General features: G+C 41.7%; 4 protein-coding genes and 2 long non-coding RNA genes across 20 annotated transcripts in view; 3 read left to right on the top strand and 3 right to left on the bottom strand.

Moving 5' to 3' along the window:
* Positions 1-36534, bottom strand: part of BICRAL (BRD4 interacting chromatin remodeling complex associated protein like) — a 39643-nt gene extending 3109 nt beyond the window's left edge. The window contains exons 1-12 of one of the 10 annotated variants that reach the window (XM_030498837.1): positions 36386-36534; positions 21004-21052; positions 17965-18013; positions 17803-17871; positions 10591-12291; positions 8824-8923; positions 7289-7386; positions 5500-5561; positions 5225-5370; positions 4979-5073; positions 3419-3521; positions 2157-2614 (exon numbers count right to left, since the gene is read on the bottom strand). In XM_030498837.1, coding sequence (XP_030354697.1) covers positions 2157-2614; positions 3419-3521; positions 4979-5073; positions 5225-5370; positions 5500-5561; positions 7289-7386; positions 8824-8923; positions 10591-12291; positions 17803-17871; positions 17965-18013; positions 21004-21047 — 2925 coding nt within the window. In that variant the 5' untranslated portion in view covers positions 21048-21052; positions 36386-36534. Of the gene's footprint in view, positions 2615-3418; positions 3522-4978; positions 5074-5224; positions 5371-5499; positions 5562-7288; positions 7387-8823; positions 8924-10590; positions 12292-17802; positions 17872-17964; positions 18014-19909; positions 20195-21003; positions 21053-24687; positions 24700-25124; positions 25350-26053; positions 26076-35155; positions 36337-36385 lie in introns of those variants that run through there. The other 9 variants (XM_030498831.1, XM_030498836.1, XM_030498832.1 and 6 more) reach the window with 9 other exon arrangements.
* On the bottom strand, positions 9968-10584 carry LOC115613448. The gene is made up of 2 exons (XR_003993390.1): positions 10172-10584; positions 9968-10032 (listed from the first exon to the last, which is right to left on the bottom strand). It is a non-coding gene; the product is annotated as an uncharacterized LOC115613448 (long non-coding RNA).
* A 19-nt stretch (positions 36535-36553) lies between the features above and the next one.
* On the top strand, positions 36554-41246 carry LOC115613447. Its single transcript, XR_003993389.1, has 2 exons — positions 36554-36725; positions 37068-41246. It is a non-coding gene; the product is annotated as an uncharacterized LOC115613447 (long non-coding RNA).
* A 5538-nt stretch (positions 41247-46784) lies between these two features.
* TBCC (tubulin folding cofactor C) lies at positions 46785-49756 on the top strand. The gene is made up of 2 exons (XM_030498841.1): positions 46785-48564; positions 48609-49756. The coding sequence occupies exon 1, from the start codon at positions 47037-47039 to the stop codon at positions 48054-48056; it is 1020 nt and encodes a 339-aa protein (XP_030354701.1). The 5' UTR covers positions 46785-47036; the 3' UTR covers positions 48057-48564; positions 48609-49756.
* Positions 49757-57569: 7813 nt separating this feature from the next.
* PRPH2 (peripherin 2) lies at positions 57570-68117 on the top strand. The gene is made up of 3 exons (XM_030500018.1): positions 57570-58878; positions 61646-61892; positions 67610-68117. The coding sequence occupies exons 1-3, from the start codon at positions 58298-58300 to the stop codon at positions 67844-67846; spliced, it is 1065 nt and encodes a 354-aa protein (XP_030355878.1). The 5' UTR covers positions 57570-58297; the 3' UTR covers positions 67847-68117.
* Positions 68118-77650: 9533 nt separating this feature from the next.
* Positions 77651-139279, bottom strand: UBR2 (ubiquitin protein ligase E3 component n-recognin 2). 6 transcript variants are annotated; one of them, XR_003993408.1, is made up of 48 exons: positions 139144-139278; positions 133265-133524; positions 129136-129214; positions 127509-127622; positions 124500-124627; positions 123379-123517; positions 121790-121852; positions 120482-120602; positions 117138-117245; positions 115119-115207; positions 114178-114276; positions 111360-111523; positions 111163-111262; positions 109969-110097; positions 109016-109199; positions 107969-108030; positions 107084-107194; positions 105204-105269; positions 104569-104691; positions 104161-104224; positions 103781-103905; positions 102633-102685; positions 102269-102371; positions 101651-101699; positions 100926-101080; positions 98942-99044; positions 98083-98192; positions 97784-97864; positions 96721-96902; positions 95831-96030; positions 94345-94438; positions 92727-92888; positions 92278-92375; positions 91982-92054; positions 91124-91272; positions 90973-91028; positions 90458-90554; positions 88446-88513; positions 87799-87934; positions 87117-87207; positions 86461-86591; positions 84659-84767; positions 84350-84406; positions 82659-82736; positions 82183-82353; positions 81413-81514; positions 79905-80656; positions 77651-79082 (listed from the first exon to the last, which is right to left on the bottom strand). XR_003993408.1 is itself a non-coding variant. In XM_030499015.1 (48 exons), the coding sequence occupies exons 1-47, from the start codon at positions 139219-139221 to the stop codon at positions 80515-80517; spliced, it is 5256 nt and encodes a 1751-aa protein (XP_030354875.1). In that variant the 5' UTR covers positions 139222-139278; the 3' UTR covers positions 77651-79083; position 80514. The 6 variants fall into 6 exon arrangements, 4 of the variants coding, with proteins under 4 accessions (XP_030354875.1, XP_030354876.1, XP_030354874.1 ...); XM_030499015.1 differs by having other exon boundaries at positions 77651-79083; positions 80514-80656; XM_030499016.1 differs by lacking the exon at positions 114178-114276 and adding an exon at positions 114351-114449 and having other exon boundaries at positions 78123-80656.
* Positions 139280-144179: the final 4900 nt, after the last annotated feature.

The raw sequence follows: 144179 nt of genomic DNA, 5'->3' as shown, positions 1-144179 counted from the left end.
TACTTATTATTACCGTGAATATTTTATACAACACTTGGGAATGTTGGGGTTTACAAACAGCTACTTCAAAATTGGCACATTTCTTTTTTAAATGGCAATTAGTAACACATAAACCCAGTATTTCCATTCACGTTGAAGGGCAAATGAATTTAAGGAAGTTCATCTTTCTCACGTTGCTTTCTAGATTTGGTTTCCTTTAGTGGTCCGACAGTGGACTGCAGCTCAATGCTGAGTCGCACTGTAATCTTCTCCTGTCACAAGGATCTAATCCCGCTTCCTTCTGCGCTATTCAGCTGGACTGAACCACACAACAGCAAAACCTTTTGTTTTCTTTCCTGGCAATCTGACTGACAACCACGGCTTGTCACAATGAGCCTCTCTAACATGAAAGTTGTAATCAGCAAGTCTGGAAAATGGCTGGTAATTCTTCTAAGAAATAGTGGAGAAAGTCTGGGGGCAGAACGTGAGCATACCTTAGAAACCACAAAAGCTAGATCCTCCTGAGCAGACATATGTATTACACGCACGTGACAAGTGTCAGTGCACAAAAGCACTCGTGACCAAAGTAAACGAGGAAAAAGCAGCATGGGCAGCAAAAAGTCATAGATTAAAATAAATAAATAAAATAGTAAGATTCTATCTTAAAAACATGACAGCAAGCCAAATCCAAACCATGCAATGGTCTCCCTTGGCTCTACAAAGCTGAGTGAATCATTACACACTCGGCGATATGTTTCAACACTGGGATTGCTGATGGACTTTGGTCTGTACAGCTCTTGATCATGATGACTGCTATGGTGGATGGTTTAACATTCTCTGACAGCAAAAAGCAGAAAAATAAAACACTGGCCTCCAAATTGAATCAGAGTAAGGCTAATGTCCTCTTCAAACAGAAGCTACAAATATCAGAACAGTTCTCAAATAAAAGTGCTTTTGACACTTGGTCTAAAATAAAAAAACAAACAACATAAAAAAGAACAGTTATACCACTTCAGAAAGACTCGAGGCTGACTACATCCAATTATAAAATGCAAAATCTTTTCCTCAAGAGTTAACATATATATGTATTATATATATAAATTCATGGCTCTAGCATGGCCTCATCCTGTACACTTTGCCATTTCCTGGCTTCCATTCTACCTTCCTTAGTCAAGCATTTATTACTTCATATCATGCCACTGTGACTAAGATCATATAATACCATCCCACAGACTAAAGTTACCTACTACAAATATATCAAGTACTAGTTTCTGCTCAGAAAGCAATAGAAAAGCACTTTAACTTATGAAGCCTTGTAAACACACTGATGATACCCTTCCAACTGAAGAATCCCAGAACACAGATTCACCAACAAAGCAAATCTTCTGAATAGAGGTACAGTGGGTTTCCCAGAATAACTAAAAACTGGATGACATGTGGAAGAGAAGGGTAGGGGAGAATTGTTGCTTCCATCACTTTTTAAAAACACTTTCTTAATAAATATATCCTTTCAAATGACTGTGATTGTCAGTATACTACCGTGTTACATAGGGCCGAACGACCTGCAACCTTCTGATGTTGCAGTACTGCACAATTATCAAAAGCACTAGCATAATAATACTTGAAATAGTAAGGCCCTAACAGACTGCATTCTACCAAGGATTAACTTTACTTGGATCTCTCACTGTAACCACAATGAGTATTGCTCTCAAACACCAAACAGAATCTAGTTTAGAAAGGTTAACCTTAAATGCATGTCAGGCTGTACTTGTGGTGTCATTCACATTTGCTTCTGCCAAGAGAAACATCACTTGTCCATGGTACTGGAACTATTAACACTCTAAGATACTATTTACAGCGGCTTCTAAAATAGAGTCAGTTTCTACAACACCTTCACTGTGGTCTGGAATAAATTTTTCCAGGCAGTTTTCCTGTGAAGCAATAGGTGAAAAATTAGGGAATTCTAATTCAACCGAGCCACTACTTGTCGCCTCATTCTGTGGCTGTCTCCCACCTCTTTTAAGTTCCAAGATGTTTTTAAATGTAGTTTCTAAACTCTTACTGAGCAGTAAGTCTTGCTGGGGTTCACCAGAGCCTTTCCTATTATCAGGATGTAAAACCTCATTCTTTGGAGAGCTCCTCAGAGTTTTGTCTTGGAGGGAATTATTACACGTTACCTTTGAGAAAGACTGAACTGTGTTCCTTGTTACTTTGTTGTGTGTTCCAGGACCGGCTCGTGACACGGTTTTTGACAAGTCTTCAGAACTCAAAGAATTCTCTGTGGACTTGGCAAGATCTTTCCCAGCCATCTTCTCTTCAGAGAGGGCCACGTACTGGCTCTCAGAAGAACAGTTAGCTTTCTCAAACTTTAAAGCTTTAGTGAGGCTCTCCGACTTTTTAGTAGAAGCTATTCCTTCTTGTGGTGTCACAACGTTGTTAGGCACTAGAGGAAGTTTACTGTGATTTGTGGACTCTGCTGAGCTGGATTTTGGTCGGTCTCTGGCTTGGGTTTTGGTAGTCTGACTTCGGGAAGATAATGTTTTGTTAGGCTGATGGTCGCTTTTGCTGGACTGTGCTTCTTCAACTGCTTTATCAAATTGTTTGGCAGAACAACAAAAATCAGCCTGGTAACCATCTGAAAAGTAAGCAGCAACATTAAATTACCTATACATCAAAATAACAGGCACTCCAACGTAGCTTTTGAGTATTAAATTTGGATAACACCCAGGACTTACAGATTCATGCCTTTAAGAGATGTACACATGCTTAAGTGTTCTGCTGCATCCAGTGGAGATTATAACCAAATTAATCAGCACACTATGCACATATGTGCACTGTAAAACCAGAGTAAGGGCACTTCCCCGCATTCTAAACATGCAAATATGGCATCTGGAAGACTAATACTTTCTTCAATCCATCCTCTGAATAGCTTTTAAAATATGCAGAATATGCAGAACATTTAAGTAATTGTTATCTTACACACACAATGTGTTTCTAATTGCTATGTTCAACAACAGTCTGGTTAAAAATGCTGCCACTTAAGTGGCCATGCCATTCCAAAAGCAACACTGTGTTAAGAGGAGCAAGAGTATTCAATGCTTCAGACAGGGGTGTTCTTTCTGCCTGCCAGCAAACTCACAGCTTCTCCCTTACTAGAACTGAGCCCATGCAGGAGGCATGACCATTGACAAAAGAAACTCAGGAATATTTCTCTGCTGAACAGGCCAAATATATTCTCTCCCCAAATAATTTTCTTCACCCTTACAGTGTCTCTAAACTGTTGAATTTGGGAGTTGTTAAAATTTCACTTGCAATTTCTTATGCAGGATTTCAGCTACTGGAATCCCAAGCAATCAATGCCTCACTGTGGCCACAACTATTTGTAAGCACTCCATACCCAGGCTGCTTTTGTACGGTTCACATGTGAACTATTACTTACCAGGATCCACAAGTGCAAGACGCTTATCCCGGGTCAGAGATGCCCTTTCTTCTTGATTAAACATCCTGTCAATCATAACCATTTCTGCAGAGGGATTTATCCGCTGCAGAGAAGGGGATAACTCTGTAGTCACTCATGTCCATACCAAATCAAAACATTTATAGCTAGCTTACTTCTTCAGAGAAAAAGAAATGTTCTTTCATTAAAGAGATGAGGAGAATGTTCACAATTTCATAGCATCCTCAACAACCCTGTGACCCCAACCACCACTGAAACTCAACTGTAAATTACTATTCCCATTTCATGGTACACTGTATTTGCTGAAAGACTGTAAAACAGGGAATTTTTATTCCAATTGTAAGAATTGTACCTTTTCAGGACCAAGTATGTTCACCACTGTACACCACAGTTTCTTACACCATACAGTAACTTTCTCTTTTAGAGAGAAAACCAGCAAAAGTCTTGCAAAGGGACCATCCTATCATCTTGTTTCCTCTCTGCACTTTTTCTTCCACTCTTTTAACTAGCTGGTACTGAGCTGCACTGCCTTCAAATCAGGTGAATCCATCCATCACAGAGGAAAGTTCACTAGACATGAACTCAGGCAACTAGATCCAAACCTGAACACTTTGTGAAATAACCTCTTCAAAATGACTGAATGGGATTTACCATACAAGATACCAGATGCTAAAACAACAGATTTTAACCTCCATCCCTGCTTTAAACCTGCAACTACTTGCAAGTATTTAATGGTTAGTATCTTTTAATGGCACTGCTAGATTCCAAAACTATATTAATTCTAACACTTGTATTACATATTCCTGTCTCTAAAGCAGAGTGATATAAGTGTCTATTATACTCTAATTCAAAAATTTTCCAGGCTTGAAAACTAACATGTCTAAAGCCACAATGATATTTCCCGATACTTGAAAATATATTCTTAAAGTAACTTTAGTCTGTTTTGGTTTTACCTCATGCCTGGGATTGTGAAAGCCCTTAAACCAGATGCATTCCTTACGAAAAATGTAGGCTCCACCTAGCTTCTAAGGAGAAGTAAAGACTGCCTAAATCGTAATATGATTTAGCTCCAATTAGAATATGGCTGGAGGCATCTGAATGGAGATTTTCAACATTCTTTCAGGCTCTGTCACCTACAGAAATATAGAGAAATCACGTGCCTGACTACCACAAGCTATTAAGTGCAACAGGAAAGGGTAAGCAGCCAAGAAGTTTATGTGACTTCAACATCTATGGAACTTATATATAACAGCACCCTTCCTAGGGCAGCATGCGAAATACAAACTCAACACATTTCACTGATTTTAAGATGTGTTCACACACTTAAAAATGCAGCTTGGCCACTGAGATTCCTGGTGCAATAACAAGTACACTGGCTATATATATATCTCTAAAACCTTTCTGTATATTCACCACCTTCCTAAGGTGATAAATAGTATCAATAACATGAATTGTAATGCTAGCTCTCACCTTCCTTTAGACATGCTCTTTTTAACAATCACAGCCTATAAACATAAAATGTACCTGGGTTATACCCCTTACCATTGCATCTTCTATAAGCAAACATCTGTATTTGTTCAGCATAGCCTGTGTCCTCTTCAGAAGCTGTGTAGCTACAGTTTCAAATTCACTGTCCACTAGAAAGACAAGAGTATACTTTCAAACACTGCTCTTCAGTAGCCTGCACACATTTGAACATGTGCCCTTTCTCATTCCTTCAATTTACACAAATAATTCTCTCCACAGACCAATTACGAACTTAGCACCTATTTTTAGAGAAAAAATTACCTTTTCTCAAGTCTTCCTCTGTTGGCAGCGATCCCTGGCACACATGGTATGAAAGGAGTCTCTGAACTGCATCATTTAATGATCTGAACTGGCTTTTATCTGGTGTCACAGCATGCATCTGATCCTTCTGTAACTGTTGGAGAATACTAGAAGGAAAATTAATGACACATAATTAACACATACTGTAACAGAAGTCTATAGATCGACAAAAACTAACAAGAAAAGAAGGTTAGAGGAAACATCTGCAATAAAATTACTAAAGAAGGATGACTTACAAAGCTCCTTTAGTTAACTGTTTAGCAGCAGGCCTTTTCTGTCCAACTAAATGACCGTCCACCTGAATTCAAAATAAAAGACAAATTACAATATATCCCCTCCTTTTCAAAGCCTCAGTTTCAGCACTGATTTCTGCTGATGATCACCAGTACCAACTGTAACCACCATAGAAGTATAAACACTTTCAACTCTCTCCTATTTTGCTAGGGCACTGTATCAATGAAATAGGGAAGTCACTTCCACAAACCAAAAGTCTGTAATATTGTTTGTAGGCAAATTCCACAGCAGTGCATGTACATGCTTCACTAGGAAAGAGGCTGGTTATCAAATTTAGCAGATGAAAAGGTACAACTAGAACTTCTCCAAAGAAATCTGCTCTCAAGGACTGTCTCTGCATTTCTCAGCTGATTTCTGTTGCCTGGTTTTGATGGATTAGAGTATCTGTCAGGAAAGCAGGCTAAGGTTGTGGATGTGAATTCTCACAAGCCATGGTGGCTGGGTAGAGGCTGAAAGCGGTTCTAGGAATTGTGTTTCAGTGTCAATGCTATAGATATACCCATCGGGTAGATCTATAGCATCTTCTCCTTCCCTTAGACATTTACGAAGCCAAGGTTTTTCAAAGGAACATTGTCCTAAGAGGTGAGGCTCTCTAACATGGTGAAGGCTCATGTTCCTACTGTAGGAGAGGCATTACTGCTATCCAAGTATTCTCCCAAAGTTGCCATTCTGGAGCAAAGAGTCTTTGGTTAATACAAAGTTGTTGGGGGTTTTTTAGTCAAAACTAGTCTTATCAATGAACTTGGTCACAGAGCACAAGTTACTTAGGATTTAAAAGACGACTGCATGAAAGGTCTTTTGAACATGGTTAGAAGCAACAAAAAAGCATCGTGGTACAGAGCATCCTTCTTAGCAAAGCAGGATAGCATGAAGCAGACACACTGTAATGGCACTTGCTGGCCCAAAAGCCTCTAGCTCTAGGTTCATTCACCACCACAGGAGAATGAACATCTAACCAACAATTACAAACCAGGCTGAACTCATAACTGCGTACTATTGTATCTTCTGCCCTACTTGTTCATTAGGAAGCAAGGGAAAACATTCACGTCGAACTACGCTGACCAAGGTATTTACAGCAAGGAACAAAAATTCTAAATCAGATCCTCATTTTCTTCCACGATTTTTTAGTTCCAGCCACCACAAAAGCCCACATTGTCAAGCCTACACCAAACCCTACTCAGTCCATGAATGTAACAACTCTCTTCCCTCCCTAAGTTCCTGTATTCTCTCTCTAAAAGAGCTGCCCCCCCTTTCACCCCCAAACCCTGGCTGGAGTGTTTCATTTTTGTACAGAAGTGCCACCCACAGGAGAACCTGTGGTGGTAAAAGAGACAACAATGCAGCAGAAAGTAAAACAAAGACCAGATGGAATTTTTCTGCTACTTCCCATAACCTGCCCCTTCCCAACAGCTAGAGAACAACCGTGTTGCAAGAAGTGGTAAGAGCAGGTCTAACTTCTGTCCAACTTAATGAAGAATTACTACAGCATACAAACTTATCTTCAGGAAGCAGTGCAGTCAGACTCCACTGACTGAATTACATCTCAAAGCAGCATGCAGAGTATCAATCTACGCAATACTCAATGTTCATGAGATCAAGGGAGAGTTTGACAAGCTTGAGTGACTTCATATACTCTAAACAACTGCAAGGACTCCTAGATGGACTTAAAACATCCCTAACAGCACTAGAGTTTTAAGGGAAAGAAAGCATATAAATAAAAGTATTCTCTACCTGTATGCTCTGTTGAACTGATGATGATCCTATTACTTTTTCTTGTGGCTGTGCTGATCCTAGAGACTGCTGCACGATTTTTCCTCCAGAGTCCTGTCCTATAAAAGATATGTTAAAAAGACTCTGTCATCCTAAGCAAGAACACAGTAGTTTCATGTACCTACCCTGATCATCTTACTTGAATTTTAGGAGAAAGAGACATGTCTCATTCTTAAAAGCATTAGTGTAACTACCCTGTAGAGAAACTGGCTCATAAAAATGAAACAGGACTGGTATTTTCTGCTGCAAACTACAAAAATCCTCACATATAAATCATCTCCTACCATAGTACTGCAATGTAGGAAACAATTCAAGTACCATAAGTAGAGCAACCCAATGATTTACTGAAAATCATACAGTGCATTTTATCAAGCCTTTCAATACTAGCCCTCCCTCGAGCACATAAACCCAGATTTTCTAGAGCTCTTTTTTGGGGGGCTTGGTTTTTCTCCCCGTCTAGCTTTTCCAGATGGCCAGACTTCCTCCAGTTGCCTTGCTCTGGAATTCGAACAGCATCTTATCAGCCATGCCATGTCACAACCAACACAAGCATTTCTTTCCCCCAAAACCCCATACTGTGCTGATCGTAGAGAACTGCCTCAACAGCTTGCACAAACAGTACAGAATGAAAGAAATGATTATGGGACCTTACTGAAAAGGGTTACTTATGTACAAAGAGAACACGAAGGTTACTGCATTCTTCTGCTTACTTTTAACATATGGGTTTTGTTTAGGTGAGATATAAGGAAGAAGTCCCTGGAACAAGTTGCCCAGAGAAGCTGTGGCTGCCCCATCCCTGGCAGTGTTCAAGGCCAGGTTGGACACAGGGGCTTGGAGCAACCTGCTCTAGTGGAAGGTGTCCCTGCCCGTGGCAGGGGGTTGGAACTGGAGGAGCTTTAAGGTCCCTTCGAACCCAAACCATTCTATAATTCTATGATTCTGTGTTCTTTTAGCAGCATGGTGCTGCTTGAAAAGCCCAGTATTTTGCCATGAACGAAGCATCAACTAGCCTAACTGAATGCGACACAGTCAGTAACAAATCAAGTGATGACAAGCCTGCACAGAACCTTGTAATCCTGCTTTTCTTTCCTCTGTATCTGAAGCAGCCATCACAAGACAAGGTCTAGGAGTTTCATAGAATTTTTAGCAGATGTTCAGATTTTGAGAACTAATTATTTCTATTTTCCTGAGCCGAAAAAAGTAAGAAAAATGAAAGAAGGTATGATTTGGGATTTGATAGAAGGGAGAATGATTGCTTATGGAAATTCAACCTTTCACTCCACAAAATGAAGGGCCCTGGTTGGGAAAAAGAAAAGCACACGTTCAATACTGAAAAACGTAGTTTAGAAAGAAAATGTAGTCTAAAAAGAAAGTTGTGATAACCTCTAGGACCCTGCCAGCATGAGCCATCCATGCAGTCTGACACACTGAAGAACCACCACTTTCTGCTGCTGGAGAAGATTTAAGAAAATTATTTTAAAAAGACCTTAGTTGACCTGATAGTGTGTTGCTCAGGAGACTCGTTAGCTGAGGCTGTCTCAAATTATCCTGTGTCTTCGATGCAGAAATTGGTGATGTCTGGTTCAGAGATTTCTTCTGTGCCACATACATGAGGGGAAAAAAAGAAGTCAAATATTTACTGAAAGCTTTAACAAACAGAGGAAAAGGCAAAAAAGGCAACAAAAATTCAGCTCTACACATGCTTTTGCAACCCAAACTCCTAAGTGGTGAAATTTCAGGCATCCCACTTCCTTTTAAGTTCAAGAATTTTATGAAGTAAATCAGAGAGGAACATAAATGCAACTATAAAAGTACAAATCTACGGCAGTACTATTCCAGAAGACCCACGAATTACCACTATAAGTTGGTAAAAGCTCAGCTTTTGAGAGTCTCAGAACTGCAAGATGACTAAATAAGCTGTCTCAAAACAAAAAATACACAGTGGCACAAGCTATCCAGTGTTTAGGGCCTAAATGATACATGGCTTATGTACAATACAGTATGACATTTAAAATGCAACTACAAACAGACTCAAATGATTCTGGTAAACAGTAGAAATTGTTCTCTCTGGTTCCCATTTTCAGCTCATCTTTTACAGCAGTAAGAAACAGTATGCTTTTGTAACTGCTGGAACTCACTGACCCAGCACGTATCCTACAGATAGGAAGATGGGTCTGAAATTACTCATGCAAAGAAAACATTACAACCTGCACTAGCAGTTTGGGCCAAGAGTAAAAATGTGGTTCTGCAACATGTTCTAAATACACTTTATTTTCTAAGACGCATTATTTCATTGCCCATTTTGGTCTGGTTAAAAAAAATCCATTAGACCTTTGGGAAAACAGAAAGACCTAAGATAATCAGTGCAAATGCATTCTGAGACAGTTCTTATCAGTATTTTATAATGACACAGAGGGAAAAAAAAGGCAAAAAAAGGACAGAAATGGAGTAACTGTGTGATAAGTCACTGAGTTAAACACTGGCAGAGTTTGGAAGTTCACTTCTGAAAGCAGACAAACCTGAGCTGAACATACAGCTGCATGCACTGCTGAAAACCAGCCCAGTTCTCACCTTCAGAGTAAATTCAGAAAGCTTTGTCCATTATTACTAAGTAAACCTCTTCTCAGCAGAAGTATTTTGTAACTGTTATGCTTTTACAAACTGCTTTACAAGGTATTTCCTTTTAGGGATTCTAGGGAACACCTCTTGCCTTGTCTTTGCTTCAAATCTGAAAGCTTCTAACTGCTCCAGACACACAGAACTACAGAGGGCAAAATGCCGGTATGGGAAATAACAAAGAGAAACCCAAGAATCCTCTTCATCTCTAATCTGAATAGGCCAAACCTTAAAAACAGAGTTTTTAATGAGGCCAAAAGACTTCTAAGTGCTAAGAATGTACTCAAGCCTTTACATCTAGCTCTCCAGTTTTCACGGGAGCTCACAGTGTAACGTCAGAGCATCCATTCCTTTAAATGGAAGCAGAAATAGATCAGTGCTATACACTTCTGGAAATATGACTACAAATCACCAGCAAAATCTTCTGCACTAATGGAAGTGACAGACTCATTCACTCAGTGACTTTAGGAAAGACTCACTGAAATGATGTCTCTGGCTTACAGTAATGTTCAGCAGTTCCACAGTAACACCACAAACTAGCAAAATTCGCGTTCTCTGTATTAACACCAACTTGAATCCTTTGTTAACCAGGTTTTAGCACAGCTTAGAAGCATTTCTTTGGCTACATTCTCAAGCAGCTTTCATACCTGACCAAAAGCAAACTGCTGTTGTGTTACTCCCACTGACGTGTGACTGAAGGTGCTGACAGATTTGGAAGAGGATGCTGGAAGACGATGCGATGCGCTGATGGGAACTTGAGTTCTGTTCTGTGTGTGCTGATCTCCAGTGAAGTTTCCTCCTGATGCAACAGACTGAACGGATGGTCCCAAGCTAGGATGTACTGACCCAGAAGAACTTGCAACAGCAAATCGGTTCGAAGCCGACATGTTGGAGACTGCAGACTGCCCGGGGGACATCGTGGTAAAACTCGATCTACCTTGAGAAACATTAGCTTGACTGGGTGACAAATGCAACACGGTTGGTGACGCCTGCTGCAGGGGTACCTGTCCACCCACAATCTGTGAGGTTCCATGATTGACTATGACTTGGTTTCCAGGAGCTGTGAATGTCTGGCCAGAAACAAGCTGAACAGCTGTGTTTTGATTATTCAGTATCTGCCCTGAATACGACTGGTTGGCTCTTAGCATGTTTGTAGAGTTCCTGTTGAGCATTACATGCTCAGCAGACACTTGGCTAGGAACCAGCTGGGAAGGCTGAGTCTGAAGAAGTTGTCCATTTATGGCCTGGACGTGATGAACTGAATTAGAATTAACAGACAAACTTGTAGGTATGAGAAACTGGTTCTGAGGTGCATGAGGCTGTCCCATAGGAGAATGGATAACAATACTACCTCCAGCATTGCTGACTGTCTGAGGTGTAACTGATTTTCTCGTGTTCTGTTGATTAACAATATTAACGGACATATGAGGACCAACTACTGAACTCTGAGGTGAGTTTGCAGAAGCAAACGGAATCCCTTGCTGTACGTGATGCTGCTGTAATCCCAAGTTATTCACATTGTAAGCAGTCTGCTGACCCATCTGGACAGGCTTTGGTTGGATATTAACAGGTACTTTGTTAGAGTTTGGTGCCAAACCCCTTTGAATGATGATATTATGGACAGGCAATGATGTCTGAAAATTTGTGCTGTTAAACGGAACAGTTACAGGTTGTGCTACTGGACTTGAATTTGAGTTACCAAACAGCGAGTTACCATTTGGGGTTTGTCTATGAACCAAGAGGCCACTACTCATGTTTGCAGGTGTTTGCTGACCATTGCCTTTCAGTATGATCTGAGATCCATCAAGGTTATTAATGGTCATCATGGAAGGTTGATTACTGAATGAACCAATTAGCTGGATCTGCCCAGAACCACTGATCTGGCTGCTATTAGACAAATGCTGGCTGGGAACACTAATTCCGACATGTTGCATAAAGCCATGTTGCACACCAACTGTATTGCTTGCAAAAGATGCTCCAACAGGTTGCTGTACCACTTGAGTAACTCCTATAGGTTGCAACGTCTGACCTGAGTAATTAGAAACATTAGAAGCCTGAGTAAAGGATGCTGATGAAGAAGGATGAAGCTGAGCTTGTGCAAACTGTTGGCTAGAACCTACACTGGCATCCAAATATGCCTCTTCTGCCAAAGTCTGTTCAGTAATATTGGCCTCCTGCAAGGACTTCTGAAGAATATCAAAAGGCTGATCCTCAGTAAGATCAGGTAAAGGAGAAGATACAAGTTCATCTTCAAGAAACTGAAGGCTACTGGACAGCTGCAGTCCATCACTAGGCCCCTCTCCAAGCTGACTGCTTACACCTTTCACAGACGACTTAGGATCAGTGTTCTGAAATGCAAAACAAGAAACATATCATTGCAGAAATCCCAAGCTCTCCCTTGTTTCCTCATTAAGTTTTTTTTCATGCAAACAAACTTTTTTCTTTGCATAGTATGTACCCAAGATGACATTCATCCCATACACTGGGCCAGCATAACCATGTGTGCCACATCCCACCCGTGTCCTCATACCAGACTGCTGGAGACACTACACTCTTTACACTTTCCCCATCTTCCAACTCCACAGCACTCAGCTCTGCAGCTGCACCGTTTCAAAAGGGTATGATATGCTCTTTAAGTGCCATTTACCCTTCCTCAAGCTCAGCACTGTATGGACAAAATGGTAAAAGAAAGGAGGAATGAGAAGACCTCCACTGTAACTCAATTTGGGGCAAGGTTTCAGTAGTAGCAGGGAAAAGGCATGAAAAAGCTGCTCTTTCACTCTCTTTCCCCGTCAAATGAGATCCATCTCCTAAATGCTACCAATATTTGGGGCAATCCCAGGCACAGCTACAGGTTGGGTGGAAAAGTGATTCAGAGCAGCCCTGCCGAAGACTTGGGGGTGCTGATCAATGAGAAGCCAAACATGAGCCGCTTCAGTGTGCGCTTGAGCCCAAAATCACCCGTGTGCTGGGCTGCATCAAAAGCAGCGTGAGCAGCAGGTCAAGGGAGGTGATCCTGCCCCTCTGCTCTGCTCTCGTGAGACCCCACTTGCAGCACTGTGTGCAGTGCTGGTGTCCTCAGCATTAAGAAGGACATGGAGCTGTTGGAGCAAGTCCAGAGGAGGCCACGAGGATGATCAGGGGCTGGAGCACCTCCCCTATGGAGACAGGCTGAGAACATTGGGGCTGTTCAGCCTGGAGAAGAGAAGCTGCGTGGAGACCTCAGAGCAGCTTCCAGTGTCTGAAGGGGGCTACAAGGATGCTGGAGAGGGACTCTGCATCAGGGACTGGAGCGATAGGACAAGGGGTGATGGGTTCAAACTGAAACAGGGGAAGTTCAGGTTAGCTCTAAGGCAGAAGCTCTTCCCTGTGAGGGTGCTGAGGCGCTGGCACAGGGTGCCCAGAGAAGCTGTGGCTGCCCCATCCCTGGCAGTGTTCAAGGCCAGGTTGGACACAGGGGCTTGGAGCAACCTGCTCTAGTGGAAGGTGTCCCTGCCCGTGGCAGGGGGTTGGCACTGGATGATCTTAAGGTTCTTTCCAACCTAAACCATTCTATGATTCTATGATTTCTAGTCACACAGTGCAAACTAGTCATCTTTTCATAAAGTTAAGGAATTACGCTAATTCTTTGTTTAGTAAAATTTTAGAAACAAAGCAGTGAGAAAAACAATGCTACAGGCTTTGCAGTTTACTCCAGTAAAAATGTGAAGACAACTATAAACACTGAAACTACAGCAAATACTGTAGTGGCACCAGATAGTGTGATAAGGAAAATCAGAACTAGGCCACTTTACTCTGGCCTATTTTCAGTAAGATCTTCCTAAAAATCTATGTCGAGAAACTCTAGACAAGTATTAGGTTTCTACAGGTGAAATCATGAATTTAAATGCATAATACTAGTGGCAATAGTTTTAAGTTAGACTAAGAACATCTTTCTAAATTGCAAAATCATGCAGCAATTAGTCAAAACATCCAGTTTCTTTTTAGGTCAGGATAAATGCAAAATGGGGGTGTGAAATTACTAGTCACATTCGTACTCCAACCCTTCACTCCTTGAAGGCTGTGGATGTTTGTTTTATAGAATCCCAGACTGGTTTGGGTTGGAAAGGACCTTAAGATCATCCAGTTCCAACCCCCTGCCACGAGCAGGGACACCTCACACTAGAGCAGGTTGCTCCAAGCCCCTGTGTCCAACCTGGCCTTGAACACTGCCAGGGATGGGGCAGCCACAGCTTCTCTGGGCACCCTGTGCCAGCGCCTCAGCACCCTCACAGGGAAGAGCTTCTGCCTCAGAGCTCATGTGTATCCACCCTCTGTCAGTTTAAAACCATTACCTTTTTCACCTCATACAAACAGCGTGAATATGCTGCAAGCTGTAATGATCATGTGCAATAACATCACTTCAGTTTTCCAAGCATATTTATTCAGTATTTTACCCCAATCTGTTTTGGAATCAGGCTATTTCTAAATGAAACTTCGCTGATGTTTGAAAATATTAAGATGCACTTCTTAAGTATTTTCAAAATATAATTAAAAATGACAATAAAACTTTTTACATTTATGTTAACAGAAGGAATGAAAACTGGAACTTAAATGTCTCAATGTCTGCACATGACCATCCAAAATTACAGATCAGGTTCTCAACTGTCCCTACCTACCATCAGGCAGAGAAAAAAGGAATCACTCACTAGGGCTCTATTAGGACTCACAACTGCCAGGTTCCTGTGGAGAATTCCCTATTGCATCTGTAACTTGTCTCCAGTGACAATGACCAATCTGGAATCTTTCACAACTGTGTAATTTAGTGGGTTCCATTTAATGCTATTCCAGTTAGTACCAGCAACACAACTATTACTACTAATAGGAATTGTAATAATAAATAGGATTACATGCAATCAAGATTAACAGTTTGAAACTCTCCCACTGGAATAAAGAATCCCATGTTTCACTCCCTGTTCCCAGGACTGGTTCCAGAAACAATTTTATGTGCATCAACTGGAAGCAGGGACCTTCCAAGTTTACATCTGGATCACTGCTGCTCAGATTCACAACAGCCACCCACACCACCAGACTAGTTTCAACAAGAAATGAGTGCCTCCACAACTTCATGTAGCTGCTTACCAAGAGTCTTATTTGTGCTGACTCCACGAATATTCTGCTCTCTTAATCTGTATTACTAAAACAGGAAGGTGGAAACAGCCACTAAGTACAGCTGGGTAACAGGGCAATGGCTATGGAACCCTCTCATGAGATTTATAACAGAGACTGATGACTGCCCAAGGAAACAACCCTGGAATCAGCAGAGGAGGTAAGCAATCATTCAGTTTGGGGGGGTTGGGATCTGGGCAAGGGAGGCAGAGTGGACACTGCTTTCTTGTCCTTCAGTCAGCAGGAACTTCACCTTGTTTGTGCTAGGCGTTGGCTGAGCATGCTAACCAGCTGAGGCACTGAACCCTTCATACTCCATTTGTAAACTCTGCCACTGAAAGGCAGGAGATGGGCATCAAGACAGTCAATGGTCTACATGGCACAATTCTGAATACATAAAGACAGAACTTTCAGTATCCTCACAAACTTTAATGACAAAAACTCAGAAGACTTTAGCTTTTTGGGTATCTTACATTATAACCAGGGACTGTGAAGCTATCTATTTATATTCATATTTTAGATATCCCTTGTTCCTTCACTATGCACTGTAAGAATCTATCAATCAAGTGTTAGGTCACTTAGGTCAGTACAGGGCGGGAGGGAGGGACGATGGCACTGGTATTCCTTATGAATCCCAGAACCATTCGTGTTGGAAGGGCCCTCTGGAGCTCATCCAGTCCAACCCCTGCCAAGGCAGGGCCACCCAGAGCAGGTCACACCGGAAGATACAAAAGGATAAGGAACAAGTGCTGGCAAATGATAATACAGTAAGCCATCCCAGGAATATCCTAGGAACACACACATCAGAAATCCCCACTGCTTCCAGAATCTTTTAGAAGATCATTTTGTACAATTATTTTGCCCCACACCTCTCACCACCTGCCTTCTAGACTACCTACCCCCCAATCTCATACACCAGAAAGCTCTTTTGGCTTTCACCAAATGTTTTTTCTTCTTCCAACTCCTACTCCCTATGCAACAATCCCGCCTTCCCCAGGAGCTCCCATTCCCACTCAAAATTTCTCTAAAAACTCACTTTTGGAAAACATACCAGAAACACACCCCTGACTCCTGCCCACTTACTCCTGAGTATCAGAATAATGTCTACAAGGAACAACCAGGAAGTCCGGGCTATGACAAATATATGTCATAAAAAGGATGCCGGAGACGGACTCTTCATCAGGGACTGAAGCGACAGGACAAGGGGTGATGGGTTCAAACTGAAACAGGGGAAGTTCAGGTTAGCTCTAAGGCAGAAGCTCTTCCCTGTGAGGGTGCTGAGGCGCTGGCACAGGGTGCACAGAGAAGCTGTGGCTGCCCCATCCCTGGCAGTGTTCAAGGCCAGGTTGGACACAGGGGCTTGGAGCAACCTGCTCTAGTGTGAGACGTCCCTGCCAGTGACAGGAACTGGATGATCTTAAGGTCCTTTCCAACCCAAACCAGTCTGGGATTCTATGTCATGTCATCTATTTTCCCCCATAACCTCATTTTTCTTAGGATGAGTCCTCGAAACCATGTTGCATAAAGGAAGCTGCTACCTGGAATCAAACTGAAACCACTGCTCCTGAGTAGTTGAAAACTGGGCACACTCTGTTACTGCTGGTACCCAACTCCCCCCACCATTACCTCAATCAGCTTGTCTGAAGGATGACCTGTCACTCCACATATGTTCTTTCTACAGTACTTAATAATGATACTGGAAGAGGAAGGACAGGGCAAACACTTCATATCACATCACTGTGGCTACAGAAAAGTCACTAATTCTCTATGCACAGATAACCAATTTGCAGGATTTATTCATGTCAATTTTTTAAGGTTCCTACACACCTACAAGCATATCCACGTATATGTTAGGAACATGGGACAAACAGACAGAGGCAAGGTAACAGTACAATGGAATGAGGGATAAGCAAGGAAATCCTACTCTATGTATTCAAATAACTGAATTGTGGGATGAGGAATTCAGGGTTTTTTAAAACACCAACAAAATCAAAGAAATGGGGGTCAGAAAGGATCTGTAGAAGTCATCTAGTCCAACCTTCTACTCAAAGCAGGACTATTGCCAGTACTAGAGCAGATCAGCCTTGCCTTTATCTCCAAGGATGGGGGTTCCACAACCCCACTGGGTAAAACTTGGTCCAGGGCTGCAATACACTCCTGGCAAAAAAAGAACACTGAAGACTACTTGCAACATCTAATGAATTTCAAGTGACTTCTCCACCACTGGAGGAACAGGAAGGAAACATCCCAAGCTAGCGATTCCATCTAAAGAACAACAAAACCCACATTCATTTCACAAAATTACTAGCTCAGATTCTACTTAGAAATAAAACCATCCTAACACACAGGAGATGTATGAATTACTAACTTCTAACGTCTACATTTGAGCACTACTCCATCTACAGTGACTAAAATTACAAGTCCAGTTTACCGCAGAGAGTTACACCTGAGAGTATTTTCACTGCTGAGCAAGCTGCTTTACAGATTTACACAGCCCAACAGTGCAGCATCTTTGAATTCATTCCCCACTGAAAACCCAATAAAATACTTTAATATCAACAGCATGAGACAGTTCTATGCTAGAATTCAGAATTTACGATGAAAAAGGTCAAAATCCACATCTAATTCATCCGGTTTTCTAAAAGCCAAGTAAAGCCATAACAGAAACCTGCAATCTCAATACAAGTATCATTTATGTCCTGAGCACTTACACTAGAGTTGGCGAAAATGGAATTTGAGTTGGCTACAGAATATTCTGCATTAGTCAAGTCTTCATTGCTCTGGTGAAAAACAGAAGAAAGACAAAAGTCATGGTTAAAAATCATACACTCACTGAAGCTTATGTATGTCTAACACACAGGAACGCTACTTACAGATTTACTGCTAGGTCCATGGAGGAAGTAATTCAGCGCCTGTGGGTCCCTTAAGGGGAGAAAAAACCAAAAAGTAGAAGTTACCACTTTTAGGAAGCTCTTTCTAGAAGTGAGGCTAATGTAACTAAGATACTGTATTCAGATACATCAGGTTTACTGTAAAAACACCTTGCACTCAGTGCAACACAAAGCTGAGTGTTTCTATCATGTAAAGATCTGTGTTTCTGGATCAGCGCAGTTTTCAGATGCTGATCTGATTTGTATTTCAAGCAATAAACTATGTCCATCACAAAATTTTAGTTGCATTCTACTTTACTTCCCTCTATGAGGGTACTACTCCTATTCTCTTCAAACACACAGTGTGACTGCAAAGACCACAAAACCTAAGGAAAATACTACCACCAAATAATATGAGAACTAAACCAGGTACCTTTCTCTTCTAGAGAGATGAACCATAATGCCTTTTTAGCTAGTGTCTAAGTCAATAGGGTACTTACAGACCTGACTCTTTAACATGTTTTCTGCCACCCTCGACATAAGTTAACAAGTTTAGATCAACCATAAAAATAACTGATTAAATATTAACAAATACAATTGCAGGGTATTTCATTAACTTAGTGCTATTATTGAACAAAACTCAGCTTTAGGATGTGGTCTGACAGAACAAGTCTTGGAAATTCAAAACAAAAAGACATTAATGTAACTGCACATATAAACCAAACAAAGAAAACCAAACATTTAAAGGTTGTATTACATGGGATCATTTTAATACAACAGTAACACAGCGTTTCCCAATGTGTCCATTAGCATGAAGAGTAAAATCACATGGATTTTTTTATTTTAAAACATCTTTATTGATTAACAAGTAATACTAAAACATGTTTGAGAAGCAGGAGATACTCATCATCTTGCAACAGGACGAGGGGTGATGGTTATAAACTAAAAGAGGGAGATTCAGGCTGGGTGTGAGGAAGAAATTCTTTACAATGAGGGTGGTGAAACACTGGCACAGGCTGCCCAGAGAGGTGGTGGATGCCTCATCCCTGGAGACATTCAAGGCCAGGCAGGATGTGGTTCTGGGCAACGTGATCTAGGTGAGGATGTCCCTGTTCATTGCAGGGGGTTGGAACTAGATGGGCCTTGAAGGTCCTTTCAAACCCAAACCATTCTCTGATTCTATGATTCTAATGTAAATAAAGTATGAATTCAAATCATTCTCTCCTCTCTTGATCATCCTAGAAAATAAAGAGGGAACAAGTTAAAGATATTTCAGGTTTACAACCAGTCTTCTGAAAGCACAAATACACCTATATTCCTCTTTTATTCATTTAATAAACAAGCTGCATTCATGTGTTTACAAAAGATGTGTTAGACAGTACTTGGCAGGGACTTTATGGTACAATTACGCTTACAACATAGAAGTGGTTACATATATTTTCAAATGAAAATGTCATTTTTATTGTAGATTACGCTGAACTTCAAGAATAAAGGAGACTAGAAACTGATCTCATATAGGGTCTATCGTGCTTATGCTTCATGGGTTTAAACTTAATCAGGAGAGATTCATGTTAGATAAAAGGCAGAAGTTCTTCCCTGTGAGGGTGCTGAGGCGCTGGCACAGGGTGCCCAGAGAAGCTGTGGCTGCCCCATCCCTGGCAGTGTTCAAGGCCAGGTTGGACACAGGGGCTTGGAGCAACCTGCTCTAGTGGAAGGTGTCCCTGCCCGTGGCAGGGGTTGGAACTGGATGAGCTTTAAGGTCCCTTCCAACTCAAACCAGTCTGGGATTCTATCATTCTATGCTTACAAGCTTTATCAATAAAATAACCAGGCTGTTGGAATATTAATTACGCTCACTGGCTTTAAATAATGAAAACTGCAATTAAAACTGAAGAACACTTCTTCACCTTAAATATTTAGTAAGGAAGGAATTTTAGAAGGCACTTACCAAAATCAAAGATCAAGTGAATAAAAATGCTGGTTTCCATTCTTCTATATCCTTAAGACAGTAACTGCTGCCAGCAGCAGGAAGAACACTGTAACTTCTCACACAAACACTCATCTGTATAGAGAGCACTTCATTTTCTGGACCACCTGTGAACTTGTACCAGGATCCTCATGATTCATGCTCGTGACAGAGCACTTCATTGTCCCATGCAGTCAACTATCACCTTTATGTTCCAAGCAGGATGTGTTTTCACATGGCTACAATGAGTGATCTTGCACAGTACACCTCAGAGAACAGAACTGTGAGCCATGACTGGTGAGGCTCTGCTACAGCATCCACTGAGTAACCCCCACATTACAGCAGCCACTGCTGTGATACTTGGGTTTGAAGTGAAAGCTCTCACTGGTTTCGCTGGAAGCTTTGAGGGCATGAGGGACGTAAAGGCCTATTTATTTACTACATTTAAGACTGTAAAAAATGCTTGTATGAAACCAAGATGATCTTTTAGTAGCTGCTCCAAGACTGATGTCAAACTCATTTCCGGCAGAGCTTGAATAAAGTATCATATATGAAGCGTTCAATTTTCTTATGTTTTTAATGCATTATAGCATATTATCTGTTCTTGGATATTGACACCAATGTTAGCCAAAGGAAAGGAACTTGATAATTCACAAATACTTTGCTCATGTTTCAGCTATCCTCATCATTTTTGAGGTTCCCATATGGAATTACAAACCTCCAAATACATCTGTTCTGGAAATAATGAAACAACAAACACACACACCCCCCCAACAAGCCAGCACCATTTAAAATCCCTAACTTTATTAAACTCAAGTCTCTTTGAGAAAACTGCTTATAAATCCAACCTCCATGCTCATTCCCTAGCCTCTCCTGAGGAGAACGCCTGCAAGTGGACTGTCAGCTAGTTAATACAGACTGGGATTGAAGGCTATGCAATACACGCATCTCCACATGGAGACAAAGCATAGCTGCTCATTTCATTTGCAAGACACCCACTCCTGAGGTAACACTGAGACCGAATCACCTTCTATTTTTCCCAACTTTTTTGAAAGAATTGCTTAGGGAAAACTTACCCAATAAGATCAAGGAGACAGGATTCATCATCGTCATCATCCATGACAACTAGAACAAGAAGGGAGAGGAGGGATATTTGATACATATCAGACAAAAGATCGCCTTCAGCAACAAAACCAATTCAGACCGAGTATTTATTAAACCATTTCTGAAGTTGACAGATGTCTACTACTGGCAAAGTTCTTAAACCTTCTGCAGAGGTCCACTGATTATTCATGGAATGACACACAAAATCCCATACAATGTTTTACCATTGAGGGGTATTTTTAGATTTTAAACTGGAGAAAGACAAATGCTTAAACCATACTGGTTAAACAGAGCTGCTGTGACTTAAAGAAAGTAGTAAAAAAATCGACACTGAATGTCATCTCAAGACTCCAATCAAAACACTCCTATAGGAAGGTACTCCCAGCTAATCCCCGTGAAGGAATAATCAAACATGACAGAACCTACAAAGACTGTTGCAAATGAATGGCTACACTACTGACCAGCCAAAAAGGTGAACAAATTTAGGTCGGTGTCATGACCTAAATGGTATAGACTAGAACCACAACTACAGTCAAGTCATTACAAAGCATTCAAATAAGCACTTTTCGTAGCAGACCTTTCCTAGCTATTGCTAGCGACAACGTGGCCACAAGGAACAAGTGACAGGACAAGAGGAAACTACCTCAAGCTGCGCCAAGAGAAGTTTAGACTGGAGATGAGGAACAATTCCTTCCCCAGAGGGTGCTCAGGCATTGGAACAGGCTGCCCAGGGCAGTGCTGGAGTCACCGTCCCTGCAAGTGTTCACACACCGTGTAGCTGAGACATGGGTTAGAGGTGGCCTTGGCAGTGCTGGGGCACGGATGGACTTGATGATCTTTGCCAAGGTCTTTTCCAACCTCACGATCCTATGAAGTTTCTTCTCAACGAGACTCAGAAGTGAACTTGTGATTAATAGAACAGGGTTTTGAATCCTTTTACCAAGGGTGGACTTCATTAGCATTAACCAAACTGAACGTAAGCAGCCATTCACTGGGTGCAGACCATTTTCAGCCTCGCAGTATCATGAAAACCAACATTTTTACACACTGCCTACTCCATCAGGTGCTGCCTGTACAAACACATTCCACCACTGTGCCTTCAAAGCTTCTGTTTGCATATCCTGGTTATCCCATTCACTTTAACTCTCGCAATGTCATCTGAGACTCTACCTTCTCCCTTTTCTCTGTCAATAACTCTCAGGACCACTTTATCCTCTCTTATTCTCACTGTAAAGATCCCATCTAACCCACCAGTTCAATTATCAACTGCTGCTAGCATTTCCGAAACCTCTTGGTACCCTGGCTTCTATTTAGTTATCCAATTTCATCTTCAGAGTATATTCTAATCATATCAAATTGGTCACTGTGCATTCCATGCTTGGGTTTTTTCTCAACTTCCCTCTAACAGTCTGCTATCATATTTATCCCTCAAATTTATTAATACAGTTTGAGCTTTAATTCATTCTGTACCCTCTCTTAACTTCTCGCTAAACAGAAACTTACTCTCCCTGACCAGACCTACAATAGTCATTGTTCAGGTTCTCCGTCATACAGATCTCCAGAATGATTAAGACAATAAAAGGTCTGGAGCATCGGTTATACGAGAGGCTGAGAGCATCAGGACTGTTCTGCCTGGGGAACAGGAGGCTATGGGGGAATCTTCTCTGTGTGTATAAATACCTGGTGGGAGGGTACAAAGAAGATTGAGCCAAACTCTTCTCAATGGTATCCAGTGAACGAACAAGCGGCAAAAATCAAAACAACAACAACAAAATATATATTTAAATGTAAAAAAAAAATTTGTTTGTGGTTTTGTTTTGTTTTTTTCTTAACTCTGAGGGCAGTCAAATACTGGTGCAGGTATTCCACCAAGGTTATGGAGTCTCCTTCCCTGTTGATACCCAGAACCCAGGTGGACCATAGCCCTGAGCAGTGGCTCTGGCTGAGCCTGCTGGGGGCAGGATGCTGTATGAGGTGATCAGCAGACCTCCCTTCCCACCTCGGCTGCCCTGTGATTCTGTAACCTCTTTCCTGACGCTTTTCTATACTCCACTGATTTTGAAACTAGTTTATACTTCAGCCTAACAGAGGGTACCCTGTCCTCCACACTGCACAGCCTCATTCAGCTTTTTGCCTTCCGTCTCCTGTGCTCTGGTTTACAGCAAGGGTGTAGCAGAACAGGAGCACACATCACTGTAAGGATCCCTCAGTATGACCCCTCTGGGAGAACAGGAACATAAAACACAAGTACAGAGAACTACCTCAGATCGCAACAAAATCAGCATTCAGGAGGTGATCACACATCTTAAGAACATTATTCTCCCATGAGTCAGTATTACATCTGCTCACTGTTGGATACAGCCACCAGCATGAGCACTGATCTTAAAACCTTATGCTAAGCAAGTAACAGCATCCTATGTCACAAAATCTAAATGTGAATGTGCACCAGTAAGAACAAACGAGTAAGCGCTTAGCATTAAGCGATGAGCGCTCTGCTTTAACTGCACTGTTAGCACAGAAAGCTGTGATCTCCTCTAACAGCTAAGCAGCACACCGACCTCCAGAGCAAGGTTACAGACTCCAAGCTAACCAAAAGTAAAAATCAGCTCTATAGAAAGTGAACATGATCTTTGTTCTCATGCTGCAAGCCTACTGTTGAAAATCCCATCCCACTGTCTATGGCAATACTGACATTATTATTTAACTTAAATAACACATCTTTGCTTTACCAAACCAAATAGTCGCTGTGAATATACCACAGTAAGGGTTCAACATTACCCAAAGTGACCACACAGGATTTTGTTCAATCAGTACTCATGTGGGTATTAGAACTACCAACTCAAAGTAGACACATTTGGTACATTCACTAAATTCTTTAAAACCTGCATATAACAGAAAATAAATTGCATGAAAACACCACAAAGAGAGAGCCTTGATGGTAACACATAACCTTCACTCTTCAGCCCTTTAGCGGAACGTGCAATTGGCTTTATTAGAAGAAAAATCATTTGTTGAGTCTTAGCATTTCACAAACATGATACAAGACAAATCTACTCAGAACATTGCAAGTGCCTACCAGATTACAACAGACAATAAAACCCAGAGAAAACAAACACCAAGAATCACAGCCAGTCCCCTCCAGAAGTGCATCTTCCCACAGCTTTAACAACATTCTTGCCATTGCTAGGAGGATTCTAAACACACAGGAAAAAGCAATTATGCCAGCTTTTGTCTTTAATGCTGGTTTACCAAAGAGCTCATCTGTACAAAACCATCACCAAGTTCTCCTACAGCTGAGCTATCACAGAGGCACAAACAGAAGAAGGTGTAGCAGCCTACATGCTTCTGCACCTTGAAAACTGCAAGTAAAGCACAGACATATCACTGCCACATCAATATCCCCACACATGATGGTTAGAAAACACTACACTAAGGTGATGCTGCATGGCAGTGCTGCTGTGAAACACACAATCTAAACAGCATGCACAGGCAAATGTGGTCTGTGAAAGAGCACTCAAGACCGCAGCCAAGCCACCAACCTACCTATTTAAATTCTGTTACAATTTTGCCACACATACCGAAGATGTACGTAACATTAATGACCACAAAGTGAAACAGAGCAAGTGACACCTCAACATGAGGAAGAAGTTCTTCACGTGAGGGTGGCAGAGCACTGGTACAGGCTGCCCAGGGGAGTTGTGGAGTCTCCCTCTCTGCAAACATCCCAAACCCGCCTGGGCACGTTCCTGTGTGACCTGCTCTGGGTGGCCCTGCCTTGGCAGGGGTTGGACTGGGTGATCTCCAGAGGGCCCTTCCAACACTAACCATTCTGTGACAACCACACAACTGCATGTTGGTTCAATCCAGCCAGCAGCTAAACACCACAGAGCCTTTCACTCACTTCCCCCACCCTCAGTGGGATGGGGAGAGACTAAGAAATAAAGGTGGGTTTAATACACTAAATATAAATAAAGTAAGAAATAAAACTTGTGGGTTGAGATAAAGACACTTTAAGACGACAGAAAAGGAGGGGAAAACAGTAATAATCGTGAAAGACTATATAAAACAAGTGATGCACAACGCCATTGCTCACCACTCTCTGAAATGCCCAGCCAGTCTCCAAACAGCAGGCCATCCCCCGGGCAACTGCCCCAGCTTCACTGCTCAGCATGACATCACATGGCATGGAACACTCCTGGCATCCCCTATTCCAGCTGTGCCCCCTCCCGGCTTCCAGTGCACCCCCAGCCTCCACGCTGCTGGGGTGGGCTGAGAGATGGGTTGTCCTTGACGCTGTACAAGTTCTGCTCCACAGCAACTGAAACATCGGTGTGTTATGAGCATTATCCGCAGACTAAAGCCAAAACACAGCACTGCACCAGATAATCTTAAGCAAAATTAACTGTGTCCCACCCGAAACCAGGACAATCTTTTTAGCTGATCCCAATTTTCAGTTCCTGTCAACTTCGGAACAGCAGAGGTGCACAATCAGACAGAGTCCATGCACACCCAAAAGCAACAACTCCTTCAGTCTGTTTAGAAAACAAAATCCAGCAACACAAGACGTTGACAGAGATGATCCCTAACACTTTTTCTAGAGCACAACTGCCAGAGGAGTTTGCTGCTTTTCTTGCTGACTCTCTCTTCAGGTTTTCTATACCTGAGTTACACAAATTCTGTCCCCCTCACTGTTAACAGAGTTGGCTAAATCAATGATTGATGTATAAAACACAGATACAAACAGTACTACACCCAAGACAGTTTGAAAATAGAACTCAAAACAGTGAGTGGAATTAAAGGATTAGAGTTACACAGCCTAAGACCAGTGGTCTCCAAAGTGTGCAAGACAATCCGATACCGGAGTGAGGGAAGAAAATACCAGAACTTCAGTAGTACATCCATGTAATTGGGAAATAAATACACATATATTGGGGGTGCACACCCAAAAAACTTTTAGTACTAGGGACATGCAATCAAAACCATTTGGAGACCACTGGCCCAGACTCTTGAAGGCTGACTCACTTCTGCATGTAGATCAGCTAACGGGGGCTTCAGCCCATGGGAAGGGGTGTGGGTGAGGCCTGCCCCAGCCCTCAGGACCCATTCCTTCAGCCAGGGGCCTGCCAAGAGCCCATGCTAGAGACAGCTGAGGGAAAGCAAGTATCTAGTTACCATCAATACTGTCCTACAGTGTAACCATGTTCTCGTAACTAGGCCACACTCAGCCCTTTGGTGCATCCCACTACTTTACAAAAGGCAATCCTTACTCATTAGTCACAGCCCAGCACAGATACTCCCTGTTACTTGTTATCAGTAAAGCCTCTACTCTTTTATTTCATACCCCTGCTAGTACACTGGTGAAGCCAGGATAAACTTCAGCTTAGAGCACACGTATGTGTGGAAGCAGCACTGCCTGTCCTTTCTGGCAAACACCAGAGTGCCCTTTATCACATGCTCCCAAACAGAATATAAGAAAAGGTGAAAGTAACCAAGGTGACAAGGAAATCCCAGCTATGCAGGCCAATCCTGTGGGGGACTGTTATTACCTGGCCCTAAAGCCTCTGCCTCCCTTACAACACTCTCAACCACTATACAGTGAAGACCAACAAAAGAAGAGAGCAGTGCTGTGCCCCCCTCATCCATGATCCCTGAGTCAGCCCACAGCTTTGAACAGTCACCTGGCACAGAAAACTGATCTGACAAAATACATTCATCTGTTTCAACTTGCATTAGCTTCCTCATGTGGTTCTGGCTTGCCAGGAGGCTACAAGAGTGCTGCTAGTACCAGCACAATAGAGAAAGTAGGAATGAGAGCTGGGTGGTTAAGTACAGGGGAAGCAGCAGTGCTTCAGGCAGCTTAAAGCAACTGTCAGACTACAGCTGCCCGTGTACAGCTCACGTTAGCTGCTGTGCAGGCAGCAGGTCGATAGCAGCGATTACTCCCCTGTACTCAGCACTTATGAGCTCCCATCTGAAATACTGTGTCTGGTTTTGCCACACACAAACACACCCTTAAAAGAAATACAGAAAAACTTGAGAGTCCAGCAGGGTGCCAATAAAATTCTGCAGGAAGACGACACTGAGATCTTGAAGTCTGAGGGAACCACATTTCTTCAGGCTGGACAAAAAGCAGCTAACCCAGGTACTACATGCAGTCTGCCACTAGCTAAAACAGGTACTGAGATGAGCAGAGCCTCTTCCCATCAATGCACAGCAAGACACAAGGCAACAGCCAGAACATGCAGCCCAGAAAATCCCAACTGCACAGAAGGAAAACAGAAGTTCACACAGGAGAATGCTTAAGCAAGAGGATGGAGTCACCAAATGGTGTCAGCATCAAATGGTGGTGACAGACCTGTCCTAACTTCAAAGCTAGTTTTACTTAGAGCAGGGCCAGATAACCTCCAGCAATCCTTACCAACCTATGTTTTTAATCACCATGCTACACAATCCACAATATCATGCAAGACATGCAGGGACACTTGCCCAGTCATTACAACTGGATTTGTCCAGACACAGTCCAGCTATTCATACACTGAACGTGATTTTTATAAGTATTCAAAACCACTGTAAATCCTGGATTTTAAATTCAAATTATATCCAAGCTTGTCACAAAAGAATTACTTTCCTTCCTCATTTGTAATTTCATACAACCTTAATATATAACTTCAGATACAATGCAGTAAAATGTCATTTCCACCTTTCATAAAAAGCCTAAGAAAGAAGCTAGTTTAGAAAAGCAACATTTAGAGCCATAATTCCCAGAAGTGTGATATGATCAACATGAAAGCTTGGGAAGCCACAAGTAAATAAATTTATCTGCAAAACTGTTGGAAAAATCTACAGACTTGTAACTTCCATGGGATCAACTACATGGGATCAATCCCTGAGCGGCAGCATGACTTCAGAGAGTGAACACTGACCTTTGGAAATCAATGCCCTAAAGGCAGGAAATGACTGCTGTAGTTACAGCTTTACAGTGGGAGACAATCAAACCTGCACACAGTAACATACACAGCACCTGAAGCAACTACTGTTTATGAGTGAAGAGATGCCCACTAACCCTCATGAGCTCAGTGAGACACTGTACACATCCAGTCAGCAGGAACTCTTTGTAATGGATCTGAGCCATCACATCTTCTGTACCTCTGCTGCTCTACACCATCCTCCAGAATTTTCACCTACAATCCCAACATTAATAGGAACCTCACTATGGAATATCTGAAGAAATACTGTACCAATTATCATCAGAACAACAAAAATGGAAGAAAGTTACTGTGAGAGCCACTGTAGAGAATGGAACTGTAGTGAACAGAATGCTACACCAAACTGATGCCATTTTTATCCCTCATATGCTTTTTCAATACAGATGTAAGAGAACTCTATTAACACAAGCATCCATCCCTTGTTCAATTACACCAAAGGAAGACAGCAATGTCAAGTGATTCCACACTGATTGCAGAGGCACAACACCCACTGAAGTCCTTCCCTCACACGCATTGCCACAACTCCCATTCATTTTGGCAGTGCTAGTATTTTGTTCAGTGTGCTTATGAACTAAGGGAAGAAAAAAAGATGACGCTATTTTTTTACCACGTATTAGGTAACACATGTAATTTAAGCAGTACACACTTCCAGTCGCTAAGGTGCTATTACCTACTGCTTTACTTACACTGGCAGTTATGTCTCCAGTTCCTAACAAAGAGGCAGCCTTGGATTCATTGAAGGAACCTTACTTACACAGGAACAACTAGACGCCATTTGCATTCTCTGCAACACAGGAGCATAAGAAAGGAGTACAAACTCAGACCCTTAATACCATATATTGTGTTCTTACATTTCAAGTCCACATTACTTTTGAACAACCCAGTACCTTGCGAAGCGGCCAATTTCAGATTCTTGTAACTAACCAAGCATGTGTTTTATGATCAACTTTAGAGATGCTCATCCCATCAAGCCCTTTATCTCCAAAAACCTGATTTTTACACAGACGGAACACAAAAACCTGATATGAAAAGGTATTTCCACTTCCTCCCATCATTACTGTAAGAAAAATTATGTGCTGTGGAATAATGACACGGTATTCAATGGAAGAGAGGTAAGTACTGAAACACTTGACTGCAAGTTAAAATCTCATTCTCCATTTTACTCAGGCAAAAATACCAAAGGCATAATTATCAAAGAGTTGTCATTTCAGGGCAACAGGGGTAAAGAAGCAAAATCCATTTTAAAAACGTACTTTGTGAAACGTAAGGATTTAACTACTTTTAAACCATGTTGTGCTCACAATCTACAATATATGATTATTCCATACAAGTATTTTCTCTTCCAGACTAATCCACAAAAAGCAACTACTATACTGTTGCAAAAACTAGCAGGAATTGCGCTCTAAAAAGGAGCTAACCAAGTAAGAAATTTGGGATTCCAACCTAGTAACACATAGCACAGTGCAATATGCAAGTGTGAGCTTTCTGGATGTATGAAAATGTGTTTTCATCCCAAGATTCTACATATGAGTAGTACTTTGAAGATGAATTTACAATGTCTGAAATTGCCCGTGGAACTGAATTTAATCATCAGTACTTCAAAGACATCTGTATGCAACAGAGTAAGAAAAGAAATTTCAAATACTCAGAGGAGTGAGGCAAACCTTTCTAAGAAAAACTACTCCAAAAAAATGGCAACTACTGAGGAGCCAAATAGCAGCAAGAAAAGAAACACCAAAGTGCTACCTTTCATGAACTGCTAGGTGCAGCATTACACATCTTCATGGTTTCCAAGATCTGGCAGGAGATGAACACCAAAAAGGACCAGCTCCACATACAAAAGGGCGAATAAAAACCACACACTAAAGCACAGACAACCTTCAACAGGCTGTTCATCAAACTCTTAGTATACCATTTAAAAAAAAAAAAGAAACATTCTTTGAGTTTGGAGAATGTGGAAACTTAGCAAAAACTTCAATAACTTCCAAAAAGTACACTGAGATTTTAATATATTAAGAAAACAGGAATGTGCAGTTGAATTGTTGACAGTATATACAATAGGAAAGGTTAATCCAGCTACAGTCAAGCACAGCAAGTGCATGTGTGGACCCCCAGTGCAGGTGTCTGAAGTTTCCCTTAGACACATATGTTCAGCATCAGATTTCTATGCTATTTAATACATTTTTTTTCCTACTGCATCCAGAGCTGCTCTTGGCAACACCTGTATCTTGACCAGACTTGCACCTGGGAACAGAATTCTTTAAAGCATACAATGAAACTGGCAGCCAGGAGGTCGGGACGCTTACCTACCACATGGGATTCACTCGGCTTGGCCCATTTTCCCAGCAGGGACTATCCTCATCACCATGCTTACAGCCTATTTTTGGTTCCATCTGCTAAGCTGCTCCACTGCATACACCAAAATTCTTCAGGAATCTCAGTATTCATAAACCAAGTCCTGGTTTCATCCCAAAAGAGGAAAAGAAGGAGGCATAATCTCAACAGTTCCTTAGGAAAGAAATGTTTGCCTGCCCAAAGGAAGTTAGATGACATATTTCTAGTAACTACTGTATGCAGTAACACAGGGTGTTTAGCAGACGCTATTTGTCTAACACAATCTTCAACAAATGTTGAGTCACTTCAAGAAATGTTGAGTCATCTGAGTTCTTCAGATGTTCCTACTGGAGAGTACCTGTGTACCATGCTTCTCATTCTGCACAGATCAGTTCCAGAGATCCCAAAAACTCACTTACATAGTCCCAGAACATAACTTCCTTATGAAGTTATAATCATTTCTCAATTAATTTAAGAACCAATGCCCAATTAATACCTTTTCATTGCCACCCCTATCCCTACTAGTTTAAATTAAAAATAAGATAGTAATAAAAAAGGTTACCTTGCCTCAGTTATGGTTCCCACAAGCTAGTATCAGCTAACAACTGCCAGTAAGTGAAGCTGAACAGAGATTTATACTCATTTTGGTTACTATGTTTGGGAAATCAACTGGAATTTGAATAAAACAAATTGACACACGTGTAACTAATTCAGCAGTGCAGTCCAGACCAACGACCCCCAAACCAGGCTGAAAATCCTCCCCACTGCCAATCTCGTCCTTGTTGAAGCCAAAGGAGATTTTGCCACCTACTTCACTGGGGGCCAAGATATTTTCTGTAGCTGACACCTTCAACACCCAACCTTGAAAATCCACACTTGGATTAAGTTCACAGCAAAACTACTGCAAGTTCCACCCGAGACAAGATCAGCCCTTGCAAGAATTACTGTCTATTGCGATGAAGTAAAAACTTTCTCCCTGGACGCCCCTCTCTTCACCACCCTTTCTTAATACCTTTGATGAAGGAAAGGCTGTTCTATTGACAGTGATTTGCTCACTTACTTACTTGCTCTTCCTTTTGCTAAGCATTCCCTTAGTCAAAGTAACATCAGAAGTAGCTCTAGAATATTTTAATAGTAATGCAAGAAAAATAAAGCAATAAAAATCCCTTATCTGTTAATCATGTTAGATTTTATTTTGTGTAAAACCTCAGTGATTCTCAAAATAAAGCAAAAATAACACAGACCCAGTAATTTTTTTTCCAATAATGAAAGCAGGGGCAAGTGAACATTTTAAAGCATCACTTATCTACATGATGATGTTGAAAAAAACATCGGTTGAGGCTGGTGTTTATGCATTTATGTTGGTGCAACAAGGGCTTCACCAATATTGCCTATTCCAACTTTCAAACTACAACAGCTGCAGGTCACAACCAATGTTAGAACAGTTGATGATCTTGCTGCTTTTCCTCTGTTGGAAGAAAGCAAAACACACTTGGTTTTGTAGACAATTCCCATGTCTATGCTGGACCAGGAACATCACCATAAAAAACAAAACCTTTCAAGCACAGATGCAGCTTATTCCAGCAGAACTACTGGAAGAAATGATGCCGGCTTTCTGAGCAGCATGAACTACATTATCAGAGGCTCTCATGCCCGGACTGCATGCGTTACTTAGGCTTGAGACACTTTCACACTCTCGCCGCTTTTATGTATCTAAAAAGCACCAGCCACTAGACTTATCACAAGCCTAATGCAGCATGAAAAGGCACAATCGTTGACCATTACAGACACATATGGAGATGAACTTTGCTGGGAACCCTGAAAATACACCTAGAGTACAATGAATGCCCAAGTAGCATATCAACACATTCATGCCTGCGAAGCTCTTCAACTCTAGACTATAGACTTAAACCTCTGTCGCCAAACTTTATGCATACAGAAAGTCCTTGGAGGAAACTGGAAGAGCAGCCTGTCCTAACAGGACTTTCATTTTTCTCTCTCAGTACAATTGAAGTCAATATGTAAGTATAAGCCCTACTGGAAAAAGGACACATGGGGTGACATAAATATTTAGCTACACCAGAACCAGCTTTGTCAAAGGCACAACCAGGTAGCACTGACCTCATCTGAGGCCACACTTATACTGAGAGTGTTATCAACTCAATAATACAGGTATAATACACAATGCAAGTGTTCAGAGTATTAACAAAATAAGACGACACTTAAAACTACATGAGTGTCATACTAGTGAATAAGACAAGATGCACCAATGCAAGTACAACTGGGCTAGTGTATCAACACCTTGAGCTTCTGCACTCCTCCAACACCACAAACCAGCTATGTGAAATACAAAGAACTACCTGCAACAACAGAAACCTTTAAGCTCAGACAATGGCCAAAGAAAGAAGTCCAAAAAGAACACATCTAGTGTATTTAAATACTATCCATCAAATACCTCAACACAAGAGGAGAACACGTTTTGCTTTAATGCAAGCAGGTCAGAGAGGATACACAATCATTTGGCAAGTATTAAGCCCCGGGAGAACATAAACTGGTCCATTTTATCCCATTTTTGTCATTTCTTTATTATTGTCATGAATTAATGAAAAAAAAATCCACGCTCTGCCAGACATTAGTGCATAACAGAATAATTTTACTGTATAAAAATACGGTACCACTAAAAAAAACCACTACCTTGATCCCAAGACTACTGTTAACAAAAATGCGAAATCATCACTTTAAGAAGGAGCAAATGTCTTTTAATAAGATTTCTGAACTGTGTGAACAAATAACGTGCTCACACTCAATGAATTTTTAACAACTGAAGCTTTAGCAGGTGTATTGTTTAAAAGCCTAAAACGTTAACAAGGTTGTCCCCATTAGTGTCTTTTGAAAAGACAGTCTGCATCCAGACAAGCAATAAAAATGTATATTTCACAAGAAGTCATTTAAAACCCTTCAGCACCAACACGCAAAGAATTTAAACGGTCTTAAAATTAATCCCAAATTTGAGAAAGCCTCCCGCTTCCTTCAGGAACGAGCAAGAGGCATGGGGAAGCCCGGCTCTCAGCTGTCACACAGAATGAGGAACCGCACAAGCATCCCACACTCCTCAGTGGGCGCAGTGTGAGTTGGTCTGGCAGCATACTCGCTGTTCCTGAATACAGATGTTGGAATGAAACTCAGGCCTCGTGAGCGTTGATCAGATTACACAGAAATGTGTACAGGGGCAGTTTTGATCTGAAAATAGGAGACCGTTTTCAACACTCTCCCTATAAAACAGCATCAAAACAATGCTTAAAAAGCACATCAGTGGAGCTGCCAAACTTGAATTATTTGGAAAAAGCACTGCTTCCTGTGAGACATAAAGGAGTGAGAAAAACTTGAAATGATGAGAGAGTAACGGCAACAAAATCAGCTATTTACCCACCCACCAAAAAGTTTCTTATGCCTTTATTTCTGCAAGCTCTTCTCAGGGTATCAGAAGCTCTGAAATGACGATTCCTCTGCCCTATCTGCTCCATTAGAGCATTTTTTAAAGAGCATTTTTTCCTTCTTTAATGACGCTGTGTTTTTCGCTGAACAGCAGAGGATGTTCTTTCAAGTCCTTTTTCTCCCTACACTCCGAACGCATCTCATGTCCAGAAACACATATGAAATACGTGACAGGAAAAGAAACAAGCTCTGAGGTGACGTTTCCACGGTTTAAGCCGGGACCACAGGCCTCTCTGAGCCAAGCCAGTTGAACACTTCACAGGACCAAGACCCAGACCACTGAGGAGATGGGGGAACCATGAGAAGGCAGCGATTCGAGGTGACGAGCCCCTTCCCCAACAGACCCATCCCAAAACAACCCACAGCCAAGAACCCTTCGTCTCTCCCCCCAGCGCACACACACAGGAAACCCCTCACAGCAAACAGAGACGTGAGGCGGGCGTGAGGGGAAGCGAGTTATTTCGGGGAGAGGCTTTCAAGGCCCGAGAGAGAAAACGCTTCCGAAACACACAAACGGCCCGAACGGGGCGCGACGGCAACGCCCCGCGCGGCGCGGCGACAGCTGAAAGGACCCTAAAATGGCGCCCGTGGGGGAGGAGAGTCGGAGCGAAACTGCGCAACAAACGCTGGCGGGGAGCCAGGCAGCGCCATCTTCCCCGCGCTCCCCGCTCGCAGCCAGCGGCCGCCGAGCCCGGCACGGCCGGGTCACCGCCGGAGCACGGCTCCTCTCCTCCTAACCCGGGTTGTGCCGAGCCCCGGGGAGCGGAGCAGCGCGGAAAAACAAAGGCCTCCGTGTCTCTTTCCTTCTCCCAGGAATTAGTAACAAGTTCTAAGTAAACACAAACGTGCCCCCTCTCCAAGTCGTTTAATTCTGCCCAGTTTTTAACGTTACTACATCCGCTTTCTGCCATGAATTTTGCAATTAATAGCAAAAAATTACAACTTAAAACACTGAAGCCCCACCATAACCCAATAAACACGAGCTGTGAGGAATTCGAAAAAATCCCATTCACAACCATCTCCTGGTTTAAACCACAAATAAAAAACTTATTTATAAAGCATTGTTTCTTTCACGGAAAATCATCCCAGCAGCACAAAGGATTCACATCCACTCCACGGCAAAGCCAAGCGGGTTACTCCAGAAAGAGACGGTTTATTGTTATGTTTTAAAAAGGCGTTACAGTGAAAATGTATCTCCAAAAGAAAAAAGAAAAAAAAACGTAAAAAGGAAGAAAAAATAAAAAGACGGCGGAAAACTTGTTCCCGAAAAGGAGGAAAAAAAAAAAAGGCGCATTAGCCCCAAACCTACCGCGCACCCACAAAAAGCAGCACCGCTTCCATTGCTCGGTTAGAAGCGGGAGGCACGGAGCGATCCCGAGGAAATGGCAAATAAAGAATCAAACGAATAGAATCAAAATCTAGTGGCGGCACCGAAAACGAGGAAACGAGCGAAAAATAGATCCCCAGAAGGCACAAATGTGAGAGACGAGCTCATAGAAATGACAAGGTGAGGGTGGTGGCGAGCGGACGGGGGAAAGGGGAAAAATCAAGCCGGGAGTGAAAAAGGGAAAAAAGGCAAGAAAAATCCTTCCCAGCTGCACGGCCGGGAGAGAGACGGAGTGTCTCCATCTTCCCGACGAGGAGGATGAAAGAGTGTTTCACAGACCACAGAGCTTTAGAGGAAAAGCAAAGAAACGAGGGGGGAAAAAAAAGAGGGAGGAGATTTGAAAAGATTATTTTTCTTTCTCCCTCACACACTCTCTCTATCCCCCTCTCTCACTCTCTCTCTCACACTCACACATAGACACACACACACTCCCTCCTCTCCTCTTTCCATCCCTCTCTTGATGGCCGTCAAGGGGGCGGAAAATAAAGAGGGGAAAAAAAAAAAAAAAAGACAACAACAACAACTAATTTTAAACCGGCTCAATCAATGAGTCATTAAAAGAGATTTTTCTTCCCTCCTCTCCTGAATTTGCATGGCATCAGCAAGAAGGGAAAAAAAAACACACAACCCACCCCAAACCTCTCCCCTCTCTGCAGCTATCAGCCTGGACCTGAAACCTTATCTCTCCTTTCTACACACCCCCCCCTCCGCCTTTATTTTAAGAAGCAACTTTTTTTTTTTTAAGTGCCCTCAGCAGCCACCACCACCAGCCTCGCGGAAGAATAAATATATATATATATAGTTCATTTCCATGTGAAGCCACATCTGCCCAAACAACAGCCACCCACAAAATATCCCTCTTCTTCCTCCTCGTCTCCCCTCTCGCTCGCTCTCTCTCTAGATATATATTTATATACATAGCCCCAGAGCCAATAGCTCTCTGGGCTGAAACCTAATATCCTGGTTTTGGCAACTCCTGGTTGTTAATTTGCTCCTCTTTCTTTTCTGTCTGTCTGGAGATAGATTTTCCTCTCCCCCCCACCCCCCCTTCTCTTTTCCCTCCCCGAAGGAAGGGAGGAAGGAGGTTGTGTGGGTTTTTTTTTCCTTGAAATTTTTATCACAAAATTATAATACACTCAAAGGGAAACTCACCGTCATGAAAAAGCAGTGCCTTGTCAACGGGGTTTCTTCGCCATCACATCAGGGGCTGGCAGTGTAAGAGAGAGAGAGGGAGAGCGGGAGAGCGAGGGAGGGAGGGGGGAAGAGAAAGAGAGCGGGAGGAGAGCGCGGCGCGGCACCACAGCGCGGCACGGCGCGGCACCACAGCACGGCACGGCACCACAGCACGGCACGGCGCGGCACCGCTCCGCTCCGCACCGCTCCGCACCGGCGGGACACACTGCCGCCGCAGCCCGCCGCCCGGGCACACGCACCGCCGCCCTGGCACGATGAGCCCCGGCTCCAGCGCGATCCTCGCCTCGCGGTTGTCACAGTCAGTCCCTTTAACAAAGTTTAGCTCCTTTTTTGTCTTTTCTCCCTTTCCCCCCCCCGCCTTGAGACAGCCGTACAGCTGGCAATGTAGACATGCCCGAGCGGTTTACTTTCGGTTAAAAGTTGGGGGGTGTTTTGGGTTACAGAAAGGTAAAAAAAATAATCAGCTTTTTCTTTTCCCCACTAAAAAGACCATTTTAACAAGCCGGCTGGTCTCCTTCGTATTAAAGTTCTAAACCACGACACACTTGGAGAAGGGGGGACAGAAAAATGCAAGGTCACCTTGAAAAAAAAAGTCAGATTTGACCCTTTTACAAGTTGCCATATTTTGGATGTTTTTTAGATACATTCTTATCAGTGCGTGGAAACAAGATGACACGAATTTCAGCTGCTTAAAAAAAACGGGGGGTAACCTGAAATGCTCCTTTGCAAAATGAGCATTTTAGGTTGAAATGCTCATTTGCAGCAAAGCTTACAGCACTGAGAGCTTATTAATAAAATTCTACAGTTTATTGCACCTGAAAGCATTGATACAGTAATTTTGTTCAAAGGTTTTGGGTTCTACAAAACTTACTCAAAATACTTTATTGGTTAAAAATATAACTAAAACATTCTTCATTCAGCTGATTCAGAGAAGCCTACTTTCTTAAACAACATTTTGATTGACAAGAGAGATTCTTAGCATGTAGAGATAAGTATGTAGTAATGCTTTTAAAACAAATCTTTTCGAGACTCTTTTTCTGCTAGTAATAGTAATTCCCAAGGACTTGTGCACAGCAACCTTCTCTGGTTTTTGCAAAGAAAAAGTAACTTAAAAAACTCCCTAGAGACCAGGATTTGAAGCCTCTATGTAGTAGCGCATGCTTCATTAGCTTTACAGCTCAAAAAGCACTTGAGGTTTTTAGTTTTTAAAAGACAACAAAACAGTTGCAGGCAGTGTACTAAGTGGACCTTCCTGAAGAAGTGGACCAGATTTTTTACGTTTATAACAAGTCTGCACCTCAGCACTGTTTTCAATTAGAATCCAGTTATAATATTGAAGTAATCAACCAACTCACATTATTACATGGGAAACAAAGGTTACAAGCCTGATTCCAAACCTTTGCCAAAGGCAAGACCTGCAATTGTTGTTTACATGTATTCCCACAGTGGAAAATTCAGATAAGGTTTCAAATCACTCCCTAACTGGGAAGGTTGGGCTTTAGCATGAGCACAACAGATCCTTCCTGCAGCCCAGACACAGCAAACACAAGCATGGTGCTGCCTACCCCATCAGCTGAAATATTAACTTCTCATAAATACAGTATGAACCTGACTAGCCAACAACATGGACAGAAACACAACATGTCAAAGAGCTCCACATCCTAATTGCTCTTACAGCCCGTAATACTCCCGACACTAGCATTAGAAAATGGAAAAGGCCACACTTGAAGGTCCCTAACTTCAGAAAATGCTTCAAGGGACCAAACGCTGCCCTGAATTAAAGCTTACTCGGCATCACTGGCTTTAGAGAACATTGCTAAAGTAGGAACTTGTGAGCTGCTGGGCCGCCACAAGCATTCTTCTGACTAACAGGAAGGAACTTTGTTTCAGAGTTATGAGGCAGAACATCTGATCGGTGTAGTATTATTATTAGTCTCCCAGTCCTACAGAAACCACAATGGGAAGCAAGCAAGACCAAGAAGGAATAGAAGGAAGGAGGACAAGTGATTTTCAGTAGCTTCCCTTCCTATAAGTAACAGGAGGAAGCCTACCCAAATTGTCCATGACTGTACCATAATTTACACTTACTTTCCCTGAAGGATGTTTCAAAGCAGCATTGGCAATAACCTTGCTAAGCAAGGACGGTACAAAAAGGGAAGAAGAGCTAACATCTGATACAGTGAAGTGCCCTGACACCACTAGATTTCTCCAGATCTACACAAAAGGGTGAGTTTAAGAATGAAAACTCTTTACATTGCCACTGAGTGAACAAAGCCATGCCAGAACACACTGTACTCTCTGCAGAAGTAAATATGCATTTATTTCTATCTTTGCTGTATTGGTTCAGAAACAAAACTGGCTCAGGTAGAAATGGGTGGATGTGACTATAGGTCAGACTGAAGCACGCACTTAACGTTACCTTCAATACTAAAAAAAAGTAGATGCAGTCTTCAGTGGTAGTGTTACCCCTTTCTGGTGGACTACAGAATTTTCTAGACCACATTTGTAAAGAAATACTGCTTTTTGCTATGAGGTTCTCATGCCTTTTTTTTTTTTTTCAAAGAGGATCACATGGTGTTTCTGAACTGAGTGTCACAGCCCCAGGAGGTTGCCCCTCTTCTCACTGCCTAACAGCATTAACACAAAAACCATAATCCATCAAAATTCTTCCACCCCCAGGTCACCTGCCCAGGGCTGTTAGCCAAAGTCCAGTTCTCTGAATTGCGTACAATGCACATTCAGTTCCTGCCTTTGGCTTCCTCAATCACATTAATTCGTTTTCTCATTCATTTTCCTGTAGCTGCTTCAGAAGGAGTAAGGGGAAATAAGCATGAGCAGAAAGGCACGACCAGTGTCAAAAAGGAATAGGAGAAATCTTTAGAAGACAGACGTTGGCATAATAATTCTCAAGTACAGCTACAGGCAACATCATGTGCATCCAGCACACAATACACCACTTTGCTGTATTTTGACATCAGCTGTCAAACTGTGACCATGCTGTTTAGCAACCACCACTCTTTTAGGTGTGCAAAGACACTAAGCGACATTTGGAGCAAGCTGAGATACATGGCCCTGAAATGACAGATTGTGCAGAAGTAAAAACTAGGCTTAGATACTGAGAGGGAGAAAATAAGGGGGTACTAAACACCCTCTTCCTTCATTCTGTCTCCAGGTTTCTCCCAGATCAAGTGACTTTATTATTACTCAGCCCATTTCTCCAGGTTTGTATCACAAGCATTCCAATCCTTGTGCAATCATAAATTAGTACTCCAAAAGATCAAGGACAGCAGATTCATAAAAAAGAATTTAAGGACTAAGCTATTTGCATTAAAGGAATGAATTCCATAGTCATCCCAAGATTCTGCTTGGATACTTGCTTTGTAACCTCAACTCACTGCATCCTCTCTGAGGTGTATCGGATGGAAAAGAAAGCCATTTACTGCTGCCTTGCTGCCTCAGACTGAGCGCACTGTGAATGGCACTTCGTTATCTCTCCATTACTTAACCTGTTTCTTGTGTCAGCTCATCACCAGACACATTATTTATCCAACTACGTACTGCTTTATTAATTACTAATTTAGATAAGAATAAATAACTCTAAGCTTGAAGGCACAAATACGTCATCAATGAAAGGCAGCAGCAATAAAAAGAAAGGAGTCACAACACTTAAAAGGTAGAGCACTGAAATACAGTGGCATGAAGGGAGACAAGGACTTTAATTTAGACTATAAATGCAACATACCACATGAAAAATTCAGTTTGATATCTGTATCAATATCAATACAGATATCAATATCAGGACCCTCTCAGTAAAAATTTCTTGAACATGACAAATTTCAGCTTGCACAAAACAGTATTTAGAAAACCAGGCTCATAATTGCATGATGTAACTTCCAAAACTGTATGACTCCAGTATCAGTCATCATACCAAACACAGGACTACCTAACCAATACGTATCTTAAGGGATGGGTGGTTAGGACAGAGGTAGTAAGAAGAGGTAACAAAGAGTGAACCTCAGAACAAGAGATTTACACCAGTACCAGGAGACAGACAGGTTTGTATGACTGGAGGTTGTGTGAATGCCAGCAGGGCTGTTCTGTGATGAGTCTGAAGAACAGATTTTGGAGAACTGTGCTTCTCTGAGGTGTGGATCTGATGTATGGAAGACAAGTAAAACCAGAGAAAATGTGGTGACTGGGCCTCACATTGATATAAATGACAATGCAAAATTATTACTGAAACAGATCAGAAATAACTCTTTCATGCTCTAGGTTATTTAAATAGAGTCATATTCTTAGAGTACATTAAAAAGGAAAATTAAGTTTGAAAGATTAATAGCACTCACTTCCAATTTAGAATAGTCTTAAGATAGTAAGCCACTAAAATGTATTGGGGAAAAACCACCTCTGCAGATAGAACGTCACTACGGTGTCTGGAGAAATAATCTTCAACAACTTACACCACCAAGATTTATACAAGAAATTAAAACTAAAAATGATGGCAGAAATTGGGAGAAGGCTCTGTAATATTCATAGATGAATGGGGAAAAAAGAACAGGTAAGTAAGGATACAGAAATACATCAGTATGTAATGAGTAGATGGACACAAGGGTTTGCTGGGTTTGTTCTTTAAAGTAGTAGTAATTCAAACCAGCAGGCGGGCAATGAAGCTAACAAAAGGACCATTCCTAATACAACCGAGGTGCTGCGGATAATTTAAAAAACAATACATATAAATAGAAGGAACTTAAACAAAAAATGGAGGCCTAAAACATGAAACAAGGCATTAAAGGGGAAGCAGAAACAGTGGAATAGTAAGTTATACTAAAAACATTCATAACACAAACATGCTAAGCTATAGTTGTAGAAGGACAAGACAAAATGAACATTATGAATGAAGCACTATCTAAGTCCCAACTTTTGAGAAAGAATGGTTTTACTTGGGTATTTCTAGGACCCTACTAAAAACCAGCTAGATAAGACTTGGATATGAATAAAGATTGCTGAAAGATAATATTATCACTAGAAAGTGTATTGACATGAATGGAATTTATTCTCAGACTGAGACTGAAGAATAAATGCTAATAACAGGAGGAGGCAGTCCTCCTTCACAATGATAGCTGACAGATTTTGTTCATGAGATGAATAAAAGGCAGAAAGAGTACAAGTCTTTCTTAGTATTCTTAGCTTGGTTAACTAATGCATATACTACAGGAGAGCTAACAGAAAATCAGTAAACTCGGATATAATGACTTCAAGTTAATTCTATATAAATTATTCAGAAAAAAAAATGGAATATGTTTGCAATTAAGATTCACAATTCCAAAATGGAAAACTCTCTTAGGAACTCCAGAACTAATAGAATTATTACCTCAAAGGGAAGGTAAGACAGCATCTGTAGCTTACGCACTTGGTCTTCACAATTTAATTAATGTCAATTAGCAAGTTTAGGATTCTAAACACCCATTAGCAGCAAGGCCTGGGCCAAACCTAAGTGCTCGTCTGCTCTTGAGCTTTTGTACTTTGTGTATTTGTGTCTCGAACTGTTCATCTTGAAGTGCCCCTTGTCATAAAAGGTTACGCTTTGAAGTCTGTCCCTGCTTTTGGAGGGTAGCTCATTTTCCTAGAAACTAATTTATTTCTCCACCTTTGGCATTGGGAATACCAAGTTCTCGGAAGGGACCAGCTCAGACTCGTTTCCCAACAAGTGCACCTTGCCTGGTTGGAATATAATTAGTATCTTAAGCATTCCCAAGGATTACATTTCGAAGCTTTTGCATTACTCACAGCAATTAAGATGCACCAAGTAAGTTTTACAGTTGTAGCTCTGACTCTCTAATTAGTGATTTAAAACACACACATTTTACATTGTCTTGCCTTTCCATATGGCCAAATACATAAAGCACAACATTTTAGTCCAAACAAAAGCTTTTTAAAAAACAACCAGTATGCCAAACGTAATGGTAAAAGAATTTATCTTTTTTTCCAGGAGGAGAACAGCAATACAGTGACTTGACAGTCGCTTTTACTGCAGCCCCATTCCACCATGAAAAATGTAGTGTACAGTATCTTAAATGAATCATAATACAGCTTACATCTTTAATGCCTGATCATGGCGCCAGAGGAGTTCAAAGAGCCCTTGCTAAAACCAGCAGTAGAATCGATGACGGTTATACAAACCACTGAAGTACCTACTTTGTAGCCAGAAGTAATTATGTTCATGTGCTAATCTCTTCTGGAGAAGCTCGGTCTAACAGCAGAGATCCCATCTATCAGATAAGAAAGAGCTCCATGCAAGACACAGGGCTGCTACTTTTCTCGAAAACACAGCTAAAAGACAAAACAACATTTTGTGTGTGACGGTGCAAGGTACATGCATTCCACCCTTTGGAATTAAAAACGTCAGTGCTGGGAACACAGACTGATGATAAGGAATAACTGCATTTACTTCCTTCCTTTGCTTGAGAGAGCACAAATCTGCATCTCAAGATAGTGCCACAACTATGATGTTCTTGACTTTGCAAGCTCAGGAACCTCAGGTTTAAGAATCCACTGCTATGAGGCCAGACAGCCAGTTGCCTCTGTGGATCTCGCTGTTACTCCCCACTCTTCTTAAAATAATGATGGAACGAGACAGAATCTTGAACCTTCACCTGAACTACGTAATATATCTCACTTCCAAAGGTTATGAGTTAATGCTGCTGAGCCAGTTTAAGTCAGTACAAAATACTTCAGGTAGAGAGCATTCAAGAGCTATCACTGTGGGATACAGATTTCAGCATGGAAACACATGTAACAGAGCTTATGCTTTGAAGTTTCACAGCACTAGCTCCAAGTTAGCAAGTGCAGCCTGCAGCTTCTGGAAAACAAATGACCCTGTACAGTCCAAGCAACGGCAGAAGGTTTTAGTAAAATGACTACTATCTACCTTCAAACCAGAGAGGAGCTAAAGTAGGGAGTGAGGGGGGAGAGGGAGAGGCAGGAAAAAATTGTAACCTTACTTTTATCTAATAGCCTCAAATAGCTAAACTGCTTGTTGCAGCATACCCACATGAGTCCAGACCTGAGCTAGAACGCTTGCATTTTATTGAGGTGGTTACTGTTCGGGAAGTTGTAAATCCTCTGTTCTCTATGGCTTATAACAAAGCACACTAAACAGCCTCAAGTGTTGCTGCCAGCAAAGACAGAAAGAATATTGTCAGTATTTGTATTACCACAAAAAGATATATATACATCAGTATCAATCATACCAAAACCTCAAACTGTAAGTGTGGAACGTAATTTTGGAACATCAAGATGAGATAGTTGGCAGAATTTTACTGCTCCCTTTTTAATTTTTCAGTACACTTCACCATCTTGTATCTGGGGTTATTTGTGCACATTAGCAAGGTGAAAAGATTCCGGTCTCTCCCAAAAGCTCCTATTCACAAGTGTGTTTGGGCCTCATTAATTTACAAATCCAATCACTTCTAGGAAAAAAAAACCAATCATAGAATCATAGAATCGTAAGGGTTGGAAAGGACCTTAAGATCATCTAGTTCCAACCCCCCTGCCATGGGCAGGGACACCTTGCCCTAAACCATGTGGCTCAAGGCTCTGTCCAACCTGGCCTTGAACACCTCCAGGGATGGAGCATCCACAACCTCCCTGGGCAACCCATTCCAGTGCTTCACCACCCTCACTGTAAAGAACTTGCTCCTTATATCTAGTCTAAACTTCGCCTGTTTAAGTTTGAACCCATTACCCCTTGTCCTACCACTACAGTCCCTAAGGAAGAGTCCCTCCCCAGCATCCTTGTAGACCCCCTTCAGATACTGGAAGGCTGCTATGAGGTCTCCACGCAGCCTTCTCTTCTCCAGGCTGAACAGCCCCAACTCTCTCAGCCTGTCTTCATACGGGAGGTGCTCCAGCCCTCTTATCATCCTCGTGGCCCTCCTCTGGACTCGCTCCAACAGCTCCATGTCCTTTTTATGTTGAGGACACCAGAACTGTACACAGTACTCCAAGTGGGGTCTCACGAGAGCAGAGTAGAGGGGCAGGATCACCTTGTTTGACCTGCTGGTCACACTGCTTTTGATGCAGCCCAGGATACGGTTGGCTTTCTGGGCTGCAAGCACACACTGAAGCAGGCTCATGTTAAGCTTCTCGTCAACCAACACCTCCAAGTCCTTCTCTGCAGGGCTGCTCTGAATCTCTTCCCCGCCCAACCTGTAGCAGTGCCTGGGATTGCCCCGACCCAGGTGTAGGACCTTACACTTGGCTTGGTTAAACTTCATAAGGTTAGCATCGGCCCACCTCACAAGCATGTCAAGGTCCCTCTGGATGGCATCCCTTCCCTCCAGCATATCAACCGAACCACACAACTTGGTGTCGTCGGCAAACTTGCTGAGGGTACAAAATACTTTCTAAAGCTTTCTAAGTGCCCAAATGTAATAAAAAGTTATCATTGTACTGCAGCATAAAATACTTAACATTTATTTTAGGCTGTGCGCATTAGTGTTTTACTGTAATCTTTTCATACATAAAGTTGTTTTACCCACTGCAGTTCATCTATGAGGCCGCATTTGTGTAACAACACCAAAGCCAGTAATATTTGTGCATACTGAAAAACAGCAAAAGCCTTTTTCTGTCCATATTCTTGTGTATGGGATAAACACATATTACCTACACTGGTGGGAGCATAAGGCAAAAAAAGCCTGCTACGTAAAACAAACATATTTCTTAGGAAACAATATGGAAGTAGTGATTTTTTTTTCTTACAGTGAATTAATAGCACCATATTCTTACATGATGTAACATTACTGCAATTGCTGCAGAAGTGGATTTAATTATTTATTAGCAAAAATGCCTAAGACATACTAGATGCATGATTTAAACACATTGGTAGGAAGAAAAACCACCTAAGCGTGAATATTTCAATATATCCTTCCTTGTTCACGATTGAGCATTCTCCCTTTCTACAGGGTAAGAGGTTTTGATTTTTAAGACTCAGAAATCTATTTTTTCAGAAACAAAGTTCTGGCCATATGAACCTTGCAGCGTTGTAACAGTTCAGAGCCATAATGCATTAACCAGGACATTACCCATCCTGCTGCCCCCCCAATCCAACCTGCTCCAAAGCACTGCTCTTACACAACAACCCCTTGAAAACCCCCTGATTTCCTACTATAAGCATTACAAGGAAGGAATATTCTCTATTTTAGTGCAAGTACTTTGTGCATTATGAGGATTTAAGGCATTTCACTGTCCTCCTTTCATCATCCTAACTGGGCTGACATTATTACATAGGAGATTCAGGTACTCCCTACTAACTCTAACAATGTTATGTCTAATACAGAAATTAAACCGTATTTCTCAGGAAACAGAAAACAATTGCTACTTTCAAGCTAAGGCCACTTTCGAATGCTAACGTTAAGTAGCATAATAATCGGTATTTTCCAATAGGAAAATTAGGCCAAAAAAGATCATACTATTATTAAATTAGAAGACAGTAAATTTGGAGTATCTGGTTTGGATTTACCACCTTTTCTCTTCCACTGATAGGTTTAGGTCCCATGTTAATTTATCACAGGATACTTTGAAACGCAAAGGGATGGGAGATGATATTTGTAGAACTGGATGGGAATTATTTATGTAGGTTTCTTAAAAGAGTGCTTTGCGTTAACTTTCTTTGCAAGAATTAACATTCTGTGACATAGAAGAGCAGTTCTCAAAATACACCAGAACGACGGTCACTTTTCTACTTTGTACTTAAAACACATTTCCTAATTATGAGAATTAACCACGTAAGGAGAGCCTTCCTCACCATGACTCCACGTACGCGTCTCTGGGTCTCTCACAGCCCTCTCCCTAGGGCACAGTAACCACAGGCACGGCTCTCACCTCTCCCTCAACCTCTCTGGGCACCAAACGCTCCAGAAACCAACCAGGCAGCCAAGAGCAAGCACAGTCCCCTCGGCAGCACCTCCACCGCTACCTGCGAGCGCTTAACAACCTCGGCCGCAGCCACTGCGCTGCACACGAGGAACCAGCGCGGACGGCTTGCTACCGCACCGCCTCGCACAGCCTCCCGGAAACGCCGGGCCCCGTGAGGCGAGCAGCCGGGCCCGGGCCCAGGCCCGCGGCCCCGCGCCCACCAGCGCCGCACGGCCCGGTGTTAACGGCAAGCGACGAGCCGCCGCGCGCTGCGGTCTCAACCGGCCCCCCCATCCCTGAGCCCCGCGGCGAGGCGAGAAGGCGGCGCCGGGGGCACCGCGGTACGGGGCAGCGGGGTTGGGTGCGCTGGTAGCCGCGGTACCCCCGCGGCCTGTGAGGAGGAGGAGGAAGAGGGTGTGAAGCGGCGGGCAGCTGCGCGCGCACAGGGGGAAGGCGGAGGCGGGGGTTATTTATATCCCGGCTGCTAATTTGGGCTCCGCGCCCCGCGGAGCGCGGCACCTGCCGCCGGCACTCACCCCATCCCGCAGCCAGGCAACGGCCCCTTTAAACCGCCGCGCTCCCCTCCCTGCGGGGCACTCACAGCCCGCCAATCGGTAGCGCTGACGCAATCGGGGCTTGCCGGCAGCCAATCGGCGGGCAGCTTAGTGACCGGGAGGAAAGGCGAAGAGGCAAGATGGAGACGGTGGGAGAGGCGGCGGTGCCCGGCGAGGAGCTGAGGGCGGCCGCGGTGGCGCTCCCTGAGCGGCTGCAGCGGCGGGAAGCGGAGCGGCAGCAGGGCGTGGAGCGGCAGCGGCAGAAGAAGGAGGCGCAGGTGGTGAAGGAGGAGCAGAGCGAGTTCTTCATCGCCGCTTTCGCCCGGGAGCGGGAGGCCGTGGAGGCGCTGCTGGCGGCGGGGCTGCTGGAGGAGGCGGCTGCCCGCCTGCAGGGGCTGCAGAAGCTGCTGACCGAGAGTGTGCGGTTCCTGGCGCCCTACGAGGTGCGGCAGGGGCAGGAGGCCGTGGGGCGGCTCCAGAGCGACCTGGCGGCCCGGCGCCAGCAGCTGCAGCCCAAGAAGAAATTCGCTTTCCGGACCCTCAAGAAGGAAGCGGCTCCGGGCTGCGAGCCGCGCCCCGCCGAGCCCGCCCGGCCCCCGGCCGCCGCCGCCGCCGCGCCCGCTCCCGGCTGCGGGCCCGCCGAAGGGGAGCCGGGCGGGTCGCCGCTGTGCGGGTTCAGCGGCGACGAGGACGCGGAGCTGGAGCTCGGCCCCGCTGAGCTGCTGCAGCGCGACGTGTTGCTGTCCGGGCTGCGCGGCTGCCGGGTGCGGCTCCGCGGCAACGCCAACACGCTGCGGGTGCGCGACTGCCGCGGCTGCACCGTGCTCTGCGGGCCCGTGTCCACCTCCGTGCTGGTGGACGGCTGCAGCGATTGTCTCCTGGCGCTGGCCTGCCAGCAGCTCCGCACCCATCGCACCCGCAACAGCCGCTTCTACGTGCAGGTGACCAGCCGAGCCGTGATCGAGGACTGCACCAAGGTCTCCTTCGCCCCCTACACCTGGAGCTACCCGGGTATTGAGAGAGATTTCGAGTCTTCTGGGCTGGACAGGAACCAAAACAACTGGAACCTGGTGGATGACTTTGACTGGCTGGCGACTGACCGGCCTTCACCCAACTGGAGCCTGATCCCTGAGCAGGAAAGAATCAGTTGCTGGGACTGACTGCAGGGGCAGCTTGGTGCTGAGCAAGAAATCCTGGTGTAAATGCACTGAATCATAAACTGGGGGATTTCACCCTCCATATGCCATTAAACGATTCCATTCGTTATTTAGATTGTAAATTGTAAGGTGTGACTAGTTTTTTTTTTTTTTTTTTTTTTTCTGAAGAATACCAGTCAAATACAGTTTACTGTCCTCCACTGGTTGCTGCTATAATCGTTATGTATCACTGTGGAATTTCCCCACTGCTGCAGTACCTAATTGCAGGGTTTTTTTCTAATTAAGGTGGGGCAGGCGGGCACTGATACACAAACAAATGAGCCTCTCTGAGCTGTTGTGCTGCTTTCACTCATCCAGAGCTTGAATTAGCAGCAAATAGCACAAGATGTACTGGAATGGAAAGATCAAATTCCAAATTTTTCATATTTCAGTGGTTCTCGAGTTGCAAGCAACCATATGCTATCTTATGGGGAGCACATTTAGAGGGGAGGGGACATTTGGGGAGTAATGAGTAATTGAGGAGCACATAGAAGGGGACATTTGGGGAGTAATGAGGACAAAAGATTAATTTAAAGGAGTTTTTGTAGCCGAACAGTGAAGCAGACTTGAGATGAATCCTAAGCCTTACGCTGTAATTATGAGCCAGGTTCTGCTGATATGGGTGAAATCCGAAAGTTTTCTTCAGGCTTTTGTTTCAAGTGAGAGAAGCCTAAAGGAAAGAAAAGTCTCCTAATGAACATTTCATGCTCTCTTTATAGATTCATTGCTTGAAATTAATAAACCTACAGAGGCTACATAAATACTGAACTTTCACAGTCTGAAAATAGTTTGTGAAAGGATGCTCCTTCTGTAAACACTTAAGCTGGGAGGGATGAAATGAGTGCTTTGTACTTTCAGGGGCATACAGCAAGTGCTCATTAACACGACAGAAGCTGGGTGAACTCTGCTGCAGTCAAACTTCAGAAGAGGTGTTCAGGGACATCCTACTACTTTCATCTGTCAGTAGACATTAGGCTTTGGTGCTGTGGTTAATTTACAACATGCTGCTACTGTGTAGGTGCAGTGTTGACAGACAGAGTCACTAAAATGGGAAGTTGAGGTGCTATATTTCAGTTCCCACACTGCATGTTATCTTGCATAAAGTGCAGTGTGACTTAAGTCCTGTTTCTTCACTCTTGCTAAATAAAAAAGCAGCAGCAGCAGCATGGAATGCAATGTTTTTACAGTGCCCTGTTAGTGGTGTGAAGTGAGCACTCCATACATAAAGCATATATAGTAGTTTTAGGTTTCCAAAACCACTCCTTGTGACGTATTGCAAGAATCAGCTTAGAGTTGTATTTTAAAACTGCAAAATATGTATGCTATATATATGTCATATATGTGCCTCTAACAAAATTAACACTGGCTGAACTATCAAAACTGCATTACTGCCATGAGAAGTACTTGAAACTTCACTTGAGTGCTTGACGGGGTTTGAATAGAGAAACTAAGGCTTTTTTCAGCATATTTAATTTAAAGGGGGAGGGAAAAAAGGGAACTTTTATATATTCTTTCACAACTTTCCTTTTTATTTACTTCTGTTAATGTATACTTTTTGACTGAATTGAATTTTGCATTTCAAATGTATTTGCTCTGATTTCGGTTGTCCCTTTACTAATGATTTGTCTTTGCATTGACAAGATCATAAAATGATTTAAAGAAAACCCTTAGTCTTGTTTTAATCTACATGATTTTTAATATCTTGTTAAGGAATGTGATCAGAACTTTGAGGTTAATCTTTCTCCACATACCCTGGTAGTGAGAAGTCAGTCCCCTTAGCATCCTCTAGTCCCAGGATTGCACATTGTGCGGCCTGTAAGAACTACAGAAATGCCTTTGTTCTGCCAGCCAAAAGCTATAAACATGTAAGTTTAGTTACTGTGTTGGTAGACGCTGGCAAATCTAGAAATGGAGAGACTACTGCAGCTATCAGAGGTGTGTGCTGCTCCATACACTTCCAACTGGCGTATAGCTCTATTAGCTGTGGGTCCACCGCACGCAGTATTGCCTGAGTAAACAGAGCGTGACTCAAAACAAGGGAATTTAGACTTCAATTTCAGCCTGAAAATGCTTCCTCCATGACAGTTGTCAGAGGTCAGTTACTGACATCCCAGTTCCTTTCTTTCCTCTGAGTATTTAACTTTGTCAAACCAGAATTATCAGGTAATACTCTTCAGGAACATGACTTAGAGGAGGCTGCTAAAGATGTTCCAGACAATTACTTTCACTTAAAGATTTACCATTACCTTTGTAATACAAAACCAGTAACTGAATCTTGGTCTCAAGCATGACATGAAACAAGAAAACTCCATTTGAGAACAGCAGACCTGAAAAAGTGTGGTCAGTACACATGGCTGCACATGTTAATTTCCAATTGGAGAATCCTACTTAGGAGACAGTCAAAACTATTTTAAAACAGAAGTATGTGAACACACGTTACACACTAGAAAAGATTTACTAGCATATTCATAGCCTGTATCAGTATAGCAATTGCAACTTACTACAGTCTGTTAGAGATTCACCTAAGCATTTCTATCTAGTTATTTTAACAACACTACAGTAGTTATTAAAAATCCATATGGAAAAGGAAGTCACGATCAGTATAAGCACCAGCAGGCTGTCGTCTGTGGCCCCAAACACTCCCTCCTGCTATCGCCAGTGCAGACAGCTCCTGTGTTACTCGCCTGTCTTATAACCCTGGCATTCTGCAAGCCCTTGCAGATAGGAAGAAAGTAAAATGCCATGAGGATGAGAGAGTATTGGCTGATATCCCATAAGTGCAGTTACTTATCTAAGAGTCCATTTTCCAGTCAAATCTAGTGGAAAGTGATAGCTCAGGTGAATTGAGGATTATATACTCATCGAATTTTTACAGAAGTATTTAAAAGCATGGTAGGAGTAAGTTTATCTATCTATAAATGTTTTACAGGATACAGATATATAATCCGTAACTTAAATTACAGATTTGTAAATCTGTAATTTAAAATCTAAGCTGTTTTTTTCATTTCTTAGCATCTGTTTTCTGGATGCAAAAATTGCATCTAGAATAAAAATTCTTTTTATTTTGACACATTATTTCCAAAATTAATGTTTTGGAAATAAAATGTTCGGGATCCTTTGGCAGGTCTGGCCTATAAAGTTGTCTGATTATTTCATTGGAACCACATAGAGTACAGGCTAAACATGGAAAGACTAGAAGTCTAGTCCACAGGATTTGTAGCTTCATATTGTACCTTTTACCTCAACTGACAAGGCATCAGAAAAAATTGCTTCCTGTCTGCAGATGAGCCTTAAGCTGTTTGTTCAAGAGCTCAAAACCCATATCTTAACTATGGAAGTGATGAAATAGTTTTACTGAGAGTGTCTAGTTTCAACAAGTGAGGAATTCTGTGCTATCTTGTCTCTAGATGACTTGATGATGAAACCTCTCACTGAAGCAAGCCTCCTTCAAGGAGAGTAGAGTGTCGTGACTTGCCCTGAGCTGCCAGCAGCAAGCTGCCAGCTCCTCAATTCTCTTTCTGAAGCTTGCAACTAAGGAATACCCAGTGGGAAGGTTGGGCAGAGTTTGTGCCTCAGCAATACCCAGAGGGAAGGTTGGGCAGAATTTGTGCCTAAGCAATACCCAGAGAGAAGGTTGGGCAGGGTTTGTGCACAGCCAGTTTGAGGAGATGTGCCCGTCTGTCTCTGTTCCCCCGGGTCAAGGAGACTCGCAGTGCAGCCTGGTCAGGCTGCTTTGTCTTTGCTAATCTCAGCTTGCAGAAGGGAGGGTGGCACAAGCTCGGTGTCTTCCCTTAGAGCGATAAGCAGTGCTGACACCAAGAAAATGCCTGGCAGCCTCTTCTAGGTTAGGAGCCAAGGTTGCTTTGTGTCTAACCTGCTCAGGAGAGCTTGCAGAAGTCCCCTTCCCCGCAGATCCACAGTGTGCTGCAGGGAGGGCAGAAGCAGCCAGAGCTGCTGTGAAAACAAGCTGGGTTTAAAGCTACCTTGCCTACAGCAAGGTGGAGGACTAAAAACGTGCTGCAAGGGAGAAAACTGTTCAGAGGAGCCCATTGAATGAGTGTATTCAGGGACAGTAATTCCCCAACCAGTTAAGAGCACCACCAGCTCTGCTCTGCCTCCATCTGCACAGTGGCTAAATTCATGTAACCTATATAGAATGATAGAATCAAGAACGGTTTGGGTTGGAAAGGACCTTAAAGCTCATCCAGTTCCAACTCCCTGCCACGGGCAGGGACACCTTCCACTAGAGCAGGTTGCTCCAAGCCCCTGTGTCCAACCTGGCCTTGAACACTGCCAGGGATGGGGCAGCCACAGCTTCTCTGGGCACCCTGTGCCAGCGCCTCAGCACCCTCACAGGGAAGAGCTTCTGCCTTAGATCTAACCTGAACTTCCCCTGTTTCAGTTTGAACCCATCACCCCTTGTCCTATCACTCCAGTCCCTGATGCAGAGTCCCTCTCCAGCATCCTTGTAGCCCCCTTCAGACACTGGAAGCTGCTCTGAGGTCTCCACGCAGCTTCTCTTCTCCAGGCTGAACAGCCCCAATGTTCTCAGCCTGCCTCCATACGGGAGGTGCTCCAGCCCCTGATCATCCTCGTGGCCTCCTCTGGACTTGCTCCAACAGCTCCATGTCCTTATGCTGAGGACACCACAACTGCACACAGTGCTGCGAGTGGGGTCTATGCAAGAAAATACACAACAATGAGCTTATGGCAGAAAACTGTGACCATTCCCCAGCACTACACAGAGCTTTGAGTGTCAGCATTGGCAGAGGCTGGGAGAGGTAGCACGGACCAAAGCTTGTCTCCAGAGAAGCAGCAGAGAGCTTTGCTTCTGCTCCCAGCGAGGCCACCATCCCACCTGGATATCCATCCCAAGAGGTTCCCACTGGAGTCCAGGCATTTCCTCCCTCTGCCTGCCCCTGCTTCTCTGAATACCAGGAATGAAAATGGAGTTACTTGCATTCTCTCTTTATCCAGCCCTATTTCGTTTAAATAGATTCCGCTGTGGGCTCTAGCCATACTGGTTGTGTGAAAACACACCTAAGAAATACATGAAGGACACAATTCCTTGCACACTTGTCTGCATTATATTCTTGAGGGCTTGGATTTTTTTTATTTTTTTTATTTTTTAATTAAGGTGTCCTTTTGGGGTTTTGTTTGGTTTTTTGGGGTGTTTCTTAAAGTTTCTTTCTATGTAAGCAATAGCTATACATAAACAAGGATCAAATCTCAGTTGCTTCACCAGGAATTGATTCAAATGTTACCAAATACTTAGAAATTCTCCAGTGGAAGGAGGTTTTGTGCATACATACCCACCCTTCACATACATCCTATTTTTATCCAGGTGGATTTCTCCCAGCATATGAGTGCTATCTGAAGACAGACTTGTTGCATTTGAGAACTGTATAGAGACAAGTACATTTCTTTACCTCCTTTATGCATCACCCTTTTGCAACCTCAGTTCTGCCCCCTTTCCATCAGGCACTCCCCACCTCTTATGCCTCCAGCCTATTTTTCCACATAGCTTTCCCATTGTAGCCACTGGATCTGCGCAAGAGACCTTGTGCCCATGCTCTAAAAAGCCAGGAAAGATAAAAATAGCAAGAAAAAACCCAAACTGTGCAACTTGCGGAATCTCAGCATTTCCATTCGCATCAGGATCTGATTTATCTCACTGGAGGATCTGTCTGTTGAGCTGTTTTCCAGCAGTAATAACTATTGTGAGCCTTTTGAAAGCTTCTTTCAATTCCCGACATACTTCTTTCCTGTTTCTACAAGTACAAACATTGACTTACCGCTTTCCCTGTTCTCTTTGCTTTCAGCAGGGAACACTATGCCCTAGGCATCACAGTCATACGTACTCATAACAGTATAATAGTAGTAGTATAATAATATACAAATAAATACAGTGACCATCCTGAGGGTCAAAAAAAGGTGTTTTCTGAACATGTTACCCACATTGTGGATAAGGATGGTTGAAATGCTGGGAACTACTCAGAGGAAAACCATGCAATGCCCTCTCCCCATGTGCTCTGGTGCAGTTTAGGAGCCACAGGATCCAGGTCAAGTCAACTTTCCCAGGTGTCCAACAGCCCCAGCAGTGAATTTAGCAACTTGCCTCTGTTTCCAGAGCATCTGACACGCCACAAGAACAGCAGCCTACCAATTTAGTGGTGTACATAGGAGGAAAAAGGAAGTCATAAATAAGGCTTTCTTCTGCCTGTTAATCATACAACGTGGTACAGCATCTTATCACATTGTTCCTCAGGAACGTCCCTGTACACAACACAAGGTTACAAATGTGAGCAAAACCATGAGCTACAGTGCATAAAACCCCCTCCTATCCCTACACAATAACTTCCTATCACAGGTAAAACCAGACATCTTCACTCTTGCCATGAAACCTAACCACTTCTAAAGAAAGGAAACAAAAAAAGAACCCAAGAAAGCCACGTTTCATATCACAGAGCAGCATGAAAGAAAGATGGGGCCAGGGTTTTATTTTGTTACCAACTAATAGCATTTCCATAGTTTAGGAACATAGGATATACCTGTACAGAGGGAATTTGCCCTTTATACCTCATATTCCCAAAGACATAGAACACTTTGTCCAGGACTGGGCAGCAGACTCTTTAGCAAATACCAGACTGAATTGTCTGCATTAAAACAAACTTTTTCCTCCCTTTTAGCATTAACTGGTAGGCGTGTGGCTTATATTTAGGTTAGCAGGCATAGCTTTTTGGAAAACTACCAATATAGTATTGTTATCCATAAAAATGATGATATTTTAGCAATATTTTGGATTTGAACACGTTCATGGTGAGTTCAAAATAATATTTTGAGTATTTTATTCTAACAGTTTTCTCTCCAGAATAGCACATGAATTACACACTTGTGTTCACTAGGCAGCCTCTGAGGAGACCATTAACTCAAACATTCTTGCAGCAATTAGTTTGTCTGCTATAGCTCAGCTTCAGTTATTTCCTACTTGAGGTAGAAAGCAATAGTTTCTGCCCGATTAAAGGTGAATCCCAGCCAAGATAAAGATGTGTGAGGAAAAGCACATCCAGGCAAAACCATGTCTCTTTTTGGTACCATTCATACCCCAAAATACTTGGCCATGATCCCCCAGAAGCTTCTTTTTCCTGAGGCTGCCCTCCTTGAGCCAGCCCCCAGCTGACCTGTCTGTGCAGAAGCTTGTGTCAGCTCCATGTCTGGAGTAAGTGGGAAGCGTTAACTCCCCTCTTTGAAATGTGTTCACTTTCGAAGGAAGCCTCAGAGCACAGCATGTGATTTACTGCCCAATCCCCCTTAAAGCTTCCCAGCACAGTGAGGGTTAACTTGAGTGGTTTTGTCGGAGAGGTTCTGTCGCTGTAGGTCCCATCCAACCCAAACCATTCTATGATTCTATGTCCCCCACTGGTGTCAGACTATTGAAACTACGTAAATAAGCAACAGCTTTCCAGATCTGGGTTGGATTGGTTGTGTTGATCCCTCTCTGTGATGACTTTAAAGGCGCCACCTAAAGTCTGAAGCATCTAATTGGTACCCAAGTGTCCCCTCCTGAGCATGAGGTGAATCACTGATCATCCCCCAGAAAACACTAACATTGAGGAGTGATTTATTAGACCTGTTACCTGGTTTAAGGAGAAGAGTACATTTGGAGGGACCATGAGCCCTGAAGCATATGCTGCATGTTCTCTTTCACTATTTTATTCCTGAATGAACAGGAAACACCCTAGTGCATGCAATGACATGGGTTTGCTGCATCAGGTTCATCATGGACATCTGAATGTTAAGTTATTGAGGTATTCAGACTCATCTGTGCTCCTGAATACAGACTTCCCCATATCCAGAGCAGCACCAGGCTTACATCTGTTGTGGGCAGGTTTACTATTTCTTGTCCTACTAACTGCACGTCAGGACATAATTCACTGTATACCCTTGTGATCCTGATAGAAAGTTCTTTTTCACTAAAGTTTCACTCTGTCATCACTGACCAGAAAGGAAATAGTTTCAAGTTCATTTATCTAGAACTGACTTCAGGCTGTCAGGCAAAATACACCCTCCAAACTACCTCATGTTTCCTAGCTGAACCCCAAAGGAGTCAGTGAAATACAGTAACATTGCACTGCATGGTTATGGGATATTTTGGCAAGAAACCAGGAGGGATGTTATTACAGCTTATTGCGCAAAAACATTTAACAGAAACAGCACTTTTCATCCTCTTCATGGCAAGCAGAGAGAAGCATGGCAAGTCCCTGATAGATAATTGCCTTCCTCCTCTCCTCTTATGCACCCTCTGCCTGCAGGGCAGCAGCAATGCTGGCAGCCAGGGCTGCTTTAGGAACATCCCAACTACAAGCTGCTCCCCAGGTCACTGCAATCACAGAATCACCAGTTGGAAAAGACCTTTAAGCTCATCCAGTCCAACCATTCCCCAGCACTGCCAAGGCCACCACTAACCCATGGCACTGAGGCCTCGGCTACACGGTGTGTGAACACTTGCAGGGACGGTGACTCCAGCACTGCCCTGGGCAACCAGGAAAGGTCCATCACAAAACCCTTCTTAGCACAGAAAAAAGCAGCAGCTTGATAACCTTGTCCTTACTGAAGAGACCTCCCAAATCTCAAATGACAACCGAGCAGCCTCCATGGTAACACATCGCAGCACATTACCAACATGTTGTTTTTCAGTGCCGTATTTTTTAATTACTATTACTTTTCACACTTGCCTTCCTACTGGGCAGGTCGCTCCACCTTCCTCTCAGGGCTGGTGCACCATGTGCCAGCAGCTACAAGAGGATATCTCCAGGGCACCGGGGCAGCAGCAGCAGCCCAGCTTGGCTTGGGTAGAGCCTCCCACCCCTCTCCTAAGGCTGCTCCTTTCTCACCTGCAGTGTTTTCTCACACACCTGCAGGGTGATTGTGCACTGCTTGAGGTTGCCTGAGGTTAATTCTCATTGCCGTGGCAGTGGTGAACCAGCACAGGACTGTCCCCATAGCTCTGCATCTCTGCAGGGTGAGCAAAGTAAAACTCCTAAAGCACTGGAAAGAGCAAAACCCCAGCACCCACGCTTGCCTGGAACGCTGTGTGGCATAAGGAGGAAGGCCACCACCACAGGACGGGGTTTCATCCCTCTTTTCCTGCCCACTATAGCATGAAAGCAGAGCCAAGGTGCTGGTCCCTCAGCAGACCCCGGGGGTTCCTCCTTTGCACTGCATAATGACAATGACCCGAGGGTCCCTCCCCAGCTGCTGGGTCAGGTTCCTCCCTGGCTGCAGCTCCCGGGTCCCCTTGGGCATCGCTGCTCCCCTCCTGGCTCAGGGATTAGCCACGAAGCTGCTCACGTCAGCTCGCTTTTCACAAAGGCATCTCTAGGTTCCAGCCCAGGGGCTACTAACTGAGTTTCTCTGAATGTTTCCTTTCTCCTTCCCTCCTATGAAGGCCCTGGAAATGACAGAAGCCATGGAAATCAGTAGAAAATGCCAAGCTTAGGTTTTTTAGGTCACTGCCAACTACACGCTTACCTGCTTCTAGAACACATAAGCCACAGGATGACATCTCGAGTCAACCAACACAGAAAGATAAGGACTAAAAAGGTGGTTTTGACTGTAGATATGAATAAATCAGCTTCATGAAGGGGAAGTGTATTTCTGTATTCAAACAGCCTTTTTTTTTTAATCTCAAGCCCTCTTCCTTTTTCCTCAAAGGGTTCTTCTGGCAACAAAGATCTTTTTATGTCTCTGAGTTTTCACATTCTGCCCAGGAGCCTATCATAAGAAAGCACAAATCTACTACATAGTAAAATGAGGGATTATTTCCACTCATCTGTTGACAGACATCTCTCCAAATTGGATCAAATGATTAAAGGTATTAGAATGACGTCTTGCAGATCCAGAGCAAATCATTTGAAACCTTGAGACAGTTTCTCCTTTGCTTGGAAGGAACCACCACAAATAGCTGGAGGTGCCGATTGCCTGTTTTTTTTCACTAATGTGAAATTGTTCGTTGGGATCTTTGAATATTTTACTTGCTTGAATCCTCAACGTGGGGAGCTCAAGATGGAAGGACCATGCAGTGGTTTGCTTCCCGCTGAGCTGGTCAGGGTCTCTTCCAGTGCCTGAATGGTTTTTCCTCAAGTAGCTTCCGCCGAGAAGAGGGGTCCAGGCTGCGAAACCTTCCAACATCTCCCATTACAAAGATGGCTCTGCTGAAAGTCAAATTCAGCCAGAAGAAAAGGGTAAAACTAGCCCAGGGACTATGGCTCATGAACTGGTTTTCGGTGTTTGCTGGAATCCTTGTGTTTAGCATGGGATTGTTCCTCAAAATTGAGCTCCGGAAGCGAAGCGAAGTGATGGACAATTCTGAAAGCCACCTTGTGCCCAATTCTTTGATATTGATGGGTATATTATCCTGCGCCTTCAATGGTTTCGCTGGCAAAATCTGTTACGACTCTCTGGATCCTGCTAAATTTGCCAAGTGGAAGCCTTTGCTGAGACCTTACCTGGCACTATGTTTCCTATTTAACATACTCATTTTCTTCGTTGCTCTGATTTGCTTTCTCATGAGGGGCTCTCTGGAGAGCACACTGGCCCAGGGGCTCAAGAACGGCATGAAGTTCTACCGGGACACAGACACCCCAGGAAGATGCTTCATGAAGAAGACTATCGACATGCTCCAAATCGAGTTCAAATGCTGTGGGAACAATGGCTTCAAAGATTGGTTCGAAATCCAGTGGATCAGCAACAGATACCTGGACTTCAGCTCCAAAGAAGTGAAAGAGTAAGTGACTTAGTGGGGTTTGGATCTCATAGTAGTGTTGTTTGACCAATATTACACTAAAGAAATGTACCAATAGGCACTAACTGGAGGGGTCTTATATAAAATGTTATATTTTATATGGAGGGGTCTTGCATAAAATAGTTAGATTGCTTCGTCCCCTGCAAATTCGTAGAATCATAGAATCAGCTAGGTTGGAAAAGAACTTAAAGATCATTAAGTCCAACCATTACCCCAGAACATAAACTGTAAAGCACCAAAATGCAATTCGCACTCTCAGTGCGATGTAAACAGACTTAAAATCATACTTTTTACTGTCTTTTACCTCTTTATAAAGCCATTCCATTGAGCCACACATATGTACTCCCCAAATCAACAGGGAAGCATCAGAACTTCTCTAAGCCTAAAGCAGATTTCAATGCAATTTATTAAGTTACTAAAAAAGACTTTCCTGGATATATTCTGTTGATAGCACTTTTAAAACTCCACCTAGATGTTGGCAATCAATCCATCTCATGGAAACAAATAGAAACAGTAATGTTTTGCCAATAACTCATGTGTTTTGAATCCTTAAGGTTTAGAGTTTTCTTTTTATATTCTCTCAATGGATTTCTGTGAAAAGACTGAGCCTTTTGCTGTGAAAAGACTCAGCCTGAACCTCTTTGATGTTCTACCTTTACACAGTGTCCCTTGTAGCTAAATGCATTTTAAATGCTCTCCTTTATAAAGCCATGTTCTATGTGTATACTTGTGCCTATTTTTGTGAAACCTGACGTGAAAACTAGCTTCCTTTATGCAAACCAGAACAGATTGTTGAGCAGAAACACCTTCAGGGCTCTGATGTCAGTGCCCAAAGAGGCAGTAATCTCCAAATCAGGTTAGGTGCAGTAAACGCAAGGAGAAAATAAGCATGAGAACAAATGAACTTTTGCAGTGAAAAAGGAGCATTGAGCAGAAATACCCCCAACCTTTTGGAGAATTCAGCACTGGAGGACGAGATCTTTATTCAAAGTTCGTTGGGACCATCATTCGTTAACGTTCATACTCTGTGGTTGCACAAAGGGTCTCATGAGCTGGAAGCAGCCTGCCTTTTAAATGTACTGCCTATGTTAAAAGTGGCTGAAGTAATAGTGTGTCTCCCTTGGGATCCCTCTCTGACTGTGTAAATGGTATTTCACTTGTGTGTCTCTCTGCATATTGTTTTCACTTGGGTGGTCTCATTGTTTTTGCAACCCGGAATCAGGACTTTAGAGTGAAAACTGTTCCAGGCTTAACCTATGGCACCGGGGGGCTGTAACAAATACATTTGCTGTTTAATAAGGGAGTATTTGCATTGCAAAGGTATGCCCGTGGGTATAAATAACTACTTGAAAACACCTTGCCAGCATTATATGGAGATTTGAGGGCTGTAACTTAATCCAGCAGCAGTGGAAGGGCAAAGCACTGAGGGAAAACAAGGTTATAGTGTCCTTAATAACTGATGGCTTGTTTGCGACTGAGACTCGCAGCAATTTCTTTGTACTACTGAGGCAGGAAATAGGGCATTAAAAATCCACAAATGGATGTTAATTCAAGGTTTGAACTACACAGTGGTGCACGGTCTCTGATCACATTCCTGGTAGGATATTCTGGCCCCTTTGAAGCCAATAGCAAAGTTCTCCTTAATTCCAAGGGAAGGTGGGAGTCCATCTCCTGCAAGATGATTTTTATATTATTTGTAGAGCAAAGACCTGACCCAATCTGTCTGAAACTGGTGGAGCATGTACGCATCCATGGGAATTAGACCCAACTCAGAGTATACTTTAAATCCAGAGATGAAACCTCAACTGCATTTGGAGTTTAGATATATTTAAGTCATGGCTGCAAAGTGGAATGTTGCTTCACCGGGCCATTGCGATCACCTGTCTCTCTATGATGCAGCTTTCAAATATCCATGGAAAGCTACAAGTGACTCTCAGATTCTCTTTTCACCTTTCTAGGTCACTGGGGCTCTCCATTCTGTCATTTTCTAAGTGAAATGGTATTTATTAGAGTTGCAGTCCTGTTACTATAGCCTATTTTGCAATGCCAGTGGAACTAACTGCCTTCTAAGTAGCTCTCATCTAAACATCTCCTAAAGCACCAGACTAAATGGCTATTTATGGAGAACAACCACAGTCTCAAGTCAACAATAGTGGGGGAGCTCCTCCAAGGACTTCAGAAGCACATTTCATGTTTTAAATACTGGCTACCTTCCAAAGGTAGCCAGTATTTAAGCCAAGAATAAATGCATAGCCCCTTTCTGGAGCTATTATCAGAGAGGAGCTATTATCAGAGAGAAGCTATTAGGTTAGCTGGATCAGTGGTCTAGCTGGATATGGTGGGCCCTAAAGCTGCTGTAGGTCCTTTTCCAAGCTCAGGTCTCCTCTGGCATCTCCCTTCCACTCTAACTATGTTGTGATCTTTCTTTTCTGACTGCCCCTCCTGGAAATTCTCTCTGCCATTTATTTTCCTTAAAACATCATTTCTTCAAAGCGACCCAAGAGGGCACGTTTCCGTCACTCAGAGTTCATTACAGACTCAGTGCAGCCTTGACACAGAAAAGGACTTCAGAGAGGAAAATAAATCTGGGACAAACACCACTATATGAACAGGGGCTGTGGAGAAATGGCACAACCAGGAGGCACAGTGGAAAATCTGCATTGCTTTTGCTTTCCTTTCTTGTGCACCTTTTCCCCAGTCTGTCTTTATATGTGTGTGTGTTCATGCTTCCTTCTGCCCTTGCCCACAGTCGGATCAAAAGCAACGTGGACGGAAGGTACCTGGTGGATGGTGTCCCTTTCAGCTGCTGCAACCCCAGCTCCCCAAGACCCTGCATCCAGTACCAGGTCACCAACAACTCTGCTCACTACAGCTATGACTACCAAACGGAGGAGCTCAACCTCTGGCGCCGCGGCTGCCGGGAAGCCCTCCTGCACTACTACAGCAGCATGATGAGCTCCATGGGCGCCGTCGTCCTCCTCGTCTGGCTGTTTGAGGTAACCCCATCCCCTCAGGCCTGCTTGGCTGAAGCACCGGCTCTGGATGGGCTCCGGAGCTTTCAGAGTTAAAGATTAGATCTGTCTGAAATAAGTCATCTGCCACTGTGGTGTGGCTGGGAGAACATCCCATAGTGAACATCTTCAGAAGGACTGATTGGTCCCAGGCCAGAGGCACAGCTGGAAAGTGTGGGGTGGGTTTGAGATTACAGACCCCCCTTCAGACTGAGGCCAGAGCCTCGAGCAGCCCATGGCATAGAGGGAAAAGGGACCAATTTTCTGCCAAATGCAGGGTGCTGAGCAGTGAGGGCTTGGCTGAGCAGATACATTCATTTTACATGTGTCACCATGAGTGGAAATGAAAAGTACACAAAGCATTAGAACAAGATGGTAGTGATTTGTGGGACAGAAAGTGCAATTAAGGGGTTTATGTGCTGATAAAAACAAGCCCCAGGGCCATGCGTGGTGTCCAGCTTCAGGACAGCGTTTGGTTGAAGGTCCTTCATGAGCTCCACCAGTGTTTCTAGTCAAAAGAAGTGGTTTAGGTGAAGCAGATGGATTAATTTTATTGTATTCTGCTTCCCAAATGCATTTGTAAAGAGGTGCTAGTACTGCCTAGTGCAGGTTTTGTGGGCACCAGGACCCATATATGTTCATTCCATGGGAGGAAAACATGTCCTGCCCCTGCATTATATGTTGATAGAAGCACTGAGCTATAACCTCCCAGGAATAAAGATGCTTTTCAGAAAAGAAACACCCAAATAATCCACGAACTGAAACCAAAACTTACTTCACATTGTGCTGTTTTAAACATAACTTCTCTGCATGGCAGGAAATGCAGAACCTCCTCATAGCGCCGTTATTCCAATTAGGAAAGAAAGAGGAGCTCGTGTCTTAGCCCAGGTTCAAATGAAAAGGTCTTGAAGAGAGAGGAATTTCAGTTGTGTATGAAAATCAGAAGGAATTCAGAAACGCAGGGGAAAAATGCACAGAAATACTAATACTGCAACAGTCGTGACCAGGAACCCCTGTTACACACCTCTGCTGACTTGCAGGAGAGTCATGGCAGTGATACATTAACATTAACAGCAGCAATAAACCCGCAGTATTGTATTCCCCGCGTTTCACAGTGCACCCAGGCAGTTTTCCCAACCTGTGGCACAATGAGAAATAAGATCTTCTCTTTTTTTAACTCATCTTTTTCAAAATACAAGGTGAGATTTTTTTCCGGGCCTCTTGGGGCAAAGCTTGAAAGAAATATCACATTCCTGGGTTATGCTATTGATGGGCCCTCTGGAATATTTATGTCCTGCCTGGTATTCCACCATGACGGGTCTAGATTTGGGTCTCAAACTCCCTCTGCTTTTAAGCCAAACTTTGAAGGAAGGAACCAAAGCGGGAAGCAGACATTCCTTTAGTCCCCCTTCAAACCTGACGTGCCAAATGGGTGTAGGGCCCTCAAGGAAGATTTACTGTTTCTATATTAGGTGCAAGGAAGAATAAACCTATTTGGAAGTACCAAAACTTCTATTTGTAAAAAGAACCCATCCACACAGTAAGTCATCTCTCCTGCCAATGTGTTATTACTAGCAGAAGCTGTAGGCTTCCCATGAGTGACAACCGGTCATGAGGGTGACAAAAAAAGGTCACCCCCTGCTCTAGCTAAGCCGCCTCAGGCTAAACCCTGGTAAACAGATGGGCTTCGCTGCAGAAGGTCAAGCAGAGCATGCCTGGATGTCTTCTTGACCTGCTTCAGCCAGCAAAGAGGAAATGGGGGTTCAAGGGTGCCCTGAATGGAGCGTTTCACAAGTGAGGGAAGGCAGTGGCTGGTTCCCGACATGCTCCAGGTCCTTCACCTGTATAAACACGTGGCTCTCAATCGGTTACAGCTGCTGCAATGGCCAAGACCCTGAGATCCATCCACACGTGGTGCCACAGAGGGAGCCCAGCACTGAGCTCTGGGAGGGCGATGAGACACGAGGGGGAGGTGCACCACACACCGTGTGCTGGCGAGTGAATCTGATGCATTGAGTGCTAGGAGTGAACTCCCAATAACCCCCCAAACCAGCCCAGATGCAGCAGGCACCTTCCAGAAGGACAGAGTTGGCTCTGCTGGCACAGATGGAGGGGCTGAGCATGCCGTGAGGCAGAGGGATGCATGAGCCCAGCCTGCCCACACCTAGCCCTGGAGAAACCTTGTTCTTGCTGCCACCTTAAAGCTGCTGTGAAATGATAAGAGTTTTCATGACAGTTTGTCTATTGGCCAGGGAAAAGCATCACTCAGTGAGACTGGCTGGCTTTGGGACCCTCATCCCAAGCCTTCTCTGCTGGTTGTGATTAAGCACGGGTCTACAGCTCAAAGTCACAGACTGGTTGAGGTTGGTAGGGTCTCTGGAGAACATCTTGTCCACAACCTTCTGCTCAAGCAAGGCCACCTCAAGCCCATGTCCAGATGGCTTTTGAATATCTCCAAGGAGGGAGATTCCAACACTTTTCTAGGGAACCTGTGCCAGTGCTCAGGCACCCTCCTGATGTTCAAACAGAACCTCCTGTGTTTCAGTTTGTGCCCATGGCCTCTGGTCCCGCCACTGGGCACAACTGAAAAGAGCCTGGCTCCATCTTCTCTGCATCCTCCCTTCAGGTATTTGTACACACTGATGAGATCCCCACGGAGCTTCCCTTCTCCAGGCTGAATGTTCCCAGCTCTCTCAGCCTGTTCACAGAGGAGACGTGCTCCAGCCCCTTCATCGTCCCAGTGGCCCTTTGCTGGACACCCTCCATTATGCCCCACATCTCTCTTGTACGTGGGAACCCAGAACTGGACACTGCTCCAGCTGTGGCCTCACCAGTGCTGAGCAGAGGGGAAGGATCACCTCCCTCACCTGCTGGCAATGCTTTGTCCAGTGCAGACCAGGACACCGTTCGCTTTCCTTGCCTCAGGGACACATTGCTGGCTCGTGTTCAACTTGGTATCCACCAGCACCTCAAGGCGCTTTACTACCAAGCTGCTTTCAGCCTGTCACCCCCAGCATGGGGTTGTTCCCTCCCTGGAGCAGGACTTCAGCAAAACTGATGGTCCAAGGCTCTTTGCTATCATATAAGAGACAGACTAATTTACTAGATAGTTGTCTCCAACTCTTCTCATCCAGAAGAGAAGGCAGGCCCCGGTCAGTGGAGTTGATGAGACTCCAGACATTTTGCACTGCTTTTAGGGAATCTCAGTCCCAGGGACCCGAAAGCACCTTCCTTTTATAAAGCACAACCATACTTAGTGACTTACAGCCATCCAGGAAGCCTGTAAGTGCAGCTGATTTTGCTGTCAAATACTGGGGCTTAGTAAGTCAGTCACCAGAAATGCTCCTGCTGACTTGCAGTGAGGTGGCACAAGTGGAGAGCAATGTGGAGGTCAAATGTTGCGTCCAGTCCTATTAATATTTGCTTGCAACAGCCATTGATATGAAAGATATTAGTCCCATGGCAGAGAGCAGCAAAACTGGGATTCAGATTGAAAGGAAGATGTCAAAGGCTTTAAATCCCAAGACTGGAGCGATGAGATTTGTCACTTCTTGTGACTTTTATAGAACAGTGTTTGAACTGATTTAAGTCATCGTAATATTCAACTGATTTAAGTCATCATAAGATCCATAACAAAATGAGACTATTTCCAGACTCAGGGCCATTAGAAACTTCTTTGAGGACCATGGTGGTGTGAATCATGCATTCCTATGTTAAACAGGATGAAAATTTGCCTTTGCCTATGGGAGTATTTGATGAAGCTTGTTTCCTTGACCGATGTTCTTCCCTTTCTGGTCTTGATTAAAGGCAAAGAAACATGAACATCCCCAAATTTGAGAATAACCAATGGTCGCTTTAGTCTTCCAAGAGTTTGGAGGCACTGATCATACACAAGCAGGATGACCAGGGTCGATAGGCTAACATGGTCCATGGAAGCACATCCTTGAGGAGCCCCATGAGTCCAAAAGCCACATAAGAATTTTGCCACTGGCCACACTACGTGGCTGAATCCCAACCTCGGATCTGCCCAGTAGCAAGTGCTGTAATCCTGCATGGCAGCTTGCAAGCTTCCTCCAGCTCCAGGGCAAAAACCCAACAGAGAGCAGCTCCTTGAAGGTCCAGGGCAGCTTTCTGCAGGCCTCGGCTGTGTAATCAACACACAGGGATGCCAACCTCTGTTAGAGTTTAACAGCACCAGAGGTAACCACTTCCTTGGGAATTCGGATAGGATAAGAGAGGCATGGTATTTCCCTTACAAAACAAGTCATCCCATGAGGTCATTAACAAGTGGTCTCAATCATAGAATCACAGCATCAACCAGGTTGGAAAAGACTTTTAAGCTCATCAAGTCCAACCGTTCCCCAGCACTGCCAAGGCCACCACTGACCCATGGCACTGAGGCCTCGGCTACACGAGGTGTGAACACTTGCAGGGACGGTGACTCCAGCCCTGCCCTGGGCAGCCTGTTCCAATGCCTGAGCACCCTCTGGGGAAGGAATTGTTCCTCATCTCCATCTAAACCTGCCCTGGTGCAGCTTGAGGCCGTTTCCTCTTGTCCCATCCCTTGTTCCTTGGGAGAAGAGACTTAGAAGAATCTCAGCTTTGCCTGTCACATGAAGGGCTAAACTAGTCTTACTGCTGCCTCGTCCTCACCACCTGCTCTGTCACCTCATCGAGCTGCCTCTTCTGGGCACTGCCTCTTCTTTATTGCTCTGTTTCACAGATCAACACCTTTTCTTCCCAAGCACAACAACAGTGGAAGCCAGATTGTTCTGAATGGTGTTAGAAGGCAGGAGGCTGGCTAAAAACACTCCTTCTCTCTGGAGGCAGGTTTTGGGTGTTGCCAGTGTCAGGGGTGTTACACCAGCTTCATACAATAGCAAAAGTCTCAGTCAGGGCTGATGGAAGCAGTGAGAGCTCAGGTCACTCTGCTGCCTCAGTTTCCTTATTTGCACATCCCTATCTAAAAACAAAACCAGAATTTGAAGTAGACGAGCTAATGGCTCAAATCCTAATGCTGCTCTCTTCTGCACAGATGCTGATTCATTAATATCTCCCTGATCAGATTAATATACTTGCCAAATGTATTAAGGTCAATGTGAAGTAAAAATATTGAGAGTTAAAAGCGGATGGTGGCAGGCGCTACAGGATGCAGTTGCACATATGAACAGTGTAATATGATGTACATATGTAATATGATGTACATATGTAATATGATGAACACATGTGAACAGCTCACATATGAACAGTCACATATGAGACATCTAGTGCACAGGAGCAGAGGGTTCATTAACATGTCCCAGGAGGTGCTGACCCTGTGATGGGGTACATGGGAAGCCCCTTGTGCACATGGCCACACAAAGCCACACAGCAGCCAGCATGTTCTTCCCTCCTAAGTTGAAGCATCCACTCATTGCTTACCAGCTGCCACCCTCCCCGTGCTGCTCACTGTTGTCAGACCTCCACCTTCTCCTTTCCTCCTGCCAGCTCCTCCTCACCCCTCCTGGCCACCTCAAGGGGGAAAGCTGCTCGGGATCTGCTCTCACATGGACGATCCCCACAGCCCTTAAGCTGTACCTGGTGCCCTTGGCATTCTGTTCACTCCACCAGCCAGGGCTGTTGATGGCAGAGGACAGTGAAGACACAGACCAGGGTATAAAGGTTTGCCTGATGCTCTCTGTCTTTCCCATTGCATGGCTCAGATGTCCGTGACGGCTGGCTTGCGTCTCCTGCACACCTCTCTGGAAAGCATTCCAAACCCTGAAGATCCTGAATGCGAAAGCGAAGGGTGGATCCTGGAGAACAGCCTGAAGGACACTATGAAGTCCGCGCTGGAGAGTTTGAAAAAGCTTGGTAAGTTCAACCAGGTGGAAGCAGAAGCTGAAGGGGCCGGAGGAGAAGAAGGTGGGAAGACACCAGCCATCACAACGGTCAGTTGAGCTTCTAACAGAGGTGGACTTGTTACCAGAGAAGAATAAACAAACTGAGAATTGTGAATATCTACATTATAAGCTACACATCAACCATCAGAATACACACTTCTGCACATGCTTTTCTTTTTGTATATAGGAATATACAACATAATGCACCTTGGGATAACACATCCCCAGTGTGAATACACCATCTTCATATCTAATCGGGGAAATGACCCCACTAGGACTGCAAGGTTCACGTGTTCCCTCATCAGGGACAGCTAGTTTAAAAACCACACAGTGATCCATCCCATCTTATTTTGAAATCAAAAGTGGAATTTGAAAAGTTAATCTTTTTTTGCTCAGGTTGGTTTATCAGTGTATTTTATGTGCTTCAACTTAGAAAGCAAACAGATTGGTTGTCTGGGGAGTACCATGTTAGAAGTCAAAGGAAAGGATTTCCAGAGCTGTATATAACTTAGGATACAGGTATTTTGTCAAACCTCTCATACCATGTAATTTTTGTTAATGTGCTAAGCAGTGGTGTTTTTTCCTGCTGTGTTCTTAAGATGTACATAGAACAAAATGCAAACTTCTGCTGAGATTTTATGTCCTAAGCAAAAACTGTAATTTAATGAAGCAGCACAAGTATCATGAAAACAACTTTAAGGTAAGATTTATGGGGTTTGTTCTCGGGGGGAGGGTTCAGCCTGGATGTCTTGAATAAGCCTGTTGTAGACTTTTGCTTCACCTTGTATTTAAACAAGCAGAAGCTTAGAAGATTCCTCTTGTAGCGGGTGGAATCAGTGCTACAAGCATGTGCCAGTTACGGGTATTCTGGATATGGTAAGAAGTATGTAACACATCATTGCTGGCTCCAGAATATTCAAGCCCAACTGGTTTTAAGACAAGAAAAAAACAAACCCAAAACAACAACAAAAAAAGAGGTTGCTTACTTAGAACTAACACTTTAAATGTTTTCGGGGTGCTAGCAAATGGACACCATTCATCCACACGTATGTCAAGCCTCAAGCTTTGAGGCCGGGGAAAAGTAAGTTTAAATCATCCCGCAAAAGATCAAATTTTACAAGTTTTATTTTTCTCTATCAGTGATACAGTACCCTTCATTATATCTTTGAAGTCAAAGGGGAGGCACGTTAAGCATATGCTGCTGCATCTCTCAGGACCCTGTTCTCATACACAAAGTTGGAATAAGGTGCGGAAAGAGTCTGCAGTGGTGCATGGCCTCTAGAAGGGAAGGCGATGGGGAAGTGAAGTGATGCCCTAAAGCATCATCTTGAGTGTATCTGCAGCTGCCAGCTAATTTCAGCTAAAGGGAAGGAAACCCCCGAGAGCAAACCCCAGCCTCCTGCACAAACGACTGCAGCATCTCGGCTACAAGCCAGACACCACGTTTAGTTTTACCCTGGCTGTGCAAAACCTCTACTTCTCTGTGGTGTGCTTGGGAGAGCTTTCTTAGTGGGTCCTGGCTGGTCTTCAAACAAAGCCATGTTTGCAGCTGCCTAATTACTGCTGTAATTACTGCCCATTAGTTTTCATTCTTAATCACTTGTGTACTTGCCCCAGCAGCACTCAGCTCCTCCAGCTTTTGTTCAAACTCCTTCTAGGATGGACAGACCATTCACAGCAGGACAGGCAGGGATGCGTCCGTACATCAAGCCATGGTCTGCATCTCGGTGGCCAGGCTGTTTCAGGCCATCTGCATGCAAGGTTTGACTTTAGCAGGTATTTGTGGTATCCTTTCACTTCTTCAAAGCTGGTCACAGCTTTTCACTTTAGTTACAATGAGCTTAGTCACAATAATGAATTAAAAAGTCAACTCTGTTCTTTTGTGCTTAAGACTGACTAGAAGAGGGGCACTAACATAAAAGCCAACTTGCTGCTCACCACAGCCTATCATCTGGTGCTTTGCCGAGGACACTCCGCATGGCAGAACTGTATGAACCAGACCAACTCCTTCCTTCTCAGTAAGACACCACCACGGCCGGCTGCTCCTCTCAGCTGGCCCGTTAGAGAAGAACAGGACTGTGGCTGGCACATGATGTGGCCACATACACCCCAGAAGAACTTTTCAGAGGAGTCACATAAGGGTAGGAGCTGCATTGCAAGGATTAACCAGAGTTTTTCCTTGTGAGGCTTCAGCGTGCTGTGATTTATACCAGTCTCGTGACTGGACATTTGAGATTTCAGTGAGACCTACATTTACTGCTGCCCTAGAAATCTGGTTTAGGCCACTGATTTAGGCAGGACTCTCCAGTTATTTGTGGTCTCTATATTTATTTCTTTTCAGCCTATTGCTAATGCAATATAACAAATTGTCAAATTCCTCTTTCAACACCACATTAGAGCAGCCAGTTCCCAGAGCAAGGGTCTCATGGTATTAGGCGGATAGAGACACCATCTGAGACAGGTTTATGAAGAATAGCACTGGAATCAGGCTTTCATACAAGGAAGAAGAAATAGTGTATATGCTAATGCTGTCTAAAATAAAGCCTCTTGGTTAATGAAGATCTTTGTAACACCATTACTACAAGATTTTAATGTCTGCTTTGTAAAATACTACATGTAATATATCATTTTACCAACCTTACATTTACTTTCTTGTGACATTGCAAATGCTGTTCTAGATAAAGGTATCTCTGCTGCCTGCAAATGTAAGTTTAGGTATTAAAAATTCTATTGCAAGTAAAACCTCTTGAAAGAAAATGTTTAAATGCACACAATTTAATACAGATTTCTTTAATTTGCATTACTGCTGACTTCTTGCTTCTGAATTTATTTTTTGGACCTGTTTCATGCATAGGTGGGAAGCTTTTTCCCCCTCCGCATAACGCTCAGAGAGAAAGCAAACCTTCCTCTTCTCTATGCCCTGCTAAGCTCAGGATGTGCAAACAGACCCCTAAATCACTGGCCTCTTACTAGAAATAGAATTTGCTGGTCCATTTTAGTAGTAGCCTCTTATAGTACACAGGAATTAAAACATCTTCACAGGCCTTAACTTCTAGGGGTGCTCAAGAGGTGAAACCACCAGCACCCTCAGGATCTCTGACAATCAGCTAAATTCGGTTTATAACCTCTTTTTTCCACCCATTTCAATTGAACTTGCAACTGGCATTCAGAAGAAAATATCACTGTTACTTTAAATGTAAGTGTAAAGCTCAGGTGGACAAATCTGCCCGCAGCAACCCAACAACGTCCAGAGCCGTGCCCTGATTTTCAACTAATAAACTGTAGAAGGACATAAGCTTAATTCATACAAATCAGGCCACTTCTTTTTAGGTACCTCCAGATGGATTACCGGCTTAAATCCAAGTACCCGGATCCCAGAGCCAGCCCAAGGCCTTGAGGTGTCAGCTGTTAAGAAATACCATTTATTCTTTAAAAGAAATGACAACAAGTGCACTATTTTACTGGTGACATTTCTTTGAAGGGACCCAGAATGTTCACTAAAGTGCTTTAGAGGAGGAAATATAAACAGCTTCCTTAAAGCTATTAATTCCTAAGTAGCCTTAATGCAATTGGTAAGATTAGCCTCTGTGCATTGCATGAGCTGGGACATTTTATAATACCAGCCAAATGCATGTGTGCAGCTTAGCAAAGAGCCTGGGGATGCTATATTGGGCTCCGAGGCACCGTGAGCCTCCGAGCTAATGGTGGGGGAAGATTTTCAAGGCTGATGTAAAGAAAAGGATTTCCAGCAAAACCCTTCTTTTCCAGCAAAACTTGTTTGCTTTGTAGGAAACCCGAGCGCTGCTCTCCCCATCAGCAGTGTAAAACGGGGACACATCACAAATGCTTATTAAAGAAAAAAAAAGAGCATTATTAGAGATTAGTTAATTAAGAGCTAAGGCCAGAAAAATAGAATGGAGCCATGTGAGAACAGCCCCCTGCGGGGAGATGAAGGCTTAGAGAAACTTATTTCTGGTAACAGCAATGCAGCTCTCAGCTGTGAAGCGATGCAGATGTGAGACTTCCTTTTCAATAGTTATGTTAAATGGTATCATCAGACCTATAGTGCTCAGGGACTGGAAGACTGAAGTAGTAAAACTCCTCTCAAAGCACCTGCATTTGCTGCTCCTGGGTCATTTCATGGGTACCACTGAGCTTTGGATCCAAAGCACGTTTGTGAGGTGGGAAAGCTGGAGGGAGCCTGGCCTGGAGCTCAGCTCTGTGGGCTCTCTATCAGGAGCACAGGCTTTGCAGCATCTTCCCCAGGGAACACAGCCCTGTCCTGCAGTGCCAGGGCTCCCAGCTCCCATCCAACCAGCCCTCTCCAAAGCAACACACACAGAGCAGGTTCTGCCTGATTAACCTGTTTCTACTAAAAAGAGGATAGTCCCTAAAGTGAGTCAGCGCCGAAGCTCACTATGAGGTGCATTTCTGTACTTTGTTCTCGAAGTAAAGGGTGGTGCAGGAACCAGAGGTACCTTTGCAAAACAAAGAGCAAAGGGCAGGTCTGCAGCCTGTCACCTGATGGAAGACACACGGCTTCACCAGGCAACCCAGCCTACACACAGGTTACACCACGGTCCAAGGCAAAACAGCGTCAGGGTTGCAAAAAGCTCTTCCCTGTGAGGGTGCTGCGGCGCTGGCACAGGGTGCCCAGAGAAGCTGTGGCTGCCCCATCCCTGGCAGTGTTCAAGGCCAGGTTGGACACAGGGGCTTGGAGCAACCTGCTCTAGGGGAAGGTGTCCCTGCCCGTGGCGGGGGTTGGAACTGGATGAGCTTTAAGGTCTTTTCAAACCCAAACCATTCTATGATTCTATGAATAGGAAATGGTGAGACTAGGGCACGGGAATCTTGGTGAGGCACGGCTGCAGCTGGAGGGGCGAAGAAAGGAAGACACCAAAGAGTGCATCTGAGGCACACAGTTCCCCAGACACTCTTGTTTGGAGGGTGAAAACGAACTTTAGTTCTTGGGGAAAAAAACCCCCAAACCCCATAGAGGTCACTTTGAATTACGCAACGATACAGAATCAAACAGCAGTGCCCAAGAGCCACCGTCCCTCCCAGCTCTGCAGACACACACACAGAGCGACCCTCCCGCCGGGCAGCAGCTCAGTGTACGCTGCATTCCTCTGTTCCAAGACACACAGAGTCCCCGCATGTAGAGCTGGGCTTTTAAGAACTGCTTTTTCCCTTCCCAGCCACCTGAGGAACCTGTTCAGAGGGTGGCACAGCTCTGCCTTAAACACACACTGTCAAACGGGTGAGTTTTCCCATTCACACCCATGTTTTCTCTGACACCAGTAACAGACTAAGGTGAAAGATGGCAAGAATACAGGTGGGAAATAAACAAGAGCACGGTGAGTTCTCAGGTTCATAGGAATGAATCTGTCATTAATTACACAAGTTAATCAGGAGCAGAAGTAACATTGATTCTGCAATGCTGCTGTAGGCATATTTGAAGTCAGTAAATTATGAGAGCATTTCTTGTTTGCACCCCAGAATCCTAAATGCAATTAGGACCTAAAATGTAAATTTATTCTCTTTTTATTTTTTTCTTTTAATTTTAGATCACTTCAGATTATTCATAGAATCCCAGATTAGTTTGGGTTGGAAAGGACCTTGAGATCATCCAGTTCCGACCCCCTGCCATGGGGTATTCTTTAGATTAGGTAATGTTAAAAATGGATTCAGTTTATTTCAGGGAGCATTTTGTTCAGGAAGAGACTCACAAAAGTATGTCTAGATCTCAAATAATTACTAGCACAGCATGTCCCCAACTCCAGTAGGACAAAAAGACTTTGTCCCCTGCCTCTTTGCAAGCTGGTGCTCAACCAGGAGTGCAGCTCATGCAAGCCCACATTCCCTGGGCCACAGACCCTCCTCAGGTATTTCACAACTAGGTCTTGGTCACTGGTGAAGACTTACAAGATTACAAGCTCTGAGAGCAGGAAACGGCCTCATCCTCCTTTCCCTACAACCACAGCCCTGGGAAACCACACACACCTCACTAGCCATGCCTGGAGCAGGGCTTCCACCCTGAGTACATGATGCTCCATTGCAATGAAGCAACCGTGCTGGTTCTGGGTTTGCTGTCTTAGGTGGTGTGACACCTCTCAACTCCTGCATAACTTTAATTCCACATCTGCCCAACTGTTTGAAATGCCACCCACAAACGTTTTCATAGTCATAGAATGGTTTGGGTTGGAAGGGACCTTAAAGCTCACCCATTTCCAACCCCCTGCCACGGGCAGGGACACCTTCCACTAGAGCAGGTTGAAACCTGGAAGTTTCACTCTGCAGAAGCTGAAGCAAAGGTTTTGTTCTGCTAAATAGCATCAAAGCACTGAGATTTGGGCAGCCTCCAATGTCAAAGCTAACACTCTTCGGAACACATTGCTGATCTCCTTGCCTTCGTTATTTTTATATCACCTTTTCTCTGATTTGTTAACACACTTCAGCATCCTCCACGTTTAAAGCCCTGCAAGTACAGAAATACATTCCGCACATGATTCCTTAAATATGGGGTTGATTTCAAATCACACCTTGGTTTGTAAGTCCCTAAAGCAGTGGTGTCCCTAAAGTAAATTTGGGTGCGTAAGTCCCTAAAGCACCACTGCCCAGTCCTGGGCAGTGGTGTGCCCAGATGCTGGCACTAACCTGAGCTCAGTGGTCCCTGCCCCCGGCTGTCTTTCCTTCCAGGATCCTACGCAAAGGACAAGCTGGAAAACTCACCCCCCCGAACTCAGGCTGCCTGAAAGACATTGTGAAAATAAGTATTCTCACACTGATGAAAAAGCAACATTTAATCATTGCTGTCATGGAGATGAAGCTCAGCACTTGTCCTTTCTTAGCTACTACACCCAGCACACTGCAAGGCTCCTTATACTCTCCCTCTTCTTTTTGCCTCCAAGAGTGACAAATCTCTCCATCAAGACACAAAGATGTAAGATTTGGGCACCTAATGTCTGCATGCCAGGAGAGGGGGAAAGGTGGCAGAAGAGCAGGGAAAAAAAAAAATAGAGGATGAACACGGAACAGCCTCAAGATAAGAATATGCAAAGCAGTTCTTACACTTAGTACAAAGATTTGTAGAAGAAATGTTAAAGCTGCTATGAGTAAAGTATGACAAGAAACATACATGCATGAAACGGGAAGAAATAATTTAAGCCTTTAAAGAGCAGCATGTATAGATAAGCAAGGATGTGACTGACAGCAATAAAGTGGGTAGGTGCTCAGCAACGTGTTGTTTACACCCGAGCCAAGGAGCTTCAACATGCCCTTCCCTGGGGGCTCAAGCTGAAGCAAGAAGATGGTTTAGTACAAAGCTTCCACCTATCACCATAAATACTCAGGTACTTCTCAGGGCCAGCTGATGCTAAGGTGTACTAAACAGCGTGACCAGAGGGTACAACACACTTTCAACATGTGCTGTTCAAAGGGCCCTGCTCTGTAAGTGGCTGATTTCACTGACCTTCTGTTCCTGTATCAGCCTGCAGCATGATTAATAAAATATGTATTGATTAATTTAAGATAATATTATTGACAAAATAATGGTAAATGCCCCATCCCTGGCAGCGTTCAAGGCAGAGCAACATGGTCTAGTGTGAGGCGTCCCTGCCCATGGCTGGGCATTGGAACTAGGTGATCTTATGGTCCTTTCCAACCCAAACCATTCTATGATTCTATGAAAACTAGCTCAATACAGCTAAATAAAAGCCACACCTGAATTAGCCATCAGAAACTGAGCTGACTCTTCCAGAACAGAACCAGGAATTGCCATTTCTCCTGACCATTGCTGGCCTTGGACTAAAATCGGTAATAACAGACCCCCTCCTCCCTGTTACTGGAAAAAGCTGCCAACAGTCTGAAGAGCATGGCTCTGTGGGATTTCCAGTCAGGCCTCAGAGGGCTTTCCAGTGGAAGAGCTCCCAGAACCTGGGCTAGGCTGCTTCCCCAAACCCACAAATGACACTGCAACACAGTGAAGCCGCTTACTAGAAGTTATGAGCAACCGGAGATTAATCTGTTATCCACACACAGACTTTCATCAGGCACTACATGATGGAGACTTCTTTTGCCTCAGCAATACCTGTTTGCAGTGTTCTTACTATGGGACTCTTTCCACCTTTGCTTGAACATAGCCCAAAAGAGAAGCCAACTCTACTCCTTCCCATTCTTCTAAACATTCAGAAAAAACAAAATACATTAATTCATGGTAAGAAGAGATGTTTCCCCAAAGACAACTTGTCTCCAAGACTTCCCATGACTGGTAGGCAACCTTTCTGTGTGCCTGTCCCTGAGGTTGTGTTGAAGCAGTCCCATACAACCTGAACCAGTTACCTGGAGGAGGTGGATAGTCAGATGGTGACATGCTGGCCGTGTAGGCAGAGGCGTGGTTGGCAGGCTCCAGGCTCCCTGGCTGTCCTCACTCCTTGAGCACCTGGAAGCATTCCTGCAGAAGGCAAGCCTTGATAATAACTGAATCCAGTGTTGTTCCCATGAATGACAGAATCAAAGGCTCAACCAGGTTGGAAAAGACCTTTAATATCAAGTCCAACCTTTACCCCAGCACTGCCAAGGCCACCACTAAACCATGTCACTAAAGTCTCCAACCTTCTCTATGCAGGGCCTTGTAGGACTCTGGGACCCTCACCATAAGGGGCTGAGGAACTGAACAGCTAATGGTAGAGAAGTAGATGCCTCCTTAAGAAAGTTTTCCTTTAATGCCAGTTGAGATATGAAGAGCACCATTCCGCTCTCACTGAGAGGCAGGACGGGCCAGGTAACAGAGCAGATTTCAATATGAGAACATGAATCACAGAATCACAGAATGGTTTGGATTGGAAAGGACCTTAAGATCATCCAGTTCCAATCCCCCTGCCATGGAAGATCACACCAGAAGCCCCACAAAGATCAACCCCCAGTTATCTCTTGCTCTTATCAGAGATAGCCTCCCTATCCTGGTCATGGACAAAAGTCATTCAACTGCTGGACTAAAGGCCTGTTCCTCTTTTGCTTCTTAGTAAATGGAAGTTACTGTAAACCCACTTTCTCTGTACAGCAGATGTCTGACTTTAGACAAGCTTCCAATACGATTCCAGACAACATCCTTCTAACTGATGTCAGGAGATGCAGACCAGACAGAATGCAAGGTGGACAGAAACCTGGCTACATTTTCAGGCACAGAGGGTAGCAATGAACAGTTGGAAATCCAACTGTTACAAGTGGCATTTCCCAGGGGCTTATATTCAAGCCAAAACTGTTTAATACTGTCACATTTGACATATACTCAATAATCTCAACAGTGGAATGGAAATACAGAGCCACCACTGCTTGCCAAAGGCAATTCCTAGAAAGGAACATAAAAGGAGAGTCCAGGGCAGAAGTCAGGCAGACTGCATACTCAGTTGATTGTAACAGGACTTTACTGTGAGGAGATATGAGATGCAACTCCCCTTGTGCAATTTCATCTTCCAGAAAGGAAAATGGCTGGGATTTTGTGCTGAAGGTACCTGCGCAGTAGGTCGAGCATCTGGCTTCTCCTCTACACATCCAGGTCATGAAGAAAATTATCACAGTGACGGACCTTCTAAACAAAACACCAAGTCATTTAGCATAAAATAAAATGCACTTAAAACAGGATGGCAGAGCTGGAGCATGAGAGCTGGTGGGGCTTCATGTCAAACATCAAAGGACAGAAGAGGGTCTGTACAGTTGCATGTGCAGTGTTCCCTGTCCCAGCAGAAGTTAACCATATCATGCAGCAGCACATCAAACCCTTCAGTCCAGTTTGTTCCCAGTGGTAGAGTGGGAAATGAGGCAGGAATTTTACTTGCTTAATCATCAGCATGAAGACTGCTCTGAGGACATAGGAAGAAGCTGTAGGGAATTGGGGGAGAGCTGAGATGTAAATAGGCTGAGAATCCATGAGCACTTCACCTCAGCCAACAAATTCCCCTTAACATTACCGATGAAGTAGGTAGAGAGTTGTGGGGAGCACTGGTTCTTGGCACAGGTTAGAAGGCAGGAGGTGCTGTCTTGGTTAGGTACTTCCACCACAGTAAAAGTGAGCTTCCTATGGCAGCTTGGGGGGATTACAAAGTATGAACAGAGTAAAAACATCAGTGATGTGAACCTCACCCCTCATCCCCTTAAAAAGTGCAATTTACAATCCTTTAAGACGACGACTGGACTCTGGTAGAGGTCAAGAAAGGTTTAGCTGACTGAAGCAAATGACACTAATAATATAATCATCTTACATTTCTAGCCAGGGAACTGCAGATGTTGCACATCCAGGTATTTCTGTTAGCTTGTGATTAACAAGGTGACACACTTGAAGGAACAAGCTCAGCAAAACTCTAAAAGCAACATTTAACAAGCGGTTATTGAATGTCAACACCAAAAGCATTAACTTGATGCTTTCAGCTTTGTTTTGTATTCTGTATGATGGTTTCATGTTTGGGAACTTTGTGGGGGTTTTGGGTTGGGTTTTTTCCTCCCCCCAAACATTTAATACATTCTAGATTGTACACACAATCCATACATATTAAAGTTATAGCCAATTTATTACAGATATTATTTCCCTGATACTGAAACAATGTTATATATAAATATTTCTACATTAATATAAATACATGCAAAACAAATCAGAAAATAGAAGTCTTGAGTAAAGAATGACTAAACTGCAAAAAAATGATAACTTGTGTCCTTTGCAGTTACTTATGGTCATCATTTTACCAACCTATTCAACCTTGCAGCCTCTGACTCTGATCCCAGAGGAAGACAAGAAATAATCCTTCTTGCTGTCAGTATTTTGCTTTGCACAGAGAAATCTGTCAGTATCATCAGTTATCTTTTTAATATTATGCTTACAGGAAAAGAGTTTTTCAATGCAGTTACACATTATCTGAAACTGTGGCACACAGCTTAGGAAGCAAGACTCTCTGCAAAGGAATAGTAACATCACCAAAGAAGTGTGATTTCTAAGTACCATGCACAGAAAATTGTTGATACGTCAACCAGCTTCAGTAGGGGAAGGCAGAGATGAAGCATTAATGTAATTTTTTCCTGCAACTTCTGCATGTCTCTTTATAAAAACTGACAGCAATACATAAATTATTCGATCTACAACAGGTAGTAGAGACAAGAGGAGTCTGTACCGGTTTTAAGAAAAAGAAATCAATGTTGGCCAAGTTTCTTTATTACTTCACATCTTCACTCAATACTGTTACTGAATGTTTGAAAAATTGTCCTGTACACCATGAATATACAAAATTGATCTGAAGCATTAAATCTGTAAAAATAGAAACAATTCAGTCAGACCAAGTGTAACTGAAGACGTGGCACACAGTTCAGGGATTGCTTATCTGGGCTGAGGACGTAGTCAGAAAGTAAGACTTAACTAAAAAGAACGACAGATTATTAAGGAAACAGAACTATGTAAGTTAAGATTTCACTAATTTGTCAGAAGATAGGAGAGAGGAAGGTAATGGATTTTATTTTCAATCAGTAAGCAGAATGTCACTTTTTAGAGACACCTTGGTGGTCTAATTACGTACAACTAGAAAATCTCACTGCCTTCAGGCACCCTCAGATCAAGTGCAAATCTGCGCAGTTATAGAATATATTTATAAAATATACTATATGCAAACATCTTTACAGAGCTTTAAATCAAGCCAAGAAGTAAATATACTTGATGGGACAACAGAAAAAATAATGAGTCTATGCAAAAATGTGGGCAGTGTGATTGTGGCCCTTCAAAGCCAGAGGAAACCATTCCGTTTGTCTGCAACAAAAAGGAAATGGGATTTGCACCTTAAAAATTGACTGTTACCAAAAATGATGAAAATATCCTCTGTGCTTCTGCAAATTAACATAAAATGAGCTTTGTGACATTTTACGTATTGTCATTATCTTAAAATACCTTCTAAAGCACAATGTCAATCCTTGAATACCAATAACCAATCACATAATTGAAGGTGAAAAGGTTTCCCAGCTAAATTCAAATTACAAACTACATCATTCTAAGGAGTGCAATGCTCTGGAAAAAGCTTTAAATTAAATTATTTTATTTGTAAAGCTAGTGTTAGGGGTTTTTTTTTAGTTTAAAACAAACCTGGAAGCAAGAAAGCTGCAAGAGTCCAAATGGCAAAATCATTTTAGATACACCAAGTGAAAGAGTGAATTATCCACTGATGCAGACAGAAACATCCATTTGCTACATTAGTTGCTTCCTTTCTTCATTCCATTGCATGTACACACAGCTTAAGTATTAAAATGCAGAGTAATAAATAAAATGGCTCAGATTACTAGTAAGGGGCAAAACACAATCCAGAATTGTGCTCTATCTGGTTTCTGTTTCAGCAGTCTTTTTCTCTTGCAGTTCATAAGAAAAATCATAGTCAGACTTCCAAAAAGAGTCATTCTTTTTTTTTTTTTTATCAGAAACTCAAGTTCGTTTGCCCAGGTTTATAACCCAAGACATTTCTGTGAAGGAAGCACAGTGCAAATTATATGACTAATAAAACTTGCTTACATAGAAAGTTTACTTGATTACTGTTAACTGGTATCTTTATGAAATACATTGTAAAACAAAGATTAAATAACAGGACTGGGTTCCTGGGGGTTTTTCCCCCCCCCCCAAACATTTTTTCCTAATCCCTCCTTTGAAAAGCTTACTGAGTTACAAAAATCTTAATAAAGTTCCAGTCTTCAGCAGATAAGCATTATAAATGCTGCCAATCAATGCCGACTAGTGTCTGATTTGCTTCTTGTGCATGTCCAATTTCCTCTGTGATACTGTGCTGCTGCCAGAGTTTTTGAATCTTTTTAAATCGTTCTTTGCACAGATGTAAGGGATTCCCACGTCTGAAAAGGAGAGAATAATTATGAGGAATGATAAAACACTGCAGCTAAGCACAAACACTCACGTGTGACATATTAAATATTAGATAACCCTTTCAAATACTAGAAATATTTAGATAACCCTTTAACATTATTCTCTTGTCAGAAGACATCAACAGATACTTGGATTAGGAAACTGGAGCGCTACTGTGTCTGGTCGCCCACCCTCAGTGCTCAACAGTCCCCTCCAGCCTTCGGGATTCTCATGTACAGCCCACACAAGCCTGGACGGAGGTTTTCAGCAGTCTTCCCATGCTGAACCAGTTCAGATTCTATGATTTTCACACCAGTTTCAGAAGTAGCAAGCATTAACAGTATCAAACCCCCAACTACTACTTTCAGAGGAAGCAGAGACAGGAGTTAAGACAAAGAACTCCCACATTAAGTAAACTAATCTCATAGTATTTTCACTTGGTATTAAAATCAATGTAGGTTATGCAAATAAATGCACTATATACAAATAAAACTTTCAGCCTTAGTTTCTAGGCAACTTCTACACCTCAGGACAACTGTTTATAAGCTGGGAATGATCTTCCATAGTTTTAACTTAAAAACATATATTAGCATTAAAATGTTTGAAGATACTCGATGCAGCAGCAACGTCAAAATATAACATTACCTGTGTAATTAAAATTAAAAGGTAACACAGAAAATGTATGTTACAAACCAGATAGCTTTAGAATTCCTGTCTTTAAAAGATGTATTCTTCAAAACACTTACCTGAGTCCCTGGTCTGTCTCTCCATAGTCATCAAGGTAAGGAGGAGGATAAAAGCAGCCCTTTGTTTTTCCAGCTAAAAATAGCACCTGACATTCTCGTACTCTAGAGAAACACAGAGTAGATTTTGGGTATTGAGTTTTACGTGAATAGTTTCTTATATTCTATAGACACTCCTTTTCCAATTCTACTTTCATTCTGTACAATCTGCATGTACAGATTTTTAAAGGTACTTTTTTTAAACTAAAGATCTCATTCTCTTCCCGTTGTAACCCCTCAGTAGCAGTTACAAACAAGGTAGATTCATGCCATTATTTGCACTCTATGTAAAACACTTGACACAAGAGAATAAAATAATTTCACTTCTCGCTAATATTCACCAAAGTAAAACCAGACATTTTCTAACCTTTCACTTTATGAAGAAGACAACTAAAATGAATTTTCACGTTTTCAACAGCAGCAACAAGAAAATTAAGGTATTCACCTTCAGCATTTTGTAATACTTGAGTGGAAATAAATGCACGGAGAAAAGAAATCCACTTTAAAATGAAATTCAAATTTTCTATGATACTTTATCTTCAAAGAAACAACCTCTAAACCTTGTATCAAAGCATAAGGAAGATAAACACACTCTAGCTTTTAGGCAACCCTGTTACAAGCAAACCACTGCCTTTACAAACCACTCCTGCAATCCCATTTATAGAACTACTCATTTCATGTTCTACACACATCATCTAACCTAGCAATGTAAGTAGAGGTGTTCAGCTCCTTACCTAAGGAATATGCCCACTCCAGACCCACAAGTGTATGTATGTGCAGTACAGGCTCCAACATCTTCTCCTTCTAATTCAGTTTGACAGCAGTAACTCTGAGAACAGAGCATGGTCCCACACACAAGGCACAATGTTGGGGCTCTGCTTTTATCACCACCTGATTTCGGACACCTTTTGTTAAGCAAAAAATAAAAGAAAGTAAGAAAAATATTTTGTATGTATTAAGTCTAGATGGTAAAAAGATAAGATTCAAAACTACTTTTGAACACTTCTGCTGTTAATTGTTAAACAAATCCTTGCAGTTTCTACTTCACTGAAATAACCCAGCAGTTTTGCTGGAAGCCACAACAATCAGTATGTGCCATTAACTTTTTGAGTCTATAAACAACTTTGATGCTTTCAGGCTAGAGGGTTCCCAGTTCATCAAAAGGAGCAGAAGACTTTAGGGCTCCTCACTATAATTGCATACAACTTACGAGAAATTGGATGCTTGGTTAATGAGGCAGCTGTAGTCATCCGGAAGGTCTATTAATTTGTTGGACTCTCTTGCATAGCTAGAATAAAGCAATCAAATTAACTACTCATACTTCAATGGATAAGACACAGTGATATCAAACTCATTCATGTTTTCCTGACTCATCTAAACAGCATCTGGGAATAATTAAATTTTTAAAGTTTTCCTCTTCTCTGCCATTCACAGAGTAAAAGGGTAGCACATGAAGAAGGAACACACATCTCTCCACTAGACCACCTCCAGTTTCTTAGTCATATTTTTAATGGATTTATATGACAGGCAGAAAGTCAGAAAAATACCCATGTCATATGTATGCTTTTAGCAAAACTCATGAGGAGGTCAGTACAGGTTTAACTGAATATTTGTTCTGCTCCCTTATCAGTTTGCTTTTTTATTTCCTTGGGTGACATGGTCTAGTGTGAGGTGTCCCTGCCCATGGCATGGGGTTGGAACTGGGTGATCTTAAGGTCCTTTCCAACCCAAACCATTCTATGATTCTATTTTCCTTTTGTTACTAATATTGAATGGAAAATAGCATGACTCTCAAGTTCAGAGAACTTGTATCCTGAAGAACATAAAATATTCATGCACTGAAAAGGATCTATTTAATGCCAAATATTTATATCTTTAGAAGTAACACTTAAAAGTTAATTTTTTGGCAGATGCTATACACTAAATTTTAATAATCTTCAATTCTAGGAATAATACAAATTAGACTGTGAACTGTAAACAGAGGTTTGTAACAATGCACAACAATATGATGAGATGAAAACAAAATCACTGCCAAGTTAGACCATCTTGGGAAGAGTAGTTAAGAATCAGCAAAATGAACACATGGCAAGAAATGGCAACAATCACATAATAGGAAATCAGTTCTGCTCTTCCTACTGTATAAGAAATTCTGTTAACAGCCTAGTATTTAACAGATGAAGTGATTAATCCTTATTTTTGTCACTTTGCTTTATTGCATGTACAACACTGAAAGATTGACTTTATGTATTTAGCACGGGACATTAAAATATAGGGATATCTTTTTTGATGACAGCAATGTCAACCTCCATTTATAATTATTTGGATAATTGATAACCACTATTTTTACCCAACCTTCACAAAGAAAAACACCCCAAACGCTTTTCTACACCCACTAAGCATTAAATGTTTTCTGAATTCAAAAGAATTGCTTAGCAAACAGAAATGCATGAAAAGCAGATTTTCTTTTTAGCAACTGATGCAGTGTTGATTTCATTGAAGAACTTGGATTCTTTCATAGGAGAGTTTAAAAAGCTCTTCAATGCCTGGTATTTTTAAACAAAGGTTGTAGATGTCGTTTAGCAACAGCGTATCTTTTGAATTAGAAGGTACAAATCTACTATAGGAAACATGAAAAGAAATGTTATAGCCTCTGATTACTGCAGATCAGTCTAAATAAAACTGTAATATTTAACTTTGCCTTTAAAATATGCTAATTAGGCAGTATTTCACTTTTCTTACAGGATTCCCCAAATCTCTTTGCTTATCCCCTCATATCTTTGTCATTCAATAAACCAGAACTGATACTAGGTTATTATAAACACCCTTTAAAAGAAATATTTGGAGAAAACTGCAACATTAAAGTTTCTCCCCTGTCTCTGCTTAAAATTTGTCCATGTTTACCTGATAGCTTGTCTTTTGCCTTCCAGGTATCTTTTTACTTCATTGTTACTGCACCAACTACAAGAAAGATAAAAATTGGCTTTTAACTTCAATAGATGATACTTTCCAAAACCAAATAAGCAACAAATCCGTAGTACATCTATTCAGTAATCTCTACAACCAGAAGGATTGCTTTCAAAACACTTCTTTCACAAATGCTTTTCAAATTCGACAATTCACTTGTAGACATGCAGTCCTGGGAGAATACTTCCATTACTCTTGTGCAGGGTTCTTTATATTATTTAAGCTAAGCATATAAACATGACTTACCTTTCTATTAATGTGTTCAGAATCTCACTATTTTCTTGAAAAAGGCAGGTGAGGTTGTTTGGCAAGGAAAGATAGCTACATAAGTGTTCAAACTGGTTTGTTCCATTGACTGAAATAAAAAGTATAATTCTCATAATTACGTTTTCTTAAATGGTATTATCTACAATAAATGAAATATAGCTCTAAATAATGGGACAGCTATCCTTTTTTGTTTTTTTAATCAGCTGTATTCCTCCCCCAAAAATGTGGTATAAAGTACGAAAGTGGTAGTAAAGGCACCAGACAGCCAACTGCTTGTAACAAAAAGCAACCTTCCTCAAACTCCCCCCCTAAGCCTGTTTTTCATGTCATATACAAACCACAAAAGAGATTTCAATGGCCTTTACAACTTAGTACGTCTTTGTTTTAATGTCAGGCACTAAATGGCCACTTTGTGCTCCTTGGAGACCTTGACACAAACAGAGAGGTAGCATACCACAGCCTCAGAAATACAGACACTGCCAATGCCTGCAATGCCAAACTCTACTAAAATATGTAGGACACAACCACCAGATTGCCATATTCATAGTAGTCTATTGGTTTGACTCCCTGGGCCTCAGCTCTCCAAACTTTCAGGACAAAGAGTACCCGTACCTCTTCATGGCACAGACACTTTTGCTCCTGAATAATGAAGTGAATTACAATAAAAGTTGTGCTCGCTTCCCTCTCATGCCCAAGTAATTGCCATTTTGCAACCCACAGTAAAACATCAGAGAAGAGCAATACAGGCCAGTTGTGGGATCAGTGGGTCCTGGGGCAGGGAATGGGAAAGGAAAGCAAAACACCCACTGCCATGGCCACCGTCAGGATGTCCCTCGGTGGTGGGGATCTGCAGGGCCATCCAAACACCTGGGACTTGAGGATTGTAAAAGAAGTGAAGCAAAGCTTTCCTCTCCTTCTCTCCTATAACCAAGTCTCTAAAGGCCTTTGGACCTGTTGTCTGGAAGTACACACGCACTCTGGACCTCATCTTTAGAGTACTCGTAACATAAAGAACTCAAGTGGTCACTACTGGTCCAGACTATGAATTTGAGAAACCTTGTTACAGAAAATCAAAGTTCAGGAATTTTATTTTCTTTTAGCCCAAATGTTGAAGTACTGCAACTGTTACATGGGAGAAAAAAAAAAAAAAATAAAAAATCTACATTTTAAACAGAATTTGTCGAGGAGCTACATGTCAAAGAAACATCCTACAACAAGTACCAAGTCAAAAAGATACTTCTGACAAGAGCTGTCTCATGTTAGCTCATCACCAAGCATCAGACTTTGCTTTCAGCATGCGAGTCCTGAAGCAGCGGGAACCCGCTTATTATTAGCATCTTCAGATTTATACTCTATCCCTACATACAGCATATGTGGAGGATAGTAAAGTATGTTACTAACATCGATTATTTGGGGTGTAATGTAACGTAGTGTATTTATAGAGAGATATACATTGTTGGGGGATGCTGATTCAAATGAAACCAATGCAAGCAAAAGCATGTCTCATTTGAAAAGAGTGACCAATAGATTTGAAATAATTGAAATGCCACTTCTTAACAGAAAAGCACCACTTTCTGTTTTAAATAATCTAGAATGGCATTTGCCTCTATATTAAAAAGACATTTTTAAATGGAAGCAATATTTTCTTTACTTTTTCATTATGCAGACATGATTCTGCACTGGTAATAAGCCCACATTCATTCAGTCAACATCTTAGGAAAGAGAGTATAAATGTAATTTATTTGTATTGAAAAGCTGATTTAACACAAAGCAGATACTACCTTGAATTTCTGAGGGTGCTGGGACTCCATTTAAGTAATGGAAAAACAAAGCAGAACATCTCAGGAAAGGCATGATTCCAGCTTTTAGATTCCTCCACAGGTGCCAGCCTGAGGAAATTTCTTTCAAGGCACTTAAGAGAACACAATAGAAAAATCATGTCACTTTGACAGCTATATTTTGTAAGTCTTCAGCCATATTTCGTATTAAATTACTGATGTTCAACTGAAGTAAGCATTATACAAAGTGTCTATTTCACAGCTGACTCCAAGATAAAGAACAAAATAGAGATTCATAAAAATAAAGCCAACTGGGACAGTAAATTAAGGAAAATTGTGCACAGACATTTCAGATCCCAACAAGTTTTCTGTACTCAGATACTGCCAATTCCAGATACTACACATCTGCAAGCTGACTAAAAAAACTGTTCCAGAGCATAATGCTCATAAAGCAGGTATCTTCATGAACACAGGAATTTATAGAAATAGTTACTTCAAAAGTGAATCTAAAAGTAATGGGTAAGAAACCAGGTGCACGAATTCCCAAGTTAAACATCTCATTTTTGACAGCATTAGTATAAAGAATTCAGTCAGTAGTTAATGTTGAGTTAAGGAGGGAGAAAGTACTACAAAATGTTATCAAAACATTGCACTTTTACCTTCCTGTACACTGGCAAAGAAATTTATACAGTGTAAGCACAGCTACTTCCTCTTCACTGTTAGTGTTTTCTTGATCCATGCCATTCTCTTCTGAAGAAGAAAGTAGTAATAAACAAGTTACTTCATATATAAGTGTTTCTACACCAAGAATTTTTCTCAAGTTTTGAGAAAAAGGCCAAAACTAAGTGAAACATTCCACTGGGCTACAATATGATGTAGTGGAAAAACGATTTCTGCTGCACATCTTATGTGGTAAGTTTATGCAATTGTCAACTCCAGAGAGGTGCTGGTTTACACGTTCAATTGGCTGGGATTCTTAATACACCTGCTTGGAGTTCTTTGCTTTTGGCACACCATACCTTACCCAGTTCCTCCTAGCAGAAGATACATGGATTACTTTGCTAACTGCAACTTATCCATCACACAATGCCTAAGCCAAGTCTTTGCAATAAACACTTCCAGGCACTGCGACATTACTTGGGAAGCTAGGATTCATGATTAGCTATGCTTCAAAATACCTGCAGTGTTAAGCAATAAAGACAGAAGACTGAACTTTCATGAATAGAATTTATCAGTATTTTGTGACTATAAACTGCACAGAGTTACCAATAGCACCCTAGCGTTCTCCAAATACAGATCTGAGGAATCATTTCAATGAAAGTTGAAAGAATGTGGCATTACCTGTTGATGAGGTAAGTAAAATTTGTATTATGTGTGCCATAGTGACAAGATGAAACAGGTGAAGATCTCCAGTGCCAAGACTAACCCCTGAAAATTCCTGACAGTGTATGGCAGGGAAAGAGAGCACCAAGCTTACCTGCAAAAGAAAACAAGAAAGCTGGAATATTCCTTTTTTTTTTGAATCTACCTATTTTCTCTGCTCATGCTGCAACTACCCTTTGAAGGCAGCATACCTCATAAGGCTAATTTTGAAGTTAAATAACGAGCCACAATTTAAGGGAACAATAACTATCAGGGGGTTCTGGGGGTGGTGGTGAGTTTTGGTTGGTTGGTTTTGGTTTGCTTTTGTTGTTGCTGCTGTTTTGTTCGGTTTCAGTGGTTTGGTGGGAGGGTTGGGTTTGGGTTTTTCTTTTGCTTTAAAATTCAAGGAGAATGCATTCTGCCTCATTTTCTCCCTTTTCATTTATAGATAAGAATACTTGAAATGAAAAAAGAGTCTTGAAATTGTATGAAGTAGTGAAAAAATACTAAGTCCCTGAACATTTTGAAAGGTCCCTAACCCAGAGTAAAGAGAAAGTTTCCAATTAAGTTTTTACATAGTGCCTACTGGATCAAAGCATTCTTACCGTATCTTATGGAATACTTACCAGTAAGTGAAACATGTCAATATCAAGTATACAAGGAAGACCTCCATTTTTTTCATTAGGCACCAGTGCTGAGTATTTTAGAGAGAAAAATAAACTTATTAATTGAACATTTAGACATGAAAAGGTTTTAGTGTACTTCAGTTATAAAACAAGAGCCATCTCCTTGGTTTATATGCTTTGAAGTACTTAAAATACAAATGTGCCTGTTTGGGCCAGAAAGTCACGAATTCAAGAGTTTTTCAATATTACTGGAAAAGACTTTTGCCTACTTAACTATAATGTATTGAAATGAAACAAACCCAAAGTAACTATAACAAAATAAATGCTGCCAGTCACTACTCCCATAGTGACTCTCTTTCATTGCTTTGGTTTCCAGTGGGAGATAACATGAGATCATATCTCAAGCTCTGACCCAGAGAGCTTGTGACTAAACAAGGTTCATGCCTCGTGTAACTCATCTGTCTGACAGACTCAAAAATACATTGCTAAAGCGTCTCTTAAATTCACTATTTTATCCTTAATTAAGAAAGAGCTAGCTATTGATCTCTCCATCTCTCTAGTATTCACATTTGCAGTAACCTCAAAGTATTAACCAAGGCACTCCAGCTGACAAAAGAAATTCACACACTTCATAAATCCCAAGTCCATCTAAAAGCAAACCTAAATTGTCTTGAAAATGTTACAACATATTTAAAGTAACAGTCAAGGCACAGTTGCAAGTAAAATCTGATTTACAATACAAGAGCAAAAGTGCAGCTATGGGAATAGTTTTACGATACAGATGTAAGCATTAAGATGCCAAGTTTAAAAATACTACTACAGTAAAAAACAGTCTCATCACAATGACTTAAGAATGCTTCAGTTGTAGACTGCTGCCTTGCTGGCCAAAAAATCAATCTGTGAGATCTTGAAGCTGCCTCTATTAGCAAACATACCACCACCACTCCGATTTCAAATGCTTTTACTTTTGTAAGCAGATAGCCACAGAACTCAAACCAGGAGTGTGAAAAATGAATATATCAAAAATGTGACCAGAGTAAGGGACTTCCAAAACCAAACTTTTCTTCCCTAAGTTATCTTTATGTATAGTTCATAGAATATTGACTGATCAAAGGCTAATATTTTTCCTTACTCGTAGTCTTGAAAAATACCCTAGCAAACACTTTTCCTTCATGCAAATAAAAGCATTACAGTAACTTTTGTCACCTGGAAGGAAGAGGAGCTTTAAAGAAACATTGATTCCAGATTTCAAGAAAACCCAAACCATGCAGAACACCACATACAGCATTCCAGTCAAACAGCAACATTTTCTCTTCTGTTTCGCATGGAAACTGGCTCAATCATTACTGCTACAAACTGATGTCAATTAAGTTCTTCCCCATAAAGCTGCTGAAGAAGGTGATATCAATCCTACTAGTAATTTCAGTGTATGAATGCATTTTAAAAGTTTCCCTGCTCTAGTGGCCTTTCAGAATAGCCCGCTCATGGGTAATTACTGCATTAGGCTGAACTTCAGACTTTTCACCTACAAATGCTTCAAGCTTGGAACATTCTGGCTGTTCTCATTAAAATTCTCAATATATGACATTACGTAGTAAGCTTTGTCTTATCACAGATCCTACTTTTCGAAGACAGAGAAGTTTGCAGATATATTACAGACCTCTGCAAATACCCTATTTCCTTTCAATTCTATACTAATCCTCATTTCCCCCTCTTTATGGTTCCAGCTGTCACTTTTCTTTTCTGAAGGACCCTGCTTCCTTCTCCTTTGCTCTAGGTATCTTTCTAAAATCAGCAATATAAATGCTGGGAAGAATCAACAGAACTCCTTCACAGCAAAATATCCATGCTTCTCTTGAAATGTGAAAATACCAGCTGTTGGTTTATTACTTAAAACCAATGCATAAAACAATCTTCCTGTCTTGATTACCTTCCGTAATCAAGACTAACAACATTCCATAAGCATTTTTCTGTATCTCTTTGTAAAAAACAGCATAAGGCGGTGAACTTACATGCTAAGAGAGTACAAAAGTGACCCTGTACTGCTGAAAGAGATGAAACTGTCCAGTGAGCTGCTGCAAATCTTGTTAATGACTTAAGGCAGTCATCCTTTAAAAACAAAGAGAAAGAGACACTGCCACAGTTAATGAAGTTCCTCAATATGAAAAGGTTGTTTAACTTACAGCATTTGAGCAGGCCCCTCAAACCACTCCCATCAGCTACAGTTTAGTGTCGAAGTACATGACACATATTTATGTTTATGCAAATATACAAGTTCCCTTCAGTATTCTGACTGTTCCCATGAGAAACCCTTACTAAACTATGAATCTACGGCAAAATAACCCAAAATATAATGGTTTTGCTAGATTTATTGTTAAATAGATGAATAATCAGATACTGATTGATTAAACAGTGGGATCCAAGATATCAGATAACCAGAACTTAAAATTTAGATTTTCTGCATTAAAGAAGCATAATTCCCTCTTTTTTCCACTGATTCAGAGAGGAATTGATACTTGATCCTTACCTGTCGACAAGGTAAGTGACCAAATAATGGTTTATCTTCATCAGCTAAAATTCGTTCTGGGAAAAACCAAAACCACAATATATTTCAGCAGTGTGAATTTAACTAAATTCCAAAATTCAGATAGAAAGGAGCAAAATGAATTCATTAATACCTATAGTCTGTATCGTGTAAGCACAGCTTCCCCAACACATTATAGGTACACGTGGATCTTCTTCATTTGGATGAACCTTCAAACCTACTTTGTATGTTGCTGTACCAAAAGTTGTCAACATCTCTTTTATGCTCTCAGAATAAGGATTCCTGAAATGAATAAGACAGTATTACTAATTCATTATTTTCTCCATTGGCAGCATAGAACTTTTAATAATGAGCATTTACCCCATAGCTGAACACCTGGATTTTTAAAGTTTAAGTGAGAACTCCAGTACCTTTGTTTGGATCTGGTATTCTGTAACCTCTTCCCTGTGACAGATGCACTCCCCAATTATTTTTTGATTACTTGATTGGAACTGATCTCATTTTTTAGTATTAAGAATATCCAGTCTTCAAAGACAATACAGTTCAGGCTAAATTAAAATAGGGTGTGACTGATCCTCAAACCAAGGAAGGGTAGGCTCAAACACAAACACCCCATAATAGCTGAAATTACATATTAACATACTCTCCATTTCATAGTCTTTCCTCAGGTTTTACTTGTAATGCTGAGCTCTAAAAGGACTCTTTCACCCAGTTACAAGTAATATGGAAACAAAGCTTAGCCCTGATGTCTACATTTACGCATCTCTGCATATCCACTTACCACATTCACCTCTGAAATTCACTGCATTATTTACTACTTGCGGGTTGGACTTCAGTATCATCATAATTATGGGATCAACTTTTCTAATTAAAGCAAAATCCATATATTTTCCTTAATTATTGAGACCTTATAGCACAGAAGTCACATTCTATTTTCACATTACTGTTTCAAGATTCATTTTTCATGATTTATTAAGATGTAAATACATACTTCGGTTTGAAATCTGGTCTAAATCCTTCAGGTAACTGCAGCTGATCCATTTTTTCTGAATTACCAGAATTGCCTGTACAAACAAGAAGTAATAAAACACAGATTATTCACCTATATGTACTTACTGAAGTATAAAAAGGTGCAGGAGGATATATTCCTAAACTGAAATTCCAAGCTGTTCTCACCACTTTCACAACCATCTCTCAACTCCACTGTGGCAGAACCAAAATACTTGGCCTTTTCCATGCATATTGTAACATTTTCACATACAGATATACAGATTTCTTCAGACTTACTTGCACAGTCTTCATCTCGAAGTAAATGCAGCGCTTTTATTTGCTGGGATATTGTTTTGATCCACTGAGTTAGGTTTGGTTGGCCTGAAAAGTTTAACCTGTCCAAGAATATATATAAACAGAATACATACATTAGTTAAAAACAAACTATATGCTGAATTAGTATTTCATAGGCATCCCATGTTCTTGTGTTTCTCAACAATCTCTTTCTCTGCTGTGTTACTTCTCTATGTTCAATTCTTCTCCTGCAGGTCTTATGCTTTACTCTCCTTTCATACTCTAAATTCCATACTATACAATAATCAAGTAAAGTCCATAAGCCAAAATAAGCAGGCAGGCAATCCATTTGAGGTTATCAAAACAGAAGATAATAAACATCTTGAAAGGGTGTTTTGAGGTGTGGGATTTCGGTTTTACATTTTCTGAGGACATCTATAAAGCCAACAGACCTGTTAAATAAAACCCTTGGTGGAGGAAGCAGAGGAATAACAGTGTTGCTTAAGCATTCACAAAGTGGGCAAAGGAATTCACCATTTTCTACATCGTAACTTGTGTGTACTCGTAATCTTTGTTGTCTTCGTTGCTCTTTTGCTTGGACAGCATCAAAATACCTTTAGAAAAGAGCAAGATATTAGTGGCAAATTATAAAAACATTAACATACAGATTAATAAATTCTCACGAAGACCCTCTTCTGCCTTTCCCAGATATATGTAAAAGAATTACTGGAAGGAGAAAGTTCTACCCTGTGACTGATAAAGTATTACTAACTGCACACTATCCTCAGGTTTTGGCAGCCAAAATCCCTCAAAGTGCTGAAGTTCACTGGGCTGTTAGGTCTCAGCTACAGCGATTTCCATTTAGGATAATAAAGGTAAGGGGGAAGAGGCAGAGAGAAAATTGAAAGTTCTTCAGTTTCACATAAAGGTTTAAGGGAGATGTCATGAGCATTATCCCTGTGCATATTCCATTACATGCCACAACAGAGCAGTAACTGGAAAAAATGGTGGCTGAACTCCAAATCTATATGAAAAGGAACTGGATTCACTGCTTTGTTAAACCTAACTGCTATTCCTCTGAGATGGTTTAGAGCATGCCTGACAATGACCCAAAAATGGTCTGAATACAGGCACCTAAGGACATTTCCAGGAGTTAATGGCAACCACACAGGACCGTACATGAGCTACACAAGAAGATGCAAACCACATCTTCAGTGAGGAGTGATATCAAAGACCATGAACCTGCGCATGGTTATGGCCACAGAATCTGTGGGAGCTCCTAACAGCCTTCACACACACGGCAGAATCTGAAACCAGGCACTGAAGAGCCGTGCCAAGGACCAAAGCAAAGGCCTAATTGAAGTCAAGAGGCATGAGCGGTTTGCATTTGTCACATGGCATTGGCACCATGTAGCACTAAGCATGTTTATCCCCCTCCAAAAATCAAAGAATAAAAATAACTGAAGAAAGGTTTATAAAAAAAAAAAGACTAAGAAGAAAGGATAAAATTGAGTTTATGTTGAAGATCAGCTAGGTAGCAGATGTTTCTATTTCAAATTAAACATGAAGAAGGAACTAAGAATGCAAGGAATGTACTGTCATTTCAAACTTCACTAGAGAGCACAAGAAGCAGCAGGAACATGTTTATTATTGAACTGCAAAAAACCTCCAAAAATCTAAGCTTCAGTGTTCTATGTGCACCACAGGGGATTATGCATAGGGATAAACAAAGAGAATGAAATCTGCCATGTGTGGGGTTGGAACTAGACCACCTTAAGGTCCTTTCCAATCCAAACCATTCTATGATTTGTATTCTTCTTTACCAAGATGACAGATAGTAAATGAAAATCTTTTTGAACAAGTTCACAGTATGTATTATAATGTTATTACAATGATTCTATTATAATGATTACTACTTGTTTTTCCCCTATAGAAAGCTGGTTTAATGGCTATATGAAATTCTTTTAAGTTTACTACATGCCAGTAATTTTGCCATTAAAATTACTGCCATTAGGCAAACTGATGGCATGACATGCTATTTAGACTAAAAACTGAAATACAGCTTTTTACCTTTGCCAACAATGAGCGTGCATAATATGTCCACAGCTACCCGTGTGTGTTCCACATGACAGATCTGGATGCATGAATAATGGGTCATATTTTTCTGTATTTAAAATAAAACAAAGGAACTTTGAAATAAACAGTTATCAAAAGATTTAACTGCAGATAAATGTTACACATTTATGTTATTATTAAACTTTATCACAGAAGTGTAACTCATTTGATGAAGCATAAAAAAAGCCACAATTACTAATCCACAACAGCTTAAACCATTTAGATCATTTATGAGCATCACATCATTTTGTTTTGAGCGCATGTACTGTACTCAGGCTTTTGGAGGTACTGGGCTGTGGTAAGACTCCCCAAGATCTACCTGCAATTTTGGTGCAATTAAACAATGAGCCCAAGAACACTAATCTTCAGAGTGAGAGGGCAAAATGACTGAGTGCAGAAATTTTCTGTGTTTGGACCAGGGTAGTGATTGTCCCCCTGTGCTGGGCACTGGTGAGGCTGCATCTTCAGTTCTGGGCTCCTCACGACAAGAGAGACATTGAGGTGCTGGAGCGGGGCCAGAGAAGGGCACCGGAGCTGGTGCGGGGCCTGGAGCACAAGTGTGATGAGGAACGGCTGAGGGACCTGGGGGGGTTTAGTCTGGAGAAGAGAAGGCTCAGGGGGGGCCTTATCGCTCTCTGCAACTGCCTGACAGGAGGATGGAGCCAGGAGGGGGCTGGTCTCTGCTCTCAAGGAACAAGGGATGGGACAAGAGGAAACGGCCTCAAGCTGCACCAGGGCAGGTTTAGATAGAGCTGAGGAACAATTCCTTCCCCAGAGGGTGCTCAGGCATTGGAACAGGCTGCCCAGGGCAGTGCTGGAGTCACCGTCCCTGCAAGTGTTCACACCCCGTGTAGCCGAGGCCTCAGTGCCATGGGTTGGTGGTGGCCTTGGCAGTCCTGGGGAATGGTTGGGCTTGATGAGCTTAAAGGTCTTTTCCAACGTAACTGATTCTATGATTCAACACAGAGACTACAGAGAAACCTCTGTAACAATGTTCACTGATCACTGTGATCTGTTTCACCAAGTTAACTAAATCCAAGCATTTTTTATCATCACTAAGAGACATTTCCGATCATGTAACTGAGAGGAACGAAACATCTATCTCGGTGCTTTTGCAGCACTACATCAACATCTCCTCTCTCCATAACGTTACGGGAGGAGTTTAAGAACAACACTTCTGCTTTTAAAGGGGTTTTTAACAGTAAACCATGTATTTCCAATTATTTGTGGCAGAACATTTAGATAACGCTTTGAAGTGATTTAGAATACTCAGTTCTACCTCACTAAAAATGTGGGAGTTTTACCACTTATCACAATAAAGTCATTCACAATTACACAGTTAACACAAGAAGGTGAGGCCACTGTCTAAAAAGAGAGCATGTGGTTGTTACAGTGACTCTGACATTCCTTAATATTAAAGACAACTCTAAACACTACTTACCAGGGTCTGGAGTAATTTTGCTTCTATTTTTAGACAACACAGTTGATCGCTGAATAAATGCTGCCAAGACCATAGCCCTGCTGTCCACTTTAACTTCTTGTTCCTCCTGACACAATATACACATAACAACCTGTCTGTGTTCAGTTACTCTAGTTTGCTCTGGTCCCAAGGCTGTGAGTTTTGCATCTGAAATTACAGGGCTGGAATATGCAAAGAATATCGGTGAGCAAATGATTTGAAAACACTGCAAATCAGAGCATGATTTAAATGTGATTAATGAGCTTTTGAGCTTCATGATAAATGCTCTGTGACAAAAAGACTTTTGGCATTTATACAGTTCCTGTGTCCCCAGAAATAGAACATATTTTCCAGAAAAAAATCATACCCTCCTCATAGTATTACATAGTTTAACACAGAAACTATCTGCAGCCCTCCATCATCACCATCCTGTAAGTGCCTGACATAGATTCTGAAAACACTCTCCACTTCCCCACAAAACCATCAGCATGCTTCCATTTGTATTTTCAGCTGGGAGCAGGATTTCTTCCAGATCATCAACAAACATATAATCAGCTATTTTCCATTTACTATGTTTAATCACAAAGTCTTTTCAGTGTTATTAACAATTTACTCAATGACTTTACACAAAAAATTATCTGCCTGTTTATGATGAGCACTATGAGGATAGGATGAGGAAGGAATCAATATTTATCCCACCATCTTGACACCAAGTGGGAGGAAATCATTCCATTTACTGCTGCTTTTTTGGTCTCAGAAACTTATGAATGGTTTACCATGAAGACTAATAAAAGCACTTTTTAAAGGAGTAACAATAGGACAATCTGATATCAAAGGTAAAGGAAAAAACAATTTAAATGAGATTTCTTTACCTATTTTCATGTACCCCAGAAGTTGGGGTATCGAGCTCCTCCAAAGTCTGCTGAAAGAGTTCTTTGTTTTCATTAATGAAGTGCCGCTGCATCTCGGACATCTGGGCCATGATCTTCTCCCTGCGCAATCTGGCAATCTCAGCTTTCCTCTTCCTTTCAGCCTTGTCTTTATCGCGTGAGCTCTGAAATGGTATTGTTCACTCAGTTACTTTTTAAGCCTTGTTGCAACAGACAACTCCAGCTACTGCTATGTGTAACTTGTACTAACTTCCAAACAATGAAAAATCTCATAAAAAAAGACAAAAGTCTACCAAAAAGCTATTTTGTGCCCCCTTTTGTGCAGATCCAGAAGGATATCTCTCCCCCTCAACCTTTAAGTGTGTTTTTTATTTTTCTTCCCTTTTTAAGCATTCATAGCAGGCTGCCCAGGGGGGACGTGGAGTCTCCCTCTCTGGAGACATCCCAAACCTGCCTGGGCACGTTCCTGTGTGAGCTGCTCTGGGTGGCCCTGCCTTGGCAGGGATTGGACTCCAGGGTGATCTCCAGAGGGCCCTTCCAACACTAATGGTTCTGGGATTCTGTGATAAGATAAAAAGGTAAGCAAGTGACACATCTTGTCTCTAGCGCTGCTATCCCTCCATACTAGCTGTATTCCTAAATCCCCTACAGTGCTCCAAAGTCTTTGTGTAGCATCTAGAACGTCATGTAGAGCTAAATGAATTGGCAGAGCTTACCTGGAATAAGCATGGCAAAAATACACAGATACCATTTAACTTTCCAAGGAAGATCAGATTCACTAAATGCTGTGATCAGTACTACAAACAGTTCTAGGGAGTAAACTTGATTTGAAGACTACAATCCGTAAAATGAAGGAAATAGTCCACAGACTCTCCCAATAGGTCTTTCAAACAAATGAGTTTGATCTATAAAGCCAGGAGACAGAATTTCAGGAATCACTGATATTTCCCATCTCTGATTTAGAGCTGCAATTAGAAACACAGTCCTTCGCTAGTCACAACCCAGACCTGTCCTGGATCAGCTAACTGTTACAGCTTGCTTTTACCTCCTCCATTATATTTCCTTCTGTCTCCGCCACCGGACTTGTAGAAGAGCTTTCTCTTAGTTTCTTAATGGTATTAAAAGTCTGTAAGAAAAAAACAACATGTATTTGTTTGTGACATGTGAATATAACTGTCTAAACTATAACGCTGCCAGATAACGTGCAGTGTTGGGATTCCAGAAGAGGAAGAAAGTAGGTACACAACAAACCAATACATGAAATGAGGAAATCTTCACAACATGATTAGGAAAGTTTCAAAACTTCTTTCTATGATTTCTGGCAGTTACATAAAATAGATTTACCTTCAATATCCATCTGATCATGTCCTTATGCACTTCCAGATGAGGTGCATTTTGCAGTGTTTCTAGCATAGCTAGTATACTGGGGGAATTATTTGGTGCCTCTCCCGGTCCTGAGAAAAATTACAGTGACAATTGATTATACTGTTACCCGACAAACTAATCATTCACTAACATTAAAAGCAGCAAAACCCAAACCCCAACCCTTGGGTATGCTCAGCAGCTGAAGAATTCCTTCAAAAAATAGGCACAACGTGTAACTTTCATTCCCCCCTCTGCAAACATTTTTGTTAATACCCTCTAAATCCTGAAACGTTAGAGGAAATAGTCTTAAAAGCCTTGCTCACTGACTGTATTTTCTTACACGACATGCACTCTGTGTGCTCCCTGGCTGTTTTCATCTTGAGAGCTGCCATGTAGAACTGCCAATATTTTATTTCCCATCTATTTTAAATGGAAGAGTCTTAGCAGCTTTCATGTCTTAGCAAAACTAGAGGCAGTAGTCAGAAGAAACAAAGGAGAGTCAAGATTAAAAGACTGATGAAGAACATGACTACAGTTTTTGCCATTTTAGCATGTGATCCTGTACAGCAATCTTTCTTGAGATGCTACTTACAGATACTAAGACTCAGATTTACTGGGAATTATTCAACTTTTGGATTTCTCCTCTAGGAAAGACCTTATTATTGTTACTGTCATAGAATCTACACATAGGTAAAACACATGTATAGTCAACTTGGTAAAATTTTGATGGATAAACAAATATACTCTTCCGTAAATACAGTTTCAGAAGAATAAAACATGAGATAGTGGCATTTTCAGTTATTGAAAATTTGCTATACATCTGAAAAGAAAGGCATACTTGATATTTTCTGAGTGAAGGTAAACGTTACAACATTCTCCTCACTGAGATTCTCTAGATGTTGTTTTTCTTCTTGTAGCGCCATTCCAAGCAAATGCAAAACCTAGGTAAAAATTACAAGTTTTAGTTCTTTTCTTAAAGAATCCATATAACCTCTTCATATACTTTGCATAATTCATTATGAGACAAGGAATTCATACACAAAATTATATAGCAAGAATACAGCTGAAGTTTTTTCCATATACAACATTCCAAAGCTACATTACACAGGAGTAACTGTTTGCTTACAAATTCTTGACACTTTGTCACATAAAAAACCTCCACATTACACCACTTGCTGTCCTGTCTAGTGAGTAAGAAGTCAAGCTTCTCCCTAGCAACTGCATGTTACAAACACAAGTCTCTGGACAGTAGCATGATTAAATCCTTTTTACATACAAAATTTAGTGGACAAGTTAAAACGATTGAACTAAATTTATTCTAACACTCTAGAAACACATTTTAAAATAATGTTCACTTTTAGGTCTGTAATCTCCTTGAACTTCAAAATGGAAATTACCCTCTTTGGCACTAAAATAGTCTGAATGGCACTTTGAAGCTGAAATACTTAAATCTTGGTGGTGAACTCTATCATGCCGAATCAATCACTTTTGCGACCCCATACAAATTTGGCAGGAAATTCTAGACAAAAAGCATTACTAAATGTCTGGAATCAACACTGAAACCTGGAATGAAACAGTCTAAGGATCCACAGAAAAAGTGGTAAAACCTGATCTGAGGCTGGAAACTTTCACAATTTCTTTTCAGAAGTAACAGTCAATTTTTCCTCAGTTTATCACATCTATCTAACAAGGTCTCATCAGATATGGGTCACCTCTTTCAGATGTCTCATGTTAACCTTTGCATGATGCTTTCCCAAGACAACAGTGGTTGACTTAAGAATGACGCAGTCCAAATGCACTGCACTGGTGAGCACAAAGTGCCATGAGTTTCTGAGCAAGGGATAGGTCCCTAATGAATGGCACATTCTGGAGAACACCACAGAGGTACTCAAACAGCTGAGCACGTTTTAGTTCAGTTTCCAAGTATGAAGACAAAACATTAGTCTACCCAAAGAGCTATTCCAAAGCCTGGCATTCTCACATTACCCAAATGTAACTACATTCTTCAATTTTTGTTTATAATACTGCTGTATTTCTCTATTTTCAACTTTTGTGTAATACAGAATTGCTTATGGGAATTTAAATTTAGCTCTAAAAGGGAATATACAGCCAATGAGACAATGTCAAAAAATCAATACTCAGTTTCAAAGCTGGGGGTTCACTGCAAAATGTTATTGATAAATTCCATCAACATATTTTACAAGTTTGGGTTTGGACACTAAACCAACAATCCCCACCAATATGAATAGCCCTTCAATGGCAGCTTACCACTTATCTCTACACACATAGAAAACGATCACCATGGACAACAAAATCTACAGTAACCCTCCATGCTTCTAAAGACAAATAATGAGGAACAAAGAGCTGAGTTTCCCAGAGCTGATACATTTTGAACTTAGGAAATTCTTTTCTGTAGTTCTACGATTTTTTTTTCCTAAAGTGATATAGCCTAAACTGAAAATAAGCAAAGGAACATCAAGAAGAAAAGTCACTCTGCTTTACTCAATATGCATAACCTCAGATAAACTGGTTCTCTACCACAACAAACAAGATTTCAACTGATTCAAGCAGAATTCTCACCTCTCCTGAGCATCCCATTAGAAGTTTACCTCTGTCTTCCATTTACTTTTAAAACTACATTGCATCGCAGGCAGAGGGGTTTCGCTAGTCTTGTGTATCAGAAGACACAACTTCTTCCTCATTCAGAGTATTCTGGGCATGTTAGACACCAAGTAAACAACCCAAATCTATAAACCCATGCTAAATGCTAAAATACACATTCCATCCTTTAGCATAGCATGATTTTAAGTAAGGAAACGTACCCTTTGCAGCATGGACTCTGACCAGGCATAGCCATTGTGTTCTACTGCCCACTGCAGTATAGTCCCCATAATACACAGCATGACATCAGACTGCAGAATATTCACCAGACTTGCAAAAAGTGGGCAGAAAGGAGGAAGAGCTGGTGGTGGAAGTGCTGAAAGGGAAATTTGTGTGACATTTCAGCATCTCTCAAGTTTGCAACACACATATAACATGGCTGACTTTAGAGAGCTTAAGAACTTCAGCCAAGACAGTGTAGAGTTGCTTATAGAATCACAGAATGGTTTGGGCTGGAAAGGACCTTAAGATCACCCAGTTCCAACCCCCTGCCACGGGCAGGGACACCTCACACTAGAGCAGGTTGCTCCAAGCCCCTGTGTCCAACCTGGCCTTGAACACTGCCAGGGATGGGGCAGCCACAGCTTCTCTGGGCACCCTGTGCCAGCGCCTCAGCACCCTCACAGTGCTGCTAAACAGTATTACAGATAACGGGCTGCAGCATTCAACATGGCTTGCACGTAACAGAAAAGCCAAAGGAATAAGCCCTTAATAAGACTGGTTTCATGATGGATCAGATTTCTGTCTATAACCAGGGAGACATAACAGAAATTGCTACATTTTCAACCAATTTCTGGCTAACCCAAGAACAGGATGCTAGTCTAAGTGTCAGGGCAACACACAGTGTAATAGGTGCTTCCATCTTCTCTCAAAGAGAATTAAATACCTGTATCTTCTCTGTTCTGTCTTCTTAACTTTCGTTGTGCTTCCTCGGCCTGAAACAGAATGACGCCAATATTACTCAAAAACCTACACAAATCTAAAACTAATAAAAAGGCGTTCATGCTCTGTTACATTGTTACTGGTTTTTCCCCTTTTCCCCAGCCTTAAATAAAACAAGAAAGCTTGCATTTCTTCAGATCTACTTGTAAAATAGGGCATGCAACTTCAAAATTAACCTTTCACCTTGAGCCAGCCTGGTTTCTTTTTCTAGCATAAAATTGTAAGGCAAGTCTGAGCTAAAATGGCATTTTTCATAAAGGTAAGTGAAAAATACAGACTTGTTTAAATACTCTCAGTAAAATAGGACTTAAAAGAACCCACAGACAAGCTCCTGAAGGTCCACTGATCTCAGGAGCTCTGTATAGGGCACAGAATCTGGTGGCACAGAAATCACTGCAAAATCTTGGGCAAATTTTGTTAACATTCTCAAATAATTTAACTTTTAAAAGCTAACTTTTAAGCAGCTGATAATACTTCTCTCACCTAAAACTTCTTCAAGCTGTGGAAAAAAATAAACCACAAGAAGACAAAAGAAACCCTAGACAGTTAAATTATTAGTTACCTTTGATTGTTCTGCCCTTGAAAAGTGATAGAAATACAGATTGAAGTTCCTGGCACATTCTGGTTTTAATTCATACAGCCCTCTGCCTGTTAATCCAGGCTTCCTGCAAAAAACCAAAACAACCCAAACAATATGTTCATTGATCGTTACCCTCTGAGCATAAAGGTGAAGTAAAACAGCTAAAAAACCCCACTGATCAACAGGCATTCTAGAAAGCGAATAATTAACAGGATTAAGCATGATGCACACGAGTAAAGCCATGGGAAAACACCATGACACAGCCCCCTTTCTTCCATTCTCTCATTTTCACTGATGTAGATATTCCACTTTTAAAGTTGAAATATTAGAATTAAGGGAAACATACTTGAAACATGCCACTTCTTCAATCACATTTTCCATTCCTGTCTCTCTGTTCTCCTACATTGAGTGAAAAGACAAGACAGTGTGTTACTGCAGTGCTTGGATTAAACACATTCAAAACCATACAACACTAGATAAGCATGCAAACGGAATGTAGTAGGAAGATATTTTACAGGCACTGAAGAGAACACTAAAGCATGTAAGGTGAAAATACATTCAGGAATACCATCTTTGCAAAAAGTATTTTTAAAATATCATGTATTAAATGCTTATTTTTTCTGTTTTATTCCTGTCATAATAAACTTGGATGTCACAGTAACAGAAGAAAAACCTCTAAGTTAGCTTACTCAGCATATCTTAGGAACATACAGTCAGTATTTCTGGTTTCTAGCCCTTTAAAATGAAACAAATCTAGGAAAGCTAAAAAGACACAATAATGTAAAATGGTAAAACAACCACAAAAGGCAGCAGGAGAAATCAGCTCAAATATGTAATGCTGCTTCACACACAAATTAACTTTTAATATTCCTACCCCCTTCCTGCAATATATATTCACAGCAATTAACAGGCCAGGGAGAAAGTATTTAAGACTGACAATACAATTTAGAACTCAAGCTTAAATCCTCGTTTGCTCTTTCATTCAACCTTAAACTGTTTCTAAAACCCAAAATGCTCTTGTATAAAACCACTCATACCAGAATTCAGCTAAATGCTTCTGTCCATGAAATTAAGCATTTCTGTTACACAAGTCATTATGCTCTGCCTGAATTCATGGATTTTCAATTAGTGTTAGGCTTTAAAATATAACATATATTTTTGTGTAGCTCTGACAACCCACTTCCATACATCTATTCATGGCTTACAAGTAGACTGCAGACACTGCCAGCCAGATGGCCTGATAAGAGACAGTATTAAATAGAGAAAAGAGCTGAAGCAGCTCTCAGGTTCCTGCCTATTTCGTACACTGTTTCTTCTTCTATAGCTCTTTCCTACCTTCTCCATGACAACTGTTAATCTGTACTCACGTTAACTTTGCTCTTAGCATAATTGTGGTGCTCCCATTCCGGTGGCATAAGATTGTGTAAGAAAAATTTTTAGCAATCATTCTTATAAGGTTGAAGTTGCTTTCCTGCCCCCCCCAAAGTTACTTACATCTTCAGGTAATGCCTTCACCAATTCACTGTGAGCCATTGGCCTAATGCTCAGTTGATGGATAATCTCTCGTTTGATTTCATCTGTTGCATTTACCTGTCCTATTCCAGGACTGAATCTTTCACCTGTAAACGTAATATATATATATATATAAAAACTGGAAAATAAGTCTCTTCTGTGAAATTTTGCGTTCACCTCCACTGTTCAAAAATTCATTATGTTAATCTAAGGAGGTTTCAAGGCTTTTTGCTTGAGAAAGAAATCAGAACTACAGGAAGTTCAAAATAGAACTGAACTTGAAATGACAATGAAGAATGCTCATTCCAGACCATTAAAGAAGCCAGGCTAAAAACAAATAATGAAAGGTATTCTCAGCTTACCAACAATCATTATAATGAGGTACAGCATCTCTTCTATAAGGGTGTTATTTTGTTGAACAACATCCTGGATTAAAAGAAACAAAAGAATTTACATTTTTCAATCAAGGGTAAACGAATTATTCCATATGCTGAAAATATTTTTTCGGTGCTTCAAAACATTGCCTGTTTTCACCCTTAGCACTCCTAAATTAAGCTATGCTGAAATGTAGTCACAACTGACTTAAACTTCAACAACACAAAAGTTTCTGACATTTACCAGTTCAGCAGGTAAAAGTATTTATGCATATTTCAAACTGGTCAAACAAAACTGAAATAGGACAGGTTTTGCTTTTTTTATCAAGAAGTTGCACAGTCTTGGTACAACAGCACAAAGTTGCACATTTTCTCTTGCAGCAGAACATAAGATACCTTGTTGGTATTTTCTGTGCTAAATCTTTTGCCGTAGTCTGGAGTACTAAATATCTGATAGAGCTCGAAGCGACTCAGCATGATCATCAAGAAGTGATTTGGATCCATCATAGACACACCTGTCTATTAAAGAAAAAAATGATTAGAAACAGAATATAGCACCAGAGGGTGTTGTTATAGCATGTTTGTGTATTTTCATACCATGTTCACAGTATATTCTTTATGACGTTCATTCCTCTCTCTATCCTGGGCATGAAGATTTAGTTACTTAAGTTTACTTTCTTTGGACTCTAATAATACAAGTGACAGCATGTTTGGCAAACAGGATCCTATGCTCCATCAATACTCTCTGATGCCCTTTTAAGTGTAAAATACTCAGGGATATTCCTTCTATCTCAAATACTCTAAATAAAACTTGATGAAAGGCACTTGGTTGGTTGAGTTTGTCTCTACAATCCTGTTCCTCCTGGGTCAACATAATATCAGTTAGTATATAGTACATAAAGAGTTTAAAAAAAATCCCACAAATAATGACTTTTTTTCCTTGTCATTAAAAGGTTCTGATGGAGCTAAAACCAAATGCACACATATCCTGAAAATTTCTGATCAAAGTGCAAACTGGTATATGTGGTTACCTGAAGCATTACTATGTCCTTGTCAAACATCTCCCTCCTGCACTTCACATTATGATAGTAATAAATCTGAAACAAAATACCAAAACCACAATCATTAACAAACTGATTTAATCAAAATTTATTTTCAGTCTGGAAAAATGGACTTTGTCCTACGGTATTAGCAAACAAAAGATGAATCTGTGGTTTGAAAAAAAATCACACAAATATGTTTAGCACAAACCAAGCACAGTTGCTGGCTGGGATGTGTTGATCTAATGTCTAGATTGCATACACTTAGAAGAAAAATCTTGTGGAATTCTTTGGGCTTCATTTTAATCTATCTACTTGTTTAGCAATGAAATGTTTGAACTTCACAGCAGTGAAAGCTCTTGCAGTTGGAGAAATGTTCTTTCTTTGCTTCATGAATTGCTCTTTAATTATTTGAGATATAATCTTTCAAGAATTGCCAGATTCAGCAAAGTGTTCCTATTGTGATAGAACCATTCTTAACCCAAAGCATCTTGTGAGTGAACTCAATACGTGCCACACCAAGCAGTGGCAACACCACAATCATAGCATTAAAATGTGCGAAAGGCTGAGTTTACCGCAATTAAGGAAAAATAAAGAGGTTTCCACCTGGAACTGGGAACAATCTTCAGCATGCTGAACCTTCTTCTAGAGACACACTATTTCTCACCAGAATTACATGGAAGAGAGCTAGGCATGTCTTCCCTCTCTTCCCCACAAATAATCTACACAGACAGATGCCTATTCCTATCTTCTGGGAAAACATCCAAAAAGAACTGGCTGAACATGAGCTCTCCATAGCCAAAGGAAAGAGAAGGGACTTCCAGACTGTGGGAGCTGTATTACCTAAACTAAACAAGGCTCTAGACTTCAAGATGCTGACAAGCAGGGGAAATGAACACAGAGCATTATTTCTCCATCAGAAGCTACGCTGAAATTTCAGATTTGATGTATGTCTACAGTAATATGGGCACTGCTGTAACTGTACATAACTAGACCTCCTTTCGCTTTAATAATAACAAAAAAGGACATCACCTTATTAGATATCCTTTAGGTTAAGAGGCAAAAGTGGCAGAATATACTTAAGAAGTATAGTCTCCTAGTACACATGCATTGCAATCATCTAGTGAAGATGAGGGCTTGTGGGAAGGAAAGAAGTTTCTTGCAAATAAATCAAGTTAACACCTCACAGAACCAAATCCTATTTCTGTTTTAATCTGTGTGTCGCTAAGAAAATCACTTTAGACTATCACCCTGGTGGGTGGCACTGACACTACAGTACCCATTTTATAGCTGTTATGCTTGAAACACCTAAGACCTAATTTGTACAAACACAGAGAACATAAGTCTAGTGATGGATGGAGCTAGTCTCCAGCAATACGAAAGAAGTATGAGAGGTAAAAGCCAAGAAACACTCAGTTCTGTGCTGGTTCTAATGCTTCTGTGTGGTCTTTGGATTCCAATTACTTTATAAACATAAATAGTAAGAATCTTAATGGTGTATATTTTTATATTTGATACGCTTTCATGTGACTGTGGTGAATGCATTACTGAAGATGCACAGATGAGTTCTGCACTTCGTGCTGCTGTTGGACAGTACACAGCAAAAAGGCAGTAACTGCCTTATACTCAAACTTCTGTATGCACAGAGCACTAAGTTCACTGAGCACTGTTGCAGCCCTGAAACAAAGAGTAACTTCCGACTAAGAAATCAAAGGCCAGTTTAAAATCACCAATATTCAAATGATGTGAATGCAGGCAGAAATGCCTCCCTTGCATTGCCTTCCACACAATTTACATGAGTGAAGTTTGGGTCTGAAATTATCTTGGGGGAGTTACAGAAAACAGTGATTCTACAGCTACTATGTACTTACCTGATTAACAAGAGAGAACCCATTTCTCCTCCACATCCCTGCATGCACTTGAGCACAAAGGACTAGGCATCGTAGAGGATGTTCTATTAGCATAGGTGGGCTAAGTTCACTCTGCATTAAGAAAATGCAGTATTTTGATATACACAGAGAAAATAAAAGAAAATGGGAAGAAGGATATTTGTGAGCATTACAAGAGTTTGGCAATACAAAAGAGAAGCAAATCACACACACACGTTACAAAAGTTCGATAAGCCTATTCAGAATCTATCCGTGTTAATCAAATTTACATCCCGTATTTGCTCCACAGAAGTACTCCATGAGGGCTTTAGTTCATTCTTAAAGACAGGTTTCATATTTTAAAACATGAACATTATCAATTTAATAACAATAGCATTTGCTTTCTCTCATTCGAAGGTTAAGTACTTCTTCTTTCAAAAGACACTGAGATTTCTTCTCCCAGTTATGTTTTCTCTTTTAAATTTATCTTATTCTTTTTTAACTTCCCCTTAAAGAAACAGCATATCAATAAGAACTTGCAGGAAGCAAGAAACAGCTGGGGAAGAGAATGAGAACCTAGGCCAAGGAGAAGGAATCAGATTGTGCCAGGAGTTTCTACTACCAAGAGAAGGCAATGCATGAAGAACAAAATATAAACCTTAACTCTAAGTCTTAAGTTATTTATGGAAGCAATAGCAATTGCTTATGCTCGAGTCATTAATACCTATGCATTAATCTTTTAAGAGGTAATTTTAACTATTAAAGAGAGTCTCTCTGAATAGAAGTCATAGCAAAAAAGTCCTTTGTTTTAATATCCTACACTTACATGACCAATTCCACATTCAGCATTAATTATATTTAATGAATATGCTACATTTAATTACATACCAGGGGTAGCAGCTCTGGAAACTTATATGCCACTTCAGTTTTACTCAGCAAAACATGCAAGCCTACATAAATACATGAAACAAAACCATACATAATATTACACACAGTATTTTATATCATTTGAATAGGGCAACAAAGGTCATCTCATTTACTAGGGAACCATTTTCTGCACACAGCTACAAGTAAGGCTGCAGATTTATCACCCTGGAGCTACGCAACTATTTCCTGAAGAGATATATTACAAAGCATACATTTGAAGAGAATTCCCCTTTCCCCATTGTATCTGTACAGGACCTGCAGTACAAGTGAGATTTTTGCCTCTCTCTTGACTCTGTCATGCCCCCTCAGTGGCAGCCAAGAGCCCTTGGTCTATATCAGTACAAACTACCAGAACCAACACTGCATCCTTTCTATCTGTCCTTAAAAGTTTATAGAATACCTCAAGAAATAGAATGAGGCCCCTACAAAATACATATGGGTTTTCTGGTTTGCTTTGTTTAAAAGCTACAAGGGTTTTGCTTAAAGATTCAAGCATTCAAAGTTATTTGATGCTGAACTGCATAGTATTTTACCTAAGACTTACCCTTTTCACTTTATTACCTACGAATTTATTTTTATTGTATGACTTTGATTCTGTAAACTCAAATTCATCACCTTTTTTCCAACACAACTGCTGAACAAGATAAACAGCATATAAACAGAAAGGCACAACTTAATTTTCTGGTGACACATCTGTCCCATATATCTGTTCTCTAACATATGTTTTTGCATTTCTCTTGTATCACTCAAGTGGAAAAAAGCAGCAGTAACTGCCCACAACGCACCCCACTGACAAATCCAGAGGCATGAGACAATCTCCCCCAGGCCTGAAACAATAACTTCTCCAAAACTCGGGAACATTTTGCCTAGAGGCTATCAAACAGCTAGAAAATGTCCAAAACGCATCCTGTTCAGTCTTTAAACAACTGCTGTGTGCTCCCTTATGGTCACACAAAACTAAATCACATACATGCAACATTTCCTAAAACATTTTAAACTAGTTCATACCTGCAAGTAAACGAGAAACTGGGAGATGAATGCTAACTTTTTCCTGAGAAACACAGTATCTGATGGTCTCCACTGAATGTCCACACATACTGAGAACAATAGGCTGTTCTCCATCAGTAAAACCACTATGACACTGCATCAACACATTCAGGCATTTCTTGTAAGCTTCAATTAACACTTTTTCCTAAAAGAAAGATTGCAGTTTATAGACATGAGGAAAAAAAAAAACAGAGCTCTGCAAAACAGTACAACCAATGTGAAAAAGTCTGATGGGTTTGAGGGTTTTACCTTTGTTAACATTCCTGCAAAATTAAGATAAGGAATCTAACAAAAAAAGCTGAATTAAGGGGGAACAGACTGCAAAACTCATACCAGTATGTCTGATAAGAAAAACATCCACTGGTTTTTGGGGTTCTTTTTGTAACTGGTATTATGGGAACTTTCTGAGCAATGATCATGCCAGGCTAGTAAAAGCTGTGCATTAACTAACAGTGACAGATTAAAGCCAACTTGAATGTTCAAATATTCTAGGATCACTTGTTCCACAGCCATACTTTACCATGCTGAAGTTCTGTACTCCTAAAACTTGAAATATTTATGGAGTAAAACGATGATTTATAATCAGGCAGTGTTTCATCTATCAAGGGCCTACACCTCTATTCCCTCTTCTCTGAAAATTATAACCTGATAGTGTTGTGATGATCGCAACTTTCAGATGTGTGACAGAACTCTCTCTACAATGTTTTTAAAAGGCTTAACCACTTACTTATGAATTGGTCAGTTCAAGCCATAAAAGATGTGCTTAAATAAAGAAAAGATTTGCACTTGCTCAGAGAAGTTGATCTTGGCTTATGGTGTAGGTATGTGTTCAGCTCAAGTGTTACACATATTAATGCTTGGGGTTTTTTCCCCTTCACATACCCACATGGAAAAAGAATTCACAAGGAACTTACATCTAATGCACACCAGTCCTGCATCATTGAAATAACAAGTGTTAATTTCATCTGCAATGTAAACGCTGCTTCCCATTCTGGTTCCATTTCTATGTGCTGTCCTACTTGACGAGTTATCGGATCCATACCCTAAGAACAAAAAGAATTACCCATTTCAACAATATATCACTGAAATATGCTGACAACATTAGCGTAAGTGTGAGACAGTGGTTACTTGTCCTTACAAACATATTGTTGCTACAACAGGAAAAAAAGAAGCTTGGGACCATCTGAAAAAGGAATTATATACGTTGAAAGAAGAACAACAAAATGAATCAGGAATTGGAAGAGAAGAATACTGGGACAAGAAAGGTTTTGGATTTGAACTCTATTAACACCTGAAGAGATTTTAGTATTACAAGCAGTACAGCAGTGTTTGCATACACATATTATCTTAAATGTGGTTTTTTGAATATATTTCCTAGGGATGTACTATTAAATGCAGTGAAGTACTGAATTAAAGACTAGTGCCGTAGTACACCTAATCAGTTCTTGGCACAAGAAGAAATAAAACCAGCATGATCTGAGGATTACAACATATTCAGGAGACTATCATAAACAGACTAAGCTAAGTATTGAGAAAAGTATACTACTGAAGTACTGAAAAATGGAATTGATTCTGACTTATACCTTACTGACCATAAAGCCAATTTGCCCTCATAAAAGCTGCACTGCTTTTAAAATACTCCTCTTCAGGTAACACAGCATGTGAAATGGCTGGGGCGTGGGGGAATAAAACACAGTGAAGAGATCTATTTGTATGTCACGAATTACACATTCTTCAATACACAAAGCAACTCTGCTGACACTTCAGTAGTAACTAGAGCTCTCACTGTGAGGGAGAATAATTGGTTAAGATGGACCAGATTTCACTCACATAATTAATTGTGTCTTGTCTGCCTCTAAAACTGCACAATAAGCCCAAAAAGCCATTTTTCTTTTTGAATGACTCTTCCTTTTTATTGCTCTCTTTAACAAACTACACTGAAAAGAGTTAGGTGAGATGTTACGTTTCAGGAGAACATGATGGCTCCAAAATTTACACTGCACTCGTTATTAAAGTGAAAGTACATTAAGTTCCTTCCACTTTTATATCATGACAGCTATCTTCCTGCTTTAGTTTTGCAAGATTTTGGAATTCACAGATTTACATACCTGCATACACTTGAGTAATTCTAAGAAGGCATCAAAACCCTCCAGGAACTTTTGCCTCAAGTCATCTGACCACTCGGTTGGCTTACTTATCAGCACATACCTGGGTACATTAGAAGAGATGCAAGTGTTAATTTTGGTTTTCTTCTTAAGTCCTCAGTTAATCAAATCAGCACATAGTTAATTTGTAAGATACTTACTTGAGATCCAGAATAAGGCTCTGAACACGCCTGAATTTGAAAGCCTGCAGAGCAGTGTAACGTTCAAACTGAAACCTGCCTTGGATGTCACGGTGCCTTAAGTGGTCCATAAAGGTTTTGATGATAGTGGTCATGAGATTTTCTTCTGTTATTAACATTCGAGCCTATGCCAAAGTACATTGAAATTTGCTGTAATTAACAGACAGAGCTAATAAGAGTGTCACACTGCACCACGAAGCTTATCAAATACAGGAAATTTTATCCAAAATAGTTACATCAATAACTAAACCAGAACATACTGAAAGCCAATCTTTCAAACATTCATAGAAGAAAAATGTCATCTAGCCAGAAATTATCATAATCCAGATCTCTTTCTTCAGATCCCTTCTGTACAGAAGTTTGACTATGGTTAGGCTCCTGCTAACCTGTGTAATTATGACACAAGGCATATGTTATTATGTGCCTTATAATTAACTTGTACCTCCCTTTAAGTATGCGCTGTCTCCTCTCATATAATAGAAGTATGAGCCCTTTAGGGGAGTGACAGTTCTGTTTACAAACCATCAAGCCCTGTGGAGCATCTTCCAAACTGCTAAGGAACTGTATGGTGCAATTTCCACATGGAAATTACATCAAATTACTGAGAATTCCCTCCAAAGGCTACTGCATATATCCATGTTGTAGGAAACAAATCAACAGGCATCACAAAGTCTGACAATCATCTTCCACATGCAATCTCATCCAACCCAACCTGACAACAGAGTAGGGGGCACTAAGAAGTTACTGCCACCTCCTACTTGTGAGGTCTTCCAGAACTCCCCCATACTGGTGGTTCACCAAGGTAAGTGGGATGAGTCTTGCAGTTCTTGGATCTCAGGAGGGTTTTATTACGTGGCTGGGAGATTCAAGACTGGCCACTCTGATCAACCTCAATGACACTGTGGTTATTGACTAGAGCTGCTGGGTTCTAGAGTTGGTAATGATACTCCAAAATACAGTTTCTAAAATGCTACTATGGGGGTGGGTGGGATAAAATCTAATGGCTAACATTTTCCCACACAAAATCACCACCAACACAACCACCCATCCTCCCTCAAGCTAAAAAACATCAGTTACTTGAGAGCTCAAACACTTAAATTACTGAGATCAGATTGAAAATGTTCCTGGGGGCAGAGGGGTGGTTTTACTTCTTCAACTTATTCATTAAGAATGAATATACATAAATATCTAAAACATATATAAATATATAAAAATAATTCAAGTGGTAGGAGCTTAATTATTATCATGTCATGAGTCTATTCTATCCTCCAAAACAGTCAAAACCAAATTTGCTTTCCTTTTTTTGCATGTTTTTGAAATAGAAAACATGTAAAGAGACATTGCAATTACTTCTCCTCTAAGGAAACTCCTTTTTAAAAAGCAATGTATCAATACACATATTTCACCACCCATGTGGCACAGGAAAAAATAATACCATAACTATTTGAGTAACAGTTGGTTAAGTCTAACTGTAAGTCTGAATATGGGCAACATTCTATTGGCAGCATCAAAATTAGAAGAGGTAACACAGTATTGCCCTGACCCATGGAAACAAAATCTTGATGTCCTGTTGAATTCCCATGAATAACACCCACCCACAGGAAACTTGGAATCAGCTTTGCTCAGGATCACAACGGCCATGCTACTATTGAATTGGGGAGCTCAATTAAGCTGAGTAAATTTGGAAGGATTCAGAAGCATTCATCTTTTAAACAATTCTGGCTATGAAATCAGACTTTTATTTTCAGACCAGCTCCAAAGTTTCATTTGTTCAGTTTGTAACACAAGCAAAACCAGACTTATTGGAGACTGTAGCAAATAAAGACATTTCCCAAAACAAGGAGAAGCTGGTGAAAGACCAGCAGAGTTAGTGAGCTGGGAGAAGTAACAGTGCCTGAAGCACTGTAAGAGAAATTAACCAGAAACCTGAAAGAAGACATTGTCCAAGTCTAGAAGTGCCACAGGAAGTAGGAAATACCATGAGACAATTGTTACTTGCACTTGTGTTGATTGGTAAGTTAATGTAAAGTGGATCATGTATAAAACTGCCCCAGAATGGTATGCTCTGAAACCACAATATGCAAACCATAATGTCGACTTCTACAAGCAGTAACTGTGGCTTAGTATGACGAGGAATTTACATGCTTGAGTGTGTCTAAACAAACATTTAAGTACCTTCCTAGAAAAAGGTAAAAGAAAAACATAAAAACCCAAATACCCAGCCCGCTCTGGGAACTCAGAGTCAGACTTTGCCATGTTGAATACTTTAACTTCTAAACCCATAGCAACGTATGTAAACAGTCTGACTGCTGGGCAGCAGCAGTGCCTTGCATTTCATAGAATCACAGACTGGTTTGTGTTGGAAAGGACCTTAAGATCATCCAGTTCCAACCCCCTGCCATGGGCAGGGACACCTCACACTAGAGCAGGTTGCTCCAAGCCCCTGTGTCCAACCTGGCCTTGAACACTGCCAGGGATGGGGCAGCCACAGCTTCTCTGGGCACCCTGTGCCAGCGCCTCAGCACCCTCACAGGGAAGAGCTTCTGCCTTAGATCTAACCTGAACTTCCCCTGTTTCAGTTTGAACCCATCACCCCTTGTCCTATCGCTCCAGTCCCTGATGAAGAGTCCCTCTACGACATCCAATTATTATTATCCAATTACTATTCCACATATTATTATTTCCAAAGTAACGTTACAGAAATCTGCAGTCTTGGTTCAAGAACCTTGAGTGGCTTTCAACAAAGAAAGATTTCCTTTTTTGGTCTTTTAGTACTTACAAGAGAAGGCACTGTGAATATCTGTATCGAGAGGTCAGCAATTGAGAACTCTCTGTCGTGGTCATCTTTCATAAAATCACTCTGCAATCGCTCATAGTTCTATTAAGAAGGAGGCAAAAAAAGGCAAGGAGTGCCAACTATCAGTTTTTAAAAGAAAGACAGGCACTACTCACCAGAGTAGGTACAGTGAAGAGTTGGACAGACAGAGCAGCCACCGATACTGCCCGTTCGTGATCATCCTCCATATAATCTCTCTGCAACTGCCGGTAATTCTAAACAACAAGGGGAAATTCACCTCTAATCCACACTGACCTGAGTTTTTAATTTAAATGTCTGCTCTGGGAAACTTTAATGCCATGATAAAGGGAAGAGTAGCTCTTAGGGATTATTATATATGGATTTTGTACAAAGAACATGACAACTTAATCTGCTCACACGTGAGACCTGCTCACTCTCATTTTCACACTAAACGCTAATGCTTTATTTTCTATTCAAAAAGTGGTTTGTCTTCAGCAGAATGAGCAGAAATTTGCAGTGCTGATTTAAAGCATTTCAAATACTCGTTGCTGCAGAAATACTAATCAGCATAACTGAGTTTCAGCACTATTTCTGAGTAGTGCTCCAGCAGCTTACACAATGAGAAGCGATTAGCTCGTAAGAAGCAATAGCTTGCATAGTTGATGATGAAGACAAAAACATCTCAACTGCTTTAGTTCTGGAGAGCCTGGAAAGCCCATTTTCTTCCCAAGAGATGAGATGCCATTATAACTAATGTTTTGAAGACAGAGATAAGGTAGTCAGCATTACATTTCAACTTTTCATTTCAAAATAAAGGGAAAAAAGTTTGGATAACAATTCATTTGAAGCACTGTTTGCTAACTAAACTCTCTTCACTACACAGCTTAAGCATTTTATTGGCTCTTTTCGAGAAAGATACTTACTCTTGCAAAGCGGATAGCAAAAAGTTTCTTGTATTTCAAATCCATAAGCAGACTGCTCATGAACAACTGGTGATACACATTTCTTGCTCCTGTTAAGAAAAATGAATGAAATATTGCACATCACTGTTTTCTGTCAACATATTACGGAAACATTTAGAAAAGCAAAGATTTTACAGGATGAGGTAAGAAAAATCTTACAGGATGAGGTACAAGTGTGCTTTTTAGAGCAGAAACTGCTTTGATTAAGTATGTCAGGAGGTAGCAAAGGATGAAGAATACATAAAACAAAATTCGTCAAGCAACATTTTTATTAGACCAACATAATGTAACACCAAGCTGTTGAATGGGAACATAAACCTTCAAATATAAGGCAAGTCAGGCAAACAAGAACAGAACTCTATTCCTCTTAAGGATAAAAACAGATTTTGGATGGCCCAAGGTAAGAAAGGAGCATGTTATTGTAAGATGTCCTGGGAACTGCAATAAATTGTGCTAGCTGTGAACAATCTGCAAAAGAATCAGCTTAGCTAGCTGTGAATTTCTAGTCTGTCTGAGCAACACCAATACAAATGAGAACTGATTTATGTAGCTTAGAAATACGTGCACACATGTACCATTTCTTTCTGTAGGTCACTTTTTAAGTCAAAAGCCATTACACCATTTCCTTAACGCAGAGTAACTAGAAATAACATGAAAAAGTAGAGAAATACTGATTTTGAAATAGAAATGCAAACTACTACTTGCTTACATAAAAGACATGATCTTAACAAAACCTTTATTAAAAACATTGTAATGGTCCACAGAAGCAGTACCTCTCAGATCACCAAATCTGCGGTCAAAAAAACCCAATTAAACCCCCAAAAATCTGAGTGCCAGAAATTCATTCACCCAAGATAGAAGTTCACTTTCCACCTTACTTCTTTTCTTGCTGCTCCAAGAAGTTCCCAAGACAGACCACAAAGAGATGTTACTACTCTGTAGGAGGATGTACGTACCTCAGAACTGAAGAACAACAAAAGATACTGGGGGGAGGGTACCAATCTTCAAAATACTGGATTCATGTTTAAATAAGGGAAGGACTTGTATATCGCACCATTCTCTGCCTTCTCTTTGTGCTTCTCTTTCTTACACCTGGCCTTACATGCCCTTTCAGGATATCAAATCATGAATCCATGAGGGAAAAGAAATCAACTACCTCCTCCACTTCCTCTAAATTACAACTTTCTAGCCAATACCATTGTACCACCAGATACTTACTTTTTTAAGGGCTCTAAAATAACAGAACAGAAATAATTTGCACTGAATGTTCTCAGAACACTTAAGAATACCTCATGAACACAAACCCAAGTCAAAGCAGAAAACTTCTGCCCTACGCCTTAAAGAGAGACGTTTTGGTTACTATGATATAGATGCTGAGTTCCTATAACCAGGGAAACCAAAATCACAGAATCATAGCATGGTTTGGGTTGGAAAGGACCTTCAGATCATCTAGTTCCAACCCCCTGCCATGGGCAGGGACACCACTCTATTGTTTACTCACTATCCTTTAATTACCATTACCATCATCTGTGTATTTTTTCCCCAGAGGGTGCTCAGGCATTGGAACAGGCTGCCCAGGGCAGGGCTGGAGTCACCGTCCCTGCAAGTGTTCACACCCCGTGTAGCCGAGGCCCTCAGTGCCATGGGTTAGTGGTGGCCTTGGCAGTGCTGGGAACGGTTGGACTGGATGAGCTTAAAGGTCCTTTCCAACCTGGTTGATTCTATGATTCTAAGTTAGACTTAATTTCAGACTCCTTTGAACAATCAGATCTAACACCAACCCCAGCTACAAATGGTCTCCGTATGTTCTCATCTTCAATATATTTGTAGTGCATCATGAAGGGACAGATTATAACAAGTCAGGCAATTCTGTCTCTAGTACACCACAGTAAAAATTATAAAACATTAGCAGCTACAGTAAAGGGAAAACTTTTATGCATAGCATTCTTTAGTATTTTTCAGAAGCTTGAGAAAACTCACCTTTCCACAGTTTAGAATCATACAGCATCAGCTTATCCACAAGAGAAGAATTTTCACCATCTGGCCCCTCTTGTAAACCAACCTGACACAGTATTCGACGAAGGCCATCTTAATGAAGAGAAATTATATGTTACTTATAGTTAAACATAAATTTGTGCATTTTGACATACTGCAATATTCATAAGACACATTAGACACCATAGGACCCTCTCTTCCTTGCCAGCTCAGTAACACTGCTCAGATTTTGCCAGGAGAAACACACATTTTATACCTTGCAAGTTCCACACTAACCTTATGGAACATTTGGAACCTTGTGAAAATTGCCAAACCACCATTTGTTTCAAAGCTAACAAATAAAATTGTGCTTTCTTCAAAGCGCTGCTTGCTTACTGATAGAAGAAATAATTACACAACAGGCTAATTTTCTAAGGTATTTTTCCTGTTTAGAGTCCTATCAAAAGGAAAATAGAATTCATACATGAAATTACTCGTACACTCATGAGGTTTTTGTTTACACTTACTAGCTGCTATTATTTTAAAGCTTTTCCACATACTCTTTTCTTCTAGTGGAAAGCAGTAATAATTGTTATTATATGACCATGTAAATAATTATATGCTTGCAAGGAAGCCTGCCTCTGCAACAGAACTCAACACAGATGTGTTTACAGCATTGTTCAACCTCGCTTTGTGCTGCAGGTGATACATATTCACTGACACAGCTCCATGACTTACATGCATTAGCCCTTACTTCTGCTCTCTGTTGAGCTACCTCAGCTTCTCAGGCTGACAGTGGCTTAGTGCCATGTGTACCATACCACATGCAGTTCTAGACAGTCTGTAAACCCCTACAGCAGTTCGGGGGTTATTGCTGCCTTGCAGAGTTCAATTCCAACTGCTGTTATGAAGAGTAACAAATCGATGGAAACTACTGTATTGTCCAACACATACTTATTGCTGAAGAACTGACACTTGCTAGAAAGAATGTGGTAGTCAAGCTTGTGACAAAGCTCCATAGTAAGGTTTTTCACTTTATCCATGGAAAAGAGTCTGATGCTCATTTCACAACAATCATTCAACCTAACCTTGTGGCACAGCAGAAGACCCGTCCACCTGCGAATGCCATTTGGTCAGGGACGTTTAAATGTAACCATCCAAGCAGTGTAATTCAGTCAGTCTATCTTGCAGATCACAGAATGCCAGAACCACAGAATGCCAATCACAGAAGTGTTGGAAGGGCCCTCTGGAGATCACCCAGTCCAACCCCTGCCAAGGCAGGGCCACCCAGAGCAGGTCACCGAGGAACGTGTGCAGGCGGGTTTGAGATGGCTCCAGAGAGGGAGACTCCACATCCCCCCTGGGCAGCCTGTCCCAGTGCTCTGCCACCCTCACCTAAAGAAGTTCTTCCTCATGTTGAGGTGACATTTGTTGTGTTTCAGTTTATGGCCATTGCTCCTCGTCCTGTTGCTGGGCACCACTGGAAAGAGTCTGGCACCATCCTCCTGGCACCACCTTTGAGATACTGATCTGCATTGATGAGATCCCCTCTCAGGCTGCTCTTCTCTACACTAAACAAGCCCAGCTCCTGCAACCTCTGCTCATAGAGAGATGCTCCAGACCCCTGATCATCCTTGTGGCCTCCGCTGGATCCTCTCCAGTAGCTCCTTGTCTGTCTGATACTGAGGAGCCCAGAACTGGATGCAGTGCTCCAGCGGTGGCCTCACCGGGGTCAGGAGAGGTGGAGAATCACCTCCCTCGACCTGTGGCCTCCTCCCGATACACCCTAGGATACTATTGGCCATCCTGGCCACAAGGGCGCACTGAACAGTAACAGGCTGTTTAAAGGATTGAGCAGAATCTAGATGTTTGGGGGCGTTTGTTAAAAAGCTAAGGGAAACCAACTTTTGTAAGAGTGCATCTCACAAAACCAGACTGCAGAGCACACTGCAAGTCTGCATCACAAGGTGTGAGGCGTTTCAAGTAGCTGAGCACGTAGGTCACACAAAAGATGTATGCATACTGCTTACCATCAAACCTTATTTTTGCCCTTCTGAATCATAAAGGATACTACATTTAATGAAGCAAACTCTGCAGAATTTCAGAAACACCACACACACAAATCAAAGCATATATTCAATGCTTTCATCTGTACTTTGATACTCCATTAACATATTCAAGTTACTTTTTTACAGCTGTAATTTAGTGCTGAAAATGAGTGACTTTGGCATGTGGCATAAATGACATGGCACAAATCTAGGCTTAAGGAATATGAGAAAGACAGTGTCTGCCTACACGTTAAACCGAAAGGAAAAATTATCTTAGAAACTAAATATCTTTATGTCCCTCCTTTCTATTAATACCTATTATTTGCCAGCTGCACTGGCAAACACTTGAACAAGCTGCTACCATAACTCTTCAGAAGTTCGATTTATGTATCTTTAAAAATAAACTTATACCAACATTAACTACGTATCTTTCAAAAAGATGACATGATAGAGAGATCCTATGCCTGGAATCTTGGCTAGTTTTTCAACTATCAGTCTAATAAAACATACAATCTCTGAAGAAATCTACGTAGAACATCTATGCAATGTTACAGCTGAGCATGCTTTCCTAATAGTTCCTGTTAACATTTACAGGTGTATAGAACACAAAGTGCATTGGGGACTCTATCTACACTTCTATGTATCAGCAGTTTGACATATTTTCCTTTTATTTCCCGTGATGCTCCACATCTTCACAACCTTCTGATTCATCAGGACAAAGGAGGAACCAAGACAAAGCAAACAGAGAGCATTCCCATAAAAACAATACCGTGCATCCTGATTCCTTTGAAGAAACCTCTTTCTAAATATCTGATTAATACTTCCTTGGCTTCTATACTTACTCAAAAGACCTCCACACATCCTTGCATTTTCTCTGTTGTTCTACCTAGCGCAAAATCTGAAGCAATCACTTTCATCATCTTTCATCAAATTACTTCTGAATAATTTTGGTTTATCTAATCAGGTTATTTTCAGCTTACTGCATTTCATTTAGAATGAACTAGGGACTGAAAAAAATAGCTCGTTGGCATCCAGCATTTGACAGTGATTCTCAGCTTCTGCTCAACAGCAGCTAAACATAAAACAGTATCCGAGAAGACCAAGACTGGTAGCACTTTCGTATGGAAGTTAGAACTCAGACCAGCACTCCAGTAAGAGAAAACAGAATGAAGTCTGTCAAGTCATTAATAGGTTTGCCCTATATATTACACATCTGAAATAACTAGACAAAACTGCTTTAGGAATTCAGCTTGCCTCACAAATATTCTCTAACTTATCTCTAACAAGTTCAAGTTTGCCCACCTGAGTATCCAATAACACTGCCAAGCCACGTTAGGAGCTTCAGACCAAAGCTCTGATGGGCAACAATAGATGAATGCATAACTTGTACTTTCAATGGCTTTGTCTGACGACTGGTATTTCTCTTAAAAAGAAAAGGAAAAAAGGACATAATGCATATTTAAGTGAGGACTAGCATATATTTCTTTACAGAAACACAGCATTCCTATGATTAATTTCAATATTTTTTTAATATCCATACATATTCTAATTACTAACACCTGCACAGTGAAGCAACAAAACCAATAAAGTCCAAACTTTGTTTAACCTATTAATATGTCATGGACCTTATTATGCAGTATCAACATATTTAGGCCAATCCATTTTCCATTCTTGGCCTCTTATCAATGTACACACTGCTCTGCTGCATTTTACTGATAAGCAGGCCCACACAACCTAACACAGCCATGCACGTTTGTTCCACACATGACATGCAATTCACACACCAAGGAAAGAAACTGATTGCCCATGGGCTATTTTCAAAAATACAAATTAAACACAGAGAGTTAAAGCAAGAAAAAGTATTTCCCCTAATCTCCATGTTAGAAACCTTAATAGTTAGACATTACGCATAAAAGCCCTTTGCTCTTTGCATAGGTGGCAAGTTAAAAACCTTGCACAACTTTATCTTTACAGATATGTTAATGTGATCAAAATAACTTAAATATTTTAAGGCCAGTAACTCTAGCTGCTGTACTTGTTTTTCAGTAGCAGTAGTAGTATACATGAAGCATTTCTATTTCATGTGATTAAGTACTGTACTGCAGCAGTTAAAGAAAAATTAAGTAGAAAATATTATTCCCATGTTCTTACATGGAAGAACCTTGTAATATATAGATATTATGAATACATACACACACATGTATAAATACACACACGCAAAATGAAAGGGTATTTGTAGTTTCACACTTGGATTCAATCAGTAACAATTTCTATAACTGCCTGTGAAACACACAAATAACATACATAGGAGTAAAACTAGAAGAGTTTAAGTTCACTGATCTGAACTGACATGCAGTTCTGAAAGATGACATTTGAAGTTCCTAAACTCTCTTTACTGATGGGAAAAGTTGTCGAGAAACTTCTTTTTAGGAAATCATTTTGGTTGCATGGTAGACCAGAGTAGAAAAAAAAAAAGAAAACCAGAGCCTAAACCTGTATTTTGATACCTCTACTATGCATATTGAGCCCTTATGATAACACTATCACAAAACTGTGTAGGAAGTCTCCTTTTGCTTAAGATGAGGCAAACAAGTAGACGATTTTACTTACCACTATCACTGATTTTGCTTGATCGCAGTACTGAAAGTCTCCATATCGAACAGACCTACGTCCCTTGAAATGTGTAAAGGAGTAACATTACCACCAGATTCTGAACAAGAAGTTCGAATGCTGTTTTACATGAGTATAAAAGATACAGTAAAAGTTTCAGACACACGTTAACCACTCATTTTCTGTGCGTAGTAAGATGTAACCATCACACTTATTTCAATTACTGAAAACTTATCTTTAGTACTAATTCATCAATCATTAGTTTGGGCAGAATTTAAAGATACTTCAGACATTTCAATGCCTTTAAAAAGCAGATATTAAAGCTAACTGGTCTTCTAAACGTACAAATAAAGCACTTGATTTATTTCCAAACTGGAAGTTTTCCCATCTTTCTATACTGTTAAGACATATATTAAAATAGTTGACTGAATTTATAATGTATTACAGACAGAATAGCTTACTGAGATTTTAGATCTGGTCTGATGTCAAATCATTGCTTCAGGCACAACCTTCTCATTTCTTTTAGGTACGTACACAAATGCACAAGTATCTACAGATTCATGTTTAGGATGAGGCCAGGGATCACCAGTGGGGAAAAATCTCCAAAGTGCATCCTACAACCCATGGCATGTGCTCAAGTCAGCACACCCTCAGAGATCAATAGGGAATCTTTTGGTTACTGATAGCACAGAGTAGCAATACAAAACCAAAGCCTACTTCAGTGCTAAGCAATATAAAGTGGTTGGATTTCCTTTTCCACTGACCTTCTTGAGGTACTTTAACAACCCAAAATGACAATTCTCCTTTCCATTTTGGAAGAGACTTCCTCCTCACAGCAGCCCCCAAAAAACGCACAAGCAAACAAAACAATATAAAAACCAATATAAAAAGGACACTCATTTTCACAGCAGTTGCTTATAGGCCGTATGGCACAAATAACGAGATGCAGTTGTCACTAGAAATTGTCCCTTTCTTGGAAAAAATGCACACAAGCCCCAATGCAAACACAGCTGACATCAACATATTAGTTAGAATTATATTCGGCATGTAGGGATTCTGAACTCATTGTTCTTTCTCAACACTGTGTGAAATGCATTACCTCTTCCTGCCATTCTCATCTGACAATTATGAAAAAGAAAATGAAATTAAAACCAAAACACACACAAATATTTCCATAAGCCCTGGAACAAAAGCAGTCAATTATGGATTTTATCCCTCACAGTTGACTAGTGTTACTCTGAGAAGCATTTCCAATGATCAGAGCACATAGAGGGGCTCTTTCAACGTCGGCTCCCTGGTGTACAGTAAAGGATGAGCTAAATCTGCTACCTGTCCTTCACGCAGGAGCAAGATACACCCTGCTATCTACACTCCCAATGCTTACTGGAACACAGTTACACTCAGTAACACTGAGACATACTCAGTATTAGGTCTGGTTTGGATTAGCCAATGAGTTAAGGTATTTTAGGGTGGCCTGACACAGGCCTCAATCACATTAACCACACTTTAGGAAAACAAACTAAACATAATCATATAAAATAAACATTAGGGTAAGTGTAATCACAAGTTCTAGCAATACATTTACTTACATCTCTATCTACAGTTGTTGCAAAACCAATAGCTTCCTTCTGTGTGCAGTTGACAGCCTTCTGAAGAGTATAAATAACTTGTTCATAGGTATGGACTTCATCATTAAACAGCATGCAGTAGTAAGTGTCACTCTTCTCACTTCAAAGCAAGGATTGCATTTATATAATTCAAAGTATTGCGATTTTAAATATCAACTTCTAGTTTAACCAAGTTTTCTAACATGCACAAAACCCAAGTCTGAGCTTCCTTTGCTATACTGGAACATACCTCAATCTGACCCCTAAATTCTACAGGAATGTGCATCTTTCCTGCAGAATTAAGTCCCAAATGAGTGAAATCTTAAGACAACGCTTAAGTCTGACTATTATTTGTCAACATTTGTTGATTATGACTTGATAGTTTCCTACTAAGAACACCTTTCCTTCCAGTGCAGCTGTGCTCAATGCATTCCTCGCAGCTTCTGAGAGATGTCACCCATCGTGGCATTATTTTACCACACCTGGTTCCCCGATATGGCATAAAGGTACTATTAGACAACAAAACCTTGGCAGGCTCTTAAAAAGCCTAAGCTCACAATCCTCAAAGCCACAACTTACTAAGCTTACATAGATTCAGTGCAATCTTTTGATTCCCTTTATTTACATCCTTTATTTACACAGCATTCTTACTCACACAACACAAAGAAAGATACTAACAAATGAATCCATGATAACTGTGATGCTACAATACACTTAAACAGTCTGAATGCTTCAAAATTTGTAAGTGGCTCACCAAAAGTACAAAATACTTTTCCCATCAGAATTTCAGTAACTTTGATCATAAAAAATTAACCTGCCACTTTTTTTACAGTGTTGTATTTTGCTAGTACTTCCTTTTCAATATTAAGAAAACAAAGGTATCACAAAGATACTGTTTCATCATCAGTATGGAGAGAAATGGGCTGTATTATCACACAAAAAATACGAGAAAACAAATCTATTATAATTATTTTATTTCATTGTCTGCAAAATATTCCTGACAATTTAGGAAAGGCAGAAAAAGTACTTAAAATCAAAATCTGCATTCTCTATTGTAAATATCTGCAAATCTTTGAGAGGCAGAAGACAAGTACTATACTTACATCATTTCTAGGCCAGGTAATTCATTTTCCTTTTCCCATGTTAATATATCTACTGCATATTTAAATGTGATGGCAAAAATATTATAAGCTCTTGCTACCATATCTTCTGGTAAGTGTACAAGAGGATCCTGGAAAATAAATAAAAAGAGCAATTGGGAACTTAAATGAAATTCATAACAGAAATTGTCACATTTGCATCTCTCTGTCAGAGATGATGTAAGCATCTCTAATGACTTTCTCTAAATGACTTCACATTTGAAAGGAATAGAGTCAAGAATCATCCATTTTCTTTCTTCCAGTTTTTCACTGATAACCACCAAAGCAGAAATCCAACATTCAATACCTAAATGTTAACTGGTCTCTAATCACTCAAATTTCCACTCACTTCTCTGTTTTCACTGTCATTGTTCCCACCTTCTGAGATAGTTCTAAAGATCTTCTAACCTTGAGCTGTAATAAAATCTGCTTTTTACACAATGCCTTCAAAACAGAATTTGAAATCACCGTATCTTTTGTTCCACTTATCAATATTAGTAAACTGCTGAATACAACCAACTATGCATGTATTGCCTTGTTTTATATATAAAACTCGTTGAGAGGCAGAAGTCTTATCTATCCAAGCTTCTACAACATCCAGCACACTGGGATCATGATGGATGCTACACATCTCTAACGTGCTGTGCTATATAAATAATTGAATGCCTAAATATATCTAGGCATTTCATAATCATAGGATGGTTTGGGTTGGGATAACGATCTCCCCATGTCCCAGTCTCGTTTACAGTGAGCTGTTGCCCTTTTGTATGTGGACCACGCACCCACTTGTCCCTGTTCTGCACTCTCCAGGGTGCTCTCCATTTGACATCTGCAGCAGCCACTATAAACTCATTCTCTTCTCTCTGCCAGAGCAGAATTGTTGCTGCTGCTGCAGGTGAGGGAACCGAAACAAGGAGGGGAAGGAAGAGGCATGCTGCCTCAGTCTGCAGTCTACTTTTTTGAACAGCAAATGAGAACCACTGCCAACTCTGAACCACGTAGAGTACAGGTACCACTGCCATTTCCTTCCAATCCATTTCAAGGGATTTGTGTGTGAATAGAAAACATTAAAAAGTCTCCTCTGAAAGGATTATTCTTCTACCATTTCAAATGTTTGATGTTCAGAACAACTAGTTGTTCTTCTACCATTTCAAATGTTTGATGTTCAGAACAACTAGTCCCTGTTCTACAAAGCTAGAAAGGGAACACTGCATGCCCTGCAGGTCACCTGGGCATACACTGGGTCACTGACTGAACTCCTCATTTGATATTTTGAAGTATGTGTAACTGCTAGCCAATTAAAACATTTCACAGTAGCCCAATTCCTGGTTTAGGATTACCTAGTACCTCGTTCTGTGTTTTACTACAGTTTCTGTTGTATAAAAATGGTCACAATAATCTTTTCAGAACTTAAGTCTGCACTATCTCCAAGAGACCCTTGACAGTCAGCAATTCACCTGTACCAGTACAGTTTAACACACACCTCTCCGCCTAGGATTCTTTGGGAATACTGGGAAGCTTTCCAGGAATGTTAATAACTGCCATTTCTCTCTCTTTTTTTTTTTGCTTCATTTCAAACTTATCTAGGGTATGAAGAACTATCAGTCACCAAAATCAAAGGCAAACTTTGTGCAGCAGCACTGCCTCAGTTCCCAGCACTTTCAAAGACACTTATCTAGGCAAGGCAGAAAACAGGCTCTGAGAGTGCTCAAGTGACCCTTGATCTGCCTTGAACACAACACTGCGTAACGTAAGAGATCTCAATCCCCACCACTCACGGGGAAGAAACACAGAGCCTGCCCAGTACCTTAATTTATCTGTCAGTCACACTCAGTGTGTGAGCTCCTCTGGACACAGAAGCAGCAGTCCACCCAAGAGTTCAGAACAAGAGTTTCCTAAGGCTGCCAACTACCGTAAACTGGCACGTAGATCAAGTGGTGAGCCCACACAGCACTGCTAGAGTCTTAGGGCTCAGATAGTGAGAACAGATTTTAGAAGGACCACTGTCACTGCAAATATAGTTACGGCTGCTTGACTTCAACTGTCAGATCAACAAAAATCCTACAAAAATTTGCCTTGATTTTTCCTTCAAAGAAATCTCACAGAAATTGTATTATGGAAGAACAGACATGAGTGGCTAGATCAGGAGACCAACCAGCCACTCTCATTCATCAGGTGTACTAACAGATACTGAGGGAAGCGTGTAAGAAAAGGACAGAATGCTCCTCTGGTCTCCAGACACTAATACTTCCCACACTGAAGACTGCATCTGCAATTTTAAGTGGGCATTGATAATTTTTTCTCTCCACAAACACATTAAATTTCCTTTTGAACATATATAAACTTTTAACAATGCTGTTTTGTAACAGTTAGTCCAACAGCTTGAATTCATACTGTAAGAGTAGCATGTCTTTCTGCACTTAATATGTCCAAATTGTTATGTTATGAGAAATGGTGAAGATATGTTGTCTATTTACCTTCTCCACCAGCAAACAAGCTTTTTTAGACCTCTTATATCTCCATTATGGCTTTCCCTTAATAGCAAGTTATTTTGGTTTTAAAAGCCTGTGCACTTTGCTTTGGTAAGAATCAGAACATATGTAGCACAGACAGCTTAACATGGCTTCTTCATGCATGTGATTACATATGGATGTTTTTTTCATGTGGCAGACTCCCTTCACCTTTCAGAATAAGACAGAACAACAAAGAAACAGAACTAAAGCTGCAGAGGCAACCAAGAACATACAAAATGAAGCCTTTAAGTAGAAAATGTAATTCTAAATAACTCCTTAAGTTAGACACTAATTTTGTCTAACTAACACAGTGAGGTTCAAACAGTACTATTGAATTTCCTCCCATATCTCATGCATGGTATGTATACAAGACTGAAAATAACCTCATATGAATGATTTATATATACACACATATATATGCAGTTGATGTTTTGAAACACAATGCCTCAACTATTATTACCTCTTCTTCTGCAGTCTCTGAAGTGTTAATTTCATGCTTTTGACAGTAAGGGCCTTCTTTCCAAGCTTCTGTATCACCACAGTCACAGAAACCTCCTCCACCTGATGTTGTCATCTACATTTATTTTAAAACAAAGCAGTTCATGTGAATATGCATATACACACATGGACATTAAGACATGAGTAGTCATAGCTAAACTACAAAAGCATGACAAAGCTTTAGCCAGTACTCTGTTAAAGTCGCACAGTGAAAACATGTCTGCTTCTATGATGGCTGAAAGCTTTTCTACTTCATCAGTTTGCCTATGCCAAAAGAAAAGTAAAAAACCCCCACAAAACCAAACAAAATCACCCAAACTTCCAACCCCCCCATCCTGCCCCACCTGAGGGCTGTAGGGTTTTCCTGGATGGCAGGTTTTTTGACTCTACTACTTGCAATGCCATCTGCACTATTTCAGAGTCTCAGTTTTAATCTGAACAAAGCTGAACCATTTCCTATAGCACTATTACACAGCAAGCAAAAGATGTGCTGCTCTTACTAAAAGGAGTTCACAGACAAAACCTACGCTGTCCAGTAAGTCTTAGCAAGCACAAGAAAAAGTATCTAAAAACTATAATGATATATTGACACTGTTTCAATATCATTTATTTCAAAGCTAAGACCACCTCACATTAACAAGTGTAATAATACCTTTTTTTTTGAACCACAACTATTAACTGATTTATAGAAGAATTCTACTTTCACCTCTATCTGGCACACAGGTACATTCTGTATATACAGGTACAGCCCACAGATGGACATTTGAAAGAACATTCGCTTGCACTTTTGGATGTCACCTAGACTTGTCAATTCACTACGCTTGCAAACTGAAAACCTACATCCAAGCAGCATGCTGATATCAGCAAACTGGGCTAGGTTTCTTGTTGTGTTTGGGGTTTTGTTTTTTCCTAAATCCTAAAGCTCAGTGTAAGCATGCAGTGACCAGATTGACACTAACAGCAGTGCAGTATCGTCAGAAACAGATTTACAGAAAGGCTGCACTGATAGTTTTCACTTAGCTTCTCAGCTTAAAAACACACCAAGGCCTTCTTGGGTTTCTTTGTAGGGTTTTTTTTAACTCACCTCTACTACTAATAGCAGTATATCACTAAAATAAACGGCATCTACAGTTTTAGTTTTCTATGTTAACTTTATGATTAAAAGCAAACAAAAATGCTGCTATTGTACAGAATTCGATACTAATTCAGATGTTTAAAGAAAACCAGTTTTAAGTAAAAGAGGTTTCTTATTAAAAGTTTTTCAATACCTTTAAAGATAGCCAAACATCAGGGTCAAATCAAGTCAAAAAACTCTAATGCTGTATCCAATTCACATCTTAAAGATATCATACATTTGTAAGCTTAACTGTTGTGCATAAAATGTAATTGCCTGATATTTTCAAGTGTTAACTTTCAGAATTCACACTCGGATCAAAACTCTCAAGTTCCTGAAAGATTATTGCAGACATAATTCCAAACTTTGTGTCCATCCAACATTTTGGAATTATACATTCTTAAACTTCAACCAAGGAGTTTCATACACATGCAAAATTAATTACTACATCACATATTCCAGCAGTATTACTAACCCTGTATCGGTGCTCTCTGTGAATACTTCCAAGAAAGCACTCCATGCATAGCACACAAGTTGGGTCAACTGCACAATCCCTGAAAACACCAACAAAAAAACAACAACAAAAAAGCAGTGTTAAACACATGGGTTTGCCTCTAATTACACTTTTTACAACAGGTAATTTTCAAATATAGAATCATAAAATCATAGAATAGTAAGGGTCGGAAAGGACCTTAAGATCATCTGGTTCCAACCCCCTGCCATGGACAGGGATACCTCACACTAAACCATGTGGTCCAAGGCTCTGTCCAACCTGGCCTTGAACACCTCCAGGGATGGAGCATCCACAACCTCCCTGGGCAACCCATTCCAGTGCCTCACCACCCTCACTGTAAAGAACTTCTGCCTTAGATCTAATCTAAACTTCCCCTGTTTAAGTTTGAACCCATTACCCCTTGTCCTACCACTACAGTCCCTAAGGAAGAGTCCCTCCCCAGCATCCTTATAGGCTCCCTTCAGACACTGGAAGATGCTCTGAGGTCTCCATGCAGCCTTCTCTTCTCCAGGCTGAACAGCCCCAATGTTCTCAGCCTGTCTCCATAGGGGAGGTGCTCCAGCCCCTGATCATCCTCGTGGCCTCCTCTGGACTCACTCCAACAGCTCCATGTCCTTTTTATGTTGAGGACACCAGAACTGTACACAGTACTCCAAGTGAGGTCTCACAAGAGCCGAGCAGAGGGGCAGGATCACCTCCTTTGACCTGCTGGTCACGCTGCTTTTGATGCAGCCCAGGATGCGGTTGGCTTTCTGGGCTCAGGCGCACACTGAAGCCGGCTCATGTTAAGCTTCTCGTCAACCAACACCCCCAAGTCCTTCTCTGCAGGGCTGCTCTGAATCTCTTCTCCGCCCAACCTGTAGCTGTGCCTGGGATTGCCCCGACCCAGGTGTAGGACCTTGCACTTTGCTTGGTTAAACTTCATAAAAATATTACCAATATGAACCACCTGACTAAAGTACGGATTATCCTGAAAAAAAAAAAGGAAAGGAAAAGGAAAGGAGGGAGAAACAAATGAAGAATAAAATCATCTGTTCTCATAAAAGAAGAGGCTTTACAATATTGTCTGAGTAGCATGTGTATTTGGGCAATATAGCCATTGACTTCAACAGATGAGACCAGTATATAAGCAAGTAAACAGATGAATTCCAGAACACAGTATAAACCCAAGCAAGCTCTCTCGAGTACAGAGAACAAGCATTACCAACCTTCAGCAACCGGAGAAGACATTTTTGCACTGAACACTGGAACGAAAGATAGCACACAACAGATTACATCAATCCTCTGCTTCTAAGTTTAGCTCTACAAGCTCACTGAAGAGGTCCAAGAATGCAATTTCCTGAACGAGGAGATCACAGACCATAATAAGGCCCTGTCTACAAGCATTGCTATATTAGACAGAAGAAATATTTCTAGCAAAAGGGGGTAAACGAATGAATGAGAGAATTATGCATTATATTTAACTGTCTCCCTGAGGAACACTGAATATACATGAACGTGTGTAACACAACTGACTTTAAGGCACCTCAAGATTAAGGGAGTCAGTTTTTGCAATGTAAAAGTAATTACCAAGAGAATGAATCTCTTATGATGGTTATTATTAGAACAAGAATTCAGAGAGGCAATTTATTTTGTTTAAAAGAAAACACCAGAGCTCCTGTGAATTGTTATAATCAAGAATTCTCTTCATGTCAGTTCACCAAACAAATTAAACCAGGTTTATCATGAAAGACAACCAGTCAACCAGGACTTACTGTGCATAAACTACCATTTTCACATTTGTTTTCTCTAAAGGAACCACTGAAGGTGAAAATGTCAAAGTAAAATTATATGAAGCTCTTCTCACTTAGATTAATTTATGTTTCATAGCAATTCTTTTTAAATTAAAAAATAAACTTATTGCAACAATATACCTACAAGTTCTACAGTATTGGGTATTGATTCTTCACAGCCCTAAACCTGTGGCAGTACACTTACAAACTCAGTACCCTTTGCCAAGGATGCTTATACTTAAAAGCAGACCTGTAAGCTTCCCAACTGGACAGAAAAGCCACTGCTTTTACTGGATTTCATGGACTCAGAAAACAATTTTTTTCTGTATCCCACAAAAGTTTAAATTAAACTCTCATTCTTCTTCATTACCAGCTACAAGTCAAAGAAAACTGCTAATGCACAACAGGAAACATTAACACTTTTACATCTATGTTCTGTACTTAATCGAAGGCAGATGAAACTCTACCTTGATAGCAGCAACAGTGAAAATATTTTGTAATGACTGACCCTGACTTGAGCAGAAGATTGGATAAGATGGCCTACCAAGACATCCTTTCTAACCGGAATGACGTTATGATTATATTGCTGTATTTAAATCTTTTTTCTACTCAAAGACCCTGAGTATGAATAGTACTTTCACTCATCCTCTAAATTCTACACCAATGGATTGCACTATTCTGTTTTCAACATACCTGACAGTATTCCCAAGGATATACTTTATACATTGAGGTTTTTGTCTTGCAAAACCACTTGTTTCAATGAAATTAACAGAACTCCCAGTTTTCATTAGTACATATGAAGAGAATTCGATCATTAACATATTACTTCTAGGCTGCAATTTGACTTAAATTAAAACACTAGTTCTGGTTTTTAGTTCTTTGGGACCAGATTTCATGAAAAGGTACTAAAGAAACTCTGGAAATTCTTTTTATAGCCTCTTGAAAGACTTCATCCTCCTACCCAGATCTCTACACTTTTTCACAGGTATGAAGGAAGACCCTAAGAACACCTGAGAGGACACGTGGAGTTTTCTTAATGGTTGCAAGTATCTAAAGTACACACCAGCTCAATCTCATCCATCTCAAGACAAGAGGTCTCAAAACATTTTCAAAACTACCTATTCTAATTGAAGAGGCAGCTTACCAAGCATCTCAAGTCCACCCTGAATAAGAACTTCAGAGAGTAAGGCCAATAAGGTATGATGTTTCTAGAAGAGGGTACTAGAGAGTAAAATTTGTCTAAGATCATTTCCATCCCCTAAATGAACAGGATGAAAACCCAGAAAAACAAAACCTTGCAATAAAACAGACATAACCCTCCCTCTGCCAACCCACCAACTGTTCAAGTGTCTTGAGAGAGTGGTAGAAACCATACACAAAACAAGAAGAATCTGTGGCAGAGAGGGTACAAACTAAACTTAAACTACAGACAGATCAGGAAAGAGACAATAATGAATATACAGCGCGGAATACACTGGCTAAAAACTGAAGATTTTTTTTTAAATATTTGGAATTGGCTAGTGGCTTCCTGTCTTCTTTCTAGTAAAATGTTATTTTTTAGAGAGACCTACAGATAGAGGTAGGGATGGAACAAGAAGCTGGTACTCCCGTTGTAGCATCCAATAGATTGATTGAACAGGTCATGGAAAATGGTCAAAAAGACAGGATCAACTCTGACAGCTGATATTAAACACCTTAATTACATGCACATAAACCTGCCCACTTACTTCTGATTATTGCCCTTAAATCACACTGACAGTTGACCCCAACCACTTTCCTAATCTTATCATAGAATCCCAGACTGGTTTGGGTTGGAAGGGACCTTAAGATCATCCAGTTCCAACCCCCTGCCATGGGCAGGGACACCTTCCGCTAGAGCAGGTTGTTCCAAGCCCCTGTGTCCAACCTGGCCTTGAACACTGCCAGGGATGGGGCAGCCACAGCTTCTCTGGGAAAAGTCTGTGCCAGCGCCTCAGCACCCTCACAGGGAAGAGCTGCTGCCTTAGATCTAACCTGAACTTCCCCTGTTTCAGTTTGAACCCATCACCCCTTGTCCTATCACTCCAGTCCCTGATGAAGAGTCTTAGATTTCTTTTGTACAGAAAACACTATTTTGCTAACTCGTATTTTTCCATTTACAGATCCGCAGTGTGTTCGTTTTCCCCTGGTTCCAGCTGTCATGAAACACCGCAAGGTTACTTTAAACTACATTTGGGATATGAACTTTTTATGAGGACAGTATATTCTTATTGAAAAATGTTCCCTGAAATTATAAATACTCCAAATTCTAAATACTTCACAATGCTCAATTGAACTACCTGCAAGAATACGTAGGCTCTCCCACTTTAAAAACGCGGCCACAGAGATGGGAAGGTTTGTTCGCTTGCTCAAGCTTTGGAAAACCAAATGCAGGATCTTCACCACAGAGGTACCATTCCATTGGTCCCAGCAGAACGTGTTGTGCCAGCATGTCTTCCCTTTGTGGGGCAGGGTTAGGCCCCCTGCAGTAAATTTTTGGTACATAGTAGGCCAGATGCTGGTATACTTCTTTCTGAAGGTCATTTGCTTGCAGCCATTGCTTTCAAATGAAAAGGAATAAGAACACAAATTGTTCATTAATAAAAATACCGAACACAGTTCTACCATTAAGATGACTTTTTTATTTCTAATTCAAAAAATCTAAACTGGCATTGCAGAAAGCCATGCTTCCTTCTATGTGTGAAATCTAGATGATCAGAAAGACATTAAGAAAGGAATCATTTGTTTCCCTGCCCACACATTTTACCCTTTTGACATACAAAATTCTTTGCAAAACCACAAGATTTAAGAGACCAAATTGCTACAAATTTTCCTCTGGGATGCATGATCAGTAAAATGTCCAAGATTAGCAGTGACTGTTAGGATAAGGCTCAGACTATGCTGGATGCATTTCTCTGGAGTGCAGACTGATGCTGCCAGCTGGGGACACAGGAGGAGCAGAAGCCTGGAGTTGGCAAGGAACAGGCAAAGACAAAAAGTACAAGGAGAATGGCAAACACAGCATTAGGTAACAGTCCCTCTCATTGACTTTCAACACATCACCTACGAAAATGAAAAGGATTTGGTTTCTCCTACCACCAAAATAACTTATCTGAATTACTATTTCAAGTGTGATGTTAGATCCATGAATTCCTGTACTGGCTTTGTGTGGCCCTAGGTTTTGGTAGTGGAGAGGGCTGCAGAGGTGGCTTCCCCTATGTCCAATAGAGCCAATGCAGCCAGCTCCAACACAGACCCACCACTGGCCAAGGCTGAGCCCATAAGTGATGGTGGTAGCACCTCTGGGATAATAGATTTAAGAAGGGGGAGTGGGAAAAAACACCTGTGAAAAAAAGCTGTGAAACAGCTCTGCAGACACCAAGGTCAGTGAAGGAGGGGAAAAGATGCTCCAGGCTCCGGAGCAGAGATTCCCCTGCAGCCCGTGGTGCAGACCATGGTGAGGCAGCTGTGCCCCACAGCCCATGGAGGTTAATGGGGGAGCAGATTTCCGCCTGCAACCCATAGAGGACCCTATGCCAGAGCAGAGGGATAGGCAAAGGAGGCTGTAATCCCATGGGAAGCCTGCGCTGGAGCAGGCTCCTGGCAGAACCTGTGACCTGTGGACAGAGGAGCCCACACTGGAGCAGGTTTGCTGCAGGAGCTGTGACCCACAGGGGACCCACACTGGAGCAGCCTGTTCCTAAAGGATGCACCCCATTGAAGGGAACCAGGCTGAAGCAGCCCGATCGTGAAGGATGCACCCCATGGAAGGCACCCAGGCTGGAGCAGCCTGCTCCTGAAGGATGCACCCATGGAAGGCACCCAGGCTCGAGCAGCCTGTTCCTGAAGGATGCACCCATGGAAGGCACCCAGGCTGGAGCAGCCTGCTCCTGAAGGATGCACCCATGGAAGGCACCCAGGCTGGAGCAGCCTGCTCCTGAAGGATGCACCCATGGAAGGCACCCAGGCTGGAGCAGCCTGTTCCTGAAGGATGCACCCATGGAAGGCACCCAGGCTGGAGCAGCCTGCTCCTGAAGGATGCACCCATGGAAGGCACCCAGGCTGGAGCAGCCTGCTCCTGAAGGATGCACCCATGGAAGGCACCCAGGCTGGAGCAGCCTGCTCCTGAAGGATGCACCCATGGAAGGCACCCAGGCTGGAGCAGTTTGAGAGCTGCAGCCCATGGGAAGGACTCACATTGAAGTTCATGCAGGACTGTCTCCTGTGGAGGGACCCCACTCTGGAGCGGAGAAAGAGTGCGAGGAGCCCTCCCCTGAGGAGGAAGGAACTGCACAGACGACATGTGATGAATCCCCATTCCTATCCCCTGTGGCACTCGGGGGGAGGAGGTGGAGAATTCGGGAGTGAAGTTGAGCCTGGGAAGAAGGCAGGGGTGGGGGAAAGGTGTTCTAAGATTTGGTTTATTTCTCATTATCCTACTCTGGTTTGATAAGTAATAAATTGATGTCCCCAGCTGGAGTCTGTTTTGCCTGTGCTGGTAACTGGTGAGTGTCTCTCCCTGACCCTGTCTCGACCCACGAGCCTTTTGGTGTATTTTCTCTCTGCTGTCCAGCTGAGGAGGGCAGTGACAGAGCAGCTTTGGTGGGCACCTGGTGTCCAGCCAGGGCCAACCCATCACAATTCTCTTAATCAATGAATTGTAAAAAACAATGTTGACAAAGGTTTTTAAAAGCCAACAGACAAAGATTTTCAGCTGCTATAAGCCACTGAAAAACTCACTGCTCTTTCCAGTTGTTGAGTTGTTTGGGATTTTTTCCCCTTGTATACACACAGAGAGTAAAAAAATCCTCTAGGACAACATTTGTTTTATGTCTGTGTTATGGATTACAACTTTATAAAGGTTTAAACTGTAAATTAAAGCTGCAAGGCTTTTAAAATAAACAACTGGGAGCAAGCCCATAGTGCAAGTGTGCACTGATTAAATCCTGTGTTACATAAACAGCCTCAGCCTGCCATTTCTCATTGTAAATATGACAACCAGATACCCCCTGGCAACTTCAGAACAAGAATTTGGACTCAACCTAAAACTGCACATGAAAACCAAGAATTAATTATACCAAAACAAGTGAGTCTGGTAATCAAATGTTACAGCTTGATTTACTCTGAATTATTTATGACTTACTCTAAAGAAATTACAACTGAGACAACGGTTGTAGTAAGTTCTTTAGGATACAGCCAGAGTCAGCAGAGCACTTTGCCCTTTTTTTTTTTTTGGTTAACATATTGTTCGTTTACTAATATTAGTTCCATTATTGATCATTAATATTCATTTACTAGACTACATTTTCTAAAGCAGAAATTCATATTAAAAAACCCAAACAACTTATTTGCCAGCACAGCCCTTAGTAGAGTAAGATGCTTTCTCGTCAATTCTCTTTCCCTAAGTTTGAATCCTTAAAATCATAAGCAATCTACTAAATCTTTCGGTATTGATCTAGCTTTTTTTATTCACCCAGCTTTTTTTCCAAGGAAGTCCATGGGAAAAGGTTGCCAGAAAGCTATATCCAACAATCTAGAAGTTTACAGTAACCTCACCAGGATCCAGAGAATACCACACAAGTGAATAAAGTTTTCACGACTAAGAATTCGCTTTTTTCCCCTAGCTCATTAATCTTTCCCTCTCCTTTCAGCATTTGTGCCAAGTGTCTCCTACCACCAGGAACTGACCTAATCACAGTGAAACTGAGTTTGTCTCTTCCATGATTTCCATTTAATACGATCATTTTTAGATTATTTTCTAGGGCACATGTTAGTTATTACACCTGCATTTTTCTCAGAAAAAAAAGTGCCTTTAATTTCAGCCTCTTAATTCAGCAATACACTACTAACTTCTACCTAGAAAATACACTGTGCATATTAGCTACCCTACAAGCTCAGACAAATGCCTAGCCAGAGAAAATTCTTGTTCCTCAAGTAAACAGCTTTCCCATCCCCAAAAATTCTGGGAGTAGTTGCCTGAAAGCTAGGTGTGGCAACACCAAACATCATCACTAAACCTCTTCTGGAGCCAGTTCTATACACATAACTGTGCATAAGGGTTTGAAAATCAGCTCCTGGCTCAAGGAGTATCAGAAGGAAGTACAGGCTACTAGGACAAGGAAACAGGAAGGTAAAACAAAGCACTGCTGTGCATGTGGAATTGCATATGTCTGCTGTGCTGTCTGGGAGGCACTGGACTCCAGCAAAACTACTCAAAATGTGGGAATTTGCTCTTCAATGAAAGCATTTTTTATTTAGGCAAGTTTTCACTTGGTATTTGTCGTCTTTTCCAACCTGAAGCCACATGGAAGCAAAGCTAATGTTCCACTCTCCCCAAAGAGGTTTTTATTAAAAAGGGAAGTGTATACCTCGCCACTTCCTCCCCCCTCAGACTTATTCTCCTGCAGCAATTTTTGACTGCCCTGGAAAAGCACTGACCAAATGGTCCATCAGGGCTTCTATTAAATCCACATCTAAAATTAACAGATACTAGAACAAAATACGTAATACAAATAAGCCATATAACGTAATTTTTCCTGGCTACACAAATAAACATTTGCAATGGAGGCTCATGTTCTGCTACAGATTACTTATTCTCTGATCAGTATTCTTTGGAAGTTTCTGGTTAAGTTATTGCAATGAGAAACTGAAGTGTAAAGTGCTGCAACTATTGCTTTGAGCTAGCATTTGTTTTGTTAATATTGGGCTATCAGCAAAGTAAGAAAACCCAAGTACTTTTTTACATACACCATCAGGCAGAGCCAAGAGCATTTAGTTGCTAGCACATGGTAGACTTGAGATTGACAGGTCTCAGAATTGTAGCTTGTGCTGGTGATGACAGAGGATAAAAATGAGAAAGAACTGACTAAATTTAAGCTGGTGCTTGTACCTATAGTGAATTCCTAAATGTGTTCCACTTGGTGCACATTTGCCTTGGGCTTTTCTATAGTGTGACCCAAAAAAAATCTGATACAAAGACAAAATAGTCTCGGCTTAGTCTGGGCTACTTTATGAAGTGCTTGATGAACTATTTGGTTTGCTGTTGAGGGGAAGGAAGACTAATCCTGGAGCTAAACTACCCAGGATACAGCTCACTATGCACATTTGGCCATCTAATCGCACCTCTGTCTGCACTGTAAAGATACCAGCATAATCTGAATTATAACAGCACAGAACCACAACATGGCTAAGGCTGGAAGGGACCACTGGAGGTCATCCAGTCCAACACTGTCTTATATTTTCTTCTGGAAAGCACTCAATGTAATTCTCATTGAAATACACACAGGCAGCTCGTCATGGTCTTAACTTACAAATATGCCCATGAGCAGTGCCAGTATGTTAATATATAAATCCAGTTCCTCAAATGCACAAGTGTCTAAGAGCTGGCATCTGTGCCAGAAACAAGTTTCTCTGAAAACTTTACCCTTACTTCACTTTCAACTACTCTTCATAAAAGCGAGAGAAGCATATTAACACCAGTAGATTACTTCAAATATTACACTGATTTCACTACTCTTTCCTCTACAAACGCCCCATTCCAATAGCCCTAAGCTTAATTAGTGCAAGCCTTTGTTAGAAGTGCATCTTAAATACCCCGGAGGAAAGAAGAACCCTGGTAAATTCAGCACTAGAAAACCTTATTTGCGGACAAATATCGACCTAAATAAATTGGGGAGAGGGAGCCTTCTCACGTCGAGACACGATTGCCGGTAAAGAGAAGAGAAAAGGCAGCAAACGAGGCACGACTGAACTTTGCTGCCTGGAGAAGCCGAAGAAGCAGCGAGCGAAGGAGCGAGGTGCTGAGCGGCGGCCCCGCTGCCACCGCGGCCGTTCCTGCCCGCCAAGCCCCGGGGAGCCGCGGCGGCCTCGGCAGGGCTCACCGCGCCTGGGCGGCTGGCTGGGAGCTGCCACAACAACAGGAAAAGCCGGCTGCGCGCTCCGAGGGATCCCGCTGCTGCAACAGCGACGCCGGCCACAAGAGCGGGCTGAGGGCAGCGCCAGCGCTGCGCTCGCACCCTGCCCGGCCCCGCCACGGCCTCGCCACGGCCACACCAACACCCCCCGGCCCTCAGGGCCCCACCGCCGGCCCGGCAGGACGGTGCCGGCCCCGCGACCCCCCGCTCCCTTCTCTCTCCGCCCCAAGCGCTTCTCGGCCCTGCGGGCTGGGCCGCCGGCTTACCACGGCGATCTCCTCGGCGGAGCACTCCAGCAGGCTCTTGTCAATGGCCTGCACCTCCGCTTCCAAGTCCGCCGCCATCTTCACCCCCCCCCGCGCCGCCGCCGCGGCAGGGACACCCGGAACCGGGCCCGGCCGCGCAGCCCGGGGAACCCGCTTCCGCCCCGCCTCGGCCGCGCGTCACGGCCCGCGGGGCGCGCTGGGAGCTGTAGTCTGGCGCCGGCACATTCACCCTCCTTAGCGGTCAAGCGGGAGGCGGTGCCCGGGGCCCAGGGCCGTGGTGCGGGGCACTGGGGAGGGCCGGCGGACGCGGTCCTTGCCCCCGCTCGTGTCTCCAACGCGGAGCGCTGCCCATGTTGGAGGGCAGACTCGGGTGTCCCCCCCGAGGCTGGGGCCCGCTGGCCCTGTCAGTGCTGCCCGTAGCCGAGGGGCCAGTAAGGGCTTCGTGGAGGTCCCAACCCCGCACCCTGCTTGGGTGAAAAGAGAGGATTAAACCCGGTAAATTATAGGAATCATGGAATCCCAGACCGGTTTGGCTTGGAAAGGACCTTAAGATCATCCAGTTCCAACCCCCTAACACGGGCAGGGACACCTTCCACTAGAGCAGGTTGCTCCAAGCCCCTGTGTCCAACCTGGCCTTGAACACTGCCAGGGATGGGGCAGCCACAGCTTCTCTGGGCACCCTGTGCCAGCGCCTCAGCACCCTCACAGGGAAGAGCTTCTGCCTTAGATCTAACCTGAACTTCCCCTGTTTCAGTTTGAACCCATCACCCCTTGTCCTGTCGCTCCAGCCCCTGATGAAGAGTCCCTCTCCAGCATCCTTGTAGCCCCCTTCAGACCCTGGAAGCTGCTCTGAGGTCTCCACGCAGCTTCTCTTCTCCAGGCTGAACAGCCCCAATGTTCTCAGCCTGTCTCCATACGGGAGGTGCTCCAGCCCCTGATCATCCTTGTGGCTCTTCTTTGGCCTCGCTCCAACATTCCATGTCCTTCTTATGTTGGGGACACCAGAACCAGAACACACAGTGCTGCAAGTGGGGTCTCACAAGAGCAAAGTAGAGGTGCAGGATCACCTCTTTCGACCTGTATGTTCGACTTTGAATCTGGCAACTACATCTTTAAAACACATGTTATTATACTGCAGAAGCTATAAATGCTGTCGCCCAGCCGTCCCCCTTGCCTGGCTCCCCCAGGGCCCCGCTCCACCCCAGCTGAGCTCTGCAGCCCAGCCTTGCTCATTGTGGTCGAGCTTCAGGTCTGCAAGTTGGAAAAACAGTCACCACTAACAAGGCAAACAACCATCCTCCATAATTTGTTTCATTATAGTTAATACAGGCTCTGCTTCTGACGAGGTCTGTGTGAAAACCTGTTGTACCACTGTTGTAGCCATGGGCTTGTCTGCGTGTCGGCGCCGCACCACTGTAATTACAGCCGGGCCCAAAACAGAGCAGACGTGTCCCACTTTGCGTGCAGCCGCACGGCACCCGAGCGGCTGCTTGAGCCATGCCAAGGGCTTAACACCACGCTGTCCTTGGGGAACTGCTGTGTGCGCCTAAGCATCATGCACAAACTAAATGCTATTTCCACCTTGCACCCGCTGTCAGCCTTCACGGATATGAGGACCTACCCCGCAGGAGCCTATCCCAGCAAATCCTGCCAAGGAAGTCTCTGCTCAGGAGTGCTTACACTCCCAAATCCAGACAGTGCAGGGGAGGGGAATAAACAGGCAGGAAAGACAAACAGAGTTATAATTGCCTGCATTACTAGCCAGAGGTGACCATAAATGTTCCCTTTGCCAAACAGTACTAACTCACAACAAAACTGTGCATTAAAAGTGATTTCCAGTTCACAGCTTATATTCTATATCATTTTTAAACATTCTCATAGTGCTCACGCAGAGTTGTCTTTTCCCGTTTTTGTTTCTTTTTTCTTCCTTTTCTTCTTTCTCCTCGCAAATAATAATTTAAATATTGAGTTACCCAAGGGAGATACATTATCTTATGTCTGTCCAAGCAGTAACAATTACATCTACAGCGATATATTAATATAAGAGAGAAGGTGGGCTGTGTGCCATTGCCTGGCTACTCTTGAAAAGATTTAACGTTCCCTGCATCAGGGGGCAGCAGCACACTCGCATGTTAGTCATACTATATAAGCACTTGTTTCTGAAACCTCAAGGGTTTATAAATCATCACATTCACTTACATACTGTGTTTGGGAGTTCTGGGGAATTTTGAAATGAAGGGAATGTACACGTCTGGAAAGACTGATGGCAACAACTGAAAAAGATGGGTTTAGTCAGTGCTATGAGGGAATCATAGAATGGTAAAAGAATGGCCTTTAGAATATTAATTTTACCACCTAATATTCTAAGAATAAGCGTAATTTCCTTTTGTCTCTTACTATATGCAGGGTACATTTTTTACTGTATTTATTTTTATCTAATTTTCCACTTTTTGAGTAATCCTTCTTAGAACACAGCAAATAATTATATATTCCTCAGAAGATCAGTAAAGCCCACGCTGTTTCTCATTCATGTGCTGTTGATGCTTAAGGAATACAGAACATGACGCTTCTTTGGAGCAAGGCAGAGGGTGAAAGAAAGCTGTAGGATTTAATTGTCTCTCCTTCTGGGCTGCATGAAGAAAATGATAGAAAAATCATAGAATCATAGAATAGTTTGTGTTGGAAGGGACTTTCAAAGCTCATCTAGTCCAACCCCCTGCAATGAGCAGAGACATCGTCAACTACATAAGGTTGTTCAGAACCACATCCAGCCTGGCCTGGAAAGTCTCCAGAGATGGCACAATCCATCCTGGGGATAAATAAATCCTGGGGTTTAGTAGTGTGAAAGCCATCTTATTTTACCTACAAAGGTGGGTGACCCAAACAGAAATCAGACTACAAAGCCATTATTTCAATATAAGCATAACAACTTCCTGGGTATCATTTTTTATAACTTTGGGTAGAATGTTCCATAACTTTTAGTCTGTACCATTAACTTCATAAGCAAAGATATTATTCAAATTCAGGAACAATAATTAAGGTTGAGGAGACTACCTTTATCTTCTGCTAAAGAGACTAACTCTTCCCAGGTCTGTTATCAGCTAGAAATGGAAGAAATCTAGAGAATTTAATGTTTCAATGGAGTTAATAGTAAACCTTCATAGCATCTCCCTGCTCTAGCTGATATGTTTCTGGGTCTCGCCTTGCTTTCAACACACAGGATAGCCCATAGAATGCTACAGAATATGGTTATGAAAGATGCAGATATCATCTGTGTCTCTTTCACCTCCAAATCAAAACTAAATGGTACTTTGACTGGGGGTCAATTAACTTGATTAGGTTCCAGTAGTTTTAATAAATGCTGCCTCCGTTAAAAGTGCAATGTACATAGGCATAACTGAGCAAATACTAATTATGACAGTGGAGACTGTTGGTTCCTTTATAAAAACTCTTTTAGAAGGTACTAATGAAACAGGATCTTCCACACTAGAAGACTGCCTCTCGATGCCAGTCCAGTAGAAGTCACCAGCAGCACCCAAGCTGAAACCCAGCTATTTTGAAAGAGAAAGGGCTTGCAGCAGACCATGCTCCAAGGGGGTGCTCTGCCTACAGAAATGATTATCATCTTGGCTGTGTACTGCTTGAATGTGATCATCTTCAGGGCCTGTTGCATTTGTGACTAGGAATGGATGAAATCATAAGATAAAGGGATGTTGGAGGGAATTTTTAAGTGGCTGGTTTGCTGGTGTGTTCATTGTACCTTAAATGCAGTCCATTTACTATCACTGTGTTAATTTAAATATAAATAGAAAAATATGGCATATCTAGGCTGCAGGGATAGATGTCTTCTTTATAGACTCAGAGAAATAAAATGCTATTTAATTTCCCCCACATTGATGGAGTTTTCTGGCAATCATTACGAAAGGCAAGTCTTGTGAGAAGGATTCAGAAATGTTTCCGTTCCCTGTGAAAGGTACATATCCTGGTACAGTTAAAAAAGTATTAAACAACTCCCTTGTCTGCTCTCTAAAACAATCCTGCAGTTGTAACTTCACTTCAAAGTTTAACTATTAAAGCAAATGATTGGCACGTTTCTGCATTAAGTTGATATGACGTACCTGTATCTAAGATCATCACCTTGCAAAGACATTTGTATCTCTTTAATCTTCATTAAGTCCACCAAATGCAGCATGTGTCTAAGTGCAGGATCCAGGTTTACATTGTCAGTACCACTAATTTGGATAAAACAGTTTGCTTAGCAGATACTGAATGACCAACATAGTGATTTTTATATAGCAAGTAGGACTTTTGCAGCCATCATCATCACCACCATGATCAGTGCCGGATGAGGTAGGTTTGTAGTCACCATCTCCTACACCATCTTCAGATAAATTCAGATGGTAACTCTTTTATTTCTGTGCTGCCAATTCCAATGACAAATGATGCTGACCAAAATAGAATTTTGCCTGTGATAATGTTAATTAAAAGATGAATTGTGAATGAGGTGAACAATGACACCCAGTACTTGGTGGATTGATAAGACAATTCGCTAAGCAAGACATTGTTCAGAACAAAAGAGCACACGGAAATCTGCAAACATAGGTTATTTTAGGAATTTGGTTCAGAATTAGAGGATTAAAAATACTATCTGTCAAACTGTAGGTGATTCTTTGTTCCTTGGAGGCAGTACTGCTGTAATATCAGCCCTTTCAGCAACAGAGCCGAATAAGCTTATTTCTTTTCCCTGCTTTTATCTTTGCATGATCTTAGATTACACGTGTGCAATATTCTAAACATGATGTCAAGAGAAATGATTTTGAAAAGATACTAAAAGCAGATATATTGCATAATAACAGTGAACACAGGAGACATAATGGAAAGCAGAAAGATACCGTGGCCGTCTTTTTGTCTGGCGAATGCTCTCTGCAAGCCTGGCAAAGGCAGTTACACAACTGATTTTTATGGCATTAGGCAACAGCAAGATTGCTAAGCAGAACGATGTGTGGAATTAGAAAGCTTCTTGCGCTGTGGAAAGG

The sequence above is a fragment of the Strigops habroptila genome, chromosome 10, assembly GCF_004027225.2.
Source record: "Strigops habroptila isolate Jane chromosome 10, bStrHab1.2.pri, whole genome shotgun sequence".
Lineage (NCBI taxonomy): Eukaryota > Metazoa > Chordata > Aves > Psittaciformes > Psittacidae > Strigops > Strigops habroptila.
Note: the sequence above shows the minus strand (reverse complement) of the source record. Positions and strands in the feature narration are given on the sequence as shown.

Coding starts and splice junctions, on each gene's coding strand:
- PRPH2 (XM_030500018.1), top strand. CDS start 58,298: ATGGCTCTGCTGAAAGTCAAATTCAGCCAGAAGAAAAGGGTAAAACTA. Junction 58,879..61,645: donor AGCTCCAAAGAAGTGAAAGA/GTAAGTGACTTA, acceptor CCTTGCCCACAG/TCGGATCAAAAGCAACGTGG. Junction 61,893..67,609: donor TCCTCGTCTGGCTGTTTGAG/GTAACCCCATCC, acceptor TGCATGGCTCAG/ATGTCCGTGACGGCTGGCTT.
- UBR2 (XM_030499015.1), bottom strand. CDS start 139,221: ATGGCGGCGGACTTGGAAGCGGAGGTGCAGGCCATTGACAAGAGCCTG. Junction 133,525..139,143: donor CCGCCGAGGAGATCGCCGTG/GTAAGCCGGCGG, acceptor TTCATTTGAAAG/CAATGGCTGCAAGCAAATGA. Junction 87,208..87,798: donor TTTACTTACCTCATCAACAG/GTAATGCCACAT, acceptor TTTCTTCTTCAG/AAGAGAATGGCATGGATCAA.
- TBCC (XM_030498841.1), top strand. CDS start 47,037: ATGGAGACGGTGGGAGAGGCGGCGGTGCCCGGCGAGGAGCTGAGGGCG.